The 129,347-nt window shown below is 37.6% G+C and overlaps 5 protein-coding genes, 3 long non-coding RNA genes and 1 other non-coding gene across 15 annotated transcripts; 6 read left to right on the top strand and 3 right to left on the bottom strand.

Moving 5' to 3' along the window:
* Positions 1-17,429: 17,429 nt before the first annotated feature.
* Positions 17,430-19,017, top strand: LOC147493371 (uncharacterized). Its single transcript, XR_015199156.1, has 2 exons — positions 17,430-17,546; positions 18,352-19,017. It is a non-coding gene; the product is annotated as an uncharacterized LOC147493371 (long non-coding RNA).
* Positions 19,018-28,226: 9,209 nt separating this feature from the next.
* On the bottom strand, positions 28,227-31,511 carry LOC147493370 (uncharacterized). 5 transcript variants are annotated; one of them, XM_086568879.1, is made up of 3 exons: positions 29,328-31,463; positions 28,584-28,682; positions 28,227-28,449 (listed from the first exon to the last, which is right to left on the bottom strand). In XM_086568879.1, the coding sequence occupies exon 1, from the start codon at positions 31,316-31,318 to the stop codon at positions 29,429-29,431; it is 1,890 nt and encodes a 629-aa protein (XP_086425005.1). In that variant the 5' UTR covers positions 31,319-31,463; the 3' UTR covers positions 28,227-28,449; positions 28,584-28,682; positions 29,328-29,428. The 5 variants fall into 5 exon arrangements, with proteins under 5 accessions (XP_086425005.1, XP_086425007.1, XP_086425006.1 ...); XM_086568881.1 differs by having other exon boundaries at positions 28,588-28,682; XM_086568880.1 differs by having other exon boundaries at positions 28,227-28,682; positions 29,328-31,511.
* Positions 31,512-31,712: 201 nt separating this feature from the next.
* LOC147493368 (uncharacterized) lies at positions 31,713-34,038 on the top strand. The gene is made up of 4 exons (XR_015199397.1): positions 31,713-31,833; positions 31,912-32,031; positions 32,659-32,786; positions 33,705-34,038. It is a non-coding gene; the product is annotated as an uncharacterized LOC147493368 (long non-coding RNA).
* TRNAT-UGU (transfer RNA threonine (anticodon UGU)) lies at positions 33,166-33,238 on the top strand. The gene has a single exon. It is a non-coding gene; the product is annotated as a tRNA-Thr (tRNA).
* On the bottom strand, positions 33,882-36,965 carry LOC147493367 (uncharacterized). 2 transcript variants are annotated; one of them, XR_015199396.1, is made up of 2 exons: positions 34,920-36,965; positions 33,882-34,294 (listed from the first exon to the last, which is right to left on the bottom strand). XR_015199396.1 is itself a non-coding variant. In XM_086567095.1 (2 exons), exons 1-2 carry the CDS (start codon positions 35,780-35,782, stop codon positions 34,228-34,230), a joined length of 930 nt encoding a protein of 309 aa, XP_086423221.1. In that variant the 3' UTR covers positions 33,882-34,227. The 2 variants fall into 2 exon arrangements, 1 of the variants encoding a protein (XP_086423221.1); XM_086567095.1 differs by having other exon boundaries at positions 34,920-35,782.
* A 6,954-nt stretch (positions 36,966-43,919) lies between these two features.
* LOC147493366 (S-adenosyl-L-methionine-dependent methyltransferases superfamily protein) lies at positions 43,920-54,281 on the top strand. 2 transcript variants are annotated; one of them, XR_015198212.1, is made up of 15 exons: positions 43,920-44,159; positions 44,242-44,356; positions 44,471-44,582; positions 44,662-44,706; positions 44,775-44,842; positions 44,938-44,992; positions 45,252-45,331; positions 45,484-45,567; positions 46,899-47,012; positions 47,316-47,434; positions 47,536-47,653; positions 48,931-49,061; positions 49,191-49,344; positions 49,505-49,573; positions 54,013-54,281. XR_015198212.1 is itself a non-coding variant. In XM_086565244.1 (15 exons), the coding sequence occupies exons 1-15, from the start codon at positions 44,020-44,022 to the stop codon at positions 54,098-54,100; spliced, it is 1,500 nt and encodes a 499-aa protein (XP_086421370.1). In that variant the 5' UTR covers positions 43,926-44,019; the 3' UTR covers positions 54,101-54,281. The 2 variants fall into 2 exon arrangements, 1 of the variants encoding a protein (XP_086421370.1); XM_086565244.1 differs by having other exon boundaries at positions 43,926-44,159; positions 49,497-49,573.
* Positions 54,082-58,450, bottom strand: LOC147493365 (chloride channel protein CLC-b-like). The gene is made up of 6 exons (XM_086565243.1): positions 58,023-58,450; positions 57,725-57,925; positions 57,415-57,592; positions 56,252-56,784; positions 55,008-56,160; positions 54,082-54,410 (listed from the first exon to the last, which is right to left on the bottom strand). The coding sequence occupies exons 1-6, from the start codon at positions 58,322-58,324 to the stop codon at positions 54,315-54,317; spliced, it is 2,463 nt and encodes an 820-aa protein (XP_086421369.1). The 5' UTR covers positions 58,325-58,450; the 3' UTR covers positions 54,082-54,314.
* A 5,970-nt stretch (positions 58,451-64,420) lies between these two features.
* LOC147493364 (uncharacterized) lies at positions 64,421-67,716 on the top strand. Its single transcript, XR_015199883.1, has 4 exons — positions 64,421-64,672; positions 65,305-65,445; positions 66,168-66,283; positions 67,110-67,716. It is a non-coding gene; the product is annotated as an uncharacterized LOC147493364 (long non-coding RNA).
* A 47,801-nt stretch (positions 67,717-115,517) lies between these two features.
* LOC147493363 (uncharacterized) lies at positions 115,518-116,012 on the top strand. The gene has a single exon (XM_086567841.1). It carries the CDS (start codon positions 115,518-115,520, stop codon positions 116,010-116,012), a length of 495 nt encoding a protein of 164 aa, XP_086423967.1.
* Positions 116,013-129,347: the final 13,335 nt, after the last annotated feature.

Below are 129,347 nucleotides of genomic sequence, written 5' to 3'. Positions count from 1 at the left end.
CTTCTTTAGTTTTTCCCTCATTGTTGAAGGTAGACTTGGCTAGTTATCTAAACATTTCCAGAGAAATTGCTTATGAGATATACCAATGTTGATCCCAACTAATTGATCGAGCTCTACTAGTCTAAGAAGAAAGCGCTATAAGTTGTATAAGTAAGTTCAATAATCACCAATTAAATAGCATAATCTTACAACTTCTTCTTGGTGCATCAACCATGCCCTTTAAGTCTTAGTCCACTTCTTCAATATTTTTTTTTGGATAGTGTTACGACCTAAAAAATCCCTATGTCCTTTTTTTCCTCCTCTATTCACTCATCTTCTTCTTTTTATACTGCTGACCTATGGGCCTCATCTTTCGGACCTATAGGCCTAAATAAGGCCATACCAATTGCCCCCTCTTGGTACCGCGGACCGTTGGTGCCAAAAAGCCAGAGTTCGTTCTACTATTTCCACTTCCACAAATTCTGTCACGGTACACTTATCTCCATTCCTAATACCAAACTCACCTGAACTGCAATTTACATTAACAATTAGTTAAGAACTCGTTCATAACTGTCCATGTCTCCTGCAACAATGGTATGGTCAGCATCAAGTTCAGAGTCAACAGCGATTTTATGGACCAATCTTCTCCACTATTCCTTGATTTTTCGTGTTGTAACGTTCTGTGGACCAATCTTCTCCACTATTTATTGATTTTTCATGTTGTAACCTAAATGGACAGTATTCTCAATGTTATCACATGTGCCTGTATGATAACTAATACATACACTTGAACATTTACCATGCATTTGTTTGACTGGTGTCTTTGTCATGTCTAGCTAATGTGCATATGTTAATTGTCCCTGGTTGCACAACGTAATTGAAAGTTTGACATTCCTTTTTGGTTCTTGTGACAGGCTGAGACGCTACTTAAGTATTTGAGAGAACCAAGACAAGAGGCTTCTTCTTCAAGTCCCTAAATGGTTTACATTGTATCGTACTGTGTTGTCTGTAGATAGTGTTTTATAATAGTACTTGATTTGTAGTTGTAGAGAAAAAGGTGTTTTTTCTCTTTCATGTGTAAGGCGCGCCCCGCCCTCATGCCTTAGTCGACCTCCAAGCGATTAGGCGCGACCCGCGCTCCACCGTATTTCAGCATGAAAAGACTGTTTTGGAAGTTTTTCCTGAAACAGTATAAATATAGGTTTTTTCTGTAGAAACCTAACCTAACCAAAACCAAGAAAGAGATAGATTATAAGTGAGCAATTTTTTGTGAGTTGAGTGTTCATTCTTTGTGAGTGAATTGAGAGACTTGTAATCTGTTACTCCGGACATCTAGTAAAGCTTGGAACTCGCAGTGTGGACGTAGGCAAATTGCCGAACCACGATATATCTCGCCTTGTGGTTTGTTCTTCTTTTACATTAATTGTTTTACTTTAGATACTTGTTTATTTTATATTGAGAAGTGTTGGGATTACTTTGGAGGGTGTTGAAGTCTTGTCTAGTAAGAAGGATCGATCTTTGTGTAGGATTGATCTATTTGTTGTGGGTAACATTGTTTTTGCATTATCCTATTCACAACAATTGGTATCAGAGCGTAGGTTTACGACCTAGGATTTTGAGTTTTGGTAAAGAACCATAGTGCTCGAAATTTGTGTAGACAAGGTGTTCGATAAAATTTCGAAGTGAAATTATTTTTTAGGTTATTGTGTGTAACTTGAAAAATGACTCCCAAGATGTCAAATGCTAAGTTTAAAGTAGATAAGTTTAATGGAAAAAATAACTTTGGGATTTGGAGAGTCCAAGTCAGGGACATCCTCATCCAACAAGATTTGCATAAGGCCTTAAAGGGGAAACAAGCAAAGGCGGCGAGTATGAGTGATGATGATTGGGAAGAGTTCGATCTACATGTTTGTTCATCAATCTGGTTGTGTCTTGTTAATGAGGTTATGTATAGTGTTATGGGAGAAGATACCGCTGTCGGTATTTGGCTTAAGCTAGAATCTATGTATATGACCAAGAGCATGACGAACAAGATGTACCTTAACAAGCGTCTTTATCGGTACATGATGGTGGATGGTTCAATGATGCAAGAGCACGTTAGTGAGTTCCGTTGACGCCTAGCGGATTATTTGAATGTTGGTTTGCAGATAGATGATGGGGATCAAGCGGCATGTTTAATATTCTCTTTGCCTGAAAGTTATGAGCATCTAATGACCACATTTATGAACAAAGAAGATGTTGATCTTGACGAAGTTCAAAGTGTGTTACTTTCTTATGACCTGATGCAAAAGACAAGAGTTGAGAATAGCATTGATGAAGGACAGGGGCTAATGGCAAAAGGAAGGTCGCATGAAAAGGCTTCTACAAGCAATGAGAAGTCTAGGTCCAAGTCAAAGAAGCCTTTGACACATGTGAAGTGCTATAATTGCGATGAAAAGGGACATTACACAAGTAATTGTCCTCACCCGAAGAAAGAGAACAAGAGAGATGGTAAGAAAAAAGGTAAGACTAAAATTGAGGCAAGTTATGCTTCAGGCTCTGAAGGGGACGAGTTAAGTCTCTGTGTGTCCACACAAGATTATATGGCCGAAAGGTGGATACTTGATTCCAGATGTTCCTATCATATGTACTCAAATAGAAAGTGGTTTACTTCTTATGAGAGCATTGATGGTGGTTCCATTTTAATGGGTAATGACGTTGCTTGTAAGATGGTAGGAATTGGAACTATATGGGTCAAGATGCATGATGATGTAGTGAGGACTTTAACCGATGTGAGACATGTTCCTGAGCTAAAGAAAAACCTTATTTCTCTTGGTACCTTGGATTCCAAAGGCCACAAGTTTGTGGGCGAATGTGGAGTCCTAAAGATTGTCAGTGGCTCTTTAGTTATAATGAAGGGTCAAAGACATGGAACCTTGTATACTTTGATAGGTAGTACGGTGATAGGCGATGTAGCAGTGGTTGCATGTAGTGATGATTCTGAATGCACTAAGATGTGGTATATGCGACTAAGGCATATGAGTGAAAAGGGTTTATCTGAGTTGTGCAAGTGAGGGTTCTTGAAAGACTTGAAGAAGCCAAGTATGGGGTTCTATGAGCATTGCGTCTATGGGAAGCAGTGCAGAGTCAAGTTCAAGTCAAGCAAGCACACGACAACAGGCATCCTTGACTATGTGCATATGGAAGTTTGGGGACCCTCCAGAGTGGCTTCTAAAGGAGGTAACCGTTATTATGTCTCATTCATTGATGATCATACCCGCTATGTGTGGGTGTATATGATGAAAACGGAAGATGAAGTGTTTGAGACATTTAAGAAGTGGAAGGCAAGGGTTGAGAATCGCACAGATAGGAAGGTAAAGACACTACGGTCTGACAATGTTACTGAGTATACCTATGGGCCTTTCCAAGAGTTTTATGCGCAATAGGAAATTGCCATACACTGGACAGTCAGGGGCACGCCATAGCAGAATGGAATGGCAGAGAGGATGAATACAACCTTGCTTGAAAGAGCGAGATGTTTGTTATCTAATGCCAGTCTAGGCAAAGAGTATTGGGCAGATGCAGTGTCCATGGCGCTGTTACCTGTATAATAGGTCACCAGTTCCATCTATAGATTGCAAGACACCTTATGAGGTGTGGTCAGGTAACCCAGCTGATTATAGTATTTTGCGAGTGTTTGGATCGACTACTTACTACCATGTTAGGGAAAGCAAGCTAGATCTTAAAGCTAAGAAAGCCATATTCATAGGTTTCGCAAATGGGGTAAAGGGATGCAGATTGTGGTGTCAAGAAGACCACAAGTTCCTGGTCAGCAGAAATGTTATCTTTGATGAGACTTCCGTTTTATCTTTCAGTAAACCGAAAGGAGCTGGGCAGAATGGTGAGTCTATAAAAGTTTAAGCTACTGAGCTTAAGTTGTCTGATGTAGCAGATCACTGGTTGGTTCATGATGAGGTACCAAATCATGGAACCACACAGCAACAGGAAGAAGAGCATGAACATCCGCAACTTGTAATGGCTAACCCTAGGCCAAAGAGACAAGTTAAAGAAGTGCACAAGTATGGGCATGAGAAGCCGATGAAACACTATGGTCAGGTGGATTTAGTGGCATATGCATTGAATATCGAAGATGATGAGCCAGATAGCTTCAAGGAAGCCGTTAGAGATGTTCATTATAGAGATTAGTTGGTTGTTATGCAAGAAAAGATGGAGTCTCTTGATAAAAATCACACATGGTACCTAGTTTTATTGCCAAAGGGCAAAAGGACTATCGGTAGTAAATGAGTGTTCAGAAAGAAAGGGATCCTTCCTGAGTCCGACAGTATTGGGTACAAGGCAAGAGTAATAGCAAGGGGTTTTTCACAGAAGGAATGAGTCGACTACAATGAGTCGACTACAATGAGGTATTTCCCCAGTAGTCAAACATACTTTCATTCGTGTGTTATTGAGTTTAGTTGCTCACTTTGACTTGGAGTTAGAGCAACTTGATGTTAAAACTGCTTTCTTGCATGGGGACTTGGAGAAAGAGATCTACATGAGACAACCTGAAGGGTGTTGTTGCTTAGAAAGAAGATCATGTATGTAAATTGAATCGGTCACTGTATGGGTTAAAACAATCGCCCAGGCAATGGTACAAGCACTTTGACACATTCATGATACAACATGAGTACACCCGAAGTAAGTATGACTGTTGTGTTTACTTTCTTCGACTTCGTGGTAATGACTTCATCTATCTCCTACTTTATGTGGATGACATGCTTATTACTTCAAAAGTATGGTGGAGATAGACAAGTTGAAATCTTAATTTAGCTCTAAGTTTGAGGTGAAAGACTTAGGTGGAGCCAAGAAGATACTGGGCATGGAGATTGACAGAGATAGGAAGAAGCGACGGATAGTTGTATCTCAGAAGAAATACCTTCAAAAAGTAATTTCTCGATTTGGTATGGAGAATGCAAAGTCGGTTTCTACACCTTTAGCTGGGCATTTTAGGCTTTCAGCTAAGTTCTCTCCTAGTTCAGTGGAAGAACAAAAGCATATGGCTAATGTTCCTTTTGCAAGTGTCGTGGGCAGTTTGATGTATGCTATGGTATGCACACGCCCAAACATTTCACAGGCAGTTAGTGTTGTAAGCAGGTATATGGCAAATCCCGGTAAGCAGCATTGGGAGGCAGTGAAATGGGTACTGAGGTACTTGAAGGGTACCTTGGATGTGGGATTCGTTTATGGTGGAGGCACTTGTTATGTCAGTGGGTATGTGGACTCAGATTATACAGGTGATCTAGATAGACGACGATCGACTACTGGTTATATGTTTATGATGAATGGTGCACCAGTTAGTTGGAGGTCTATGCTACAGGCTACAGTTGCTCTATCTACTACTGAGGCAGAGTATATGGTAGTGGCAGACGCAGTTAAAGAGACACTATGGCTTTGAGGTCTTCTAGATGATATGGGTATTGAGCATAACAGTATTGCTTTGTTTTGTGATAGTCAGAGTGATATTCATTTGGCGAAGAATCAGGTTCATCATGCTTGGACCAAGCATATTGATGTCCGTTATCACTTAATATAGGATGTCGTTGAGGATGGTGATGTAGCACTTGAGAAAGTGGACACCCATGACAATCCTGCTGATATGTTGACAAAGGTTGTCACCGGAGTTAAGTTTCAACATTGTTTGGACTTGCTCCAAATCCTACATGTTTGAAAGAGCCCTTTGTGGGCATGGCCCTTCGGGGTAGTTGACTGCGAGTCTTCCTTGTTGGATGTGTTCCTACTAGATGTGTTTTTGCTGGATGTGTTCGGCTCGGTTTTATGTGTTAAAACCTCAACGAGGTGGAGAATGTAGAGAAAAAAGTGCTTTTTCTCTTTCACGTGTAAGGCGCGCCCCGCCCTCACTTTTGCCTTGACAAGGGCGCGCCCTGCGCTCATGCCTTGGTCGAACTCCAAGCGATTAGGCGCGACCCGCGCTCGACTTTGACTTGTCGAGGGCGCGACCTGCGCTATACCGTATTTCAGCATGAAAAGACTATTTCAGAAGTTTTTTCTGAAACAGTATAAATATAGGTTTTTTCTGTAGAAACCTAACCTAACCAAAACCAAGAAAGAGAGAGATTATAAGTGAGCAATTCTTTGTGAGTTGAGTGTTCATTCTTTGTGAGTGAATTGAGAGACTTGTAATCTGTTATTCCGGCCATTTAGTAAAGCTTGGAACTCGTAGTGTGGAAGTAGGCAAATTGCCGAACCACGATATATCTCGTCTTGTGGTTTGTTCTTCTTTTACATTAATTGTTTTACTTTAAATACTTGTTTATTTGATATTGAGAAGTGTTGGGATTACTTTGGAGGGTGTTGAAGTCTTGTCTAGTAAGAAGGATCGATCTTTGTGTAGGATTGATCTATTTGTTATGGGTAACGTTGTTTCCGCATTGTCCTATTCATAACAGTAATTTTGTACAGTGTGGTTGAGAAAAATTGAGAGAAAACAAGAAAGTTTCTTTCAAGTATATGCTAGTTGACCTTGAACAGTATCTTGCAAGATTGAAAGAGTTTTGGATGTTTGAAGTGGTACTAGCTATACAGTGATGAGAGCATTTGGCTATGATTGTGTTTCTGGTTTGAGTGATCCAAATGTTATTGAACACTATCCTTGATTTAGTGATTTCCTGTTGTCTTCTTTTCAGATTGTCCTTGAACACCATCCTTGAAACGCGGAGTGTACTGTTGTCTTCTTTTCAGATTGCCTTGGTTTGTTTCATTTTGGATGTGAATGGGAACAAACATGAGTTCTTTAGCTTCTTGATTTCTTTGTGATAAAGGCTGTTTTCGATTTTTTGCATTCTCACTTGTGGTTCTAAACATATTCCATTAGACAACTTTGTTACAACGTTTAATATACGTCACGGAGTGTGCAGTCCAAGTATTTGAAAGAAAATAGTTATATTGAGATATGATTCTCCAAGCGCTTGAGCATTGTAAGCAAAGCAGCAAACCACTTGTAAAATCACTTCAAAGTGTAGGCCTTGTGATTGCATAAACCAATCCCCTGCGCATTTTGTTAGAATGTATGTAAACAGCAACTAGAGTAGAACAAAAGGAACAGTAGACAAGGATAATAGTAACAGGGAACCACCAAGGCGCGTATTAGACTGTCCTTCAGGAAAGATTTTGCCCCTTCCAGTGTTGCGAAAAGGAGTAGTGGCATCTTCCTCACAAGATTTAATGGTGTACAATAGTTTGACTTTGCACTAGAACAAACTACTCTCTATAACAGCAATATAACTCTCTCTGGCGGCTACAGGAAGAAGAGAAGAAGAATAGGACAAGTGCGAGTTTTGTTTCTTTGAGATGGGTTTCTATTGAAGTGCATCCCTCTATGGACTCACAGTCCTATTTATAGAGGTTAGGTCGGTCTCCTAAATAGATAAGGAAGAGAGACCAACTCCTAATAGAACACTGAAACTTCGCTGCTCAAGAAAAAAACAAAACAAGTTTAAGCAATTGGTCAAACTACTACCCACAACAGTAAGCCCAAGCCCAAGCCCGAACCTGACCCGATGTGGTGGATAACCAATGTGGGACTATCTACTATGCACTAAAGTGAAGAGAACACCCTTTGTTCATCTCCTCCACTTTGCACACACACACACACTAGTATTTAGAAATACACAAGAGATTCTAACAACCCCCCACTATTTCAAAATACTAATAGTCCCCCACTATTTTGGAATATGATATTACAAAAGAAATGGGTTAACTAAATGCCAGAGAGAATAAAAAAAACAATGCATAAGATACTGGTGTTTTACGTGCTTGAACCAGTCATAGGGTAACATGTCTTATAATAAGTGAAAGTGGTGGATTAAAAAATATTTGAACCAACATTCCCTTGTAGTAAAATAGATCACATGCACCCACACTGTTCTTTCATTATATGCATGTTCTGCGGTGTTGGGCTTTTTGTCCCTTGCGCTGCCTGTGTTCCATGAATGCTCTAGAGTACTTGCCCGTATACTCATAAGAACCGACCCAGTTCTACATTCACGTAGGTAGATATCCATCAAGTGTACATTGCAGTTAAAATACATTATCTCATTATAAAATGGACTATGGATTCCAATAAGAGTAACATAACTCATCCTTACTCATTGCAATTCTAGTTATACAAAGTATACTATAGTACCATCTCGCCATAAGGTGGGACGTCTCATAAATATATAAGATGATAGTACTGCAGGACGACGAAGTGACTTGTTTTTCCCTTTGAACCTACTTCATGGGATCTCCAATCACATAGGCAAGGCTGCCGTCAGTGTCGCCCTCTATATGGGCATAAGTCCCATCCCACTCGACGTAACTACTTGCCTCCAAAAAGTGGTGTGGTCAGACATGTGGCCAAACGAAGTCCAACCTAATATAATCTTTAGCAACTGCTTGATTAAGTTATATCTCAAACTTACATGTATTCTATAACACCCCGTGTTTTTATTCTTTTATTTTCCTAAGAATAATACTAATAATAAAGATAATAATAATAAATATAATAATAATGAAAATAGATAAAACAGATATAGGATATCCAGCAGTTACGGATAAAAGCCCGTAGGTAAATAGATAAGTGTTGTCCTTGTTTTTCGGTGAGTTTTCTCACGTAGAGTTTTTGGGGGAAAAAAAATAGTTTTACTGAAAAGGTTTTGAACGAGGAAGGTAGTCTTTTCGCACGATAGTCGACGTCGATCTTTCGAGGTATCGCTTTCGAGAAGCTGTTCGGTTTTAAAAACTGTGAGTAGTCTGAGGATGTTCTTTTAAAAATTTGTTTTATGTTCATCATATCCGAAAATAGTGATTTCCTTATTTGATATAGTGTAAACTCTGTTAATGATGCCGTAAACTCTGTTAATGGTGCCGACAGTTTAGATAAAATTTGGAAGTACTACAGTACCTAAAGTTCTGACGTATTTGAGAATTTAAGCTGTCGGAGCCTTGACACCTTGACACCGGTCGTTACTGGCGTCACCATTCAACACCAAATCGTCATATTATATGTTGTGTTGAAATTATGTGTTTTAATTGATTTTATTGGTGATGATTGATTGTCGGTGGTTTATTGGTGATGATTGATTGTTGGTGGTGTATTGGTGATGATTGGTTGTTGGTGTCACGAGATGGGGTTGTTGAAGCTCCAGAGGAGCTGTAATGGCGTCGCAAGAAAATCGTTTGAATTATTGATTTAACTCGTTTTGTTATGGTATAGTTGGTGGTAGCGAGTGATTTAGTGTTATCAAGTGAGGGGGGGCAGCTGTTAAAGCTTGAAGCTTTGAACAAGCTTTAATGGAGGGCGAATCCAGATCTAGTTTGGATGAGGATAATTGATCTAATGATTTGAAGATTTTGCTTTCATTAAATGTTGTTGGTTTTTGATGGGGAGTATTTTTGGTTAGGTTTGGAGGGTGGTGGTGGTCGGAAACCGAACTGGTGTGGTGGAGGAGATGACTGCGATTTGGATCCAGTGCTCCCCATCTCACCAGTGCAATTCTATTTCGGTTGGGCCTTGGGCCGAAATCTGTTTGAGTTGGGCCGGTTTTAAGTTATTTTGTGGGCTGGTTTTATAAATCCAAGTGGATCAGGTTATAAGTTATGAACAGTAAGTTTAGATTGGGCTTGGGCCGAATCAGGCAAGTGGGCTTGAGTGTTTTTTTGGATATTTTCATTTTTGGCTTTAAGTTTAGACTATGGGCTTTAGGCTTTGGGCTTTTGGGGTTAGATAAGTTTAGACTGGTTGACTGATGTTGACTCTTGGCAGGTCGACTTTGACTTTGACCAGAGTTGACTTTTGAATAGGGTTGATTTTGACAAGAGTTGACTTTTGACCAGGGTTGACTTTGACCAATTGACCTAATTTGACATTTTAACTCGGATTATGATTTGGGCTATTAGGATAGGTCTAGGGCTATTAGCATGCTTGGCTTTAGGCTAAAACCTTTATATATATACGTGTGTATGTGTATTAACTACTATGTGATATTTCAGTTTTTATGTTATACAACGCTATGACACTTAGACATCGATATATTAATAACGCGTAAACAATAATACATGAATCAAGATACTCCTTCGTTCTCTAAAATAATATATGGAATAAATTTCAATAATGCGTAAACAAATTTACCGCACTCTTTTAGAACTCTCCACGCCTCAAGTTTTGGATTTGAGTTTTATGACTGATGATGCCATATGTTAGGTGGGCATTTATTGAATGTGCCATAAATGGCCCGTTAGCGTTATCTATGGGTATTCATTGAATGTGCCATGAATGACCCGGGTATTCATTGAATGTGCCATGAATGACCAGATTCTTTGGACTGCCCTAGAGAGGAACTAAGGTATTCGCCTTGCGGGTTAGTTGTATTCCTTGAGTGTACGGGAATATAGAGTTAGGTATTCCTTGAATGTGGCGGGAATGACCTAAGGCACATAGGTTATGAAATATGTGTATAAGAAAAGTAATTGATTAATTGATAAGAGATATTGATTTGATTATACGAGTGTTTGGGTTACTTTTGAATACCTAATATAATATCTACATATGTTATATAGAAGTTCTAACTTTCTTTTCGCGGGAGGTAGGACTTAATAACATTTTGTCTTGAGGGGCCGTCCTACCCTTTATATACTGCCAGGGATATCTGTAAGTGTTAATTCAATATTTTAGATATTAAAACGAGTTATTAGAATGAGTTAATATAATGGAAGTTTTGCTTGGGAAGAAACTATACCGGTTGAAATGACGGAACTACCTGTCTTCCAAGTTGAGAATGATTAAGTTATGGGAAAATATAACGTGATTGTTTGGATAATTAAAGTATGATAATGTTTATATGTGGTTAGTCTACTCATACCAAAGAAATTCCATTTTGATGACCCATGTTTGCTTTGTTTTTTTGCAACGTGGGTGTGTTCTTAGGAACATAGGTGGAAGGCAAATGGAACATGGCAGATTTGGATTCTTGCCCGAGCGATCACGGGAGGTTATTTTATTAGGTCTGATCTTTTGGAAGTATGTAATAACGTAGTTTTCTTTTCATATAACATGAAAATACGATGTTGAAGACCTGTTATTCTTAGAGTGGTTTGATGTTTTATTGGGACGGAAGATAGACTTTTTATAAAGTAATAAAGAGAATTTTGGAGATTATTTTTGTTGTTATGATTCTTTATGATGTGGGTTTTAGGTTTTGACATGTGTTGTATCCACCCCGTCATAGCCTGGGTTTTAGACAATTGAATCGAGTGATGTTTGATATATTTATATTTCAAATATTCATTTTTTTTAATTGTTTAGAAATTCGGGCTGTGACATATTCTTTTCCCATTGCACATATTTCTTTATGTCTTAGCTATTGCAATGAGACAGTTGCAAAACATATACACATCAGGAGACTGTTTAGAGCCAATAGGAAGATTTGCCAAGAGGTTGTTAACCCACTCAACATCATCATATGCCTTTTCTAAGGCGATTAGCTTGGATAATATCCAAAACACTCAATTTCCACCAAGGGTAAACACATAAACACATAAAATTACCCTTTCAACAATGATGGAAATCTACTAAATATAAGTCCATAATCAATGGCTCCGCTATAGTACTTAGATAATTTAACAATATATATACATCCAATGTTCCTTATAAGAACAATGGGTTATCAACTCACTATGCCATTAGTATAGGCAATGTCATGTCTCACAAATATAATCCATCAAGTATAATAAGCTACCAATGATATTGACATATTTAGTATGAGAAAACACAAGTATATTTCTACTAAGTACTAAAACAACATAATGAGACCAACATGAGGTATAATTCCTATATTCACCAGTCATTCAATTCTGTAGTGCCCGAAATCCCCCCATACCATCCGGCCGGTCTGGTTTAAGGTATGCTGTGGGCTTCAACCATATTCAAATGTCAGCATCTTGACAACTGAATATAGCAATTACAGAAATGAGTTTAACAACATAATGAACTATCATTTTCAATAACGGTCTGTTATGTGTTTCAAATAGGAATTTCTCTGTCTTATACAAATTCTCAATGCTAGCACTCAGGATATGAAATCATCTAAACAAATAGAGATTAACACATATGTCTTGCTTTACTCTAAAGAAAGGACATATCTTTATCGACAACGATACTTTGACATCCATACGACACCAATATGTTGTTGAATTGCTCATGCTATTTATAGGCGCTTGAATTAATTTATACAAAGATTTAACTAAATTGTATACCTTAAGCTCATCACGTACTACTTGGTATTGTAGTTCTGCACAACTACTCAACTAGAGTCTTTAGAATTATGTAGAAGAAATTATAGTTACATGAGCAAGGTTTCAAAGTAGTATAAATCTTGTCTCTGATTGAAACCCCTTGGCTATTATTATTAGCCTTGTATTTTGCAATACAACTATCACATTTTAGTTTTCTCTTGAAGATCCAATTCAACCTATAGATCCCCCAATAAAACAAGAGTCCAGTTTAGAGGAGTTGTATCCTTCAAAAAGAACACTTCTCATAGACAGACAACTTCTTTATAGGTTCACGAATCTTCCTCAAGAAACATATAAACATCATCACCGTGAATGTGGATATATTCATTGATAGTCTTCCAAATTTCTTTTTCATAAATTATGGGATCTTCTTACGTAGTTCATTATGAACATCCAACCACTCTATGCCAATTTTATAGAAAGCACATCCTCAAAATAAAATTAGCATATAAGACATTCAATAATAGTGTGATATCTACAAGATTGTTATCAAGCATGACAACTAAAACAAACATCACTGTTATGAGTTTCACCAATGAACATCTACTAGATAGTTCTAGGTCTCAAAAATATTTCTTTTAGATTCATTCACAATAGCCTTGACAAGACACTGCACCCCCCACATTTTGAAACATTTTTGGATAGGCCCAAGACCTTTCCATACTTTGTAGTTCAGTGTCTTTCCAATTATCTTGTGAGATGAACTATAGTAAAACAGTGTCATGTATATGGGTCATCACACCCCCACAATTCAATGGTTACTCAACCTAATCAAACTTACATGCAAAACACATTATATCGCTACAAACACTAAAAGAAACACCAACAATAATACACACTCTTATGACAATAATATACTTTACTCAAGTATATGATTATGGATCATATTAAACATAGTTATATTATGTTCATGTTATCTATATGAAAGGAAATCTACAAGTGATTCAAATGAATTTTAAAGAATAGAAGAATTAGTTGAAAAGAGTTTTACCCAAAATAATATCATTATCATTTTTCTTTTCATCATTCAACCTTCCAACTTACATAGTGAGACAATCCACATACTTGTACATCACCTTGGCTATTTATTCATAGTCATAGGAGAATAATGTCTAATAAGACAATCTACAAGCGTTACATCTCCTTGTCTAAAATAGTCACTGGAGGATATTGTCTAAAAAGATAATTCATAACCTTACATCTCCTTGACTAAATTAGGTTTAAGAGGATATTGATTGTTTCTTATATTGTTTCCTCTCGTAGACAACGATGTTCATTACTTAATAATATATGACAAAGTTAAGCTTCATGTCAATGTTAAATAATGCATCCATGCCAAACATGGTTAATATCATATCATAGGTTCAGGAAAAGTAAAATTTAACTGTACCCCTCACAACAAAAAGTATACGATATTTAAGCAAATCTAGCCACTGAATATGCAAAACAACTGAGGACTCCACCTCCTCTTTTTACATGAGCTTAAGTAAGATAGAATACCCTATCAACAAGGCCTCAAGTACTACCACAACATCTAATGGCCCAACCCATTAATGTCTTCAACTAGAAAAATTTACCAATAAACTATCATCAAGTTCAAAGTAAATCCACGATGATTAATATCCAAAACTAGCATGCTACACAACTTTAACATATTCTATATTGGATATAAGCTACAAGTTACTTCATCTAACATATATTTTCACAACAATATAATTATAACCATCGTCTAACAACACATACACTAAATAAAGGTAAGCAATTATGCATTGAATACATTATAATTACTATCCAAGATTTGAGTGTGGTTGATATTAACTATCTTAAGGTCTCTCTTAGACCATCTACATACATCTACATATGTACAAAGAAAATTAATATCAAACTACTTCTAGTCTAACCAATTAATATCTTAGTGATAAACACGTATAATTTGTTGACTAGGTTATTAAAGAAGTTAAAGCTTAGGGATTTTCCTCCTAAGAAAAACTAGCATGCAACTCAAGGAAAGAATATCACCATATAATCAAACCAAAAGAATTGCAAAGAGTGAAAGAATGCGATACCTAACCGATTGAAAAACCGGATTACCATATTTTCCTCCTTCTAGAAAAACAGTTCAAAAGAACTATAATTCTGAACCAGCTTAGGATGAATTAGGTATCAAGCCTTATACCACTAGAAAGCTCTTTGAATCAGCTATCCAGCAAAAAAAGCGGATTGCAAAGCTGAGTTCTGAGCTGAAAGTTACAATAGTTTCCGTAATGAGCGATGTAGCTGTCAAGAAGACGAACTTTGACGTTTTTCTTGATAGAAATCTCATATTTGACTCCCACAAACGTATGAGAAAGGTCTACAACCATATAGGGTTTGATAAACCACAAAAGATCAATAAATATTCAATCTTTAATTGGTTTCCCTAACAAAAACGAACTTATCAGAAAATTTCTAAAGTCATAACCCCATAACACAAACAATAACTCAAAGTGAAAGACTTATCTTTTGATTGCCGTATTAAAGCACTCTCCTTTGTTCTACTACGAAATTCTTTCCTTAAGATTGTTAGAATAGTTGTATATAAATAGCAACTAGAGTAGAACAAAAAAGCGATGAACAAGGACAACGATGAATGGGGAACCACCAAAGTGTATTAATTTGTCATTAAGGAAAGATTTCGCCCCTTCCAGTGGTGCAGAAAGACAACAGTGGCGTCTTCCTCACAGGATTCAATAGTGTACAACAGTTTGATTTTGCACTTCAATAGAAACCATCTCAGAGAAACAGAAACTTGCACCTGCCCTATTCTTCTTCTCTTTTTCCTGTAGCCGCCAGAGAGAGTTATATTGATGTTCTAGAGAGTAGTTTGTTCTAGTGCAAAGTCAAACTACTGTACACCATTGAATCCTATGAGGAAGACGCCATTGCTGCCTTTCACTACCAATCGAAGGGGCTTAAATCTTTCCTTAATGACGATCTAATACTGCCGCTTTGGTGGTTCCCTCGTTATCGTCCTTGTTCATCGTTTCTTTTCTGTTCTACTCTAGTTGCTATTTACATATAACTATTCTAACACATTTCACACTCAAGTTTAGATAAAAAGTCAAATTGTTCCTATGAGATAATTCCCTCTCTGCCATTTGCTTGGTATTAATTAGCCAAAGAACGCTCTGTTAATTATTTTAAATCTTAACAGTCAGATGTACTCCTTGGACATTTTACTTGGAATGCACATTTTAGAGAAAAATTAACATAGTTGACTGCGTTATCCTTGAATACCCTCTAACTACCTGTTAATCTAGTCTAACTTCCACGTCTTTTTTCTTCTTCTACATTATTTCTGATTGAAATATATCTATGGGAAGAGTTGGTTTATTTGATCTAGAGAAGCATTTTCCCTTTTATTTATGGGGCTTATCATAGCAACCCCATGAACATATACATTCATATGCTGTGTGTTTGACCAACATGCTGGACGACTATTTACTATGCCCATTTGCAAATTGTGCCGATCTTTGCTTACAACTGAACTTAGGAAATAAACAATCCTCATGGATGCCACCTCCATGCAATTATGCAAACATAAAGAAAAGTGGTGTTCGATAACCTAACATGTGAATCTCATACCATTTTTTGTGTTTGTTCGTAGAAATATAGTAAGCGCAGTTTCCATTTAAAAACATACTTAAACAGAGGACTGATTGACTGAATGACTAGGGAACAAATTATTCACTTACGACTACAGTTGAGTATGTAGATGCAGGTTTGTCTGATAAGTTTTGCACAATTTATACTACTTAGGAGTTGACTAATGATAATCATAAGAGTGGTTCTATAGATGAGCTATTGAGCTGCTGCTCTCGAAAAATACTTAATTGGTCCACCTTGCTTGTTCAATTTTCAATTTTATTTGCTAAGAATCCCTGCCACTGTGAATAGAGCATTGCTATTGGGACCATACATTGATACATATACCTCAATCCTGCTTTTCAGACTTTAGAACATGTCTCTTACTTAGGCTGTGTTTGTTTACTGGTAAATGGGAGTGGCAAACCATATTTTCCCACTAGACGCACCATTTGACAGTGTTTGGCTGCATTTAAAGGCAATGGCAAACACTATTTACATTTTGCGGCAAATGAAATTTTCCCACTAGAAGTGGGAAAATACAATCCACCTCCCACCCTAAACTCTTTTGTCAGCGGAAATTTGCCACCGATCTATCTCTCGAGTTCTTCTCTCGTCTCTCTCATTTCAGAAGACGCCTCTCTCTCCGCACTCCCTCAATTTCATGTTTTTTTTTTTTCTCTCGCCTGATTTAAACAGGTTTTAAGATGGTGACCTAGGCTATGACGAGGCATTGGGTCTATTCAATCGTATGATTCAGAAAATTCAAGTCAATTGTACATCTATAGTTTAAAAGTAAAAAAAATTCAACTTTGTTCCTTCCAGATTGATTGGTTATGAAGGCTTAGATGTTATAAACCCGGCGGGGAACGAAGATCTGAAGAAAGAAGCTCACAAAGGAATATAGAAGCAAGAGGTTTTTTTTTTTTTTTTTTTCCCATCAAAAAGTTATTATTGCTTAGGCTATTGTTAAGAATCTTTCAAGAAAACATGAAATAATTAGAGTATTATGAAGTATGTTTCACCCAAAATTTATTTTTCCAGGATCGTGATAGTTATTGGAGGATGATGCAAGACTATGTTGGCGCAGATATCACCTCCATGGTCACACTTCCTGTTCTCATTTTTGAACCAATGTTGTTAATACTGGGGTTAAAATTTGCGTCCTAGTAGAAGATTAGTGAATTTGAATGTGTTGTTAATTACTGCCATAGTGTGATAGTAGCTCTTCTTCTCATGATTGCTTATTTTTACACTGGAACTCTCTTTGGCACCAATGCCCCACTCTTAATTCCACAGGATAATTCACTGTCTTCTTCTGGTAAGTTTTCTGCTTTTTGTATTAAAAATTTACACTTTTTACTCTCACTTACCAATACATTGTAGTGGAAACTTGATTGTTTGTTTGAAATTTCGTATTTTGAGCTTGGGGAAATTGCTCTTTCAACTTTTTATTCAAAAATTAGTTTCCTTTGATGTTGCATTGTTGTGTTTTATGATTTTTTTATTGGTGCATTGCAGGGAACTCAAGCTTTAGAAACAAACTAGTCATTACTTATAGAAGAAAACCGATATCGATACCTGAGAATGGGATGAACGTATGCTCAAAATAAGTACGTACACCTTCAAATCTTCAACAATTAAAGTAGAAGTTTCTTTCTGTATCAAGGATAAAACTCCAACATCTCTTATATGATCTCGGAAACATGTTATGTTTCTTTCTATGGATACCGAGTGAATGAATGCACAATGTAGTACAAAGACAAAATGTTTACCTCTTATAAAAAGGGAGCTCATAGTATCATTAGTGCTACTGTGGTAATGATTGAAAACAAGGGTTTTTTGTTTTCTGTTTGTATGGAGCCATGGAGGTGTAATTTTTCTCGTAGTTAGTTGGAGATCATTTGGTATTTGTTCAACTAGACTAGATAGTCTTAAAACTAAAGTTATGAAGGCATAAGAATGGAGACTGAAGGTTCTCTAAGATTGGAACAGCTAAAGTAAGGCACCAAATAAATACCACTTATTCTTCATTAGTAAGGTTATCCATAAGCATAGATGTGATCCTTTTAGGCTTTTCATGGGGATATTACTGGGGTTAAAACTTGGATTGGAGCCAGATGTTGTTACTTTCACCACTCTTCTTAAGGGACTCTCTTTGCAGGGCAAACTAGTCGTAGCTGTCGAGTTACTTGAGAAGATTGTGGACAATGGGAGACGGAAGTTCATTCTATAATTAGAATGTTGCTTGTTAAGTTGTTTTAATAAACACGTAGTGGATCTTTAGCTCAAATGGTAGAGCACTTGGGAGTTGGAGTGTATCTTCATGCATCTCAAGGTGATGGTGGTTTAAACCCACCAAGATCCTTAATTATACTTATCCTTTGAGATATTTAACTATTTGTCGATGTGTTTTAGAAAAAGGGGTACAAGCTGCCTGTGGACTCTGTGAATGATGATATGGTGTGTGTGTGTGTGTGTGTGTGTGGTGTGGTGTGGTGTGTGTTGGCTGGTGGTAGGTGTGTGCTGTGTGCTGGAAGGTGGTGGATGTGTGGTGTGTGCTGGCTGGTAGTGTGTGTGTGTGTGTATGTGAGTGTGTGCTGCCGGGTGGTGGTAGTGTGGTAAGTGTGTGTGAGCGGTGGTGGTGGTGCTGCAGCTGCTGTTGGTGTGGTGTGGTAGTGTGGACTGGTGTTGGTCGTGCTGCTGGTTCTAGTTGTTGTTGTTGTTGCTGGTTCTAGTTGTTGTTGTTGCTGCTTGCTTCTTTGGTCCACGTCTTTGCCATCGGTTCTAGGTGTTCTTTATTCTTGGCTGGTGCTGCTTCTTTGGCATGTGGTTATGTTTAGTAGAGGCTGAGGCAAAAGCTTGTAGCGAGAAGATTAGCACAAAGAGGCAACCAGAGGGTCCTAAGCCTGGTTTTATGGTGGAGGGTGCTTCTCTTGAGACTGTCACACATATCCCGTACGACGTTGTTACTGATCTTAAAGGCGGATATTAGATTGTCTGGGGTATTTTAGATTTTCTTCTAGTTTTGTTGGTGCTCTTTTTTGGTACATAAACACTATCTAAGAACTTCATTATTATGCACTTCTTTTTTTCATTTTCTTTTTAGATAATTTGAAGTATATAGGTTGTTGTGTGTATTGTCTTTATTTTATTTATTTTGTATATATATATATATATAAAATAAATAAAAATAAAGACAATACACACACAACCTATATACTTCATTGAGTTTGAAAACCAAAAATATATATTTTCAAAAAGTTAAAATATTATTTGCCACTGGAAAAAATCATGCAAACAAACACTGACAAACCTGGCAAATCTCATATTTTCCCACTATAAATTTTTACAAACAAACACTGGCAAACTGATATTTTCCCACTACAAATTAGCCTGGCAAAACTCTAGTGGGAAAATACTGGCAAATCTAATATTTTCCCACTATAAGTTTGCCACTAAACAAACACACCCTTATATCTTTATTTGGCATGCATCTTAATCAATAAAGCTTGACAGTAGTCACTTTCTTATTAACAGCATGTTAAGACGAAATAAATTTCTCAGAACTTGCGCTCCTTGCTTAATAATAGCGCCAGGCCGCCTAAACTCATAATGGTGATTCGTATACTTGAAAGCACAACTTTGGAAAGAATGATATCCTTCCTTCTACCAATGAGATCTCAAATTTGAAAATTTGAACACATCAACATACGACAGTTTGTTGCTTACCCTTCTGGACAAAGTGATCTCCAGATGCTACAAGGTAATACATGAGAGTAAAGGTTACTGACTCAGCTCTGCAGCTTGAATACACATCTTACTCGCAAAGAGTTGCAGTTTTCCTATACAACAACATCGAGGAAGTGATTTCATCAAGTTCATCACTGTCATATAGCTGCTTCTTTCTAAAAGAAAAGCTCCTCGGAAAAGTAATAAAGCATAAGAAAGTGTTTCTTAATTACCTTGTGTTTCCGAAAAGCAGCCCGACATACTATTAGAGATAGGTGATAGTAAACATTCCTCAGGGACTGGGAAAGAAGTCATACATTCAATTATGCCCAAGGGTAACTCATAAAGTGCAACTTGAGTTTCAAGAGTACATACTCTACTTTGGCCAGTGTTACGAGGATAGCACTTGCTCATGCAATACTAAAGAATCCAGCAATCCTGCTATTGGATGAGGCAACAAGTGCACTCAACAACGCATAAGAAAACCTGGTTCAGGATGCACTTGACAAGATGATGATTGGAAGAACATGCGTAATTGTAAGCTCACCGACTGTCTACAAACCGAGAACAGATTTTATCTTTATGAATGTCAGTCGCCATTTTTCTCATAATCCACTCTTTCCTTTTGACCAAGTACTTGAGTATCTGTATATGCCTATTTGTTATATTCGTGTGCCCCCAAGTTGATTCCAGCTGGTTTAGTAAAACATGTCCGGGATCAACCAACAAAATATAACTATTGGCCGGATTCGAATATTATTTTGCCCCCAAGTACTGCTAGTCCTCCAAAATCTATGAAATTCTGAAAATTCCAGAAACCAATATCACGTGCATGTGTTCAGAATCTTGGAAATACTTAGTCATGTCATTGTTTTGTTTTTGTTTTGGAGTTCTGTTAATCCTCATGAATGCTTAGCTCTTTCCTTGCTTAGGTTGCCCCTAAGTGTTAATTAGGACCCACATTCGTGCCCTTTACATTTTTCGGATTGGCCCAAACGCCGCATCGAGGACTTGCCCCTTTTTCATTTTTGGGACTAGCCCACACGCTACGTCCAGGACTTGCGCCCTACAGTCTTTGATTCGGACCGGCGTACCATGCAAAGTCCAGGGACAACTATTATCTGCCCCCTGAGTCTTTGATTCAGACTGGCGTACCATGCCATGTCCGGGGACCTCCGCCCCCTAGTCTTTGACTCAAACCGGCTTGCCATTCCGCCACATTTGTTGTGAACTTATACCTTGTTTCATCCTTTAAACAAACAATTTGTATCTTTTCATGTTTCATATTCCCATCAATGATATTTTGATATGCGCACAATAAAATTTCTTTAACCAAATTTATAATAAGCAAATGCACAATCACGATTTAAGGAACCACATTCCCCTTTTCCCAAATGCATTACTAAGACTACAATAACTAACTGTTTCAAACACAGCTTCAAAAATGACCATGCCCCAAGTTTTTCAATTACATAAAATAAGCTCAAATTAACCATTTAAAAGTAAACTTGAGCTGAAATAAGTCTATAGCTTGAACAAAAAACCAGTCTTTACAACATTCAAATAACCAAAACCAATCAAACTACTTACCGCACCATCAGTATCGCCATTAAGAGTATGAGAAACAATCAAACCATGAAAAGACCTTGGACCAGGACTTAAACCAAAGAAGAACCATATCATAAATAACATCGAAACACACCTCGTCACATCACTTCACGAGCTTTAAGCATTAACTCTTCCATAAAAGTGAATCTCAGTCATTTCTCTTGAGTTGAAGGTGAAGATGAAGAAGAGGAAGGTTCAGTTTCTTTGGGCTGTTTCTTTTTTCTTGTTTTTTTTCTTTTCTGGTGTTGAAGCTGCAGAAACAACAACATCATTGTTGTTGAACCTTGAGAGTGATGTTGTGAAGAAGAGAGCAGGGTGTGTAGGATAAGGATTTGAGTAGGTGAATTTTAAGGGAATTGGTGCGTAGGCTAAGACGTTTGACATTTGTTTTTTTTTATGAAGTGTCTGTATTTTTTGTGTGTGTGAAAAGGATAAATTTTTGGATAAGGAAGAAAGAAGGGGTTTCACCAAGTAGGTAATTCTTCCCTTGATGTAGAGAACAATAACTTTTTATTCTGCTCCCCACAGATGGGCCATTGTTACGACCTAAAAAATCCCCGCCCCTTTTTACCTCCTTCTCTATTCACTCATCTTCTTCTTTTTATACTGCTGACCTATGGGCCTCCTTTCTGACCTATGGGCCCCTCATAGGCCAATAAAGCCATAACAAACAGATAGGTAAGTAAGTGAGGTTGTTATAGAGGTCCCGTTTCATTAATAAAAGAAGCTTGGTTACAATCTCAAATGCATTTTGCCACTCATATCTTCAAAGACAATTTTTTCATATCATGGACTAGGAATAACTTCAATAAATCTAACAAAAGGTATAGTTGAAGCTAATAAATTTGCTAATCTGTTAGCCTCTTTATATATATGTATGATGAACTGAGAACACTTCCAAACGTGCTATCAACTTCCTGATCCTCCCCATCAAATGTTTTGCCTGCCATGGATGCTCTCCTTTATTAATAAAGGAAACCACATTAGTAGAATCTATATAGATCTTGACTCTTCTAATGTCATGATGTAATGCTAAGTTCAGTCCCTGTTCCATTCCTTGTAGTTCTATAAGTGCAATAGAAGTGAAATATGACTTTCCTCTTGCTGCACAAACTACCTCGCCTTGGTGATTACGAATAGTTGCTGGCTTGCTGCCCATCCTCCTAGATTGCCTTGTAGAGTACTTTGCAGAGTACCATCAATGTTTAGTGCATAGGTTCCTTGTTCTGGTCTCTCCCAAGAACAAAATTTTTGTGTCTGTTCTTGAATGGATATATGAATATTCCATCTGCTCGTAAGGTCATCTCTCTCGGGTCCAATCTACATTTTGCAATTCACTGAATGTAGCTTGAGTTTAGCATCGTGAAATATAAGTTTAGCTACCTGCAGTTCTGTGCATTGCTTGCTATTGAATATTCTTTCATTCCTCTATTTCCAAACCCCATAAGTGAAGCCATTAAATATGAGTCTCAACGTATCCTTTTTGGCTCCTTTGCTCGAACCATGGTCAATCACCCATTGAATTTCATCCTGCCATGTTTGAGAATTCTGTTTGTTGTATCCTGCCCATGTGAGTAGCAGGTTCCATATTGTCTTGTGTAGAGAAAAAAGAGTTTTTTATGTTTTTCACGTTCAGAGCGCTTCAAGGCCAGAGTGGAATGCCACCAGCTCATGGCTCCGATGTTTTAGCGACCAGCCGCCGAATCGAAGCGACCCGCCGAGTCCTTTTTTTTGGCTTCGCTACAATAACCTGATTTTGGTTTTGGTATAAAAACAAATCAGTTTTTGGAAAACCTAACTTTTTCCAAAACCAAGAAAGAGAGAGAGATTATAAGAGAGCAATTCTTTGTGAGTTGAGTGTTCATTCTTTGTGAGTGAATTGAGAGACTTGTAATCTGTTACTCGGGACATCCAAGAAAGCTTGGAACTCGCGAAAGTGGAAGTAGGCAAATTGCCGAACCACGATATATCTCGTCTTGTGGTTTGTTCTTCCTTTACAGTAATTGTTTTACTTTATATGCTTGTTATTTGATATTGAGAAGTGTTGGGATATTGCTTGGAGGGTGTTGAAGTCTTGTCTAGTGTGAAGGATCGATCTTTGTGTAGGATTGATCCGTTTGTTGTGGGTAACGTTGTTTCCGCACTTATATATTCACAACAATTGGTATCAAAGCATAGGTATACGACCTAGGATTTTGAGTGTAGTGCTCAAAATTTGTGTAGACAAGGTGTTCGATTAAATTCCAAGGTGAAACTATTTCTTTTGGGTTATTGTGTGTAACTTGAAAGATGACTCCCAAGATGTCAAACGCAAGGTTTGAAGTAGAGAAGTTTAATGGGAAGAATAACTTTAGGATTTGGCAAGTCCAAGTAAAGGACATCCTCATCCAACAAGGTTTGCACAAGGCTTTAAAGGGGATTAAATCTAAGCGGCGAGTATGAGTAATGATGATTGGGAAGAGTTCGATCTTCAAGCTTGTTCATCAATCCGGTTATGTCTTGCTAATGAGGTTATGTATAGTGTGATGGGAGAAAATACCGCTGCCGGTATTTGGCTCAAACTAGAGTCTATGTATATGACCAAGAGCATGATGAACAAGATGTACCTTAAGAAGCGTCTTTATCGGTACATGATGGTCGATGGTTCAACGATGCAAGAGCACGTTAGTGAGTTCCGTCGACGTCTAGCGGATTATTTGAATGTTGGTATGAAGATGGATGATGAGGATCAAGCGACATGTTTAATATTCTCCTTGCCAGAAAGCTATGAGCATCTAATGACTACATTCATGAACAAAGAAGTCGTCGATCTTGACGAAGTTCAAAGTGCACTTCTTTCTTATGAGTTGATGAAGAAGACACGTGTAGAGAATAGCATTGATGCAGGTTAGGGGCTAGTGGCAAAAGGAAATTCGTATGAACAGAATTATTCAAGTAATGAGAATTCTAGGTCCAAGTCAAAGAAGCCTTTAAAATATGTACAGTGCTACAATTGCAATGAAAAGGGACATTATGCAAGTAATTGTCCTCACCCGAAGAAAGAGAACAAGAGAGATGGTCAGAAGAAAGGTAAGGCAAAAATTGAGGCAAATTATGCTTCAGGCTCTGAAGAGGATGAGTTCAGTCTCTGTGTGTCCAAACAAGACTATATGACCGAAAAGTGGATTCTTGATTCCGGATGTTCCTATCATATGTGCTCGAATAGAAAGTGGTTTACTTCTTATGAGAGCATTGATGGTGGTTCCGTTTTAATGGGTAATGACGTTGCTTGTAAGATGGTAGGAATTGGAACTATACGGGTCAAGATGTATGATGGTGTAATGAGGACTTTAACCGATGTGAGACATGTTCCTGAGCTAAAAAAAAGTCTTATTTTTCTTGGTACCTTGGATTCCAAAGGCCACAAGTTTGTGGGCGAAGGTGGAGTCCTAAATATTGTTAATGGCTCTTTAGTTGTTATGAAAGGTCAAAAATATGGAACCTTGTATACTCTGATAGGTAGTACGGTGATAAAGCGATGTAGCGATGGGTGCATGTAGTAATGATTCCGAAAGTGCACTAAGATATGACATATCGTTTAGGGCATATGAGTGAAAAGGGTTTGTCCGAGTTGTGCAAGCGAGGGTTCTTGAAGAACTTGAAGAAGCCAAGTATGGGGTTCCGAGCATTGGCGTCTATGGGAAGCAAAAGCAGAGTCAAGTTCAAGTCAAGCAAGCACACGACAACATGCATCCTTGATTATGTGCATACGGATGTTTGGGGACCCTCCAGGGTGGCTTCCAAGGGAGGTAACCGCTATTATGTCTCATTCATTGATGATCATACTCGCTATGTGTGGGTGTATATGATGAAATCGAAAGATGAAGTGTTTGAGACATTTAAGAAGTGGAAGGCAAAGGTTGAGAATCGCACAGATAGGAAGGTAAAGACATTACGGTCTGACAATGGTACTGAGTATACCTATGGACCTTTCCAAGAGTTCTGTGCGCAACAGGGAATTGCCAGACACTGGACAGTCAGGGGCACGCCACAGCAGAATGGAATGGTAGAGAGGATGAATAGAACTTTGCTTTTGCTTGAAAGAGCAAGATGTTTATTGTCTAATGCCAATCTAGGCAAAGAGTATTGGGCAGATGCAGTGTCCATGGCGTGTTACCTATACAATAGGTCACCAGTACCAGCTATAGATTGCAGGACACCTTATGAGGTGTGGTCGTAACCCACCGATTATAGTATTTTACGAAAGTGTTTGGATCGACAAATTGACTTACTACCATGTGAGGGACAAAGAAGCTAGATCCTAGAGCTAAGAAGGCCATATTCTTAGGCTTTGCAAATGGGGTAAAGGGATATAGATTGTGGTGTCTAGAAGACCACAAGTTCCTAGTCAGCAGAGATGTTACCTTTGATGAGACTTCCGTGTTATCTTTCAGTAAGCCGGAAGTAGCTGGGCAGAATGGTGAGTCTATAAAAGTTCAAGCTAATGAGCTTGAGTTGTCTAATGCAGCAGATGATCGTTTAGATCATGATGAGGTACCAAATCATGGAACCACACAAAGAACAGAAGAAGAGCAAGAGCATCCGCATCCAACTTGTAGTGGGTGACCCTAGGCCACGAGAGACAAGTTAAATAAGTGCACAAGTATGGGCACGAAGCCGTGGAACACTATGGTCGTGGATTTAGTGGCATATGCACCGAATATCAAAGATGATGAGCCGGATAGCTTCAAGGAAGCCGTTAGAGATGCTCATTACGAGATTGGTTGGTAGCTATGCAAGGAGATGGAATCTCTTGATAAAAATCACACATGGGACCTAGTTTTATTGCCAAAGGGCAAAAGGACTATCGGCGAAAAATGGGTGTTCGAAAAGAAAAAGGTCCTTCCCGAGTCCGACAAGATCGGGTACAAGGCAAGAGTGGTAGCAAAGGGTTTTTCACAGAAGGAAGGAGTTGACTACAATGAGGTATTTTCCCGGTGGTCAAACATACGCCCATTCGTGTGTTATTAAGTTTAGTTGCTCACTTCAACTTGGAGTTAGAGCAACTTGATGTGAAAAACCGCTTTCTTGCATGGGGACTTGGAAGAAGAGATCTATATGAGACAACCCGAAGGGTTTGTCGTTCTTGAAAAGAAGATTATGTATGCAAATTGAATCGGTCAATTATGCGACGTTAAAGCAATCGCCTGCAATGGGTACAAAGCTTTGACACATTCATGATGCAACATGAGTACACCCGGGGCAGTATGATTTGTTGTGTCTACTTTAGAAGCTTCGTGGTAATGACTTCATCTATCTCCCCGCTTTATGTAGATGACATGCTTATTGCTTCCAAAAGCATGGTGGAGATAGACAAGTTGAAATCTCAACTTAGCTCTGAGTTTGAGATGAAAGACTTAGGTGGAGCCAAGAAGATACTAGACATGGAGATTGACAGAGATAGGAAGAAGCGACGGATAGTTGTATCTCAGAAGAAATACATTCAGAAAGTAATTTCTCGATTTGGTATGGAGAATGCAAAGTCGGTTTCTACACCTTTAGCTGGGCATTTTAGGCTTTCAGCTAAGTTCTCTCCTAGTTCGGTAGAGGAACAAAAGCATATGACAAATGTTCCTTATGCAAGTGTCGTGGGCAGTTTGATGTATGCTATGGTGTGCACGCCCGGACATTTTTGACGTTAGCGCTAGTGTTGTCGCCAGGTATATGACAAACTGCAAGAAAGAGAGAGATTACGGAAAGCGAAGATTGGGAGGCGATGAAATGGGTATTAAGGTACTTGAAGGGTACCTTGGATGTGGGATTAGCTTATGGTGGAGGCACTTGTTGTGTCAGTGGGTTTGTAGATTCTGATTATGCAGGTGATCTAGATAGGCGACGATCGACTAATCGGTTATGTGTTTATGATGCATGGTGCACCGGTTAGTTGGAGGTCTATGCTACAGCTCCACAGATTGCTCTATCTACTACCGGGTATGCGCTAGTATATGGCGCGTCTTGGCAGGGCCAAAAAAGAAGCCACTATGGCTTCGAGGTCTTCTAGATGATTTGGGTATCGAAAGCGTAAAACAAAATGTGTTGCTTTGTATTGTGATAGTCGAGTGCTATTCATTTGGCGAAGAACCAAGTTCATCATGGTCGGACCAAGCATATTGATGTCCGTTATCACTTTATACTGGGGATGTCGCTGAGGATGGTGATGTAGCACTTGAGAAAGTAGACACCCATGACAATCCTGGCCGATATCTCGACGAAAAGTTGTCACCGAGTTAAGTTCCAACACCGCTTGGACTTGCTCCAAATCCTACATGTTTGAAAAGAGCCCTGCGGGGCATAGCCCTTTATTTTTTCACCGATTTATATGAAGTCTTCCTTTGGAGGTGTTCCTACCGGATGTGATCTTCTTTGGATGTGTTCGGCTTAGTTTTATGTGTTAAAACCTCACCGAGGTGGAGAATGTAGAAAAAAAGAGTTTTTTTCTGTTTTTCACGCTCGAGAGCGCCATAGCGCCAGAGCGACCATGTCTCCATGGCTCCAGTATGTTTTTAAGCCACCCGCCTTCGTCCTTTTTGTGGGCTTCGCTACAATAACCGCGATTTTAATTTTTGGTATAAAATACAATCGTTTTTTTGAAAACCTAACTTTTCCAAAACCAAGAAAATAGATTATTATAAGAGAGCAATTCTTTGTGAGTTGAGTGTTCATTCTCCTCGAGTGAATTGAGAGACTTGTAATCTGCTACTCGGGACATCCAAGAAAAGCTTGGAACTCGCGATGTGGAAGTAGGCAAATTGCCGAACCACGATATATCTCGTCTTGTAGTTTGTTCTTCCTTTACATTAATTGTTTTACTTTATATGCTTGTTATTTGATATTGAGAAGTGTTGGGATATTGCTTGGAGGGTGTTGAAGTCTTGTCTAGTGTGAAGGATCGATCTTTGTGTAGGATTGATCTGTTTGTTGTGGGTAACGTTGTTTCCGCACTTATATATTTATTATATATTTACAACATCTTGGCATAAATACAACTAAAAAACAAATGTTAGTTCCTCAGTTTCATCATGTATCCCACACAGAATACAAGTATCATCAGCAACAACGTTCCATTGCCTCATCTTGTTTCTAGTCTTCAGACCTCCTTTGAGCACCATCCAAGCAATAAAAGCATGCCTCGGAATTCTGTTAGAGATTGAGATCTAATATTAGCCATTCTCTGTTTGGAGCTCAATGAGTGCTAACTCAAGGACACCTACAGAATGCTGAAATTTCATTGAAGCATGAAACCTAAATCACGAAATATTAAACCGCCCTACCTACTTGTTTGTAGAACTTCTTGTTTTCCAGTACTAGGTCATTGCCACTTTAATTTTCTCATTTTTTTCTTGACCTGACTGATTGAGCTAAATATGAACCTACAAGAAAGGTGAAAAGAATAAGATCACTCTTTTTTCTCGAGAATTACTATTATGGTAATTCAAGTTCCTTAATTTGGAGGCCTTCCAAAGAAAATAATTAGTAAAGAAAGACCAGAGCGAAAAATATTGGCCTGCATTGTGCAAAGAAAGGAATCAAAACTCGAAGGATCTAGCATCATATCCTAGCCACGCATGTCTATACATATATCATTTTATCCTTCAAATTGTGTGAAGGGTTGGACGCAATGTAAGTTTGAATCTCAGTTTACATTATCCACAGTGCATAGCCGCCTTGTTACCGCTGTGGGCAGAAACATTTTGAGCATAAAGGGTATGTCTCTCTATGCTAATTAAGTGAGTGACAAATGCCATATCTATCCTCTAGTCTTGATGCCAATAGAGATTCCCAGCTACGGGTAAACTGCGAACCTAAAAAAAAACCAATTCTTATGAAACATAGGCAGATTGTGATTCCTAGAACATTCTTGATGTTGGTTTTGGTAAAAGAAGAATGCAGGCAATTTGTCCTCGTTCAGGCATTCGCCTACTTTATATTTCATAAGTGGAGGAAGTAATACTTTTGGAATACAAACCAAAAATGAAAATTCTGTAAAATATGCATATGCGTTGTTTCGTACATACCTGTTTCTCCAAACTTCTAATCTTTCAATCGGTCCGCCTGCTTGAGTTTCACCAAAATCTTCAATCACAGGGTCAATGTCAGCAGTAATGATGCCTTCCACTCATGTTTTTGTGGCATAAATTTCAGAAGTAATCAGGCAAAAGATATTACTCTCTGTAGGGAAAGACAATCTCAAATGAGCTTCGAGTGACTCAAGTTTGCAAATGAGTGCCAAACCAAGTCTTACTCTGTTTTCATATTCTTCTATGGGGCTCTCAAGAATATGATTGAATATGGCTTCTGGGAGTCGAGTGAGGAGTACATGCAACATGTCAACAAATAACTGCACTACGTGATCATACAGCTCTTTACTTGATGCATATGATCGGCGGTGAATGAAATCAACCATAACACTCGCTTCATGACACAAAATGCTGGTTGTAAATGATTCTTGATATTCTCTAAGAATTCCAAGTACATGCTTCGATTCGAATTTAGATGGATCCATTCTATCCATTCCATTCATACATTCCTGAACTTTATTTTTATCAGCAACCTCGCTGATGAGCCCGAACTTCCAAAGAATCTTTGCATATGTAGATCTTAACTTATCTTTGGAGCTTCCCACCTTTATGTTGTTGTCAATGAAATGAATGATGTCGAACACTTCCCCCAAGATGTTGGTTAGAGATTTATTCATAGAAGTTGGCATCGCGACTTTGGCTATTTCTACTAGTAATAGCACGGAAAGAGAAGAAATAGTTGATACCAGTTCAATGAGAATTTTTGGACAATTCCTTTTATTCATCTCCATGCATCTCTCCATGCATTCCACACCTTTCCTTAGTATGCAGGGTTCCACTACCACCTGATGTGCTTTAACTAAACTTTGAAATCCGACCATAAGTCTCTCTTCAGCAAATCCATCCTTAAAAATTGTATTTATCACACCGCCAGCAAATCCTGAGAATATTAAGACAATAACCGACAGCAAACAGTCCATATATGCCAGGGGATAAAATATTGCATATCGCAGTGGCAATTCAAGTGAACTCGGCAAGCTTGTTAAGGAAAATAGGTATAGAAGTTGTCGGTAAGGTGAATCTGGAAGCTTATCTACAATCTCATTGTCCTCCAAAACATGGCAAGAAAATATAAGCCATCTAAACCCAATGGCCAAACTAGCAACAAAAACAGTGATAGTTTGGCTCACTACAATCAACCACATTGACCATCCATAATCAGAAGCTCCTCCATGAAACTTGAAATCCTTAAAGACAAGAGATCGGACCATGGCTACCATAAGAACCAGTGAAGAGATCATGCAAACAGAAGACGCATAGCAAGAATCTGAGTTCTTACATATCATAAACTGTGGTGAGGAATTATAACCATGTATATAGCAGACTTTCAATCGTTGTAACATACTTTGTTCACCCTTTCTGATGAGATGTTTGTTTTGGTCGAGTGTTTCACCCTTATAAGAATTGATGATAGTAATGAGGGATACCCATAACTTTGTGAGCAATAACAACATGCAGACCATGACGAGGGAATGTTCTACAGTGAAACAGTAAATCACACCCATGGCCATTTGTATACAAATATTGACGATTACAGTAATCGCAAATATGCTAAATGCTGTAACGTTTGCATATGACTCAAACACCACATTAATCCCAACTGAAGGTGTCATTAAACCAATCGCTAAACATATAAAGACAGTGCCACTGAGCTTAGACAGTTGGTCTACAGGACTTGGCATATTAGTAGTTAGATCAACTGGAATTTTTGTAGCAATTGATATAAGTGTTATTGTAATAGAGTTAAGCGGGAATAACCGACAAGGGAACCAAAATTTCTTATCGCAAAACCCGTCCAACACATCATAGAGGATTAGGAACAAACATACCAAATTTGCTGCTGCACAATATAAGCCGATCAGAAGGACTGGAGAACAATAATTGTCCACGTTCACCGTGGTTCCATTTACACTCAAATTGCTTGCCATTTTGTGTGTCTGAACCTCTCTGTGCTCTGGCTCTTCTACTGCTTCGAACTTGGAAGGCCTTCTGAATACTATTTATATGTTTCAGCAGCAGGTTGCCTTTCACCAGTTGGGAGTTGTTATCAATTTCTCTTGTTTATTAACTTAATTTTCTATTCATTATCACTACAAGTCTACAAGGTAAGAGAGTAAGACCAAGTATTCACACTGCATACGTGCAGAATCTATAAGCCAATTGGACCAATGCCGTTTGAAAAGCGAGTCCTCACCGGCAAGTTAACTGACCGTTTCTTCTTTAGTTGATATATTGACTTCTCTTTTGGTTAGAGCAAGTTTGAAGTCAAGTTTGAGGGCCCGATTTAAAATCATTATTAGGCTACGACAACGGTCGACAAGTGAACTACGCACCCAAACTCAACTACCCCTATAATCCAAACTTCAACTCCTGAGTCCTGAGTCCTGTCTCCAATAAACTGCGCTCTCCAGTGCCAACACTTTCAACCGTACGCACCCCTGAGGTCCTGACTTTCTCTCTCTCCTCGTTTTTTTTTACCATTATAAAATCTAGTAATATTTTATTTTCTTTTTCCACGCAGGTGTTCAGGCCTGCACACATGAATTTGATCTCCACCGCGTGTCCAATAATTCTCGATGAAGTTACTTAGTTTTTCAAGAATCTTGGTGTAAAAAACTTCACATTTCACTCTTGTAGATTGGTATGTCCTGAACTTCAACTTTTCAAAATACTGTCCTTATTAAAGCAAAAAAAAAAAAAAAATGTTTTTATATTTGATAGTAATGTTGTATGTCTTTATGTTGATTACAGTAGTCACTTGACTTTCATTTGAGATACTTTGAAATTCTTCTGGATAGTCATATGCATTCAATATAGTCTAGTACTCTAGTGTAGGAAATCTCGAAGCATGGGTAAGACAAAAAGCAACTTTCATAGAATGTAGTTAGTAATGTTTTGAGAAGTGGTGGAATTTGTTTGTATTGGAGATAAGGAAATATAAGGATTCTTTTTTATACGAATTCAAAAGCACTGCCAACTTTTGTAATTTTAGGAATTATAAGTTGGTATTTTACTATTTTTTTAGGAATCTGTTGGTAATTGGAGATTTTAGGGACTACAAGGATTCTTTTTCGTAACTTTAGGAATTATAAGGATTCTCAAACTTGGTAACTAGGAATTATAAAGATTATTTTTAGTACATAATGTACATTGGAGATATCATAGAAGTAAGATATGATATCTGTGCTGTGTGCTGGATATGTGAAGCGTCTATTGAGTCTTAAGGTAGTTTTCACAATGTATTTGTTTTTATTTTATTTTTTTGCAGTAGAAGTGCAAACAAAGAACAGTACTGATATAATTGTAATATTGGTAGCTACTCCTGGAAGTGGCAAGTTCACTTTCTTTGAAAATGTCATGAGAGCTTCTCACCGGCGTTGGATTCATACGTGTCAGGTCACGTTTCTTTCTTTCCAACTAAGTATGTTCTCTATGAATACCTACAATGCATTTGATAAAATGCCTAACTTGGATTGTTTTGGTTATTCTTCACATTGTTTATTTCTTAACAATTTAGAAGAAAGACTAAATATATCGTTTTCACTCAGTATTTTGCAAGAAGACTCTCTTTTGACCTATTATGTTTTGAACATTGTTAATGCCACTCATGAAATAATTGTTGGAAATTTGACAACTTGGTTTATTAACCATCTTTTGACTGGTGATTCAAGTCACTTTTTTCGCTTCTTTGGGCTAAGTTTGATGGTCTATTCGTCACATCATTAGAAAATCAGTTGATAACTTATATTGAAATAAACTATGCATTTCAACACATGCACCAGTAGCTCAGTGGTTAGAGCATCTGTTTTGTAGACAGAAAGTTGTAGGTTCGACCCCTACCTGGCGCTTAACCTAAGCTATCAGATACCTTAAAAACATTGTTTTTGGTGCATAATGTGGATTATATTCTGACGGTGTACATATTGGCATATTTCTTCTTCTTGGTATATAATGGTGACTTCCTCCTCGATGGTTTGTGCAGTGCAGGTTTTGTTCAAGATTTTGATGTTCAGCGAGTAAGATTCATAGTTTTAGTTGTTTGGTGAAATTCATTTAAGTGTTAGTTGTAGTTGGATGTTTCCATGAGTTTGTCTATGCATTACTGACATACTATAAGGTTCATTCTGTCGGTATTGCTAACCTTGAGTATGGAAGTGGTTTCATAATATACTGTTAGCATCTTTCTTTAGATTTTTGTTATGTGTCATTGTGTCATATTTACTGTAGTATCTTTATTTATCTATTTCTCTACTTTAGGTGAGGGAAAAAACAAAAGATATCCCTGACGTATCTCATGCTGGTTCATTGCATCAGGAAGCCAAACGGTGAGGGCATATTCTCGCAGCAAAGGTTTATCTTATGGACTCGAGATCTCTTTGGGTACAGAGATCATCTCTGTAACCGTGTTATCTCGCCGTTGATCCGAATTCGAGATGTGTGTGTGTGCCGAGATACGAGATGTGTGTATACTATTTTGCTATTTACTGAATATTTAAGCTTTAAGAAATACTTTCATTTCAAACATTTGGCTGTATGTTTTAGTCGATACATAATCACCATCATGACCCTGAATTATATATCAACACAGTACAGTTGTATGCAATTATCTATTACCACCATAACGGATTAATTAACTTCAACTTCTTCAGTTTTTCCCCATTATTGGAGTAGACTAACCATGCTCTGTTTAATGTAATGGGGCTCAATGAGTTGCTTTAACTCAAGGACACCTAAAGAATGCTGGAATTTCTTTTGAAGCATTAAAACATTAAACAGAGATTCTCTTCGCCCTTTTTTATTCTATCTACTCATTTGTAGAACTTGATCTTTTCCAGTACTAGCTCATTGCAACATTCGATATTCTCAGTTTTTTCTTGACTTGACTGATTGATCGAAAAATGAACCTACAAGAAAGCAAACCAAAGAATAAGATACCTCTTTTTTCTCGAGAAATACTATTATAATAATTCAAATTCCTTAAATGTTGGGGGCCATCCACAGAAAAAAAAAACAAAAATATTGGCCTGCATTGTGCAAAGAAACGGATCAAAACTCGAAGGATCTAGCATCATATTATTGCCACACATGTCCATACAAATATCTTTTAACACTTCAAATTATGTGAAGGATTGGATGCAATTTTGCAATGAAAGTTTGATAATCAGTCTACAACCAGTGCATAAACCAAACCGCCTTTGAGCAAAAATGGGCATGTCTCTCTATGCCAATCAAGTGTGTGATAAGTGCCATATCGATCCTCTAGTCTTGATGTCAATAGAAATCCCCAACTAGGGGCAAACTGTGAAGCTCAATAAAAACCAATTCTTTTCGAACAGGGGCAGATCGTACAACCTAGAACATTATTGATATTTGTTTTCGTAAAAGTAGAATGCAGGCAAGTTTACTCTTGTTCAGGCATTTGTGTACTCTAAATTTCAAAACTTAAGGAAGTAATACTTATGGAATACAAACCAAAAATGAAAAATTTAAAAATATGTAAAATATGAATATGCGTTGTTTCGGACATACCTGTTTCTCCATACTTCAAATCTTTCAAACGGTCCACCTGCTTGAGTTTCAGCAAAATCTTCAATCACAGGGTCAATAATGTCAGCAGTAATGATGCCTTCCACTTGCATTTTTGTGGCAGAAATTTGAGAAGTAATCAGGCTAAAAATATTACTCTCTGTAGGAAAAGACAATCTCAAATGAGATTCTAGCGGCTCAAGTTTGCAAATGAGTGCCAAACCGAGTCTTACTCTATTTTCATATTCTTCTATGGGGCTCTCAATAATATGATGGAATATGGCTTCTGGGAGTCGAGTGAGGAATACATGCAACATGTCAACAAATAACTGCTCTATGAGATCATATAGCTCTTTACTTGATGCATATGACCGGCGGTGAATGAAATTAACCATAGCACGTGTTTCATGACACAAAATATTGGTTGTAAATGATTCTTGATATTCTCTAAGAATTCCAAGTACGAGCTTCAATTCGAATTTAGATGGATCCATTCTATCCATTCCATTCATACATTCCTCGACTTTATTTTTATCAGCAACCTCGCTGATCAGCCCGAACTTCCAAAGAATCTTTGCATATGTGGATCTTAACTTATCTTTGGAGCTTCCCACCTTTATGTTGTTGTCAATGAAATGAATGATTTCAAACACTTCACCCAAGATGTTGGTCAGAGATGTATTCATAGAAGTTGGCATTGCGACTTTGGCTATTTCTACTAGTAATAACACCGAAAGAGTAGAAATTTCCCTCCCTGCATTCAGACCAATAGTAAGAGAATCTTGTGACGATGGGGAAATAGTTGATAGCAGTTCAATGAGATGTTTTGGACAATTCCTTTTATTCATCTCCATCCATCTCTCCATGTGTTCAACACCTTTCCTCAGTATGCAAGGTTCGATTATCACCTTGGTGTGCTTTAACTAAACCTTCAAATTCATCCATAAGTGTCTCTTCAGCAAATCTATCCTTCCAATACGTATTTATCACACCCCCAGCGATTCCTGAGACTATTAAGACAATAACCGATAGCAAACAGTCCAGATATGCCAGGGGATAAAATATTGCATATCGCAGTATCAGTTCAAGTGAACTCGGGAAGCTTGTTAAGGAGAATAGGTATAGAAGTTGCCGGTAAGGTGAATCTGGAAGTTTATCTACAATCTCATTGTCCTCCAAAACATGGCAAGCAATTATAATCCATCTAAACCCAATGGCCAAACTAGCAACAAAAACAGTGATAGTTTGGCTCACTACAATCAACCACATTGACCATCCATAATCAGAAGCTCCTCCATAAAAATTAAAATCCTTAAAGACAAGAGACCGGAGCATGGCTACCATAAGAACCAGTGAAGAGATCATGCAAACAGAAGACGCATAGCAAGAATCTGGGTTCTTACATATCATAAACTGTGGTGAGGAATTATAACCGTGTATATAGCAGACTTTCAGTCGTTGTAACATACTTTGTTCACCCTTTCTGATGAGATGTTTGTTTTGGTCGAGTGTTTCACCCTTATAAGAATTTATAGGAATGACAGATACCCATAACTTTATGAGCAATAACAACATGCAGAACAGGATGACCGAATGTTCTACAGTGAAACAGAAAATCACACCTATGGCCATTTGTATACAAATATTGACAATTACAGTAATCACAAATATGCTAAATGCTGTAACATTTGCGTAGGATTCAAACGCCCCTTTAACGCCAACTGAAGTCGTCATAAAACCAATCGTTAAGCATATAAAGACAGTGCCACTGAGCTTAGACAGTTGGTCTACAGCACTTGGCATTTTAGTTGTTAGATCAACTGGAATTTTCGTAGCAATTGATATAAGTGTGATTGTAATAGAGTTAAGCGGAAATAACCGACAAGGGAACCAAAATTTCTTATCGCGAAACCCAGCCCACACATCACTAAGGATTAGTACAAAACATACCAAATTTGCTGCTGCACAATATAAGCCGATCAGAAGGACTGGGGAAGAATAATTTTCCAGGTTCACCGTGGTTCCATTTACACACAAATTGCTTGCCATTTTTGCGTATCTGAACCTCTCTGTGCTCTGGCTCCTCTACAGCTTCGAACTTGGATACTATTTATTTGTTTCAGTAGTTTATACATTGCATTGTCAGCAAGTTGGGAGTTGTTATTACTTTCTCTTGTTTATTCAACTTAATTTTCTACGCATTATCACCACAAGCCCACAAGGTAAGACCAAGTATTAACACTGCATAAGTGCAGAATCATCTGCTAAATAAGCCTTATTGGAACATATAATATGTCGTTTGAAAGCGATTCCTCAGCAACAAGTTGACTGTATACAACTAGTTGTTATGTGTTTTATCTTATTAAAATGTATGAACCATTTTAAAGACAAAATAATAAATTTTAAAATTTATTTGCCAGTGGAAAATTTTGTGTTATGTCAGTTGATGCAAATTGTACAAACAAGCAACCACAAAACTAAATTTTCCCACTAGATATTTGTCGGGAAATTTTTTAAGTGGAAAATTATTTTTCCATTATTTATTTGCCAAGTGGGAAAATTTATCAACCACCCTAATAGAAACAGGTTACCCTCATTCAACTAATTATTCATTCTTTCTTCTTCTTTAGTTGATATTAGGGTATGCCTGTGCCTATGGCCCGCAATTAAAAAATAAGCCCATGCTCACATTTTCAAACCCATAAAAGTTCAGCCCATTGTTGATTTTTTTGTGTGGGGGTGGGTGAGGTGAGAAATACTTTTTAACTCACCCCTCATGATTTTTTAGTGGCTATAGTTAAAGGGTGTGACAACCACATCTCACCTTGTGACATATAATTTGTTCCCCTCACTCTCTTCCTTTTTATTATACTAGATTTTGGACCCGGGCATACGCCCGGGATCTATTAAATATTTTGTGTGCTGAAAAAGCTTTACAAAATGTCTCACACAAATTTTCGAATCAGAATATATTTTTATTAAAAATAAATCAAAATAATGTTAATGGCGATTAATTATGGTGCATAAGTACTTGGAAACTAAAGAGATCAAATTGAGATAGCATATCCACTTTGTGGTTTAGGATATTAATCCATAATTTTTAAATAGAATTATATTAAACTCGGTCTAGCTTGTATAATAGTTTTCTTAGATTTATAGTGATTTAGCGGCAAATTTTCGAATCGAATATATTTTTATTGAAAATAAACCAAATATGTTAATGAAAGCAAATGATTATGGTGTATAAGTACTTGGAAACTAAGGGATTAAATTGAGATAACCTTTTCACTTTATGGTTTAGAATATTAATCCATAATTTTCAAATAGAATTATCTTAAACTTAATCTAGCTTGTATAATAGTTTTATTAGATTTATGGTGATTTAGTCAGTAAATCATCACTATTCAAATTATGTACTAATGTGTACAAATCACTAAAACAGATTGATTATTTTCATATCATCAAAAAATACACTACTCTCATTTGAAAAGATTTATCACATGAACGTGTCCTATGAACGGGTGTCATTATATTAAATTATTCTAAAAAATATTAGCAACTATGCATAACCATGAAAAAATAAAAATTATATTAATTACTCATTTAAATTTCTTGCACCATTCTCTATAAAAAAGAAGCATCAAACCTTGATAAAACTCATCGACTTCTTTTTATTGTTAGGTTTAATAATATAAGTTTGATTAAAGTTTTGTGAGAATGTTCAATGTGGCCAAAATAATATTGAAGCTGCTTGAATAGCAAGACATTCCCAATTACAATAAAAAAAATTATAATAAATACTATTTAAAATGCAAAACTATATTTGTCGAGATATTTATTCTCTCTACATATAATACAAATATGTTTTAGGGTTATTAGTTCAATGCATTTGCATCAAGTTTTTGATTTTCCATTAATTATATATTCTTTGAGATTAGTTTAATGTAGTACGTTGCATCCAGTTTCTAATTTTTCATTAATTATTCTTTAAGGCTAGTTCAATGCAGTTGCATCAAGTTTCCAATTTTCTCATTAATTATTATTTGAGGTTTAGTTCGGTCTGAATTGTATTCACTTTATGATTTCCAGTTAGTTATTCATTAAGGTTAATTCAGTACAGTTGCATCCAATTTTCGATATTTTGTTAATTAGTCTTTGAGATTAGTTCATTGTATTTGCATCCATGTTCCAATCTCCCGTTAATTACTCTTTGAGGTTAGTTTAATACATCCAGATCCGCCGATTTCCTATTAATTATTTTTCTAGGTTAGTTCGATAGTTTACAATTTCTATACAGTTTACATATATGTAAGGGTCTGTTTTTATAAATTCACTTTCGTTTTGGGTTCCTAATTACTCGTAATTATTCATGTGAGAAGGCTAAAAAAGTGGACATTTATGCTTTGAGGTCAGTGCGATGCAGTTACATCCGACTTCCGATTTCTAGTTAACTATTTTTTGAGGTTATTTCAATGCATTTGCATCCAATTTTTTATTTTCCATTAGTTAATCTCTTATTTTAGTTTAATGCAATTGCATCCAATTTTTGGTTTTCCGTTAATTATTCTTTGAGGTTAGTTCAATGCAGTTGCATCCGATTTCCGATTTTATGTTAATTGTTTTTTGAGATTAGTTCAATGCATTTGCATCAAGTTTCCAATTTCCCATTAATTATTTTTTGAGGTTAGTTCAATGCAGTTACATCAAATTTATAATTTCCCGTTAATTATTCATTAAGGTTAGTTCAAGTCGGGTTTCATCCATTTTTCAATGTTTAAGTTAATTAGTCTTTGAGATTACTTCATTGCATTTGGATCAAGTTTTCAATTTCCCGTTAATAACTCTTTAAGGTTAGTTCAATGCATCTGCATCTAGTTTATGATTATTTATGCTTTGAGGTTAGTTCGATATAATTATATCCGGTTTCTGATTTCCCGTTAACTATTCTTTGAGGTTATTCAATGCATTTGCATTTAGTTTCCAATTTCCCACCAATTATTCTATGAGGTTAGTTCAATGCAGTTGCATTCAGTTTTTTATTTTTTGTTTATTATTTTTTGAGTTAAGTTCAATGCATTTGCATCAAGTTTTTGGTTTCCCATTAATTATTATTTGAGGTTTGTTTGATGTATTTGCATACTATTTCCGATTTTTTCAAAGTATTTTTCAAATATTTTGCATCCAATTTCTAATTTCCCATTAATTATTCTCATCATCGTTAGTTTAATGCAATTTGTATAAAGTTTCTAATTTCCCGTTAATTACTCTTTGAGCTCAGTTATGTATTTGAATCCAGTTTTCGATTTCTTTATAATTATCTAATGTGGTGTGTAATACCAAGTTCTACTGATCCATCTGTAGTGTCATTGCAAACATGACATAAAAAGTAAATTATGCTTAATTTACTATGTGGGATCATCGAAGATTATTCAGTTTTCGATTTCCAGTTAATTATTCTTTAAATTATGCATGACTCACTATATGGAATCGATCTTCAAAGATTATCTACGAACGGGTGTTGTTATATTAATTATTCTGAAAAATATTTGCAAATATGCAGAACTATTATATATTAATATTATATTTATCACTAAACCAAATTTCTTATAACTTGAAAACCTCACTCTCCATTAAAAAAAAAACTTGCATTTGATAAAATCCTTCAACTTCATTTTGTTGTTTAATAATAGAAGTTTGATTAATGTTTTGTGAGATTGCCTAATAAAGCGAAGTTCATATATATTGAAACTACTTGAATACGAAAAGAGATAAGATAAACACAATTTTAAATACAAAACTATATTTATCGAGACATTCCCACAACATATAACCCAACTATGTTTTGAGGTTAGTTCAATGCATTTGCATCCAGTTTCTGATTTTCCGTTATTTATATTTTGAGGTTAGTTTAATGTAGTTGCATCCAATTTCCAATTCTCGTTATTTATTTTTTGAGATCAATTCAATGCCGTTGCATCCAGTTTCTGATTTATCGTTAATTATTTTTTTTGGTTAGTTGAATACATTTGCATCCAATTTTCAATTTCCTGTTAATTGTTCTTCAAGGTCAGTTCGATGCATTTGCATCCAATTTTTGATTTCCCGTTAATTATTCTGTGAGATTAATTTAATGTATTTGCATCCAGTTTCTGATTTCTCGTTTATTATTTGATAAAGTTGTATTTGCATATAGTTTCTGATTTCCCGTTAATTATTTTTTAAGATTAGTTTCACGCATTTGCATTATGTTTCTAATTTATAATTAATTTTTCTTTGAGGTTAGTTCAATGCAGTTGTATTCAATTTCCGATTTCCTGTTAATTTAATCTTTGAGGGTTAGCTCAATGTATTTACATCCAGTTTCCGATTTTATGACAATTATTTTTTAATGTTAGTTTGATGTATTTGCATCCAAGTTTTGATTTTATGTTAATTATTCTTTGAGGTTAGTTTAATGTAGTTGTATCCATATTCCGATTTTCTATTAATTAATTTTTAAGATTAGTTTAATGCTTGTATTTGTATCCAGTTTCCGATTTTCCGTTAAATATTATTTGAGGTTAGTTCGATACATTTGCATCCAGTTTTTGGTTCCCCATTAATTGTGTTTTTTTTTTTTTTTTACGTTAGTTTCATTCAATATTATACATATTTTAAAATATTTGTCATTATTGCTTTGTCGTTATTATTTTTTTTTATTTATTTTCTATTATATATTTTGTGATGTTATTTTTAGTATAATTGTTACGCGTTAAAGATATATTCGAAATAAGTCGGTGTTTTATCATAGTCTCATAGACACTAGAATTGTATGATTTGTAATATGGAATTAGTTTCTACAAATCACTTATATTTTTAGCAATTTTTTATTTGATCAAATATATAAAAATTATAACAATAAAAGTGTTTGATTAAGTAATATGAAATTACATTATACAAATCACCTATTTTTTAGCAAATTTTTTTATTTTTTATTTTATCAAATATATAAGAATTGACAATACACTCAAACTCTCCAAATATAAGAATTAGAAATACACTCAAACTCTCCAAAGAGCTCCAAATATAAGAATTAGAAATACACTCAAACTCTCCAAAGAGGTTCAATGTAGGGATTGTGTAGGCTATTAGAAAATACTATCTTTCATATTATAGTGCCACATAGGATAGAGAAAAATCTAACTCTCATATTAGAGTGACACATAGGAGAGAGAAAATCCTCCTTTAAAGGTCTCTGTTTTAGTATATTTTTAGTATATATATAGTAGATATACTAGTCTCTTTGTACGTGTCTTTGCCACGTTAACAATCTCCGATTTTATTTTATTTTTCATTAATTTCTGGACGTGAAACTACCATTTTACCCCTGCAAAAGACAATAAAAGAATAAAATAAACAAATGGTATGAGCTATAATATTCGTGTTTGGAAAGGGACAAAATTGGAAAAAAAATTAATGGCGTGATGAATTCACTGTTGAAACCCTCATTTTCTTTAAAAAAGTTAGATGACTAGGGTATGCCATTGCTTACGGCCGCGAGATCTCGATGCGCCTGCGTCGCTATCCCGACAACTTGTTGAGGCGTAAGCGCACTTTTGGCACAAACAACACGTCGTGCCTTTGGCGCAAGGCTAGCCGCGCTTTTGGCTCGAAACAACTCGTCGCGCCTTCGGCACAAGGCCAGCCTAATTACCCATTATCCATAAGCCCAATAGTATCAATTGGGCAAGCCAATTGTGCAGTACCATGTCAAATTTGGAGGCCCAACAGTTTATAAGCCTAGCCGCAATTGTTGACTTTTGGCTGAATTTTGAATAAATCCCATGATATTAATTGTACTTAACAAAATTGCACAAACTCTCCATACGCCAAGTCATATTTTGGTGAGAATGATTATCTACCATTGGATAGGAATTTTTGGGCCCCACACTTTCCTATTTTGTTAGATACTAGGGTATGCCCGTGCATACTGATCGACCTGAGACCTCGACGCTGCTGCATTACCCCCCGACAACTCATCGCGCCAGCCGTCGCGAAAGGTCTACATGCATCTTAGCGTAAAATATATTTGCACAAGACCCGGTAAACAACTCAATTTATAAATACACCGCAAGGCCATCCCAATTACCCATTATCTATAAGCCCAAATCAATTGGAGCGCTAATAAGCTTTATGGGCTTTCCTAACAATTTATAAGTCCAAATTTGCAATTGTTGACTTTTGGTTGATTTTTAGATAGATCCCATAGCATTGATTACACTTAACAAAATTACACAAACTTTCCAAACACTTGGATCTGCCATGTCACAACTTAGAAAAGACAATGACAACCATTGGATGGAGTATCTGTGGGCTTCACACCATTGCTTTTTATTAGATAGATATATTGACTTCTCTTTTTATGCATGTGTTAGAATTCGTTGAAGTCAACTCTGAAAATCTCTTTTTATTATGGGGTGCGGTATTGACACTTTAGGGGACTAGCACCATTTTTGAATGATATATGTCATATATCATATATCATCCATTTTTCTCTTGAAAAAATAAATGATATGTCATATATCATTCAAAAGAGCCCGTAAAGTGGGGTGTCAATACCGCCTCCCGTTTTTATTATGCATCTCTACACTATATGATAGCCGGATTTTTAGGAGGAAAATTTCTCAACCGAATTGTGTATTTGTAATCTCTCTATTTTATGATTTTAGAACCACCTCTTTTAATTATTCTAATCAATTCCCTCATTTTTAAATAATTTATCAAAAACTCTTTCACTTTATTGAAATTAGAATTAGTTTCATATTATTTAAAATAATTTAGAAAATCTCATTTACCTCATTCAAATTATATTCAACCTCTCCTAATGTTTTTATATTATTTTTTAGATTATAACTAGAATTCAAAAAATCATAATACTCGTATGTTATAGTTAAGACTCGCCCTCTCGATGCGGAGCCCGATGTGTCTATCTCAATGCAAATTGAGGTGGCACTACTGATGCACACGTGGACGGTGGGCCCCTCTCTCTCTCTTTAATCTCTAACAGACTTATCCCACTATTCCACTAGTCTATTCCCGCCTTCCTCAAATCACTCCCAAACAAATGGCCCTCTCCTTCCTCACTTCACTTCCTCCTCAGCTCAAATCATTTCGCCTAACCCCCACGTGCACCCAATCAGCTCCCCCTATAGTCGAAACCGCAACTCCACTAAATTGCGCTCTCCAGTGCCAACACTTCCAATCGTGACTTTCTCTCTCCTCATTGTTTTTACTATATATACTTATCCACTAATAAACTTTGACCTTATTTGTTTTATTACTGCAGGTGTTCAGGTTGCACACATGAGTTTGATCTCCACCGTCCAATAATTCTCGATGAAGCCACTGAGTTTTTCAAGAATCTCGGTCTTACAGGCTTCACTTTTGATTCTTGTAGATTGGTATGTCCTAAACTTTAATTTTTCAAAATTATTGTCCTTATAAAAAAAAAATGTATGTTTGTATTTGATACTAAGATATGTGTTTTTGTTTGTGTACATTTAAAAAAAAAAAAGTATGGTTGGCGGTGTCGTGCAAAATTGGCGGTACGAGGTTCATCGGTAAACCCTTGGATTGGTTTATATAGAGAGGGTTCTCATAATGTTGTTGATATCCCTTTTTGTAGAGGTCAGCCAGGCAATACATTGTTACTTAGATTTTTGAAGTTTGTCTTTATTATTAAATTTTTACTTAAATTTTCGTGCAGCTCATCATCCAAACATTAATGCGGCCATGGAACTCCTAAAACAAGGTAGTTTATATGTTTGTTATATTGAATTTTGTTTTAAATGTAGTGTTTTATTCTTCTATTTTTGTTAGGCATTGTCGAATGTGGTGTTGAGCCATATGATGAAGATGAGGGCACTGGTGAATTGAGATATGTCCAGGTTTGTAATAGTATTTGTCTTGAAATGATTTGTATTATAATTACCCTTGTAAAATTATTACTTAAGAGTCTAATGGGGATATGAGGTGTTTGCAGATGGCGGTGACGACATATAGTACATCACTTCCAGCTGCAGAAAGGTACCGACAAGGTTAGTAGACAAACTGCAGAAAAAATTCCGTTACTTCAGTTTGTTTGGCTCCAAGCTAGATTAAGTTAAGAATCAAAGGAAGAATATAAAACGCATGGCTTTACTGAAAATATTTCTCGACATTGATTATAATATAGAGAAGAGATTCATGTTTTTGTGGTATTGGATATCGTTATTTTTTTGGATTGTTAATGGTAACAAATCAATACTTGGATATACTGATTATAGGAGAGTACATAAGCTTATTTTTCCGCTCCAGGTAAAGTACAGGCTTCCTTGGTTTGGAATTCAAGAAATGGGAATTCACCCAGTTCAGAGAAGTTGAATGCCTTAGCCAATGTAAGTCTAGTTTCCCTGAGTTCTGATTTTAGTTTTTCTTGCGAACAGTTGGATGTTTTATGGATCTTCTGCATGAAGCCTCAGGTTTCGCATCCGATCGGTCAATCGGAGTTTCTCATAACTAAGTGAACCTTTTATACGATGCTTTGCAGTTCTTATGGAGAAATGGTGGACCAAGAAGCAGTTTCCATATAGTTCATTCTGTGTGGGTTAACTTTCAAACCTCAAGTAACAATGTAAGCCATAAACACTGATTTGTTTTTCGTCTCAAATTTAATGTTTAACCTTAAACCATATTAATATTCATTCACCTATAATTCATTAATTTGTGCTTCGATAACATATGTTACTGGGAGAAAAATAGTTTCTTGGGTTTCCATTTTACCCATACATGCTTGCGTTGTTGCGTTTTTGGTTTACCCATTAACATCAGTGATCTGTGTCCTGCTAATTTCAGGTCTTCTGTATCTTTTAATATTTTTTATGTATTTGAAATCCTAATTAAACTCTCATGGAATGTTTGAAGAATGGATAAGGAAGTATATACAAAACAAGACAAAACTGTCGATGACTATCTCCTACAATATATTATATGCTATTTGTCTTCCCAGTGATCCTCTTTTGACATGGAAAATAGTTAAATGGGCCTATTGTACTCCCGATAGACAGGGTATAACCGTATAAGTAACTCTTTCCAGTTGGCTCTGTAACTAGGATAGACAATGTTCCAGCACAGCCATGGTATAGCCTTCTTTCTCACGATGATATGGATTGCCCCAAGTGATTCTAACACTATCTCAACCCTTGGATATCTTACCTTTAAACATATTTGTATCCCGCTCTGAATAGCTACCATCTCCACCTTTACTATTGAGCTGCCTTCCCCTTGAGGTACATGTACTTAGATTAGAGCAGTACTTTGATGGAACCCTTCATCCACATATTCGTGCTGCTTTGGCATACATGTGACACACTTCAAGCTTCAAGATACTGGCTGGGGGAGGGGGGTCCGCATTGTAGGGTTCTATCAAGTTTTTACAAGGGAGGGTTTCTTCAAAATGTTTATGCTAATATCAAATCCTAATGGCTTACATTGCCCGAAGGCTCATCAATCCCAAAGGGAATCTAGCCCGAAGGCTCTCACCGATGCACCATTTTGAGTAGACCCAACCGCCTCCACCTTGTCCATGAAGACTTGCTTTCGCTCATTGGTCCACCCATCGTAGCAACACCTTGTCTCTAGCCCAAAGGCCCATCACATAATTACACAAGAAAGAAATCCCAACCAACACTTGGTGGGATTCGAACTTGCAACCTCTCCCATGAGGAGAGGGGTACACAACCAATTGAGCTAGAGGCCCTTGTGTAGTATGTCATTTAGCTTAGTTTAACCTTTAGTTGAGCATTCCTTGCTGCATTTTTATATATTTCCCATATATCTAACAAAGAAAATATATCATCTTTCTTAACTTTTGGCATTGGTAGATTTTGTGCAAATTTGCACGTTTCTGAAATTTGTTGGTCATGTGAAGGTACTATAACGTTAAAGTTTCTATCAATCATGCAGATAATTTTTGGAAATAGGTGGAGGCATTTATTAGGAGAAAGAGACTTTTGGGAACATGTTGGTGGGATTGACATTTCTTTGGCTCCATCTAGCTTTGGTCAAGCAAATACACGGGTATGCCAAATTTCTGTTCTTAGTTGCATTGATTGATTTGTCATCAATGGCTTTGATACTTATAATGTTCTGGAACAATCAAATTACGGATATGATCCATACTTTTAATATGTCTAGTAGAAAAACTTTTTCCAGTGTGACCTCGTCTAAAAATTGACAAAGGTACCTGATTGTCTGTAACCCTTCCCCTTTCAGGTCTACTGGGCACTTTGCAGAGTCTATCTTTCCCAATGAAATTATTCGATGTGCTAAAAACAACTGATCTTATTGTTCTTGAATATTTAATTAACTCGATCTTTGCAGGCTTTTGATTCCTTGCTCCGGAAGTTACAAACGTATGTTCCATATGGTGCAACTGTTACTGATTTGTATGCAGGAGCTGGTGTCATTGGGTTATCATTAGCTGTTGCTAGAAAATGCAGGCAATTGCTCAAATAACTTTAATCTGATGTTTTTGCAATTTCAAGTTTCAATTTTTACTAAAATATGTCACGTAAGTCGATAAATCTTTCATAATTTGTAGGTCTGTTAAGTGTGTTGAGATCAACAAAGAGTCGAAGTTATCTTTTGAAAAGACAGTCAGCCGCTTACCTAAATCTGTAGACAGCAGCATCAGCTGGCACCAAGCAGACACCTCAATTGTTAGTGCTCCTAACTTCCTATTGCTTGTTTAACTCGTATTTTGGAGATCTTGCATCTAGCATTGAAAAAGGTGTACATAATAATAGAAGGGAGGTTATTATAACCTATCCAAGATGAAGAAACAAAATATACAAATCTAAACATAGGATTTGTAGACTTGACATTACGTTCAGTTTATTCTATGTTACATGGACATGCCATATTTCAAATATAATCCATGAAGGATTCGTATCCACGTGTCTGTGTCGGACACACACGGACAGATATTGTATGTTCATATACCTCAAATTTTTATGTTTCGCCCTGTTAGAGACTTCGTATATGTGTTGGATACCCGTGTCAATGTAACTTGGAGTTTATTTGATTGGTACTATTTCAAATAAATAGAGCCGGTATGGTTGTTTTGTATCATATTATGGAGTGTACTAGGATGCATCTTCAGTTAGGGACTCAGGGAACCCGGCATTTTATTACTGACTAATCCCACATTTTGTGTATTACAAAGGGTATGCACAAAGCTAATCAATGTCTTGAATAATAGAAAGAACAAATAAAATGTGAATTGTCGGACACGAGTCTTTTCATGATGGACTCGAACATGCATCCAGCACTTGTGTTGCCCATCTCTCGCCAACGCATTAAAAGACACTCGATAAATGATCTTCAGAAGAAAGACCATTCAACTCCCCAAACACCTTGACATAAGAACAGAAGGGGTTTGTTTAAATTGACTACGGTCCATCACCTCCACATTGAAATGGCTCCTTTTCACAAATAGAGGTCTTTTAATACCTTCCCATCGACTAGAATAAGATAGAAGTCTTCATGGTAACTTGAACATGTGTCTATTATCACTCATTGCTCTAGAGATCGATATATATGGAGTAACTGCAAACTTGACAATTCTTTTATTTTCCTGTGTGTGTAAGTAAAATTATATTATTGTTAATGGAGAAGAAATCTGGAAAGAAGAGAGATGAAAAAGAGGATACGGCCTTAGTTTCAGCCTTGTATCACTTGAATATGTATAAGAAAATAATAGGATCTACAATAAAGAACCCCTAATGGATCACCCGCACATAATGAAATAAGCCTGGTGGAGCTTGCGCCCTACAATCCCTCGGGAGATGTCCCTTAGAACTCTAACAGCGTATAGTTTTGGTAATTTCTAAAAACGCCTGGAAAGTAATGGTGGATTTCCTGGCCAAACAAAGATTACATTTTAAATAGCTTTAGGCATAATATGAAATGATGAATTTTTTTTTGATGATCTCAGGAACCACTTTCTTGGCTTGCGGGATCAGATGTGGTTGTGGTAGATCCTCCTAGAAAAGGGTTGGACCCATCCCTAATTGATGCATTACAGACATTACCATCATCTAAACTCAAAGCTAAAACATTTGAAAGGTAACCCTTTCTTCACTGTTCATTCCCAATTTGACTGTGGCAGACGACAAATATGTGTATTTTTACTCTAGAATATATGTATGTGATTGAAGATGAGGGCAATGATGTACTTTTTTTGTCCTACTTCAGTTCATTCTTAAAGGATAAAGATGAAAAAAGACCATGGATATTACGTGAAAGAGAAGCTTCTGTCCATGTAGAAAGCAAAACAGCTTGGGAGAGGACTGGATCGTTGCCTAAAACACTTATCTATATAAGTTGTGGATGGGATAGTTTTAAGGAGGTAGTTCTGTCGTTTCACTCTTTTGTAACTACAAATTTGCCATGATTTCACATTGAAACTTAATAATTATGAGGAGCTTCTTTGAGCACGATTATTTCATTTCTATTTTCATATTAACCTTCTAAGATTGTATTGAAATAACTACTGAACAGGATTGCAGGTTGTTGTTATCTAGTACATGGCGTTTGGAGAAAGCCCATGGTTTCAATTTTTTCCCGGGTACCCAAAGGTACTGTTAGGAAATAATTAATCCTAGATCTTTAACATGTTATTTATTTTTTATCAAAAAGGAATTAAAAGAAAAATACCTTCAAATTCGAAATTGGAGATTGACAATAAAGAAAAGATTTCCAAAACTGAATCCAAAAAGTGAGTCTTCAGCTTTCTAGTAGTATTCACCATACAACACATCACAAAACACTTTTGCTTTTTTCTACTTTTAGTTGTACTTTTCCTGGAAAGACTAATGATCCTTTTCACCAAAAAGTCATTATCTCATATAGAGAAATTTTGAGAATACGTAGTATGTGTGTTGTGTTGCATGGGTACACCTATTATTCTGGCGTGTCCCGTGTCGTGTTGACACCGACACCGACGACCGACGCGACACAGATTTTCCATTCGAATCTATTCTCAAGTTTCAAAAAAAAAAAAAAGATTAAGAAAGAAGGAAAGAAAGCGAGAAATGGAGTAGACTAATCCGAGAATTCGTCGAGTGGTGGATTGTGTTGTCGGCTGTACACCATCTTATTCTATGACGGCTGCAACCAATATCTAGGGTTTCTTTAAGACAATTAAGAAGTGGGCTTTTAATAAGTGATGTGGGCTTGGGCTCTTTTGTTTCTTTCTTCCATAGATAGGATTAAATGGGGCTTTTAGTAAACAATGTGGATTTGGGCTTTTTTGGAATGGGTTATATTCAAGATCTAAACTTAGCAAAAACGGTTTAAAATGGCTAATGGGCTTTATCAAAATCTATATATATATATATATATATATATATATATATATATTTTTTTTTTTTTTTTTTCTATTTCAAATAATTTATGTTTTAAAAAAATATAATATTAAATTAGAATATTAGCTGTGTCCCTGTGTCTTGATTTTCAGACCTCGCCGTGTCCGAAATTCCGAATCGCCGTACCCGTGTCCAAACCCGACACTCGTACCCATACCCATGGCCAAACCCAACACTCGTACCCGTACCCATACAACATAGTATGTGTGTAGTGGGATCCACTTAGGATTCCAAGTCTTATCTTAAAGAGGTTAAGTCTTTGTCATACAAGTACAAGTGATATACTAAAATATTTTTAATATATCTTTATTTAATGTGGAAAGTGCCCATTAACAAATCCATATTCACAATAAGGCCCATAGAATTATCAAGAAAGACCTTTTCTACCATTATTTAAATCTAAGTCCCTCCACCTCACTTGTATTCACAATTAGACCATTGAAAATTTGTTCTTCACTGGCACACCCATGTCTAATTGACTTTCAATATCAATTGAGCACTAAGAAACTATTTCTTATACCGGCAGGGTTTGAGCTCAATTAGGTATGTCACAATTTCCTAATACATAACTCCATAGAGTGGTGGATCCGTTATTGGAATTCGTGATTCAAGACATCCTGTATTCATTACCCAAAACGTCAAGTATAGTCTATGTATAGATATTACTTTTTAACATCTCAAAACAATAAATTTGAGACATAATGAATTTTTACAATTCCTCAAGTCTAGAGAATAATTGGTAGAGTGAGATATGTATACTAACCTTAACAGTGAGTTTTTAGTGTGTTCTCACTTCGATCCCCTCAGTTAGGGCTGTCAACGGGCCGGACTTGAACATGACTCACCTATGTCCAAATCCTGTCCAAATTATATTTACATTTAGAAGGTCCAAGTCCCGGTCTAGGTCCCGTTGGACATGATCGGATTCGGGCCTGGCCTAGGTCCAATCAGGACTCACCTATGTCCAAGTCCCGTCCAAATTATAATTACATTTAGAAGGTCCAAGTCCTGGTCTAGGTCCCGTTGGACATGATCGGATTCGGGCCTGGCCTAGGTCCAATAAGGTTACATGTAAATAGTGTATTTTTTTATTATTTCTATAAAAAAAACTGAAATAGAGTGTAGTAAGACTCGAACCCAAGCCTTATATGTGGCACTACAACACTAATCCATCAAGCCTCTTAACATTTTATGTATACTAGTAGTTACAAATTTAATAGTACTTATTTGAAAAACTAAAAAAATAACCTTAGTTTTCGGGCCGGGCCGTTATCCGGGGGGGGTATCTCCATAACTGGCCCAATAGTCTTATCAGACAACATTTAAGTTCTAAGTCCCTATCTTATCGGTTCGGATTCAATCGGGCTTCGGGCCTGGCTCGGTCCATTGACAGTCCTACCATCAGTATCAGTCATGTGACTACACCAATATACAAACTTAGAGTCATACTCAAATAATTAAGATATCATCATTCTATCATATAACAGTTATGTATATTACAGTCGTATAAGTGAAGCGTCCGACTTCACCCTTAACTGTGAGCATTCTAGGTAAATATATACAATCAAATCTCCGGCATATAACTCTTCATATGCTTGATTGGTCTAATTCTATTACCTATGGAACTTACGGTTTCATCATATGATATAAAGTCACTCGTATGCATAATAATAAAATTTGTGTATTTAATTAAACATCGTCATGTATAAGCAATAAATGTTCATTGGCGTTGTAAAGGCCAAATATCCCAACAAGTACAACCATACAACTATTCTTTGTTTTGATTTGCATAATTATTTAAGTATTTTATCTTTTGCGTTATTATAATTTGAACTTAACTATTATTGTATTTGTAGCTAAGTTTAGATTCCTTCGGACCTTGAAAAACATGAAAATGTGACACTCATCTAATCTTTTTTGGTTACTTTTCACAGTGATTTACTTTGTATGATTAGTAAAAGGTTGGATAAGAGATCCTGTTGTATGTAGTACCTACACTAGACACATTGTACTAATTATCTAAATCTATCCGCCTATGTTAAGACGCCTATTAGTGTCTACTCCATGTCTTTGTTACCAGTACATTAATGATCAAAACTGACTATATTATAGGCCAAGTAGAATAATCACTATGTACATCAATTTTTTTTACCGTCGTAAAGAAATTGGAGAAAATACAGTTAAGTTACAAATTCTACATTTGCTTACCTTCATAAAGAACTTCTACTGTCTAGACCTTTGCAGAAGATTTGGGGGAAAATACAATTGGATACAAATTCTTTGGATGTGTTTTGGTCGAACAACTTTGTTGAGGGATACTCTGTACTTAAATATTAGAAATGGGTTGGAGATGTCAAAATTATAGCATACTCTACTTATTTGCACAATTTACAATTCCCCCGCCCTTGTTTCAATGGTCCTTCAAATACCATACTATTTTTTTTCTTGTTATTGCTTCAAGTTTTAGCAACTTGTCCACCTCAATTGAAGAGCCATCGGAAAATGTGCTTCCCCGCTTCACTTTGCCACTTTTAATTTTTTTCCTGATACTCAGAGCCATGTAGTTTAAAGCATGATGGAAAATCATCTATTTACGTACAGATTATTCTCGTTCACCATTGGCATGTGGGTTACAGGATCTAGTTTGATGCAATGCCATTCGTTGTCCCGAAATTTAGGAAGTTGTGGGTCTTTGAAGATGAACTAATTTGAATAATAGAAATAGTGGTCTATTGTTATATCATGTTTCGAAGGTCTTCTACCATGTTCGGGAGATATTTTCTTACTCTTTCAACAAACATTGGGCCAACCACTCATTGAGAATTGTCTTACAAGTCACACCCCCTCTCAGCATATGCTAGGCGGCTGTTGAAACACATACCAAAGGGCGATAGTATAATCAATGAGGATGGAAAGAATAGGAGGGTCTTTGAAATCAGGAAAGAAATGTGCAGACTATTCACAGAGTCAAATAAGTTCTCTTTAACTGGGCAGCGGGGGATTCTGCTTATAGAAGGATATGATAATTGAGGACATTGTTATCCATGGGATCCTTCGTGTTCTAGCATTACGACGTAGCATTGTGATACCAGTTGGGGTCTCTATCTCTTGCTATTTGGGTTTACTTTGCTTACGTTAGTGCTTTGATCAGGAGGATGGCACAGGATAAATGAACCAAGGCCCTAGGGGTATCAACCTAGTTGGATGTCTTAGTATCCATGTGGATCATTGGTCACCCCATCACACACATGGTTGCAACAGCGAAATCTGTTGCCTACTAAAAAAAAGTCTTTTAGATGGTTAGATGCCTATAAGCATTAAGACCCTTTAATAGCTCGTCCATCCCGCAAATTTCAGCTTTGTGCCACTCAGCCAAAGAAAAGACAGATTGCAGAAAAATGATCAGGGGGAGCTATTAAAATCCCTCAGGGAAAGTTTTGGAATGTCAAAATGTCATCATTCTTCATAGATCAGCAAAACAAAACTGTTCAACTTCATATTCTCTCTCGTTTAGTTTTTATATGCCCTCAGTACAGATTATTTCCTAATTTGAATTAATAGAAATATATTTTTACAATTTATTACATGCACGAAGTACATTTTCTGTGGTAATATTTGTATGTGATATTTGAAACTGAACTGTGATGCAGCATTGAAGTTTTGGCTGTGTTCAAACGGGGACCAGGAGTCAGCCTTAAGAAAAAGAAAACAGGAAAGAAGAAGAAGAAACAGCAGTAGAATTATACTCAACTTGTAAAGGATTCTCGGCTTAATAGTTTCAAAAAATTGTTATAACTTGCAAAGAATAGTGCTCTACATGTGGTATCAATTTTTTTTCTGTTCCAAAGGTTGTAACACTGATACAAAAACCTTTAGAAGCCAATATGTTGCTGTATGAGATATTGATACGAGTTGCTTCTGTCTGATGGTTGTGATTGGTTTACCTCCCCATTCATCTAGTTTTAGTTTTTGCTAGATGGGGAAATGCATTCAAGATGTTGTGGGCCCTCAAATCTTGCCTGGTCAAGATCCCTACAACAGGACAGACCTACAAAGTACAACATGCAGGTACGTGAGCAAAGCTTGTAATTAATGACCCATGTTGTTAACTAAGTATTGTGTTAATGATCTGAAGAGCTGAGAATAGTTTTTATGAAAACTGAAATAGCTTTCGCATTCTCAGTAGGCGTAGCTATTTTTTTTATGGTACCATGTTTCTTACCACAAAATCCAGTCCTACTCTGCCTTTGGATGAGTAAATAAGAAAGAAGAAAGAACAGAAGGAAGCTACAATGAAATATGGCTTATTAACTATTATGCTGCTTGATCTTTTTTATCGCTGTATATTTGATATTTTGTATGATACTAAGAGGAATGCTAGAAGGCACCCGCCTTGTGAGTTGCATATATGCCACTCACTAAACGGCAATGTTTCTGGGGATTCCAACTTCTTTAGAATCTCAAAACTATCTTTGGAATATGAAGACAAAGTGTCTTTTAGTGAGTGGCATATATGCAACCCACAAGGTGCTTTGCCTGCTAGCAGTCTTCTACTACTAATGGTATCTGTCAGTTGTCAAAAATGCAATGTCAAGAAGCTATCTTATACATGGTGAAGAATATGGAGACTTCCTGAAGAACTCACCTCGGCTGCTTGATATTTGGGTACAATTAGTAAATGTCGGAGCCCAACCTCCCGGAAGAGGACCAAAGCCTTAGCTACTGACATGCTTTCCACCACAGTGTATGGTGTGGTATTGGTGAGTGGATGCAAATCTACAAACATCTCCATCTCATCCTTCGTCACTTCCACCTCCTCAATCTTTCCTACTCTCTCTGCCAGGTCGACTGAGGTAAATTTCTGCCTCACTTCCCATTCCTCTGTTCGTCTCATCTCTGTTATAAACCATTTCTGACTCAATGCTGTAACTAGGTGTGTTCGTAATATCAGTCCGTGAAGTTCTGTTGCCCCATCAGGCAGCCTCACTCGTGGCACTATTCCTTTGTCAACAACTGGGAAACCGTTGTGCTTAGTGTTTCGCAGGACTTCAACAATGCGAGCCACCTTCTCTACACCACAAAGCGTGACTACAGCTGATTTGGCGTCAGCAAGCTCACCAACAGTAAGGTTCCTCATCCATGGTTCTGGGTGTGCATCCAAGAAAGGTAGGCCTTTAAGGTGCAGAATGATCTCGTATATGCTTGGATTGAAGCTGTCCCCTACGGTTTTAGCAATGAGAAGGACAAACATGGTTATGGGGAGTAGGAGGAGGTTGTTCGTGAGCTCTAGGAAAATGACACACAGCGAGACAGTCATCCTCATTGAACCGGCCATGAGGGATGCAGCACCAAGAACAGCGTAGAGCCCTTGGTCAATTTTCGTGTAGGTACCCATGAAAAGACCAAGCAAACGACCATAAGCTGATCCCATGAGAATGATCGGTAAAAAGAGCCCAGATGGTACAGCAATGCCAAAAGTGAAGAGGCCTAAGATGCAATAGAGTACAAAATAAATGATGAGGGAAATTGGCTGGAATTCAGTTGGAGTGGAGATCGAGAAGATGTTGCGGACAGCGTCGTCATTGGCAGAGTGGAGAAGACTGGCAAGGTCATTATAGTAGCCAGATGGGCAATTGAATTGCTTGAAGTTGCCAGTTCGTCCAGTGGTGGGGCAGGTGGAGTCAGGGAGGGAAGGATTGCAAGGGGAACAGCTGACAAGGAAAGGGAGGCAGTAAAGGCACACAGACGTAAACAGAGAGACAATGAGACTGAGGAGGATCTTATACACTCTTCCCTTCCTGAGGAAAATAAAATATGATGTGATTATCAAGCACACCTGTTTGAAAAGAGGTTCAGTAGAGGTTTGTAACCTGAGAGTAGATTCCTTACTCATTTATGAGATTATAGAGCCTGAGGACCTTGTGGAGAAGATAGTTGTATAAGCTTCCTAAAACTCCACCAATTACTCCAATCACAGCGATAGGTACAAGATCAGTTGCATGGTGTGTCACAGTAACACCACTCACATCAAACATGATAAGGCCTCCTTTCCCAAACAGGCCACAGCTCCCGGTGTTGCAGTACTCCATGAATGCTCTAAGCACAACCACCACCACTGCAGTGCTGAAGAAAGTTCTCCATAGCAGGGCGCTCCTCCACCATGTTGCTACCTCTTCTAGGGCAAACAGAACACCCCCTACAGGTGAGCGGAAAGCAGCGCATACACCTGAAGCTGCTCCACATGTAATCAGATCCCTACGGTCCCTGTCGTTATTGAAGTAACGTAACCAACGCCATTTCAAGCGGTGTTTGTCTGGTCCACCTTGGCCTAGCAAGGAAGCAATGCAGGAACCGATGTGCACCAGTGGCCCTTCTTTTCCCAGATCTAGACCAGCAGAGACAGCACAAATGCTTCCAATTATCTGCAAAGATGAGTAAGAAAAGGTTTTTTGAGATCATCTATAACTAATTATCCATTTTTTGAATTTAATGTCAATATCCTTTGCTGTGTATTTCTTCTTAAGCCGTATATAAAAATGTACTTGTTTATCAGGTTTGAGATTGTTTCGGACTCCTGAAACTTGCTTTTACAAAACACAAATCTGAAGTTATCATAGTGGTGAACTTTTGCCCACTAAAATTATTTTGATTTAGTCATTTCACTATCCGGAAATTGCTTTCTGATCAGTCCATAGTCCAAACCATTATTTGATAAGTTACTTTCTTCCCTAATTTGTCCCTCCAACCATGCTTGAAGTCCTTGATAAATGATCTTTTACAATCTACCTCAGTAATGGTTATCGAGAAACCTTTGCCACAATTCGAGTAGTTTTATTTTTTAGATTACATATTGATAATAAACCCATTTGTGGATTTAACAATTTATGCAACTTAACTAACAGTTACTTTTTATTCTCCACAATCCCTGACAACCAAAGTTGATATAGCCCTTAATTGAGGACATCCATGAGTTCTTACGAACGAAAACTCTCGTAAGTTAAACGTGAATTGCTGACAGAAACTGGAATCAAGCTAGGAAGTGCTGAACTCACCTTCACAACTAATTGAGGAGCACCGAACATGTTGGGTGTGTCAACTCCGTTGAGATAAGCTTTAATCTCCGGTATGCCTGGCCCTGCAGCAGTAGGCGCAAACATCACACAAAGAACAGCCGCTACTAATGAGAGAACCAGATTAGCCACGGTGAAATATATGAAACCCATGAGATACCTGCAGCAGCCATCAGAATGTACATTTCAAACTTCTATACGGAGAAAAAAGACCAAGAAAATGAAGTTGTTGACACCCTACTGAAAAGCTTTAATAATAGTATAATACTGATCCTACAGAAAGCATGCACACCTTTTCTCCTCAACAAAACGAGCCACTGCGAGAAGCTTGAATCCAGCAATGTTCTCTATTGCAAGGTTGATAAGGGTGGCAATAACCCCAGTTAGCAGGCCAATAAGAAAAGCCAATGTCCATTTTAGGAAAATATACTGCAGAACTTCAATTCTTGATCGACTCCTCCAATCATGCTTGAAGAGATCATTCTCATTGATCCTGCATGAAGAAGGACATTAGAAAAAAGAATCATTTGAGCATGATAGTATTACAAGAAGGAATATTAGCATTGATTTATGGAATAAGATGACCATACTCGTAGTCCAAGCTCTCCATATGAGAGACCTTAGACCCAACCATGGCTAGTGGGTTGGAGGAGAGTGTTCTGTTTCTCTTAAGAAGTGGCTGCTGCAGAGAATTGCTTTCTGGGTCATTTTCTTCTGCTTCTTCTCCTTCCATGTAATGAGCTTTTGTTGAGTCTTTACACAGGTTTGAATCATTATCCATGGCAGAAAGAGAAGTTACACATAAGCAGATGCTGGTCTTTAATAAGAAACAAAGGTATTGTATCTGTTTTTCTGATATAAAAATGCAAAGAATCAAAGCCGTGTAGAACATATGAATGTAACATTTTCTTCAATGATTGACAGTATGCCTTTGAACTTTTTAGTTACTATATTTTATTTATTTTGTGGGGATATCTGCTTTGCATCAAAAATAGCTTTTGTTCTCTTTAAGAGTTAGTGAATTTCATTAGAATAGAGTGCTAAAAGTGGTGTCCTGAATCCTAGCTTAAAAACATCTTCATCTCCCATTTTAAATTCCATAAAGGTCTTACTCTTACACCTATAAAAGTGAGCCGCAAAGAATCAAAGCCGTGTAGAACATATGCATGTAACATTTTCTTCAATGATTGACAGTATGCCTGTGAACTTTTTATATTATTACTATCTTTTATTATAGTTGTTGGGATATCTGCTTTGCATCAAAAATACCTTTTGTCCTCTTAAGAGTCAGTGAATTTCCTTGTGCTAAAAGTGGTGTCCTGAATCCTTAAAAACATCTTCATCTCCCATTTTAAATTCCATAAAGGTCTTACCTATAAAGGTGAGGCATGTTTTACTCTCTTGGAAGCTAAAAATAGTTCGTTTTACCGATTGAGTTTTCTGAATATGATCCTTTGTGACAGTTAATGAACAGTTGAGAAATTACACCAAATGTCACAAGTAATTTAATTTATTACATAAACGGTTTTTAGATCATAAAACATCTGTTATTGAAATTAATTTATTGGCTACAAGCCTGCAAGAATAACAAGATCCATGAAAATGGTAGTTTAACTTGCTGAACTACCAATTAGAAGTGATGCTGTAAGTGGATTCTTTAGGTCTACTTCCTTGACTGCTAGAATTTTTCATTTTTATTTTTTCGCAAATCCTTGACTGTTAGAAATTAGATCAAATCGAAAGTCAATTTTTTTTATTAGATGTGGCCGATAGACGAAATGTACTGTGTTAAGAGACCAGGAAGGCACATTGGACACGTGGATGGCTGAGGAGAAAACGACTCCTAGAGTTTCTAAAGGCCACCTTGGAATATTTTCATAAACTTGCATAGGAGCAGAGGGTATTATAACATGTGGAACTTCTTGAATCCCCACCAAATTCAACATTTGTTTTTTAATTTAAAACAAAAAAGCCCCATGTTGAGAATGGTTGATTGGTAGACAGGAATGGATATGCCTAAGGACGTGGCATATATTATGCACATCGGTCTGATATTGATCTACTAGAGAATCACCGTCCTCACAAATTCTTTCATATTAAGAATGAAGTTATACTTAAAATATAGTGAATTATATAACAGTTGTAGAGTAAGACACGTTGGAGGTGCCTTGTTTGGCTTCATATAGAGGTATAATAATGTTATCTGATGAAGAGAGGTTGGAAGAGTCTTGTCCTTTATATATCTACTTATCTGTAAGAGACTAAGAGGTATGGAAGAACAGATGTGTTTCATTGTCACCAGGATGGGTTTTTAATGGGAGATTTAATGACAGGGAGTGACTCTCAAGAACAAAAATGTTGAAAAAGTAATTCTCAATACTATTTTTTTATAATCACTCACAAGGATGAGGTAGATGAAAAGTCAAGTATATTCTTGACGCGAAATAAAAAACGGCTTAGGTAGATGAAAAATCAAGTATACTCCTAGAGCGAAATAACAAACGGCCCGACCCAATCAAAATGACCCGGTATATGAACAATCATTGTTCATATCTCAACATAATGTATGATTAGTAAGAACACTTATTGAAGTATGAACAATTATTATTCATACCTATTTGAGATATGAACAATCACTGTTCATATATCAAATATGAGTTATGAACAATTAATTTGTTCATACCTATTTGAGGTCACCTCAATATGAGCTATGAACAATGTTCATACTTCAATCAACATAAACTATGAACAATCACTGTTCATGCCTGAACATGAGCTATGAACAATCATTGTTAATCTCTCAACATAAGGTATGATCAGTAAGAATACCTATTTGAGGTATAAACAATCATTGTTCAAATATGAGTTATAAACAATCAATATTCATACATCAACATTGTTCATACCTCAAACATGAGCTATGAACAATCAATGTTCGTATGAATATTGTTCATACCTATTTAGGCTATGAACAATACCTCAACATGAGCTATAAAACAATCACTGTTCGTATGAACAATCACAATCACTTTCATACCTCAACATGAGCTATGCATAATCAATGTTCATACCTCAACATGATGTATGATTAGTAAAAACATCTATTGGAGTATGAACAATCAATCAATGTTCATACATATTTGGGGTACAACAATATAGTATATGAGGCATGTTCACCTATTTGGGTATGAACAATCACCAAATTTCTCTATTTTATAAACATAACACAGAGGGGTGAAACTGATATTTAAAAAAAAGAAAGAAAGAAAGAAATCGTCAGGAACGCCACGCTGATACTTAAATCTGCTCTCTGGGATATTACGATTGATCCTGGTTCAGTTATGTCTTGGGTTCGTCTCCTTCTGCTGCCACGATGTACTCTACAAGTTTTTCAATCATAGAATCGTCAGGAATGCCGTTTTGGTACTCGAAAAAGTCTTCAGCAGAAACAGATTCTCCATGCTTTGACGACATGGAATGAGTTTGGTGGGATGTTTCGCCTCTTAGAGTCTGTAATAGAGCCTCCTTCAATCTAGTCAACCAGGAAATCCGTCCCCACTCAGAATGTGCGTCGATGCTTACAGAAAGTTACCGATGGACATTTTGCTGCAGCGGTACAAGTGTTATCATCATCAGGCTCCAATACTGCAGAGACTGTACATGCATTAAAGGAGAAACACCCAATGCGACAACCACCTGTGAGACCAACTGTTCCTTTTGCTGAGTCCCCTTTATTAGTAGAGAGACACACCTTATTGTCATGTATTAAGTCATTTCCGAAAGGTACTTCTTGTGGTCGTGATGGTCTCTATGCTCAGCACTTGTTAGATGCCATAAATGGTGTTGCAGCAGCTATATCATTTGACTTGTTAGATGCCTTGGCTTCGGTGGTGAATCTGTTGTTATAGGGACAATGTCTGCAGCCGTTAGCAGAATTCATAGCGAGTGCTCCGCTCACTCCACTTTTTAAGCCGGAAAATATCATTCGTCCGATAACTGTGGGTATGGTTTGGCTACTTCTTATTTCCAAAATTGCAATGAAAGTGGTTTCCAAAGAGGTGGTAGGGTATTTGTAGGATTTTCAGTATGGGGTCGGTGTCCCTGGTGGATAGAGGCAATTTTGCATGTTGTTAATCGCATGGTATATGCTAACGGTGACAGTACATCTCTTTCTATGTTGCTAGTAGATTTTCAGAATGCTTTTAATATGGTTGATCAGACTATTATGTTGAGAGAGGTTCACATTCGCTGCCCCACTATTTCCTCTTAGGTCGAGTATTTGTATTGTCAGCCTACAAGATTATACTTGGGGGATGATTACATATGGTCTGCTTCTGGGGTTCAGCAAGGTGATCTTTTAGGTCCCCTTCTCTTTGCACTGGTGTTGCACCCTCTGATTCTACAGATCTAGTCAAGTTATCAGTTATTGCTCCAGGCTTGGTACTTAGATGATGGGACTCTAGTTGGGGATATAGAACAAGTGGCGGCAGCTCTGCGTATCATTCAGGAAGAAGGGCCTTCTTATGGGTTGGTTTTTATGTGGCCAAGACTGAGATACTTTAGCCATCACTGGATCCGCGTCGTTCCATCTTGGTCTCTTTCCTTCAGATTTATCTTGTCCTCAGCAGGGGGTCAGGTTACTTGGAGGGGAAGTTAGCACTTATTCTTCTTTTGTCATGAGTCTTGCTCGTAAGCGTGTTGAAAAGGCTATGACTTTGATGGACTGTTTAGTTGCATTGAAGGATCCACAGTATGAGTTAGCACTTTTACGAGCTTGTGCTAGTTTGTACTTGTCCACCACTTTTTTTTAGGGAGGCAGCTAAGACTTTTGATCAGCATATTCGTATGGTTTTGCAGAGCATTATAGTTTCAGATGGTCTTGTCTTTGGTGATTTGCAGTGGCGTTTAGCGACACTTCCATTGCGCCTTGGTGGGTTAGGTATCTATTGTGCCTCTGATGTTTCTGATTTTGCTTTTGTGGTCTCCTATTTTCAGACTTTAGAGCTTCAGAACCACATTCTTAGGATTTGTGGTCCAGTGCCTATGGGTGAGATCCTTGGTGATGCTACCAGTGCATTGCGTCTCTGTCTTCCCGATTTTGACATTGATTCTTTGGCTGTGAATGCTACCGTCCCCTCAAACCACAAAATGTTTTGGCGGAAGCTTTCTACGGTAAGATTGTTGCTAGTATTGAGAGGGAGTTTGATTTTTCTACTCGTTAGAAAGCAGTCATTGGATGCTTGCAGTCGGAACATGCAAAAGATTTTTTACTTGCTATTTTGATGGAGGGACTTGGACAGCGTATGTCACAGGTTGAGTATCGTGCCATTCTCAGGTACCGTCTTATGATTCCTTTGTACTCTGACAGGGGTCTTTGCCCTGTATGCAAAAAAAGTAGATTAGATGCTTTTGGGGATCATGCAACACATTGCAGACATTTTCCTGGTTTTAAATACCGACATGATCATGTGAGAGACATTTTGTGTGATGCATTTTGGAGGGCTGAGGTACAAGTGAAGAAAGAGGCTCTTGTTAACTTTATCACTGATCCGAATGAGGGCAGATCGACACTTCGGCTTGTGGATGTCTTGATTTACAGTTGGTCCGAGGAAAAACATACATGTGTTGATGTAACTGGAGTCTCTCCGTCGGTAGAGTTGGGGAATGGTGACTTTGAGGTGGGAGAAACTGGTAAGAGGGCAGCAACAGAAAAGATGGAGAAACATGGGGAAGCTTGTAGGGTTAACCAACATTGTTTTATTCCGTTCAGTTTCGACACTTTTGGGTTCTTTGAACAACAGTCTGTTGAGCTACTTAAGAGACTTCAGAAAGTTATGGACAGTAACGTTATGACAGCTGGTTATAACGAGTTTGTTTTTAAAAAGATATGATTTGCTATTCAGAAAGGACTTGCGGTGCAGCTTGTTACACGCTTGTCATAATTATTTGTAAAATTCATTATCAATTTAAAAAAAAAAAAAAAACTATGTTTTATATCTATAATAACATAAAGGGGTAAAACTGGTATATTAAAAAAAGTAAAAAAAAAGGCCGGGCCAACTTATTTTGTCCTTGAGAGTTACGAAAATTAAAATCGTGGGTTAACTACTTTATGCTGAAATTTGTCCTTGTAAGTTACTAAAAAAACGTGTCCTCTAGAGTTTCTTTCTCCTGAAATTGGTCTTCTGGACTCTTTTCTTGATTTAATAAAAATTTATTACAGGTTTAAAATGGAAAGCTTGGCAAAAATACAGAAAAAAAAAAAAATACCTTACCAACAAATCTAAACTAATTTCCGCACGAATTCTTCCAAGCTTCAGGCAGCCTACCCAACTTTAATAGCTCTTAATTCGTTGTATAATATGGATATGTTATGGTTGTTTCTTGGGTAGGCAAGCAGGAAAGGTAGTCCATGCCAAACCCGAACTGTTGTACGTTGGCTGAGTGGCATGTATTTCCGTGGGTGCCTAGTTTTCCAATTATAAAGCATGGCTAAGTGACCCTACTCACATTGGGCCCAGTGCCCATGTGGTTTTGGCCAATAGTGGGCTAAAGAAATGTTGAATGGTGTAGTCAAGGACTGATCAGCGTTAACTGTAACTGCCTTCTACTTTGTGCTACCTGCATTTAATAATATCTTGCTATATTCATAGTTTGGGATTTCGGAATTTTTGGAATTCCGAAAAATCAAAAAACCGAAATTCATTAAATTTCGATCTCTATTACATTTGGAATTTCAAATGATTTCGGAATTTTGAATATTTCAACTTTATATTTGAAATTATGGTTTTTTGAAAAACTGAAATATTGGGCGGAATTCCGAAATTTCATTCGGAATCACGAACACTGGCTATATTAGAAAAATATGGGAGTTGACCGGTTGAGGAACAGTGATTTGGTGTCACCTTTTGTGTCTGTCACAAGGGCATTTTCGTCTTTTCACTATCTAATTGAGGGTTATTTTGTTCTTTTCATTGTAAAAAAAACTATCTCGACAGTTTTGGATTATTTCTCCCTCTCTCTCTCTCTCTTTTGTGTGTGCTAAGTCTCTTTCATCGTCCTCACAAAAAAAAAAGATATAAGCCCGAGTTTTATTCTCTTAAAAACCTTATGGATGGATTCAATGTCGTTACTATAACTTTTATCAATTAAGCACACAAACCCTTGATTCTTTGCAACTCAGCTTCGGTTTCCTGATTTTAGCAAACTCATTTTCATCATCATCAGGTTGCTCCAAAGGGTAAGTTTATCTCATCTCATCAATTTTAATATATTTGGATTCGACCAATTACTGAATAACTCAAATTTGTTATTGGGCCTTTTATATTTTTATTTTTTTCAAGCCCTAGATTATAGATTTGGGTTTTGATTGATAATTCAGTTTAATTTTTTGATTAAAACTTTTTTTACTGTTTAATAAAGAGAATGGATGCCCGAAGTTTTTCTGTGATGTGTGGTAAGCCTATACTGGGTTTGCATTTAAGTCAAATGGTAGAGCATCATCAACGCAGTTGCCATTTTCATTGTTGACACATCAGCAAAAAAAATGTCGATTTTTTTTACTAAAAATAAGTTGTGTTTCAACGCCAATTGCTTGGGACGGCTAAAGTTTAGTCATTGAAATTGGAAATAGCAACGCGTTGATGATGCTCTCATAGTGTTTATGAGTTTGTGGATTATCTATGCTGGTGGAAGGCTTAGCGAAACTCTTAGGTAATACCATATTCAAAAAAGCCTGAGACGAGATATTCTCTTCGATAGATATATTTGAATGTTTTTTTTTCTTATTCAAACAACAAATCATTCTAATATTGTACTGTTCGGTCTACAAAGTTACGTTGTTTTAATCCTTTATCAGTCTTTGTTTTGTAGGCAGTTAATAGATCAAGCATACAAAAAGAAGAGATTGAGTTCTCTTGACCAGAGATGCCAGGTTAATGAAGCATGAGTATTTGATAGCAAATCAAATTTATCGAGTCGAAAGTCTTTTCAAGGATTGACCAGCTGCTAGAGGTATGCTAAGATATCTTACTATAACTTTTACCGCTATTTCATTATATATCGATTCAAGAGTTGTTGATTGATTACTTTTTTCTTTAATCGCCAATTTCGGTTTGAGTCGAAAAAAGGGAAAGAAGGTCAGAGGAAATTAAAATTAGAAAAGTTTTATTATTGGTTTGAATAAGTTGTTCTCATATTAAGAGTTGTATTATGTGAATCAATTTTTTTTTTTATGGATTGTGCTATTTTGGATTTATCATATTATTGAATTTTTTGGGGTTTACTATGATATTTGATGTTAGACGTTAATAATTTGGTGAGGGCTTGAAGTTTGAATAGAGTTTTGATCGTTGTGGTATGTGTGTTCAGATTTTTATACACAGTTATGCGATGTTCCAGCACCTGATTTAGGAACCAAACCCATGTTAGTCCTACTTATTTCTTTGAATTTGCCATGTTTTTGAGGTCTTCGGGCAATGATATACGTTCAAAATGAATAGCAAATTTTAGTGTCTAATTAATTAATTATGTTTTTAGGGATGATATTTCAGACAATGGCATGGATATTAGTTGAGTACTCAAAATTTCATAGCAATTCACCTGCTGTAGTGACTGGAAAACCTATTTTAAGTATTTATCAAAACTTACAAAAAATTCAAAATCTAAACAAAAGCTCACTTTCAGAAGTAGGACATCATATATTCTAATGCTAATGACATCAAATGCTACAATAGGACCTTGGTGGATCTTGGGAAGAGATGCAGCTACTGGAAGAAGGGTACCTTTTGCAACGATGGCACTTCTTCAAGAGCATGGAATGAGTATCCCTGGCCAACAATTTGTTATACAGGTTACATACTTTCTTATCCATTTACTTCAGATAATCGAAGATATCAGTTGGTATGGTTGTGTTATTGAGAATCTATTTTTAGTGTTGAATTTCTCATATAAATATGTACTGTTATCATGTGCATCGCACGTGCATGATGCTAGTTAATAATAGCACATAATATAGCCTTAAGCACTTCATATTGTGTGGGTAGTATTCTCTCGAGTTGCGGATTCCTGTTTAGACTTCAGAGTTTGAAATCACGTTACCATGGCCTAACTTAGGGGCCATTTGTTTTTGCCTTTTATAAGATGTGGATAGGTGATTTTGGACATTTGTTTTTTGCATTTTACTAGAAATGTCTTATAAGAGATTCCAATTCTATAAGTACTAAAATTGGATCTACTTCAATTCTATAAGTCTTATAACTTGGAAAATGACTCAAATACCCCCATCCATATATCCCTAGCCCCATTTCTCAATTCTTCTCTTTTCACTATCTTCTTCTCTAAATAACTCCATTGCCCTAATCACCATCACCACCACCGTCGCCGCCACTACCACTACTGCAGCTGCCACCACTGTACTATTAAGACCATAGCCACTACCATCACCATCACCACCACCACCACCACCTCCACTACCACTACCACTACCACTACCACTACCACCGTGTTATTAAGACTAATACCATCACCTCCACTACCACCATCACTACCACCATCATGCTATTAAGGCCACTACAGATAAGCACCCAAAACTATAATATAAAACCCGTAGAGACAACAATTTGGTTAATTATGTGTTTAATAATCATAAAATAATTGTATTTTTGTGTTTTTTGTAGGATTGAGCAATCAATGTAAAAATGAGGACAAAACCAGTATTTAAGCACGGAATAATGTGTCTATATGAAGTTTTTCCGATTTAACCCATGCAAAGCTAAATGAAGCTCGTCTAAAGCCCAGGAACTCCAAGAGGACGATTCCAGGTCAGAACAGGATCAATGTGCTAGAATACATTGAACTTCTGAAGCTCATATCTTCTGAATCTGGACTTCAAATTCGGTAAGCGAATCATTAGAACGATCAGTGTGACAAGCTCTATCTTAGGCCAGATTTTGCAGAAATCGACTGACCCGCCACTAGACACAGCACGTGGACCCACTCTGTGGGACCACAAGAAGAGATGAGTCATCAATCATGGAGCAAGTCAAGACAAAAGTGCCAAATTATTGGCACAAATTGACACTTTGCATGTGATTAAATACATTGTTTTGACTTTTGGTGCTAACTAGTGTTTAATTTTTGCATGATTTGAATTGAAGATAAGATTGTCATAAATGTGAGTAAATGATGGGAGGTGATTTTACGTGGGAAAGGAGAGAATACTCTTATATGTATTACTTTTGGAATTGGGAGCATTGATTCTATTCATGCATGTTTTCATTTTTAGTTTTTTGCTAAGTTTTAAGTTATCTTATAATAGTGTTAATGGTGGAAAACTTTGGTTCTTTGAAATAAAATCAGTTTTCTTCAAGTAAATCAGTTCTTTCCATTCTTCTTCTTCTTTCATTCTTAACTTAGCATAACACAACTTGTATATCATTTTTATTCCCATGATCATGAGATAAAACCCTCCCAAGGGGAGGGTTAATGATGCTTATGTGAGGATCAGGCTACATTTTTAGATTTCCAAATCACTACTAAAGCACTTAGGAATCATTTTACATCCTGTCACAAAATGACAGTGATCGACAAAGTTTGGAGCCTGGAGCTCGAGATGAACTTGCGTGCGACACTGGGGCTAGTCGTGCACGTGAGCCCCTGGTGAATTCAGACTCCTATATTTGACAGGCTGGTGTAGGATGAAACCAGGAGTTGAAAGGATATTTCAGAGATGAAATATTAGTTCAACTCCTTATACTAGCAAGGTGGACTTAGAGATGAGTACATCTTGTTAGGGATCAATACTCAAAACGGATTAGAGATGGTAGTGATCTATTTTCTAAAAGATATGTAGCTAGACTTTGCATGAGTAGGATTAATCCTCTACCTTTTTCTCTCTCTCTAGTTTTCTCATTTAATCAAATAAGTTTCATCATTTACCTTGTTTAACATATAAAGTTATCGTTAGGAAGTCACTAACAAAAAGATCAACATCCTTCTCACATGGTTCTCTAAAGTGCTATATTTTTAGTTGTGACATCATCCTAGTCTTAAGGTTGAGGTCCTTCATGTAAGGCAGTATAGAAGTCCGAAAGGGGCTTCTTAACTGGTGGAGTTTTGTCGGCCATAGCGATTGGAGTTAATGGCAACAAAGATTGACAATTAGCATTGAAGGTTGTGAAATCATAAAAAGCAATCTAGCAAGTGTTAACATCAAATGGCACCGCTGCTGATGTTAGCACTTTGATGGTTTTAAATGTATGTAACAATAACAACCATTTACGTACAAATTTTCAAGATTTCCTTACTCAGATTTTTTCGTTTGTATTGTTAGAGTAAGAGTTTCGTTCCAACCGAAATACTAGGCTGCTGTTACAACTAGAATATTTTCAAGGGAACTAGTGAGAAGGATTTTTGTTTTGAACTTTTATTTTTTACTTTTTACGATAACTTAACATGCAAGACAAGGTAAAAAAAAATGGACTTTAGCTGTTTAAACAAGAAAACTAGAAAGAGAGAAAGAAAAAAGATTAATCTTACTCATGCAAAGTCTAGTTACAAGTCTTTTAGAAACATATCACTACCATCTCAAATCCCTAGCAAGATGTACTCATCTCTAAGTCTATCTTACTAGCATAAGAAGTTGAACTAATATTTCATCTCTGAAATATCCTTTCAACTCCTGGTTTCATTATACATCAACTAGTCAAATTTAAGGGTCTGAACTTGGTCGGACTCTACCATTTTGGGGTAGGATGTCAAATGATTCCTAAGTTCCTAGGTAGTTATTCTGGACTCTAAAAATACGTAGCCTAATCCTCACATGAGCATCATTAACCCTCCCCTTGGGAGGGTTTTAGCTCATGTTCATGGGATTGAAATGATTGTGCAAATTGAAACTATGCTAAGTTAAGAAAACAATAGAAGAAGAGAAATTAAAGACTTGATTTTACTTGAAGAACAAAAGATTTTATTGAGAGGAAAAAGAGCTACTCCATTAACACTATTACAAGAAAACTTAAAGCTTTTTTTTTTTTTTTTTCTAAAATGAAAACATATGCATGAATAAGAATCAATGCTCCATCTCCCAATTCAATGCATAAGAGAACATTCTCTAATTCATCCCATGTGAAACCACTTCCCACATTTACTCCTATCTTATCTTCTAATCCAAACAAATTGACACCTTGCACAATTTGACACTATTAGCACCTAAATCTAGTCAACTTAATTAATGTCATGCAAGGTGTCAATTTGTGCCAATAATTTGCACATTTTGTCTTGACTTGCTTGATGACTCATCCAATCATGTGAGCCCACAGAGTGGGTCCACGTGATGCGTATAGTGGCGGGCTGGGCTTCTAACATTTTTACAACTTCCCGCCTTTGCGTAAAGTTTGTTGCACTGATAGTCTGAGCAGCTCACTCGCTGAAATCGGAGTCCCGGTTCAAGAGATATGAGCTTTTAAAGTTTGATGCTTTTGTGCATGTAATCCCTTTTTGACTTGGAATCATCTTGTGGGAGTTCCTGGGCTTTAGGCGGATTTTGTTGAGCTTTGCATGAGCTAAATAGGAAACCTTTACGTAGGCACATTATTCCATGCTTAAATATTGGTTTTATCCTCATTTTTACGTTGGTTGCGCAAACCTGCAAAAACACGAAAATACGATTATTTCATGATTATAATACAGTTTTGGGTGCTTCTCAGCTGCCATCCTAAAGACTCAAGGAACATACATTACAAGCCGGAATAGCTCCAAGGGGACCCCCCCTCCTACCCTTCCATTTGTTTCATTTTTCTTCTTTTATTTGGTTTTCGTTTTTTTTTTCTTGTTCACGTTTCACTCCTGATCCGTCTGCTATCATTTTTTTGTGAATACAGGTACCTCAAACTCAGACCTGGAACAGAATCTACACTAATATCTAAGACAACTGTGAAAATTTCATAAGACTATCACTTAATTGGATCACGTGCGCTAGCTAAAACGTCACCCTCGCGAGTCATAAAACTCGCGCGCGCCTCTACTTTTGTCGCGTGCACTGTCTGTGGTTTCCAATCATTTTTCAAACATAGAACCTCCTGTTCTGTAACATTCCAATATTGTTATGAGTTTTTTTGCAGCTGTATTGGATTCTTCCAGTACTTTCAGGAGTTCGACACGTTCACGTGGGTGAAACGATGGTTTCGGTTCTAAGGCGGAGTTGCGGGACGCTCACAGGTTCTAATTTTTAATATAATTTGGCATGATTCACCTGTGTTTATCTCGTATGTAGTACATAATATCTAATGGATTATTATTTGCATGTTAGGATAGATATATGTATAAATGGTGTATGTCCGCATGTTAATAATGTATATACAGGTTTAAGTGATTGTGATTTGCATGTTTATATTTATCCATACGTATGAGGTGAATGTTTATATTAAAAGTGGATTTTGTCAAGAAAGAGGAGAACATTCCAACGAGGGTTAAAATCTGAGTTGGGTAAGTTGTTTCTAAACCCTTTGGGGTGAAGCTGTTCTCTATATGACATTCGCAATCTCAATGAGTATTGATAAAATCCAATTTTTATACGCTACATGTGTAGTCTAGTATAGTATAATATTAGGTATATCATACGTTGCATCTTTAGTGGATAGATTATACCATATGATTAGTTTAAGTAGTGATGCATGATAGGAATTTGTTAATCGCATGATTAGTGTGTAGTATCTATAGCATATTTGGTTGCTCTTATTTTTATCATTGGATGGTATATTGCATGCTCTGTCTTTTCGTGCCTATATATTTTGTGCTTAAATAAAAAAAAATAAAAAAAATCATAAATCATAAATCATAAACAGTTTCCAACGGTGTCTAGGAAACTTGAAAGATTGAGGTTCTTTAATTAGGACCGTGTTTGCACGGAAAACCTCCCTCATATATTTCATATGACCTGGCTGTTAGTTTATGTATACGTATTCATAGCTTCACTGCTACATTAGTAGTAGCTCAGGCCTACGTTGTTCACTTCTCATGCTTACGTCATAAATAAAATTCATGTAAAAATAAGTTCCTTTTGTGCCTCAGATTTCAACCTTGTGCTTGCATGAGATTAAGGTCTGGCCATAGTATGGAATTTGAACATACTTATCGTAGGAGAAAATACGATAGGCAATTGCGTAAGTTCTCACCTCAACAAAGTTTTTCATCTATTAATAAAAATCATCAAAATCCTTTGTCGCCATTAACTCTATTTGTTATGGCCGACGAAACTCCACCAGTTGAGAAGCCCCTTTCAAACTTCTATACTGCCTTACAGGAATGACCTTCTTCCTGCATCAAACTCGAGGATATTATGGGTGATTTTCGAATCCCGCCCAACGTTTTTGGATTGTTACATGTTTATCATGGTTTAGGCCATGAGAAACCGTACAATCACCTTCGTAGGATTCAACAAGTAGTCACCACATTTCAACATCCATCCGTCTCTAACAAACAAGTCTTGCTAAGGTTGTTTCCTTTCACCTTAGCTGATAAAACTTTAGTTTGGCTAGCAGGTCAACAAGCACAATCAATCGACACATGAAACAAACTTGTGCAATCTTTAATGATCAAAATTTTACACTCAAAAGAAAACTACTGAAATAATGCTTGAGAAGATCTAATTATTTCGCCAAAATCCTCATGAATCTATTACGGAAGCATGGAGTCGATTTACCGATCTTCTTTTAGAATGTCCCCATCATCAGCTCGACATCGCTGTCCTCGTCCGTTCATTCTTTAACGGACTATCCGATCATAAAAAAGAAACGCTTGATATAATGAATGGCGGTTGCTTCATGGACAAATGAGCTAATGAGGCATACACCTTTCTTGAAAAACAAGCAACGAGAGGTACCTGGCCCATTGGGGTAACACTGATTCTTCTAGATCATCTAAAGACACTATTACAAAAGTTACATCTATTTTTGAGGTCAAACCCGATCCCGAATTAAAAACCTTGATAGAATCCCTGACTAAAAAAGTAGATGCCCTCATAGTTCAAGTGAACGATCAAAAACTAAAACTGGTCATGAACGTTAACACCTCACCATGTATTCTTTGTCTAAGTCCTAACAATCCTGATGCTTATTGTCCATTGTTATATGAGTCCTCGTCCCAACCATCGGAAGAGGCTTGTGCATTCAACATCCCTAATGCACCTTGGAGACAGAATCCAAATTTTGCTTGACGACCAAATACACAACAGATGGCTCCTCCAGGTTTCACCAATCCACCTGTTTGACCACCCACCAACTATATTCCATACCGTCAAGGGAATAATCATCAGTACCAATAAGGTCAAAATCAGTTTACAAGTAATTCCAATCTTAACTACCAAAACAATCGCAGCCTTGTTCCAGCCAATCCAAGTTACGGCTATCATCCTCAGCCCATCAACAGTAACTGTGAACTAGTTCCTATTGTACCACCTGTGCAACTTGCTACTGATAAGACGAGTGAGACTTTCTTGGCTTACATGAACCAACAATCTCAAATCCTAATATCTATCCAATAATCACTTCAACTTTTAGCACAGGAAAAGAGTCAGAAAGAAGTGTTTCCTGGACAAACAGTGCCAAACCCTAAGCAAGCAAACACTACCTTTGAACTCAACAATATACCAAGTACAAGTAATCCAAACCAGGGGGAGGTGAATGCGATCACTACTCTTTGATCTAGCAAAACTGTAGACAATCAAATACGTATGCCAGATGATCACCCGAACGTAGCTGATACTCCCAAAGTCCCTACTTCTGATGTTGAACCTATGTTTGAAGTGCCAATTCTAACCAAGACACCACCTCCAACATTGAGAAACGAGCAAGTTGATCCGTATGCCAAATTCCGACCAAAGGCATAGTTTCCTGCACATTTGGCAAAGAGCAAAACTAATGAAAATTTTGATGAGATTCAAGAACCATTTAAGAATTTAACCATCAACTTACCATTTCTCGATGCCCTTAAACAATTGCCAAAACATGCAAAGTTTCTGAAAGACATGTGCACCACAAAAAGGAGAATTAATGTTCCTCAACAAGCGTTCCTCACCGAATAGTTCCCTTCCATCACCGAATCTAATGGCATTGTCAAATACAAGGACCCTGGTAGACTAACCATTCCATGCACATTAGGAGACAAATATACTACTACTGTATTACTAGACCTAGGAGCAAGTGTAAACTTACTTCCATATTACCTGTTCAAACAACTAGGTTTACATGAGCTCAAACCTACCAACATGACTCTGCAGTTAGCCGATCGCTCTATTAAGTATCCCAAAGACATTGTGGAAAACGTCCTTGTAAAGGTCCAAGACTTTTTCTATCCAGTCGATTTTGTCATTCTGGATACAGAGGATGCCTGTGACTCCATTCCTATTATCGTAGGGCAACCTTTCCTTACGACTGCAAATGCCCTCATAAAATGTTGGGATGGTTCCATGACCATGTCCTTCGAAAATCTTTCTGTCGAGGTCAATATTTTCAAGCTAATGAAACAAATTTCAGATGCTAACATTGATGGTGAGATTAGCATGGTTGACACTCTCGTGCAAGAGTATTTAACAAACTCTTTTCCTGACGATGAAGTGCACCAATTTCTTTCTTTTGGTATTTCCGAATTTGATGTTGATTCATACAATAAGGACGTCACCACTTTATTAGAGTTAGTACCGCTATTTGATCCTACTATAACGTTGTCTGGTGATTTTGAAAATCATAAGTCCGTCTTCTCAGTTGAAGACGACTTTACTCATGAATCCTTGATTCCCACTCCTCCCATTCTGGATTTAATTCCCCTTCCTTTGAATTTAAAATATGTACATCTTGATCCAGATGGTAGTCACCCAATTATAATTTCATCCAAATTGACTGCCGATCAAGAATCCCATTTAATTCATGTCATTCAATAACATCGTTCTGCATTTGGATGGTCTTTAGATGACATCAAGGGTATTGATTCTAGTGTATCCACCCATCGCATACATCTAGAAGAAGGAGCAAAGATGTCGCGTGGACTGCAACACCGTCTAAACCCCGCCATGAAAGATGTGGTGTGGAAGGAAGTTTTAAGATTACTCGATGCAGGTATTATATACCCTATCTTTGATAGTGTTTGGGTAAGTCTAGTCCTTGTTGTCCCCAAGAAGTATGACATTACAGTTGTGCGAAATGATAAAGATGAATGCATTTCCACTCGCATCCCAGTGAAATGGAGAATTTGCATTGACTATCGCAAGCTTAATGCGGTGACACATAAATATTGCTTCCCTCTTCCCTTCGATGACCAGATGCTTAAAGTTTTAGCGGGTCATGCATATTACTTTTTTTTTATGGATATTCAGGCTATTTTTAAATTGTCATCGATCCTACTGATCAAGAAAAAACAACGTTCACTTATCCCTTTGGCACCTTTGCATATAAACGAATGCCTTTCAGCCTTTATAATGCCCCTGGTACATTCCAACGCTATGTGCTTCACATTTTCAATGATATGGTTGAACGTTTTATGGAACTTTTTATGGATGATTTCTCCATCTATGATAACTCATTCGATAGATGCCTATCAAATCTTTCCCAGGTTTTTGCGCTTTGTGAAGAGAAAAATCTAGTCCTTAACTGGGAAAAATGCCATTTTATGGTTACCAAAGGAATCATTCTAGGACATATTATTTCCAAGGATGGAATAGAGGTTGATAAAGCAAAGATTAGAAAGATTGCATCTTTTCCTATACCATGAACGGTTCGGGACATATGTGCCTTTTTAGGCCAAGCCAGGTTCTAAAGGAGATTCATTCAACATTTCTCCAAGGTTGCTCGACTTTTAACAAATCTCCTGATTAAAGATTCCATCTTCAACTTCAATTTCAATTGCAAACAAGCTTTTGAGACTTTGAAAACCGCTCTGACTACAACTCTTATAATTCAACCACCTAATTGGTCTAAACCATTTGAACTTATGTGTAACGCTAGTGACTATGCTATTGGAGCTGTCCTAGGTTAACGCTGAGATGACAAACCCATTGTCATTTACTACACAAGTAAAACTCTTAATAAAGCTCAACATAACTATACCACCACTGAGAAGGAGTTCCTTGCTGTTATATATGCCTTTGATAAGTTTCGTCCATACCTAGTTGGTTCTTCAACAATATATAATCTACATTGACCATGCAGCACTTCGGTACCTACTAGCGAAAAAAGATGCAAAACAGAGGTAGATCCGATGGATCCTTCTCTTGCAAGAGTTTACTCTCAAAATCAGAGATAAAAAAGGTTGTGAGAATGTTGTTGCCGACCATTTATCATGGCTCGTAAGTGATCCTGATAGTGAATCTGACCCTATTTGTGATTCCTTCCCCGATGAACACTTGTACTCAGTCTTTTCTTCACCATGGTACGCTGATATAGTGAATTACATTGTCACTGAGGAAGTCCCTTCCTCTTGGTCTTGTTCTGACCAAAAAAGGTTCTTCTCCATTGTGAAATATTATTTATGGGATGAGCCCTACATCTTCAAGTATTGTTCATACCAACTCATTCGCCGTTGCATTCCCGACTGGGAACATAATGACGTGTTATCCTTTTGCCATGAACAATCTTGTGGTGGTCATTTCAGTGCAAGAAAACTACAGCCAAGGTTCTGCAATGTGGTTTTTATTAGCCAACACTGTTTAGAGATGCATATGAGCACTGCAAAGCATTTATCCACTGTCAGCAGCTGGGTCGCATTACTTAACATAATATGATGCCCTTATATCTAATTCTAATTGTGGAAATTTTTTATGTGTGGGGCATCGACTTCATGGGTCCCTTCCCAAATTCTCATGGCTTTCTCTACATTCTGGTAGCTATTGACTACGTGTCAAAATGGATTGAGGCAATAGCATGTCGGGCTAATGACCATAAGACCGTTGTCATTTTTGTAAAAGAAAATATTTTCTCTCATTTTGGTGTTCCTAGGGCTATCATTAGTGATGGGGAAAATATTTTTTTAATAAATTTTTTGAGTCGTTATTAAAGAAATATGGAGTAACCCACAAGGTGGCAACTTCGTATCATCCTTAGACCAGTGGTTAAGTGGAAGTCTCTAATAGAGATATTAAGTCCATTTTAAAGAAACAATTAATCCATCTAGGAAAGACTGGTCTCTTTGATTATCTGATACCTTGTGGGCATATAGAACGGTCTTTAAGACACCTATAGGGATGTCTCCTTACCGCCTCGTTTTTGGAAAACTTTGTCATCTGCCGGTTGAACTTGAGCATTGTGCTCTATGGGCTATTAGAAGCCTCAATTATAATATCAATGTGGCAGGTGAGAAGTGAAAATTACAAATAAATGGGCTTGAGGAAATTCGGAGTGATGCATATGATCTCTCAAAATTCTATAAAGCCAACATGAAAAGAATGCACGACAAACACATTTTGAGGAAATATTTCAAAATTGGTCAAAAAGTTTTGCTTTATAACTCAAGATTACACATTTTTCTAGGGAAATTGAAAACACGATGGTCTGGTCCTTTCATTGTTTCTGCTGTCACCCCTTATGGGGCAATCTCTTTGAAAAATCTAAACGATAACAATGAATTTTAAGTAAATGGGTAGCACCTCAAACATTACCACGAGGGTTATGCTCTCCAGATGTCGAAAAGACACTTCTACATGATCCAGTCTACAGAGACTAATAGATTCGTTGGTGTACTTCCTTCCATGTGAATAAAAACGGTGGGAGTACAATACACTATTTTGGTAGCCGGGCCCTCTTTTCTTTTCTTCTCTCATATTACTTGGAGTGTATGGTTGCAAGTGTCGGAACTGTAGTCCACAACAACTCTATTTTAGAATTGAGTATAAATGTCTTCTGATAACCGAGCAAATGTTCATTCTGGTACACGATGGGTACCTAAAATTTCTCTTCCTTCCTTATCTTCCCTTTTCTACTCTCTTCCTCAAGAAATTCAGTTAATCATTTGGTGTAAATCTCACTCATCACGAATAGGTAATGATCGTAGTACGTTTGTTCGATGTGCATGAAGGATGGGGTGATATATACATTGTCAAACACCTTTTTGTCCAGGTCTTCAATCACTGGACGATACTTGCCGGTATAAGGTATACACATGCTTGTCACCAGCTAAGCAGGACAAACTTCGCCGCCGTGTCGTTGCTCCCACAAGATGGGAATCATCTTGAGGATCTGATGTTAAAAGACTCAACATGTATATACTCGTATCTTTTATATTTTCCCTTTGCATTAGCACTGTGCACAAAGAGATTCGTGTTCAACCTCAGATATTGCCTACTCGAGACACGGGCAATGGATTCCACCAGGCCAACCCCTAGCTGTTTGCTATTTGATTTCGTTTATGGACGGTTTGAGGCTATACCATATGTAATAAGGGTAATATTATTAGAATGTTGCGCCCCTCGCACGGTCCAAGATGGTACCGTCCTGCACCCTAGGCCCCCAAAACATAAAGGTTAAGCCACAGTCTAACTAGATTGGGTTAGCTCTAGAGTCGACATGATAGTTGTCTGGGATTTTATGTGGAGAGTCTTCTGGCCGTCCAGTGTTACTAACACGTTAATCTTCCCTTCTACATTTGTATATATATGAATAAAAAAAAAATTAAAATTGAGCATACCATATGCCATTGGATGGCATTTTTCATGCTAATCATTTTGGTAGTTCATTTGTCAAATTTGGAGTTGGAACGAATCGGGAATCCGCGTTTGAAAATTTTGGAAGAATCCAGGACATAATAGGCATTTTTCACGTTGGAGTTGATATCGGATATTGATAAGTGTTCAAAAAGTGCATTTTAACCCTCGATTATACCTCTTGTTTAGCCATCTTAGTGGACTAATAGTGCTTGTAAGTTATGTTTTATGATTCTATAGGTGAAAAAGAGAGTTTTGTAGAATATTAGAGAAAAAGGGGTAAAACGGAGCAATTTGGAGCATTAAGGATCACATGGGAAGCCCGTGGACAATCATGGAGAAGGCCAAGGAATTGAAGCTATGAAAGATGCGACTTGGACCTATTTTAAAGCCTATTTGGAAGCCCAAGGCAAAAAGATTCGTTGCTTGGACCAAAGCCCGCAAAAGAAGAAAGAAGGATGGAGCAAAAGAGGAAAAATAGGCTCTCGTGTCTGAGACGCAAGGATCGTGCGTTCAGACGCATGAACCGACATTGTAGCCACTTCCTTCACAGTTTTGGAAACGAAGTTGGACTCTGAAAGAAGTTGATTTGTATTAGAAAACAAACCACGGTTTGGAATGCTTCTAGAACTCATTGTAACCCCTATAAATAGAGGACCTAAGTGCCTCATGAAACTGGCCAATTCACTTACATTATTGTCTCCAGAATTTGAGGCAGAGAGAGATTAATAATAAAAGATTCGGTTTTAACTAGTCGAGTCTTGATAAGTAGTCTTTCTAGTCTTATGTTCTTCGACTCTTCTTCTTCTCGTTCTTCGTGTTATTCTTTCTTTATGGAAGGCTAATCTTCTCCTTCAAGGGAGGAGATGAAGCCAGTGCTTAGGGTTTGATGATTCTTCTGGTTCATGGTGTTCTCCAATTAGGTTAGTTCTTTATGTTTTTAGTTATTAATTCCATTGCCCACACCAGGGGATGGAAGTATAGAATAGGTTTTATGTTTTGCAATATTAATATCATGCTAGTGTTTTGTACTTTTCTTCTAGTAGTGTAGTTCTTTAGAGTTAGGGAAGTATTCTTTGTGTTGCCCTAGAAGGGGTAGCTCAGGGAGTGGCTACCTAGGGGAAGTATTATTTGTGTTTGCCTTAAGTGGTGATTCATTGAATGACCGCCCTATTAAGAAGTACTCCTTGATGTTGCTCTCGGTAATACATTGAATGGCTGTCCGAGCTTACATAAAAGGAAAGAAGATATTAATAGTATAAACATAGGAACAACCTTAAGTAGAGTTATTCGTCAATGATATTTCGTCTAAGAGGGTATCAGCACTTGCTCGATTGCCTAATTGTAGTCTACTTGTGAGAACAACCATGAAACAGAAGATCACAGATCAAAGGTAACAGTGGATTCTAATCTTTTGAATTCCCTCTCCTATAAATTCTCAATAGTTTAATTAGTTTAGTTTAGTCTAGTATTAGAATCTAAAATCTCTATAAACATAGTTTTTAATCCCTCAAACCCCCTTTCCAGTCCTGTCCTTCACATAACATACACTTAAAAGTGGAACGATATCTTACTCATCCTTTACTTATTGAGGGATAATTAGGTTTTGATACGCTTCTATTTTGTTTAACGACCATCATCTATCTACATCATCCATATACCATTTCACACACACAAAAGGAGCACGTGTCAGATATCACTGGCATCCCGATAAACTACTATACGTCGACTTTACAGCTATCAAAGTACCCGAGCACTTTAGATTTGATGATCAACATGCTAATCGAGGGGGAATACAATGATGCCTCGAGATACGTGTATCAATACTCTTTGTGTCGCAACTAGTTGGCGGTATACAATGGGTGGCCTACAATGTGATCGGCACTTCAAAAACATTTGATGTTAACAAGATATTTCTTCACCTGTTGTGGATACTACAGGAGAGGAAGGATAATTTATGTATGGTGCACTTCCTTGGTGATATCACGACTTATGCCACAAGTAGGTCAGCCCCTCTTGTTGTTCTTGTTACACAAATTATGCTACATTTGGGTTTCCAGTCTGCTATTCCATTGATTCCCACGAGGCCTTTTGAAAACTTTGGGATTTTTGAGACTTGTGTAATGAATCACTGGGACTCTACAGAGAAAGTGGTAGTAGAGCATGATCACATGCCTGCTCCTCCTCCATCCCCTCCATATTTCTTTGATGAGGCTGCCATGAGAGATATACGTTACCCAATGGACGCCCTCCGCTCGATTAACACTGGTATGCGCAACATGTTCACTCGCCAAGTGAATCTGGAGCACTCAATGGGAGAATTTCAAAACCAGATGCGAGCTAGGCAGAATGAGTTCCGACGCATGCTCATGGCCAACCAGCACCAGTTTCAGGGTCATGTACTGCAGTCTCTAGAGGATCTTCAGGATCAGCTAGCCAGTTTGGGAGCTCATCGTCCACGTCGTCGTCATAACCCGGGCTTATCTTCTGCTAACCCTGAAGATTCGCAGTAGCACCTTTACCACTTCTAGTTTAATAATGACTTCTATCATTTGTTTTTCTTAAGTAGTTGCATTTCCTTTTTCTATTATTGTATGTGGTATGTTTATTAATTTCTCAAAGATTTGTATCTTAAGATGAATTAAATGAGAAATTATGTACGTTATAAAATCATGGTCTCAAACTTTTTCATTTTGCATTGGGCCTAATGATTAAGCCCAACGAACTGATCTAACACTATGACCAACGAACTGATCCACTCTAAGCACAATGGACAGGCCCAACGACTTTATCCAGCATGCTTTCCCCCAAACGGTCATGATTTTTCCCTATAAATATCAACCTACCTCACACTACTTCACTCATCCTATTTTCTACCTCTCCACAAATTACTTCTTCCACACTCTACTCTTTTCTTTCATAATGGATTTGATCGAAAAATTTGAAAAGCAACAACATGATGATGCATTCAAGGTTTTCTTACTGATAGTGTTTATCGTTGTTATACTGTTGGTTATGCACCTAGTCCTCCAGAATATCTAGATCTATGTAACGTACATCTTTCCTTTTCTTTAATGTTTTTGTACATTAGCGTGGTGTGTTAAATAATTCTCACACATTTGTACGGTTTACGTATTAAATGGAGAAATTCACTATGTTATATTTGTGTGTATTAATTGTATTTTTTTTCCAATCATAAACAAAATAAAAGAAAATAAAAAATAGATAACCTATCAAAAATAAAAAAAATAAAAAACTCACAAAAATAAATCAAGCTCGAATCATTGTGTTCAAACCAAGTTGTGCATGTTACTTTGGTAACCCTAACGAATGTCGTGCATGCAACTCTGTAAGCTCTAACCAGCTTCCATTATTGAGGTTTGCTACATCAATTCAGAATTTACGTGTTGTGAATAAGACAATGCGTAAACAACGTTACCCACAACAAATTGATCAATCCTACACAAAGATCGATCCTTCTTACTAGACAAGACTTCAACACCCTCCAAAGTAATCCCAACACTTCTCAATATCAAATAAACAAGTATCTAAAGTAAAACAATTAATGTAAAAGAAGAACAAACCACAAGACGAGAGATATCGTGGTTCGGCAATTTGCCTATGTCCACACTGCGAGTTCCAAGCTTTACTAGATATCCAGAGTAACAGATTACAAGTCTCTCAATTCACTCACAAAGAATTAACACTCAACTCACACAGAATTGCTCACTTATAATCTCTCTCTTTCTTGGTTTTGGTTAGATTAGGTTTTTACAGAAAAAACCTATATTTATACTGTTTCAGAAAAAACTTCCGAAACAGTCGTTTTTGCTAAAAATACGGTGGAGCGTGGGTCGAGCTTAAATCACTGGAGGTCGCCAAAGGCATGAGCATGCCACGCGCCTTGTCCAGGCATAAATAAAGCACGGGTTGCGCCATTAACACTAGAACGAGAAAAACAACTTTTTTCTCTACATTCTCCACCTCGGTGAGGTTTTAACACATAAAACTGAGCTGAACACATTCATCAAGAACACATCCATCCAGAACTTGCAGTCAACCACCCCGAAGGGCCATGCCCACAAAGGGCTCTTTCAAGCATGTAGGATTTGGAACAAGTCCAAACAGTGTTGGAACTTAACTCCGGTGACAACCTTTGTCAACATATCAGCAGGATTGTCATGGGTGTCCACTTTCTTAAGTGCTACATCACCATCATCAATGACATCCCGTATAAAGTGATAACGGACATCAATATGCTTGGTCTGAGGATGATGAACCTAGTTTTTGCCAAATGAATAGCACTCTGACTATCACAATACAAAGCAACACTGTTCTGCTTAATACCCATATCATCCAGAAGACCTTAAAGCCATAGTGCCCCTTTCACTGCCTCTGCCACTGCCATATACTCTGCCTCAGTAGTTGATAGAGAAATTGTAGCACGTAGCATAAACTTCTAATTAACCGGTGCACCATGCATCATAAACACATAACCAGTAGTCGATCGTCGTCTATCTAGATCACCTGTATAATTTGAATCCACATACCTACTGACATAACAAGTGCCTCCACCATAAACTAATCCCACATCCAAGGTACCCTTCAAGTACCTCAATACCCATTTCACTGCCTCCCAATGCTGCTTACCAGGATTTGCCATATACCTACTTACAACACTAACTGCCTATGAAATGTATGGGCATGTGCACACCATAGCATACATCAAACTGCCCACTGCACTAGCATAAGGAACATTAGCCATATGTTTTTGTTCCTCCACCAAACTAGGAGAGAACTTAGCTGAAAGCTTAAAATGCCCAGCTAAAGGTGTCGAAACCGACTTTGCATTCTCCATACCAAAACGAGAAATTACTTTCTGAAGGTATTTCTTCTGAGATACAACTATCCGTTGCTCCTTCCTATCTCTGTCAATCTCCATGCCCAATATCTTCTTTGCTCCACCTAAGTCTTTCATCTCAAACTCAGAGCTAAGTTGAGATTTCAACTTGTCTATCTCCACTATGCTTTTGGAAACAATAAGCATGTCATCCACATAAAGCAGGAGATAGATGAAGTCATTACCACGAAGCTTACGAAAGTAAACACAATCATATACTTACTTACTGTGTACTCATGTTGCATCATGAATGTGTCAAAGTGCTTGTACCATTGCCTGGGCGATTGCTTTAACCCATACAGTGACTGATTCAATTTGCATACATGATCTTCTTTCTCAGCAACAACAAACTTTTCAGGTTGTCTCATATAGATCTCTTCCTCCAAGTCCCCATGCAAGAAAGCAGTTTTCATATCAAGTTGCTCTAACTCCAAGTTGAAGTGAGCAACTAAGCTCAATAACACACAAATGGAAGTATGTTTGACCACCGAGGAAAATACCTCATTGTAGTCGACTCCTTCCTTCTGTGAGAAACCCCTTGCTACCACTCTTACCTTGTACCCAGTACTGTCGGACTTAGGAAGGACCTCTTTCTTTCTGAACACCCATTTACTGCCGATAGTCCTTTTGCCCTTTGGCAATAAAACTAGGTCCCCTGTGTGATTTTAACAAGAGACGCCATCTCTTCTTGCATGTCAACCAACCAATCTCTGTAATGAGCATCTCTAACAGTTTCCTTGAAACTATATGGCTCATCATCTTTGATATTCAGTGCATATGCCACTAAATCCACCTGACCATAGTGTTTCACCGGCTTCTCATGCCCATACTTGTGCATTTATTTAACTTGTCTCTTTGGCCTAGGGTCAGCCACTACAAGTTGCAGATGCTCTTGCTCTTCTTCCTATTACTGTGTGGTTCCATGATTTGGTACCTCATCATGAACCAACCAGTTATCTGCTGCATCAGACAACTCAAGCTCAGTGGCTAGAACTTCTATAGACTCACCATTCTGCCCAGCTCCTTTCGGCTTACTGAAAGATAACACGGAAGTCTCATCAAAGGTAAAATCTCTACTGACCAGGAACTTGTGGTCTTCTAAACACCACAATCTGTATCCCTTTACACCATTTGCGAAGCCTAAGAATATAACTTTCTTAGCTCTAGGATCTAGCTTGCTCTCCCTCACATGGTGGTAAGATGTCGATCTAAACACTTGCAAAATACTATAATCAGTTGGGTTACCAGACCATACCTCATAAGGTGTCTTGCAATCTATAGCTGGAACTGGTGACCTATTATACAGGTAACACACCATGGACACTGCATCTGCCCAATACTCTTTGCCTAAACTGACATTAGACAACAAACATCTCACTCTTTCAAGCAAGGTTCTATTCATCCTCTCTGCTATTCCATTTTGCTGAGGCATGCCCCTGACTGTCCAGTGTCTGGCAATTCCCTATTGTGCACAAACCTCTTGGAAAGGCACATAGGTATACTCAGTACCATTGTCAGACCATAGTGTCTTTACCTTCCTATCTGTGTGATTCTCAACCCTTGCCTTCCACTTCTTAAATGTCTCATACACTTCATATTTCATTTCCATCATATACACCCACACATAGCGGGTATGATCATCAATGAATGAGACTTAATAGCGGTTACCTCCTTTAGAAGCCACTCTGGAGGGTCCCCAAACATCCGTATGCACATAGTCAAGGATGCCTGTTGTCGTGTGCTTGCTTGACTTGACTCTGCACTACTTCCCATAGACGCAATGCTCACAGAACCCTATACTTGGCTTTTTCAAGTCCTTCAAGAACCTTCGCTTGCACAACTCAGACAAACCCTTTTCACTCATATGCCCTAGTCACATATGCTACATCTTAGTGCACTCAGAATCATCACTACATGCAACTACTGCTACATCGCCTATCACCGTACTACCTGTCAAAGTATATAAGGTTCCATGTCTTTGACTCTTCATTACAACTAAAGAGCCACTAAAAATCTTTAGGACTCCACCTTCGCTCACAAACTTGTGGCCTTTAGAATCCAAGGTACCAAGAGAAATAAGGTTTTTCTTTAGTTCAGGAACATGTCTCACATCGGTTAAAGTCCTCACTACACCATCATGTATCTTGACCCGTATAGTTCCAATTTCTACCGTCTTACAAGCAACGCCATTACCCATCAAAACGGAACCACCATCAATGCTCTCATAAGAAGTAAACCACTTTCTATTCGGGCATATATGGTAGGAACATCCGGAATCAAGAATCCACCTTTCGGCCATATAGTCTTGTGTGGACACACAGAGACTCAACTCGTCCCCTTCAGAGCCCGAAGCATAACTTGCCTCAATCTTTGCCTTACCTTTCTTCTTACCATCTCTCTTGTTCTCTTTCTTCGGGTGAGGATAATTACTTGCGTTATGTCCTTTTTCATCACAATTATAGCACTTCACATGTGTCAAAGGCTTCTTTGACTTGGACCTAGACTTCTCTTTGATTGTAGAAGCCTGATAAGAGCCCAAAACTGTAGTTTTAACCCCTTAATAATCATACTGTTAGACCAATTATGTGAATAATAAGTAAGAGTTAATACTGATTACGTGTTTTATGCATTTCAGGCTTCAAAGTCCAATATGTGTGTGTAGAAATGTGCCACTTTAGCGAGATAAAGGAGCAACGGTCAATGAGAACTTCCGAATGCCATATCTTTGGACTCGGACCTCGAATTGGGCCTACCTTATGTCAAAACGACCGGCTCGGAAAGAGCTTTCCAATGGTCCAAGCCTTGACCCAATCAGGAGGAGTAAAAGTGGACAAAAGTCTGTGGAAGCCAACTGCAGCTGAAGAGGCCTTTTGAATTTGAAGAATTGGGTTTTGGCCTGATTCTCTGCCCAAAACATGGCTCCAAGCCCATGCACGATTTTTGGATCTGGATGTATAAAAACAAAAGCTTCACTCTTTGTTAATGGTAGCTAGTTAGACCTAAATTAATATATAGAATTCTAGATCTGTTTTAATTAATTAATTAAGTTTTAGTTCCATTTCAATTCCTGTTTTAGATTAAATCTTTGAATGATTGTTCTTGATTGATTAGATAAATAAAATAGTTAGTTGTCAATTTCGAATTTTGTCATTTTCATTCTAGATCTCATTTAAATTCTTGTTCTTATTCCATTCCAGTCATTAAATTAGATTCATTATTGTTTAATTAAGTAAATCTCAATTTCTTACATTATGTTTAGTTTAGATTCAATGGGAAATGTTAGTTTGATGACTCAAGGCTAAACCTCCATTAGAGGTGTTGATGAAGCCTTGATGAAAACTTAGTGGTTAGTATAGAATTGGTAGTAGAATCTATTCCACTCTAGAAGGTCGTGTTTCGCCATGAGAATGGGTGGACGACCTCACATGCTAGTTAGTATCCGGTAGGAATGCCATGAACACTAGGGATTAGACTCGAAATTCTTGCCGTGAAAACGTAAGAATCGAGATACGACAATCTATACTAGGTTATTAAGTTGGATTCGAGGTGGATTTAATTCCCCTCTATTTCTTTAACTAGAGTCAAACAATCGTATTACCGTAGCTTCGTAGATTAACTTTAGTTTATATTTTATCTTGTTATTTATTATATCTTAGGATATTTAAATTAACGCGTCTTGTTAGCATAACATTTCGTAAAGCTCTCATTGATTTAAGACTGATTTCTTAGACTTAGAAGACAATCCATGCTAGGGAACTAGGAGTGGAACGAACTTCCTACTCCACTTAGTGCAATTCGCATCGAGAGTAGAAGCTTTGATAATTGAGTGTAAAAGGATAGTTTTAGTTTACTTACGGATTGAATGCATCGTTCATTTCGTAGGTAAACTATACATTTTACGGTTATCAAATGGCGCCGCTGCCATCTTAGTTACACTTTAGCATTGTTTTCATAGTAGAAGTAGTCATTTTAAAGTCCCATTAAACCCACCCACCCTTGTTTGTTTCATACTGTGGTTGCCCATTTCAGCTTTGACAAATTCCACGAGAAAATACATCGAGCGCCAGCACTTCAGCTTCAAGGAGAACCGACCAGCTAAAGTTACCGAATTTTATCTACCACCGAAGCGCCCGCTTCATACCAAGCGACCAGGCCAAACACCGAACTCGACTTCATTCGAAATGAGCGACCGCCCATTTGGAGCGACCGACCTAAAAAACACCAGAATCTGAAAATTACTTTCGAGCCGATCGCGCTTCTGCGAAGCCTTGGCCTGTTAAAATTTCCGGTTTCCACAGTTTTGATTCAAACTTTGATCTTTCATATTTTTCAGTGTTCTAATCTCTTATATATACACCCGAACACGCATACACAAGAGACGCTATTCATAAGCGAAGCAAGGACGCTTATCGGTATTCCTTTCTTCCATACCTCGATTTCCGCTTAGAGGTTTTCTACTAGTATATCGAATTGTTTGGAGTGTTGCATGTTTAGTTAAGCTCAACTTAGTCTTGCATGAGATTAAGGTCCGGTCGAACAAAACAACGAACGTAATTACACGCAACAAACAAGTCTATCTAGTACACCACCCACGACACCTCTAACTACTATCACACACACCATACCCCACATAATGGTCGAAGAAAGAGAGAGACCTCTCTCCAACTTTTACAAAGCCTTGAGCGATAGCCCTAAATCGCATCGCTCTAGCAGACCCCTTAGGGGGATTTTCAATCCCCAAACATATTTAATTTGTTACCCGCTTTTCATGGGTTAGACCATGAAAAACCTTATCGGCATTACATCGCGTAGGATTGAACAAGTCCTTACAACATTCCATCATCCTACGGTAGGTGCGGAACAAATTAAACCGGGGGTATTCCCTTTCACATTAGCCGATAAGGCGCCTTTGGTTAACTGCCCCCGCTTAATTCTCAGACTCGTGGGCTAAACTTGTTCACCGTTTATGGAACATTTTACCCACCCCTAAAGACGGATGAAATGCTTTCCAAGATTCATTTTTTCCGCCGTAATCCTCATGAATCATTTTCGAGGCATGGAATCGCTTTCACCGATCTCCTTATAGAGTGTCCACATCATAACTTAGCTAAAGACACGTTAGTTCGTGCCTTTTTTCAAAGGTCTTCTACACCACCATAAAGAAGTCCTTGACATAATGAATGGGGTAGTTTCCTAAGTAAAGGAGCCCTGAGGCTTACAAATTTTAGAAGACCAAACTAAACGGAATAATAATTGGGGGTAGTGATGATATCCCCGCCAGCCTAGTTCTTCTTCAACAAAAAAGGCGGCAGTATGTTTGAGAAGAAAACCGATCCGTAACTTAAAAATCTAATCAATCTCTAACTAAAAAGTAGAGGCTATTTCTGCTCAACAAAAGCCTATCCTCGTCATGAATGTAAACTCCAACCCATGTAATTTCTTGTTTGAGTCCGTGAGCACCCCGACGATTATTGTCCTCTAGCTTATGAACAACAACCACCAGAACAAGATAATGTTTACTCTATTAATAACTATCCTATTCCTAACGCCCCTTGGAGACAACATCCCAACTTCAGTTGGAGAAATAATCAACAAGTAACACCTCCAGGGTACAATAATCAAAACGTTAGGCAAGCAAACAATTATAACCAAGCTCCACCTAGGCAAGGACAAGGTCAAGGGAATTATAATAATTATAACAACCAAGCGCAACCACGACAAGGTCAAGCACAAGGTCAGAATAATTATAATAATTATAATACCAATAGAGGTATCGTTCCGGTTAATAATAATAACTATCACAACCCACCCATAAATAATCAACGAGAGATAGTTCCAAATACACCACCCGTGACTACTACACCTACACAACCGATCGTGATCGACGCTTTTATACAAGTTACCCAACAACTTTTCCGCATACAATGACTCAATCAAACCAACAGATTTTACAATCCATAAATCGGGGCATACAACAGTTAGCCCAAGCGAAAGCTCCAACCAAAAGGCGTGTTTCCGTGACAAGCAATACCAAACCCTAAAACAAAAGAACACAAACCTATGAGGTAAACGGTAATTCTAGTACGAAACTACAATCGTAGGGTGACCTAAATGCCATCACCACTCTCCGCTTACGGAAGAGTGGTTGATAACAAAGTAACTACGCTTATAGTTACCCCATCAAGACTCTACACACGGACATCGAACTAGATACCGAATAGAAACCGAGGAGCCTACCACGGTAGAGGTACCAGCTTAAATCACAACCAAAGAAACCGAAGCCAAGGTTACACGTTAAGTAGAGCCATATCACGAAATATATAGAGCTTAAACCACCGCCTCAAAAATTAGCCATGCTAACCGGGATACAAACTTTGAGGAAATTAGAACGCTTTCAAGAATCTAATGATAAACCTTCCTTTTCTCGAAGCTATTAAAAAGCTACCTAACCACGCTTAAGTTTCTTAAAGAGTTGTGCACTACTAGGCGTAAAGACCAATATACCTAAAGACGCCTTTTTAACCAAATCAGTTCCCAACTTTATCCTAAAAATAATGGAATTGTTAAGTACAAGGACCGGTCGCCCCATCAGAAAATGCACCTTAGAGAGATTCCCACACACGACGACCGCCTTTATTAGACTGGGGCGAAGTGTTAACTTACTCCCGTGATATTTTATATAAACAAATAGGTCTCACAGGAAATGCAACCTACAAAAATAACGCGTTGCAATTAGCGGACATGTCAATTAAGTATCCTAAAGGTGTAGTGGAAAACGTGCTTGTTAAGGTTCGTGATTTCTACTATCCCGCTGATTTTGTTATCCTCGATACGTAAGTCGCTAATGACTCAGTACCGATCATTTTAGGATTCCTCTTGGCAACCGCCAATGCGCTTTATAAATTGTCGCGATGGAAAGATGTCCTTATATTTTGGCCATCTTTTCGTAGAGGTAAATGTTTTAAAATGATGAAACAGATTACGATTCGATCCGTAGATGGGGAGGTTAGCATGATCGAGAGTTTAGCTCAAGATTATTTTAACAACACGCTTCCTGAAAACAATATGTACAAATTCCTTTCTTTTGGAACTTCAGATTTTATAAATGACTCCTACTTAGAGGAAGTCAACACCATCCCGAGTCCACACCAATTGTAATTGACCGGTCGGTTGCTCCATATATCGATTCACGAAGACTTGCTACCTAAGCAAGTCTTCATTACGCAAGATAAGGACACTTATGAAACATCAATGGACATTCCGTTCCACACCGGTTATTAAACCTCTTCCCCGAGTTAAAATATATTCAACTTGATCCGGATGGTAGTCACCCGATAATTATATCTTCTCTGTTAACTAAGGATGAAGAAACATGTTTAATAAGGGTGATTAGGGAACATCGGTCTGCGATTGGTGGTCCCCAGCCGACATTAAGGGAATTGACCCTAATGTTTGCACTCATCGATCCATTTGGAGGATAACGCAAGACTTCTCGAAACCCTCGCCGCTTGAACCCCGCCATGAAAGAGGTGGTTAGGGAAGAAGTCTTTGGCGTTTACTCGACGCGGTATTATATACCCAATCTCGATAGCGAATGGGTAAGTCCCATTCATGTAGTTCCTAAGAAATCGGAGTTACCATGGTAATGTAACGGGAAGGGTGACTATGTTGTCACTCAAGGTCCTATGAAATGGAGAATCAGTATTGATTACTGACGTTTAAATGCTATGACACGAAAAAGATCACTTTCCCTTACCATTTATAGATCGATGCTAGAACGCCTAGCCGGTCATGCCTTTTATTGTTTTCCTCGATGGCTACTCGCTATTTTCAGATTATTATTGATATTGATGACCAAGAAAAGACAACCTTCACATGTCCCTTCGAACATATGCCTATAAACGAATGCCTTTTGGCCTTTGTAATTCCCCGGTACCTTCCAAACATGTATGCTTCATATATTTAGTGACATGGTAGAGCTTTTTATGGAAGTGTTCATGGATGATTTTTCTATCTATGGAGACTCCTTTACAGAATGCTTGTCTAACCTCGTCTAAGGTCTTGACACGGTGTGAAGAAAAGAGCCTCGCTTTTAAATTGGGAAAAGTGTCATTTCATGGTAAAAAGGGCATAGTACTAGGTCATATTGTATCTAGTGATGGCATCAAGTAGATAAAGCCAAACTAGATAAGATAGCGAATTCTACCTAAACCACGACTGTCCGGTGAGATTAGAGCTTTCTAGGCCATGCAGGGGGTTTATAGGCGCTTCATTAAAGATTTTTCAAAAATAGCTAGGCCTTTAACTAACCTACTTTTGAAGGATGCAATCTTTGATTTTAATTTTAATCAAAAAGGCTTTTGAAACCTTAAAAGCCGCCCTAACCATCGCACCTATTATACAGCCTCCTCGATTGGTCTAAACCTTTTCGAACTCATGTGTGATGCTAGTGACTATGCAGCTTGGTGTCTTTTTTTAGGACAGAAACTAGATAATAAGTCCATCGTTATTTATTATGCTAGTAAAACATTAAACGACGCCAACGGAATTATACAACTACTTGAAAAGAATTCTTAGCTGTCATTTATGCTTTAGATAAGTTTCGGCCCTTATTTGGTTGGTTCTAAAACTTTAGTTTATACGGACCATGCAAAGATTTAGGTACCTTCTTGCAAAGAAGGATGCTAAGCAGATTAATCCGATGGATTCTTCCCCGCAAGAGTTCACATTAGAAATAAAGGACAAAAAGAGGGGTCGAAAACGTAGTTGCCGACCACTTATCTAGACTTACAAATGACGATAGTAGTGATTCCGAGTCCATACCGGATTCTTTTCCCGATGAGCATCAGTATGCTATTTTTCATCACCATGGTATCGGGACATCGAAATTATTTAGCGGCTGATGTTATGCCTTATAATTGGACAAGAAATGAACGTAAAGAAGTTCTTGGCCGAGTCAAGTTATACTCACCGATGAGCCCTACCTTTTTAAGTATTGTCGGATCAGATTATTCGTCGCCGTTGCATTCCCCAAAGGAATATAATGAAGTTCTATCGTTCGCCATGACAAAAGTGTGGTGGCCACTTTAGCGGAATGAAAACAGCCGCTAAAGTTCTTCAATAATGGGATTTTATTGGCCTAGTCTTTTTAAGGATGCCCAAGTGCATTGCAAAGACGTGTATTCGCTTGCCAACAACTTGAATAATCACGGCGTAATATGATGCCATTAAATCCAATCTTGATAGTAGAAATTTTTGATGTTTGGGGTATTGATTTCATGGGCCCTTTCCCTGCTTTCCCACGGTTATATTTATATTCTAGTTGCTTGTGGACTACGTGTCTAAATGGATAGAGGCCCTAGCTTGCGTAGCAATGACCATAAGACCGTGGTATTTTTATTAAAGAATATATTTTCTGTCGGTTTGGCATTCCTAAAGCCATCATTAGTGATGGTGGAACACATTTTGCAACAGAGTTGTTGCATCCCTAGTGAAAAAGTATGGAGTTACACACAAAGTAGCAACTCCTTATCATCCACAAACTAGCGGCCAAGTAGAAGTTTCTAATAGGGAAATCAAAAAGATTTTAGAAACAACAAGAAAACCCGATAGGAAAGACCGGTCGGGTTGGTCTATCGGATGCCTTATGGGCGATAGAACTGCTTTCAAAACTCCTATAGGTATGTCTCCCTTTTAGACTTGTATTTGGGAAACCATGTCATTTGCCCGCCAATTAGAGCACCGTGCTCGTGGGCTATAAAAGCCTTAACTTCAATATTGATGAGGCGGTGTCAAACGCAAGTTACAATTAAATGAGCTTGAAGAAATCCGTGGCGATTCTTACGATCTCGCTAGGATTATAAAGCCAACATGAAACGTGTTCATGATAAGCATATCTTGCGCGAAAGGGTTTGTGGTCGGACAAAAGGTTTTGCTTTACAACTCCCGCCTACATATTTTCCCGGGAAACTAAAACCCGTTGGTCCGGTCCTTTTCTCGTTATCGCGAGTCACCCCTTACGGGGCAATTACCTTGGTAAATCCCAAGGACAACGATCCTTTCAAGTTAATGGTCAACGGTTAAAACATTTTCACTTAACTTCGTCCCGATGTGGAGGAAGTCCTTTTACAGGACCACTGCCTATGAGGACTGACCCTTGTCATTTGGTGTACTTACTTGCATTTCCATATCTTGATAAGTACACCATTCAGTAACCGGCCCTCCCTAGGAGTGTGTGGCTGTAAGTACCGGATCCTAAGTCCACAGTTCACATAATTCACGTTTTCCACTTCCATGTTTTCGTTTTTGAGTCATGTTCCTCTATGGAGTGAATTATGTATTTATTGTTTTTCGTGTTTCTTATAATAAACAAATAAAAATAAAATTAAAATTCTTAAAAATCATAAACATAACAATCCAACAAGTCTTGGGAATCTGACTTTAAACGACCCACGTTGTAAACAAATTTTGTGTTTAAAAATTTGTTTGGGGGTGGGAAATCAGTCTTTCCATCCGGATTGCTCGAACTTTCTATTTGTGTTGCTTAGGTCCATTAGTATAGTTCATTGGGGTTGACGTCATCTAATTTAGTGTTCATTTGTTCGCAGCATAACTTTACATCATGCACGACTTCGAGGCGTTTTCCACTATCTTATATGTCACCCACGGTCGGAATAGAGTAGTTTATGGATCAATGGATTGGAAATTCTCTCCTGATCATTTCCATATCTCATTCGAGAAAATCGGACCGATAACGAAGCGGGAAATTTAGTTTGAAGTTGCGCTAAAAATCGACGAAAGTCGAAAAATCGAATTGGGCTTGGGCCCAACTCGCGCTCACCTACAGCGCGCCCGCGCCTCCCTTTCCAAAAACCCAATCGCGAGTTCATCTTCTCCAACCGCTTGTCACAAATTTAAATTCAAACCCTAGCAACCAAAATAAAAAATAAAATAAAAATAAAAATAGAATACATCAAAATAGAAAGACCACCCACGCCCTTTGTGAAACACCAACACAATCTCCAACCGTTTCCACCAAGAAAACACCCACCAATTCAAGTTTTCAAACCTGCCACCGTAACCACCACCGCCACCACCATTGTTTCTCGTTGTTTTTTATCAAACTCGCCTCCCCACATTTACAAAAACCATTAGTTATCTAAGAAACTTCAATGGCGCTACGACGACGAAGAATGTTGCCGAGCACGCTTTGTTTGAGGTGACCATTTCGCACCATTTTACGGCCAATATGATTAAGAGGATTGGAACAGATGTGGTATTCGACGGATGAGTTCTATCACTATGATTTGGTAGAACAGTTTTATAAGAAACGAATTGGAGGGAAATAGGATTTTCATTAGGATAGCGAGGAACGAGGAGGAAGGAAATAACGAAGACAGCTTGTTGGTCGAGCTATTAGGAATCACGCAGAACCAACCTAGATACGACCATTCAGGAATCCCGGATATCTGCAGTTCTGCTTTGATGAAAGATACGGTCATAGAGGGTGAATACAATACGATATCTCATTCGTTAACGACGGACGACCACGAGAACCAATCAACCGGGTCAGAGGCTCGGTGGATTGGTAGGAACGCCCTCGGCAAAGACAAAGTCAGCGACATCGGACTTCAATTAATCGCGACGTTCTCTGGATTTTGCAAACGAATGAGTGTAATTTCTGCATCCTCGATGTAATTTTGAATGTGATTAGAGGAGTGGGAAAGAGCATGGCTTCTTCCCGTATTGATCACTAAGATTATGCTCTCATTTAGAGCTGCCGCTAAATCTGCTCCTATTAAGATCAAATTGCATTCTAATGCAAGTATTTATAAGGAATGCATCCAAGAGACTTGGCCGTTGTCTCGCAGAGAATAAAGTTGAGTCGAATAATGAAGCGAAGATATGACATGGTTGGTTGAGGATAATTTCGATAGTCATACTTCTAATTTAGAACGAATGATAATGCTTGCAAACCGGGTTCGCGATGCGGTTATCGTATCTGTGAAGATATCCGACATAGACAAATTGTAATTCGAAATAAGCAAACTTAACTTTCAGGCGAGAGTTGAAATGCTTTCGAAAAAGGTCGAGGAAGATATCTTGTCTAACTTGGAGATTATCCACCGAGAATCACCAAGCCCAATTATCGCGATACTCAAGATGAGATGGAAGCACGCTTGTTCAGGATAGAGATGCTTCTAACGAATGCCACTGTGGATGAGTCCGTCTCGGTGAAATCGAGAGGCATGAGCGTCGTCGCCGCCCAGCCGGATGGCTCAAGCCATTCTTCACCACAGAACCGTCTCCATCTCGGGGACCATCTTCTTCACACGCCTAGGTGTTCACCATCGGTTGTCCTCTGTTATTTCATTGTTTTTATTGTTTTGTTAGTGGAATTTTATTTCAGTAGTTAGATTTAAATATTAAGTTGTTTGTTTTAGATTGCTTGGATTTCATATTATTTTAATATAATTTATTTTGATCATCTTTTCGTAAGCATGTCTTGGAGTCAAAGTTGAAAATTAGGCGATATCGGCATATCTATGATTTTTGTAGTGGTAGCATGATATGTAGGAGAGTTTAGAAGTTACTATTCTAAACCAAGTTTAAAAGATACCGGGGTTGTTAGGAAATCAAAACTATGGTTAGTTTCGCTTTTTAGGGTTTGGCGATTTTCTATTTCGAAATTGCCTTAAAAACAATTTGGCAACTTGCCGATTCGTTTTGGAAACCCGAACCTATTTAAACTTCCATCATTCTACACTCACAACCCACACTACACCCCACAATCATCTCTCACCTTTCACTCCAAGCTTTTTCAGCTTGTTTTTCTTGTAAACACCAAGTTTTTTACTTACGAAGCGCTGCTGCGCATACACTTCCATAAAATTTTTTTTTTTTTGTCGAATGGCGCTTCAAGCAGAGCGCGACTCGCCCTAAAACACTGTAAATCGAAAAATCTCAGAGTGCGCCATGCCGCAAGGCAGAGCGACCAGCGCCAAACACTTGTAATTCCAAAAACCTAAGAGCTACTTTCGCCTTCCATATCTGGCCAGCGCCCTCGCCTTCCTTCCAAAGCACGGAAATTCCGATTTTCTGAGGGTTTCTTCCAGGTTTTCGCGGTTGTTCTACAGAGTAGTTTTGAGATGACACCTCCTATAGTGATTCCCGAACAGTCATTTGAAGACTTGATGGGAACCGATACCTATGGAGCATCGTTCATGGCCGGATCGTCTGCGATTAGGATGGCGGCATCTTCCGGTGAGTGATGACGATTCTTTTTCACCTAAGCTAACTGAATTCTTCTATAATAATATTACTTTTATTGTACCCAAGAAGGAGAACAAAAATTTTCCCTTGCTATTGATGGCACGACTATGAAATTCAAGAAGCAATTGATAGCTTTAGTTTCGGGTTGCCATTACGACCCTATGCACACGTGGGGATATATGATGATAACTCATACCTATATAAAATGCCTATTTCCATGAGTATTATGGGGGAGGGGTGTTTCAGTATCATGGACCAAGACCAATATAACATCGCCTACGAGTAGCCTATCGCTGAATGTAAGCCTGACCATGTTGTTCATCATGATGAACATTCTAGGGAACGGCAGGTTTATTCGCCAATAATATCGCTGGTGACGTTTTCCTTGCTTTAGCTGAGGGGACGTCGTCGGTATGACATTCCCCGAAGTTTTAGTTGCTACTTTGAAGCGAGGCCATACCTTGAGGCATAAGTACACTTCTTATGCCTGTCTTGGTTTGTCGCGTTATATTGCGCTTGCCTACCCATATTCTGTACCGCGATTACCGCAGATTGGGAAAGGGTCGAAATCATGAGACCCACCAATCGATAATGGTAAGATCATTCCGAGCCATGACTTGGCGGGATGGCGGTCTGTTCCACATTTGGTTGCCCCTTACACCCCATCGGACCAAATAACACTAGAGAGGTTAGCACTAGTTGATGATACACCACGGAAGGCATGGCAAGTTGTTATGGCATGGCAGATGCGAAAAGAACCTCATATAGAAGAGGAGGATGACGAGTAAATGCTGGGGTGCGGTAAGTTTTAGTTAAGTTAGTGTCCGCTTATGTCCCAAGCAATTTAATTTCGCTAACCCCATAATGGGTGGAACTCTTATAGAGTTCGTCGGTTTTTATTACTATATTTATATGTTTTAACTTTGTTTTGCGATGTTCCCGAATTTCACGCTTCAATGGTATTTTTCCTACCCTCTTTATTTAAATGCTTTGAGAACAAAGCATGCTTCTTGTTTGGGGCGATAGAAACACGTGTAATTAAGACATCTGTTAGGATATAGATATGTATAATATGCACTTGTTTTCTAGTTAAAATTTCAAAAATTCAAAAATATAAATAAAAAAGTATGCTATACACTTAGGAATATTGGTATTGTTTTCTTTCTCTATGCTCTTAACAATTTAGAAGTCTCACATAGCTTTTGCATCAGAATAATTGTTAGAAACTTAGGTTAATATGTAGGTAATAATCTTTGCATCTATCTATAAATTTATTACATGAGTATCTATGATTGTTAGCAGTAAGTTTCTGAAATCTAGGCTAGAGTACTTATTCTACAAATCCTGTGAGAATATAGCCTAAAGCCTTATATGAGCTAAACATTTGAGAAATGACACAAGGGAGAAGTAAAATCCGGATAGAGAAATCACACGTCCACTTGCTTGATCACTATGCCATATCCTAAGCGAGAATTTAGGCCCTCTTTGGATCGATATAGCCAAAAATTCAAACCTATGAATTATTTTCCGCTAGTCGCCCCTCTGAGCCTTTCTTTAGCCTTCCATAAACCACAATTCCTTTACCCTGTTACAAAACAAAAACAAAATAAAAAAAAAAAAGAATAAATCAACCTACCCATTTTAGAATAAGTCTGAGAATAGAATGAGGAAGAAAGAAAAAGAGAAAAACCTGTGTAAATAAAAATTAGTTAGTTGCTTCAGGAAATAAAGAAAAGAAGTTTCCATCCAAAGAAAAAGAAATAAATAGAAATAAATCAAAACTCCAAAAATAGAATAAAGGGAGTCAAAAGCCAAAGAAAAGAAAAAGAAAAATATGGCTAAGGATGGAAACAAAGTGTAGAAGCAAAAGTAAATAACAAGGTTTCTCAAGTTACATAATATGAAGACTCTATTATCTCAGACTTGTCCTTTTGAATATCCATTTCCTTCCTTCTTAACCCATCTCCTAATCCCCGCAATACCTAATAAAGACCTCTAGCTCAATTAGGAATAGGTTAGTGTGATAGTAAGTGGCAGATGTGTTTGATCGACTCCGGCTTCCTTGTTGTCATTGAGATTGTAAGGTAAAGTGTGCCCACTGCACACTGGAGCAGCGAAACTTGAGTGGAAAAATCAGAGTGGTTTTTGTCTTGACATTTATGTGAGGACCTACTTAAGGACGCTATTCCGAGTTTTCAGAAACGGACCTGCTATTACATTTCATAGTATTACTCATTGTTATATGTTTATTTTAGATGATTGATTATTATGCATATATTAGCTTAGGGTTCTGACTGGGTTATTCTTATGTATTTGCTAGTGAGATGTATAGATAGTTGAGACATGAAGGAGAAAACAATAGTTTTATTTCTTAGTCGTTGTAGTATAGATGAAGTTTGTGAGTACCTTCAAAAAAACTCTCACGAGGCTATAACTTCGTCCACTAGGGAATTCCTAGTGGTTTAAGGCCTTGTTGCATATGGTCAATGCAATCGCACTCAAATAAACGAGAGTAGTTAGAACTCCATTTTTGGTCACTTATTCTAATTTCTCATCTTTGCTTGAGGACAAGCAAAATCTTTTTTGGGGTGGTTTGATAAGAGCCCAAAACTGTAGTTTTAACCCCTTTAATAATCATACTGTTAGACCAATTATGTGAATAATAAGTAAGAGTTAATACTGATTACGTGTTTTATGCATTTCAGGTTTCAAAGTCCATTATGTGCGAGAAATGTGCCACTTTAAGCGAGATAAAGGAGCAACATCGTGAGAACTTCCGAATGCCATATCTTTGGACTCAGACCTCAGAATTGGGCCTACCTTATGTCAAAACGACCGGCTCGAAAGAGCTTTCCAATGGTCCAAGCCTTGACCCAATCAGAGGAGTAAAAGTGGACGAAAAGTCTGTGGAAGCCAACTGCAGCTGAAGAGGCCTTTTGGAATTTGAAAAGAATTGGGTTTTGGCACGATTCTCGGCCCAAAACATGGCTCCAAGCCCATGCACGATTTTGGATCTGGATGTATAAAAACAAAAGCTTCACTCTTTGTTAATGGTAGCTAGTTAGACCTAAATTAATATATAGAATTCTAGATCTGTTTTAATTAATTAATTAAGTTTTAGTTCCATTTCAATTCCTGTTTTAGATTAAATCTTTGAATGATTGTTCTTGATTGATTAGATAAATAAAATAGTTAGTTGTCAATTTCGAATTTTGTCATTTCCATTCTAGATCTCATTTAAATTCTTGTTCTTATTCCAATCCAGTCATTAAATTAGATTCATTATTGTTTAATTAAGTAAATCTCAATTTCTTACATTATGTTTAGTTTAGATTCAATGGGAAATGTTAGTTTGATGACTCAAGGCTAAACCTCCATTAGAGGGGTTGATGAAGCCTTGATGAAAACTTAGTGGTTAGTATAGAATTGGTAGTAGAATCTATTCCACTCTAGAAGGTCGTGTTTCGCCATGAGAATGGGTGGACGACCTCACATGCTAGTTAGTATCCGGTAGGAATGCCATGAACACTAGGGATTAGACTCGAAATTCTTGCCGTGGAAAACGTAAGAATCGAGATAACGACAATCTATACTAGGTTATTAAGTTGGATTCGAGGTGGATTTAATTCCCCTCTATTTCTTTAACTAGAGTCAAACAATCGTATTACCGTAGCTTCGTAGATTAACTTTAGTTTATATTTTATCTTGTTATTTATTATATCTTAGGATATTTAAATTAACGCGTCTTGTTAGCATAACATTTCGTAAAGCTCTCATTGATTTAAGACTGATTTCTTAGACTTAGAAGACAATCCATGCTAGGGAACTAGGAGTGGAACGAACTTCCTACTCCACTTAGTGCAATTCGCATCGAGAGTAGAAGCTTTGATAATTGAGTGTAAAAGGATAGTTTTAGTTTACTTACGGATTGAATGCATCGTTCATTTTGTAGGTAAACTATACATTTTACGGTTATCAAAGCCTTTTCATGCAACCTTCCTTTTGCCACTAGCCCTTGATCTGCATCAATGCTATTCTCTACACGTGTCTTCTTCATCAACTCATAAGAAAGAAGTGGACTCTGAACTTTGTCAAGATCAACGTCTTCTTTGTTCATAAATGTAGTCATTAGATGCTCATAGCTTTCTGGCAAGGAGAATATTAAACATGTGAAAAAGCACGCAACACGTAATTATTTATATGTCGTTGTTTGTGTTACGTATCTTTTGCAAATCTTACTTAGCCTATTAAATATTGATTAGTATAGTGGCTAGCAAGGTATCAATCCTACTCTAAATAATTAAGTGATGATGATAGAAATTTCTAATCTAATTTACTCTAATGGATGCAAGTAAAAGATGTGGCTAAGTAATAATTAATATATAGTTGATTTGATTTGCATAAAATAAACTAAATTAAATATATAAATATGAATCAAGAGAGAGAATATCTTGGGAGAGATGAATCCACCAAAATCATAGAATTAGTCTAATAGATCTACCTATCATGCTTAATATAAATCACCAATAGAAACTCACCATACCTACAAACCTGCTCATAACCATGATGATAATATGTGGCTTTCAACGTGCTTTCTATCTTTCCATCAAATACTTCTTCAATCTCCAATGATATCTTCTATCTAACCAAATTGTGCTTTAAGTGGCATTCAATATACAACTCTAGGTGCCATGAAAAATCCACATGTGGCATTAACCATACAACTAATTGAGGTGCCATAAAGAATCCAATCATCACACTAGAACACTAAAAACTAGAAGAAAAGAATCTAGGGTTTGTGGTATTTGGCTCTCTACACAATCTTGAATTACCCTAAGACCTCCTAACCTCCACAGGAGTCAAGTTAGATCAATGGACGAATAAGAAGAAACTCAATGAGGGATTTAAACTAAAACATGATAGAAGAAGAACTAAACTAAAACATACGAAAAAGGCTTCATCTCCCCTCCCAAGAGAAGGGAGATTAGCCCCTCATACTATGCTATGAACACAATATGAAAAGGAATAATCTTTATAGCTATTAATGGTGAAAAGGTCTGAACTTTCTTCTCTCTTAATTCTATATCTAAGATGCAAACACTAAATTTCCTAGATGATGTAAACTGAGATTTTTGTGCCTTATATATTGGCTTACATGCTCGTCTGGATAGAGATCCGAATCCTATGTTTATTTTGTGTCAAACTCTCTGTAATCTATCTAGAAGCAATCCTGGAAAAGTTAGATTAGGTTGGACCGAAGTTGGACGTGGCCCACTTTGCCCTGCGGGCTATTTCCCAAGCTGCAACTTCTGACAGCTTTCAGTTTCCTAATTCTTGTGAAAGTCTGACTTCTTTTCCATGTTGATCTCATCTTCCTATGAAGTCGAAATTAAGGCTTTGAGATCAGATTGAAGACTCTTCTAACTCAATTATTATCCTCTTTTAGAGTCCCATTAGGCTTGGCACTTATGGAGACAAATATGACATTTTTGCCCTAGGCTTTTAGCTGTAATTCCCAATGACTCCTTTTTGACTTGTTTGACTTCTTTTCCCTCCATATTTCACATTTAGGTTCTTTGACCTGCAAAAACTCAAATTGCATCATATTAGAATATTTAAATATAAAATGGAGACTAACATACACATAATTGGGGTTATAAATCATTACTTTTGAGCACTTATCAACATGCCGCTTGATCTTCATCATCCATCTTCATGCCAACATTCAAATAATCCGCTAGATGTCGACGGAACTCACTAATGTGCTCTTGCATTGTTGAACCATCGACCATCATATACCGATAAAGACGCTTCTTAAGGTACATCTTGTTCATCATGCTCTTGGTCATATACCTACTCTAGCTTGAGCGAAATATCGGCAGTGGTATTTTCTCACATTACACTATACATGACCTCATTAGCAAGACACAACCGGATTGATAAACAAGCATGAAGATCGAATTCTTCCCAATCATCATTACTCATACTTGCAACCTTTGAGTTAATCCCTTTTAAAGCCTTATGCAAACCTTATTGGATGAGGATGTCCTTAACTTGGATCCTCCAAATCCCAAAATTATTCTTCCCATTAAACTTCTCTACTTCAAACTTAGCATTTGACATCTTGGGAGCCATCTTTCAAGTTACACACAATAACTCAAAAAACAATTTCACTTTGGAATTTAATTGAACACCTTGTCTACACAAATTTCGAGCACTATGGTTCTTCACCAAAACTCAAAATCCTAGGTCGTAAACCTGCGCTTCGATACCAATTGTTGTGAATAGGATAATGCGTAAACAACGTTACCCACAACAAATAGATCAATCTTACACAAAGATTGATCCTTCTCACTAGACAAGACTTCAACACCCTCCAAAGTAATCCCAACACTTCTCAATATCAAATAAACAAGTATCTAAAGTAAAACAATTAACCTAAAAGAAGAACAAACCACAAGGCGAGATATATCATGGTTCGACAATTTGCCTACGTCCACACTGCGAGTTCCAAGCTTTACTAGATGTCCGTAGTAATAGATTACAAGTCTCTCAATTCACTCACAAAGAATGAACACTCAACTCACATAGAATTGCTCACTTATAATCTCTCTTTCTTGGTTTTGGTTAGATTAGGTTTCTACAGAAAAAACCTATATTTATACTGTTTCAGAAAAAACTTTCGAAACAGTCGTTTCTGCTGAAAATACGGTGGAGTACGGGTCGCACTTAAATCACTGGAGGTCGCCAAAGGCATGAACGCACCACGCGCCTTGTCCAGGCATAAATAGAAGCGGTCGCTTTAATTAACACCGAGAAGAGAAAAATGTCTTTTTTCTCTACATTATGTGTAGGTCTAACTACCATATGGCACCTTCCTCCATACGTTCTATCTCTTTGCATGCCTCAATAACAGTCTTAGAAACGTGACTTTAAATGCCCTATTTGACAACTCAAAATAAAAATACGTGTTGGTCTAACTGCCATGTGAAACATTTCTCAGTATTATCTAATATTTGTGAACACCTCTTAATCGTCTCGGGAATCAGACGTTAAAAGACCGACCTTGGATACCATACTCGCTATATCCTGCCACATAAATGTGATGTGACAAGAGCATCTGTTCTATATGTGTTTTTTCCCACATATTAATTCTGGATCTAACTGCACTTGCCATCGTGATTCGTAAATGTTGATATATTGGCTATAAATTTCTTTCTTTCAGCCATCTTCATTTCATTCATTCTTCACTATTCTTCCCTCACTTATAATTTCAAATGGCTCAACAAAGACAAATAGTGCTCGAGAAAAATTTTATGATTTTTTTCATGAAGGCCTGTTTTCCCCTTATTTTGACACTGAAATTGTACGTCGAGGATGGATGCCTATTATATATCATTCGGTAACTTCCTATTCCAGAGAATTGGTTATGATGTTATACCAATTTAGAGAATTTGACCATGATAAATTCTATTTCCATGCCCATGGACAATATTTTGAATTGACTCCAGCAATCATCTCTAAAATCCTTCAAATTCCAATGACGAACCTTAAGGTGCATATTCAGGAGTCACAATTTTATACCATCAAGCAAATAATGCAGGTCACTGTATCTTGTGGCGAACTTGGAAACAGAAACCACGTTGTTCTTCAGCGCTCTTTGCAACATAATCAACGAACCGTTCTCCACTAGTTAGGACACGATGTGGCTGGAACATCAAAAACATCTGAAGTGACCAAACCTCTTCTCCACATACTCTGGGTGATGCAGACTCAAAGGGATGACTTTTGCATAATCAAATTTCTATGGAACTCGATCACCATAACCAAAAATAGTTAGCCCCTTTGCCTACCCTAGTCACACAAATTATGTTTATCAAGCTGTTTATCTAGAAATACCTCTTTGAATAGCTTGCCTTACTGTAATTAATGCGGAGTGCATCGCTAGTTTTTGGACTCCAAATACTTCAATGAACATGACAGAGGAACAAAAAGACCACAACCCATCCTCTGAACATTTCTTTGATGAAAATGCCATGCATAACATCTTTAATCCTATGGAAGGCATTCAATTTCTTCACCAAGGCCTGCGAGCACTGCACGCCCATCAGGAGATCTTTTTTACACGTCTGTTGGAATTACTGGAAGGTTAGGCAATGCACGAAGTGGCACAGGAAGAATTCTTGCAAAACCACTCACAATTTTTGGAAAATCACGCTATCATAGTGAAGAACCAATGCGATTTTCCACACACACCAGGGTGAACTTCAGCAGCAGCTCATCCAGCAGATTGATCAATTCAACAGTCTTGTATATGATCTGCTTACACTTAGCCATCCTCACCGTCAATAAAACCCTATATTTTGTTCCGCCTTTTAAATTAGGTTTTATTTATATTTATCTCTTAGTCAACTTCTTTTGCCTTTTTATGTTTTCTCTTGTTAAGCAGTGGTTAAGGTTAGTGTGCCCATTAGATTGTAATAATTCTTGTTGTTATCAATAAACCATCATTTTAAGACAAATTTTAAACTATTATTTTAAATTTGTTTGCAGGAGGGCCTTATCTTCTTCCATACTCTTCCATCCATCGCGACGTACTTTCTTCCAATTTATCATCACGTGTGGAGAACATATTTGATTCCCTTGTGGTGGAACCTTCTCGTTGCTTCACCCAATGTCCCTATTTATTTTTGGACTTCTCACCACGCTGATTGATAGTCTGTCAGGATTCCCTGCTATAAGTCACGACTCTCTCTACTCCATCAAGTATCATCTTCATCAAGCATGGCTACTCCAAAAATCATTCCTGAGCAATCATTTCAGGCGATGACGGACTCCCCTGCTTATGGCCTTCACTTCCGTGACTACATCACCGACATTGGATAGTCTTCCCTAGTTTTTCAACCTGACTAAACTTATTCTCCAAGTTTGGCACTTATGCCAATATGGAAGACACACAAACATTCAACCATGCATAAGGCTTTTTCCTAGACGGGTTCACAATCACAGTTGGGGACACATAACATATTTTCTCTAAGCCAACGATTGCCCTAACTTTGGATCTTCCTTATTGATAAGCACCCAAAATTGTATTATAAAACCTCGTAGAAACGTAACATTTCAGTTAATTTTGTGCTTAATAATCATGAAATAATCGTATTCTCGTGTTTTTGCAGGTTGGAGCAACTAACGTAAAAATGATGATAAAGCCAACATTTAAGCACGGAATAGGGAGTATACATAAGCTTTCCAATCAAGCCCATGTGAAGCCCAACAAATCCGGACTAAAGCCCAAAGACTCAAATAATACATAATCCAGTTAGAAACGGGATTACGTGCACAGAAGCATCAAACTGCCGAAGCTCATATATCTTGAACCAGAACTCCGAATACGACAAGTGAGCTGCTCAGACGATCAGTGTGACAAACTCTACGCATAGGCGGGAAGTTGTAAAAATACTAAAAGACCGGACCGCCACTGGACACTACACATGGACCCACTATGCGGGCCCGCAAGAGTTGATGAGTCATCATGCAAGTCAAGACAAGAGTACAAATAATTGGTGCAAAAGTGACACCTTGCATATAATTAATGAGGTTAGATAAGATTAGGTGCTAATAGTGAAAACAAAGCGAGGTGTCACTTTGTTTTGATTTTGTGGATAAGATGGAAATAATGTGTGTGTGTGTGTTTCACGTGGGATGGAGAGAGAATGCTCTAATATGAGAGGAAAAAAACAAAACAAAGGATTGACTCCATTTTACTTCCTTGATTAATTTTCCTTTTTCCATTCCTTGTTTAGTAGTTAGTTTTTAGTTTTTAGTAGAAAGCTTGTAACATTTTAATGGTGAAAACCAACTTCTAGTTCTTGAATAAACTTCTTTCTTCCTTTGGTAAAACAAGTTGTTACATCTTGTTTTCTTCTTTCTCTCTCTCATTTACATATCTTTCTTGTAGCTTTAAAACAATCCTAGGATCATGAGCTAAAATCCTCTAAGGTGGAGGATTAATGAAGTTCATATGAGGATTCGTGTAAATTTCTTAGAAGTAGGATTCACTACCTAGACTTAAGGACACATGTAATACACTACCCCAAAATGGTAGTGTCCGGCCAAACTTGAGACCTGGAAGTGAAGAAGGACTCGCGTGTGCCTCCCTTTTTATGCCTGGGATAGCCGCGCGCCCGGGTCTTATTTAACTCCTTGTTTCCATACTTGACAAGAATATGTTGTGTGAGTCTAGGAGTTGAGATGGAGTTTCAGAGATGAAATTCCAGTTCAACTTCTTATGCTAGGGAAATGGACTTAGAGATGAGTTCATTTCACTAGGGATCGATGCTCAAGCCGGTTCGGGTTTGATAATGAACCTAAAATAGCTTAGAGATGGTAGTAATCTGATTTTAAGAGAAGTTAATAAGACCTTGCATGAGTAGAATGATCCTCCACCCCTTCTTTCTCTTTGAATATCTTATGAAAATCTTAGTTTTTTTTCGTTTTTGTTGTGTTTGGCATTTTAAGCGTCCGTTAGGATTTAAACAACAAAACTAAACTTAGCTAGTAATCCAATATGAAACTTACTCACTAGTTTCCCTACTTAGAGCATAAGAAAGTTGTATGCTGTCCTAGAATTTAGGTTGGTTCGAATCCCTATTCAAGCTAAACGCACAAAGACGTGAGTAAGGACTTGAGTCTATACTGAATGGAGTAGAGAATCCAAATCTTTATACCGCAAATTGTGGATATCACTTATCACGAGCCAGCGACAACATGGTCATACATCACCCAAAATTCATATCGTTCATTTTCGTGGCCTCATTTTCACTAGGCATATGGTGATGGTTTAGCACAAACAGACGTAGGAGCTGCACCTGGCAGATGGCCAGAGACCACCATTCCCTTAGCAAGCATGACCATGAACGTGGGAAATGCGATGTTGTTTGTACTTCTAAACATCATGGGAAATTGGCATTTTTCTACTGCCAATGACACTACATGTGTAATCTTCAATTCCCTTGCTCAACGTCATACACTCTTTGATATCACACACTGCGTTATCTCACATTGAAGAGAGCTCGTAATTTTTGGCATAATTATTTACTTTTATCTGTAACTGCATGCTGAATTAGAAGGACACATTTCCCACAATTTTCGGCCACATTTAACGACTGGGTTAAAGTCGATTCTATGTTCCCTACGAACAAAATCATTTGTTCATTGAGGTTTAGGGCATGGCGTCGACGGTCTTCACGGTACCTGTAGAACGTCTGTTGCTTCCCTGACGATGAGGATATGTTGGCACATTTGAACAAATCAGGAGCACCACAATGGAGCACCATTTGGCAAACCATTATCTATTGGCGTGATGCTAAGGAAATACATTTTACTCGAGATGACGAGAGGATGCCAGTTTCTAGTGGTTGGTAAATTTGAGTAGGTCACTGTGTGTGTGTAAAAAAAAACAATAGCACACCAAACACAACTATATACAGTTATATATATATATATATATATATATATATATATATATATATATATATATATATATATATAGTATATAGTTGTGTTTGGTGTGCTATTGTTTTTATTTATTTATTTATTTATTTTTTTGGTATAATATATTATGTTAGAATAACTTTCTATTGCAGCTATCCAGCCTTAATTTTGCTCACGGTTCTCAGGTAATTTCTTTCTTTATCTCTTGATACTTCGAGGACTAAGTATCATTCTGTTTGGGGGTGCTTTAAACCTGTGGCAAAAATTAGGCAACTTGTAGGTTGTATATAATATCTATTTTCTTTTTAGTGAATGTACTTTGTAACAAAATCTTATTTTCTTTTCTATGATGAAAATTGTCTAAAAATCTCACATTAGCATTTGAATTAGGATTTGTTCTTAAGAAACTTAATACGTACGCAATAGTTTTTACATATTTTCATGAGCATTCATGCACTGAGTATCATCGATTGAATATAGCAGTATGTTTATGGAACCCACGGTTAGTATACTTCAATTATCAATCATGTGAGAATCTAACCAAAAAGCCTCAATATGTGTGATTTATGAGTAATAACACAGAGGGGTAGTTTTTCCAAATAGGAAAATCATGCGTCTACTTACTTGATTACCATCCGAACCCTAGACGAGAATTTAGGCATTCTTTGGATCGACATAGCCAAAAATTTATGAGTGTTTCTACAGCAACTCACACTTTTGAACCGAATTTGGGAACACACTGACGTGGCAAGCAAAGAGACCTTGATTTTCAGTACTTCTTTGACCAGTACACATACACCCCCTGCCTGATGAGTGCCACGTCAGTGTGTTCACAAATTCGGTTCAAAAGATTCGGTTGCTATAAAATTTTGAAAAATTTATACATGTTACAAATTTTACCGCTAGTCGTCCCACAGAACCTTTCATCAAACCTTTCACTTTCACCAACAATGCCTTACCTATCTATTTACCCCAAATAAAAATAAACCCACCTAAATGATGAGTATGAGAAATAGGATGAAATGTGGAAAAATAAACAGAAAGACTTGTCCCAAATAAAAATCAATTATTTACTTCATAATGAAAAAGAAAAAGAAAAGAAATATAGAATTATGTTTCCCAAAAATCAAAGTTAGAACTCCCCAAAATCAAATCAAAAGGAGTCCAAAAGCTTAAAAGAGCAAAGTATGGAAACTCATGCAGAAGCAGGAAAAGAAAACAAGGATTTCTCTAGTGTAAATATTTTAAAGACCGTATTCTCTCATACTTGTCATTTTTTATTTTCCATTCCCATTTTCTTTTACACCACCACCTAAGCCCCATAATACCTAATAAAGATCTCTAGCTCAATTAGGAGTAGGATGGTGTGATAATAAGTAGTAGACTTGATTGATCGACCTCGGCGCCTCTGATTGTCATTGAGATGTGAGGAAATGTGTGCCATTGCACACTGGAGTTAGTGAAACCTGAGTGGAAAAATTATGAGCGAATTTGTGTTTCGACACATACTTGTGAGAACCTATTTAGGAACGCTCTCCAAAGGATCCAGAAACGGACCTGCTTATACACATCAATGTAAAGTTCACTAGATGCATGTTCATATGTAGATGTTTTAATTATTGTATGCATATTAACTTGAGCTTCAAAGAAATTAATTATTGTTCCCCGCTAGGGAGATATATAGATATCTGAGATTAATTTAGGAAACAAGCTTTAGTTACTGAGTCGTTGTAGTATAGATGAAGTTTGTGAGTATCTTTTCTAGAAAACTCTCACGAGGCTATAACTCGTCCACTAGGGAATTCCTAGTGGTTTAAGGCTTTGTTACATACGGTCAATGCAACCGCACTTTGCGAAATCAGAATTAGCTTAGGATTATACATTTTTGGCCACTTCTCTGTTAAATGTCTCTTCTTTGCTTGATGACAAGCAAAGTGCTATTTGGGGGTGGTGTGATAAGCACCCAAAACTGTAATATAAAACCCTATAAGGACATAACAATTTGGTTAATTATATGTTTAATAATCACGAAATAATTGTATTTTCATGTTTTTTGCAGGATTGAGAAATCAATGTAAAAATGAGGACAAAGCTAGTATTTAAGCACGGAATAGTGTGTCTATGTGAAGCTTTCCGATTTGGCCCATGCAAAGCTAAAAGAAGCCCGTCTAAAGCCCAGGAACTCCAACCAGACGATTCTAGGACAGAACAGGATTAACGTGCTAGAAAACATTGAACTTCTGAAGCTCATATCTTCTGAATCTAGACTTCAAATCCGACAAGCGAACCATCAGAACGATCAGTGCGACAAGCTCTATCTTAGGTCAAATTTTACCAAAATTGGCTGGCAGACCCGCCACTAGACACAGAACGTGGACCCACTCTGTGGGACTAAAAGAAGAGAAGAGTCATCAATTATAGAGCAAGTCAAGATAAAAGTGCAAAATTATTGGCACAAATTGACACCTTGCATGTGATTAAATACATTGTTTTGACTTTTGGTGCTTAATAGTGTTTAATTTTGGCATGATTTGAATTGGAGATAAGATTGTAATAAATATGAGCAAATGATGAGAGGTAATTTCACGTGGGAAAGGAAAGAATGCTCTCATATGTATTGCTTTAGGAATTCCATTCATGCATGTTTTCATTTTTAGTTTTTTGCTATGCTTTAAGTTATCTTGTAATATTGTTAATGGTGGCAAATTTTGGTTCTTTGAAATAAAATTAGTTTTCTTCAAGTAAATCAGTTCTTTCCATTCTCTTCTTCTTTCATTCTTAACTTAGCATAACACAACTTGCATATCATTTTCATTCCCATGATCATGAGCTAAAACCTTCCCAAGGGGAGGGTTAATGATGCTCATGTGAGGATCAGGTCACGTTTTTAGATTTCCAAATTACTACTAAAGCACTTAGGAATCATTTTACATCCTGTCACAAGATGACAGTGATCGACCAAGTTTGGAGCCTGGAGCTCGAGATAACCTTGCGTGCCTGACCCAAGTGACACTGGGGCTAGCTAGTCGCGCATGTGAGCCCTTGGTGAATTTAGACTCCTATATTTGACAGGCTGGTGTAGGATGAAACCAAGAGTTGAAAGGATATTTCAGAGATGAAATATCAGTTCAACTCTTTATGCTAGCAAGGTGGACTTAGAGATGAGTACATCTTGCTAGGAATCGATACTCAAGTCTGTTTTCGGGTTTGTCTATGAACCCAAAACGGATTAGAGATGATAGTGATATGTTTTCTAAAAGCTAGACTTTGCATGAGTAGGATTAATCCTCTAGCTCTCTCTCTCTCTCTCTCTCTCTCTCTCTCTCTCTCTCTCTCTAATTTTCTCATTTAATCAAATAAATTTCGACATTTACCTTGTCTTACATATAAAGTTATCGTTAGGAAGTCACCAATAAAAAGATCAACATCCTTCTCACATGGTTCTCTAAAGTGCTATATTTTTAGTTGTGACATCATCCTAGTCTTAATGTTGGAACGAACACCCTTACTCTAACTTACGAACGCGACACGTGAGTAAGGAAAAGATTGACAATTAGCATTCTTTGAAGGTTGTGAAATCATAAAATGCAATCTAGCAAAAGTGTTAACATCAACTACCACCACCACCACCACCACTGCCACCACCTTACTATTAAGGTAATTTTTTAAAATTGATATTCTAATTATCAAAATTGATTTGAAACTGAAAATCAAATTATACGCTTGTTTCAAATTAATCTATTCAAGTTAAATGTGATGTAAAGCATAGTTATTTTTTCTATTTTTACAAGTGCTTATAAGAGGAACTTAAAATGAAAAAGAGTTTATGACTATTTAGTACCACGTACTTTCATTTTTTTTTTCTAAATGGTACCCGTACTTTTTTTCTCGCCTATTAGTACCACGAACTCTCAATTTGTGTCAATTTAGTACCTCCGTCTATTTTTCGTCTCAATCTGTCCAATTTCGCTAACGGGGACCTATCATGTTTAAGCACGTGAGCTGGGTTTCTCTAATTAGCGCTAAATAACCCAATTAGTTACGTAGGCCATGGGACAGACATAAAAAAAAGAGTACTAAAAAAAATAAAAAATAAAAATAGAGTAAAGTGTTGAACCAAAAAGAGTACCCAAGAAAGTGTGAACCCTTAAAAATAAAATTGAATATCAAAGCAAAGACAAAGAATAAATTGAAGCTCTTTTGAGGAAGCTTGAGTGTTGCGTTGTCTCAGTAAGTTTTTTTATTAGAATCAAAATTATTCCCTTTTGAGTCATCCCTTTTGTTTAGTTTATTTAGCTTAAAAAATTTGGGGATTTGTGGATTGAAATTCTATATTGATTCTTATATACTTTTATTATAATGTAATAATTTATTGATATATATATTTTTTTGTTTATTTGTATATAGTGGGCACATTCAATTTAGTATTACACCATGGTGGTTTGTTCTATTGGGAGCCAATATTGCATTATGAAGCTGGGTATAAGCAAGTGTATTATGGTCTTAATCCTGATGCTATGAACTTGTATGATCTTCATGCTAAGGTTGCTCAATTGGGTTATATACTAAACTACAATTATTGGAAGCTATGTTATCATTATCCTGGGTTATCTCTAGCAGAAGATCCTAAATTAATTGGCAATGAAAGATCTATCTCTAAAATGTTAAACCAAGCTGCTGTGTATGGAAGCATTGATGTGTATGTTATCCATAAAGAAGATAAAGAAAAAGATTATGAGTTTGAGGATGAGGATGAGGGTAAGTTTGAAGAGGAAAGGGGTGTTGATGACATCAATGAAGCTGGAAGTTTAGACTTTGCCACTGATGATGAAGAATTGATAGAGGTTAGGGTATCAAATGCACAGAGGAAGGCTGAGAAGTTGGCTTAAAAAAAAAGTAAACAAACAACTACTGAACCACCCACTGAACCAACAAGAAATGATAAACCACCTACTGAACCAATGACTGAACCACCTACTGAACTAATGACTAACCCACATAATGAAGTTGTGGATGTACTTATTTATCATGTTAATAATGGTTATGATATTGAGTATGCTGATAGTCAGGGCCGGCTCTGAGGGCAGGCCAACTAGGCGGGCCACCTAGGGCCCCCAGCATATTGGTTAAATTTTGGGCCCCCAAGTATAATTTTATACCCACTAGACCACATGTAAAAAGGACTCTTGTTCAGTCTAGTCAAATTAGGCTTATGTGCCAGTCCAAATCGGTGCCTAACCGACTCGTATAAAAGCATTGTTCTAAAAGTCGTTATAAAATTGGTGGAACCGACTTCGCTAGGCCCTAGTCGTTTAAAAATTGGTGGACCGACTAGATTAGGCGGGACCGATTAGACGGCTAGGTGAGTCTAGGCGGTCCAGTCAAGTTTTTTTTTTTGAATGATTAAATGTCGAAAAATAAAGGCCCGTGTAGGCTTAAGATTTGAATGAGTTTAAAAGACTTAAATCTAATGTAAATTATATGCCACTATAACAAAGAGTATGTTTTTATATGAAGTCAATATTTCTCAACTATTATGCATTTTTGTAATAAGTATTTTTGTATGTGTTTATTTTTTGAGTTATGGTAAATGATTTTTTTCATTTCTTGTAGTATATGTGTGTATTACTATATATATTAGTAAAAAAAACGCCTAGCGCCTAATCCATCTAGGCACTGCCTAGAAAGTTTAGGCCTTAGGCGCTCTTCCACCGCCCGACTACCGCCTAGCGTTTTTTAGAACACTGTATAAAAGACTTGTTTTTTTTCTCAATAATATAGGCCCATTTTAAGAAACTCGCCTTGGGTCCCTCAAAGTTCAGGGTCGGCCCTGCTGATAGTGATGATTATGACACTCCTAAGTCAGAATCAGATTATGAGTGTGACACTCATGTTGTAAATAGGGAGAACCCAAGAACTAATTACCATGTTTACAATTTGATCAGCTCCCAAATGTGCGGTTTATTACCCTTATATTAATTCATTATAGCCCGTCTTACGTTTAATGAAAATACAACTCACAGCTTTTATTGTCTTTTTCAGGTTACGGAGAATTTCAGGCCACTTATCATAAAAGCTGCGTCTTAGCACCTAAATGAGCCTTAATCACGCTTATTATGAAGACCAAAAGCTGCTATGAAAAAGTGTTGAAAAAGTCAAAGTCAATGGTCAAAGTCAAAGGTCAAAGCCCTCAACTTAGAAGACCAGAGATGAAGGTCCTTATTTCAAAATATGGCATTCTCTAAAACCTACCTTGGTTAAGAAGAAATAAAAAAGCAAAGGCAAAAGTGAAGTGTGAGGTGTCTCAAAAGTAATGGAGGAAGGCAAATCAGTAAAAGGCAAAAGTAGGGGTATATAATCTAAAAGTTAGGAAAAGAGAAAACATCCATTGTTTTAGGATCCAAACCATTTGGTTTGTAGGATTTAGTTCTTGTTTTTCAATTCAAGTCTTTTACTTTATTGTTCTTTATTTCTTTCTTTTTAATCTTATTATTTTTGTTTATTTCAATCAATCAATCAGTCTTATCTTGTTGTTCTTTATTTCAATCTTCATTTCAATGTTTTCATGTCATTTCCATCTTAAACAACTTATGTTTTCATGTTCTTCATTAGCTTAAAACTACACAAGTTCTACACTAAGAGTATACCTTCCTTCTTCTTCAACTCCCACATTCAAACTTCAAACAATTTAGGATGAACCTCACTTCTAATGTTTTGAAGACTACACCACAATCCACAGCTTCACAATCCTCAACAGGACATGTTTACATTTGTGCTTGAAGTTGGGCTGAAGTTTACCTCTCCTCAACAGTTGAAGGAGTGTTTGAGTAACTACTCAGTTGCAAATGGTTTTTCCATTTTGTATAAGAAGAATATGACAACACAACTTCTATCTCTTTGTGCTCCAAAGTGTCCATGGAAGCTGCATGCAAGCTATACGGAAGATTCATCAACTTTTCAGATCAAGATATTGAGAAAGGTACACAAGTGTGGTAGAAACTACAATGTTAAAATGGGGAATTCTATGTGGCTTACAAAGAGGTATTACAATAAGATACTTGCTAATCCAACTTGGAAGCTTGCAGACTTTAAGACTGAAATCTTGAATAAATTTGCATTAGAAGTAACTACAACACAATGTCTGAGAGCCAAGAGGAAAGTTTTAGGTGGTGTTGACAAGGGTTTAGAGCTTTATTATGCCAAGGTGTACGTCTAAGTATGCACATGAAAATAGAGGTTGATAGACCTAACCCAGTACAGATGGAAGTGGATCCACCATTATCAGTAGGTCATTTTCAGAGGATGTATGTTTGTTTTCATAGTTTGAAGAAGGGTTGATTGGAAGGATGTAGATCTATATTAGGTCTAGATGGTTGTTTTTTAAAGGGATTTGTCAAGGGTGAGCTTCTGACTGTAGTAGGAAGGGATGGGAACAACCAAATGTTCCCTATTGCATGGGCACAAGTGGAGAGTGAGAACAAAGACTCTTGGTGTTGGTTCCTTGACAGATTGCTTAATAATTTGAATATTTTAGATGGATAAGGGTGGACAGTTATCACAGATCAATAGAAAGGACTTGTTGAGGCTCTACATTTGTGCCTACCATTGGCTGAGCATAGGGCATATGCTAGGCATATATATGAAAATTTTAAGAAAAAATATTATGGGCTGCAACTCAAACTTGCTTTTTGGAAGGCATGTAAAGATAGTACACCTCAAGAATTTGATATTGCTATGGAGGAGTTAAAGAAAGTGAACCAGGCAGCACATACATACTTGATGGATAAGAATCCAATTGCATGGTCAAGGGCCTTTTTTGCAAGTCACTATACTTGTGAAGCTGTTGAGAACAACATGTGTGAAATGTTTAATGGGACAATTGTTGAAGCTAGGAGTGAACCAATAATCTCTATGTTTGAGGAGATTAGAATGAAGTTGATGGAAATAATGGTCAAGAGAGTAGATATGATGCGAGGATGGGAGGATACTATATGCCTTAGAGCTAGAGAAAAGTTAGAGGCAAACAAGCTAGAATATAAGCACTGGAGGGTATTTTATTTTGGGAACCAACATTTTGAAATAAAAAGGGATACGATAGCTTATATAGTGGACATGAAACAGAAGACATGTACTTGTAGACTATGGGAACTCAGTGGAATTCCTTACTGTCATTTCATCGTTGCAATGTTTAACAGTGGAGATGAACCTGAGAAATATGTTGCACACTAGTATTCTGTTGATAGCAATAAGAAGGCATACTCCCACTTTCTCAGACCCATGAATGGTGAGAATCTTTGGATAAAGACCAAGGTTGCAAAGTTTTTGCCACCCAAGAATAAGAGAATGCCAGGCATGCAAAAGAAGCTGCGGAGGAAGGGCTTCCATGAATCACCAAGTAAGAAAGCAGATGTTGTTAGTAGAAAAGGTAGAAAAATGACTTGTCAAAGATGTAAGAAGGTTGGCCACAACAAGAAAGGATGTAAAGAGATACTAAATGCACCTGTAAGTTACTTAATTGGATTAAATTTAAGTTACTTAATTACTTTGAGTACTCACTAACTTTCATTACAGGAAAACCAAGTGAATGATGACACTCTTATGAATGAAGAAATGATTGGTAATTACATGAATGTGGAAATGAATGATGTCATACATGAGAATGTAAGTATTCCCCAAAAGAAAGCCAAAGCCAAAGCCAAAGATAATGTTGTTAAAGAAATACCCCCACAACTTGTAAGTATTCCTTTTTAAAATTTATTTTATGCTGTTTAAAGGCCAATTAGGAATACCAAAATATGTAAGCTATTTAATTTTTTCATTTTAACAGGTAAGAAAGTACAAGAATTCAATTGTACCAAGAGGTGTTTTAAACTTAGTTGGTCCAAATGGTGCCATATTCACAAAGGTAATTGTTTGTGTATGTTCTTTTGTGTCCATTTATATTCATAGCTAAGTTAACTTCTTCTTTATTTATGTTCATAGCTTCCTAGTCAGAAAAGAGGTAGATGGAGTGCTCTACTTGATCCAGCAGCTTCAACAGATGTTGAACAATCAGCTCCTAGTAACATTGCATCTATGCCAATACCAGTTGAACAAACATGTCCTAGTAACACTGCATCCATGCCAACAACAGTTGATCCAATGCCTGAAGTGGATACCCGAACTAATGCATCATCAACAAGTTCTATTAGAGTAACATCATCAAGAAGTTCTGTCAGAGGAGCATCATTAGCTTAACCTGCAACTCAGACAAGGTCAATGGCTAGACAGACCAGAAATAACACAACTGCAAAGAAAATAACTCCAAAGAAGATGGCTGGTGGACCTGCAACTCAGACAAGGTCAATGGTTGGTGAACCTGCAACTTAGACAAGGTCAATAGTTGGTGGACCTGCAACTTAGACAAGAGGAAAGGCACCTAGTAGTAAAGGGAATGTCAAAAGATGGCGTATGTAGTTAAGTACTCGACTGTGTTTTGAGTACTTCAGTAGATCGAGTCATTGCAATTTTGTTTGTTTGTTTGTTTGTTTGTTTTTTTTTTTTTTTTTTTGTTCTCTAGTAGTAGATCGAGTAATTGAAGCAAGCAACTCGAATGTTTTTTGTGTATGGATTATGTTGGAGCTTTTGAAATTCAATTTGAATTTTAGCTACTAAATGTCACTCAATGTCAAGTTTTACTATGTTTATGAAATTCAGTTCTCTTCTTCATTTCATTTCTTTTTTTTGTCTTTAATAGTTGTAGAGATGGAGATGAATTAAACTACTGTTTATGTCTGTAAATGTATATGATCCTTGTATTCATATTTAGGTGAGTTCAGTTTTTGAGGGAATGTGTATTTGTGTGGTGAAACAAGGGCTTTTGTTTCTATGTGCATTTTTTTTTATTAGTTTTATGTTATATGAGTATCAGATCTAGGGAAAACAATTTAGAATTCATCCTCAGTGTTAGGGTTTCACAAATATGTTTGGGCTAGTTTTTCCACAATACTCACAGTTTTATAATCCTGATATGTCCATTACAAAGCTAAAACTCTAACATACAGATGTGTTTGGGCTAACAGAAGCTAAAACTCTAATAGTGTCGGGTTTTCACAGATGTGTTTAGGCTGGTTTTTAATCCTTGTATGTCCTTGTATCCTTGTATGTCCATTTCACAGTCTGTAGAAATATGTATCTTTGCAAGCTAACTAGTGTTACACACATTTCTGACAAAAATTGTAACCAAAGAATCCTTTATGATAACCATAAACTTTTGTCAGATTAACATTTAACTAAGAAACTAGTCTTACATGCCTTACAAACCACAAAGCTCTGTCAGATTACATGCCTAACAAAGAACAAAACTCTAACAGATTACATGTCCATTACAAAGCTAAAACTCTGATAGAAGTTAAAGATTAATTTGACAGAGTTTTGCATTCCAAATTACATGTTCATCCATTGATATTTAGTTTTGAAAATTCTGACAGGGTAATTTTTAGGGTAACAATGGGTTCCGCAGCCAAAGTGGTTGTCTTATTTCTTGCCTCCATCTTCAGTGCATCATGAAGCCATTCAAATCCCCCACTTCTCTTGCATTTCAAGTACTTTTTCCCAACATTTAATCCATACTTGGTAATCTTAATAGTCCTCCTTTCCCTACAGTCATTTCTCTTGCATTCACAGTTTACCCAAGGGCAATCGAGCATCCAATGGCCTGCCTGACCACACTTAAAGCATTCGTTTGTTAACGTGCTTGATCCAATCCCAGAAAGTTTTTCATAAACAGCTTCATCCAACCATTGCAAATAACTTCGACATGCAACATGCTGACACTTCAAGTATTTCCTTCCTGGATTGCGAGCTGTTTGCGATATGCCCAATAATCAGATACCATCACATGTAGCTTCTTTACATGGAGAGTATAGAAATTGGCACTCAGTGGTGGAGTGTCCAACTTCATCATAAATCTGATATTCAACCTATGAACAAAACATGTACTAACATCAAAATTTGAAACTCATGAAGATATGGCCTATTACATATGCAGAAACAATTTAGCCATAGTCCAATAGCATACGTATGCCTATAAATTAAGAATTGTCAGAAAAGGGTAAAAAAAATCCCAAAAGAAAACTAAACGAGCTGTAATTCTGTGGATTCCAAAAAGCTCTTTCTACATGGTTTAAATAATAAATACTGAAAAGCACGAACTAAATGATTGAATGCTTTGCTTTTTTAGGATGAGTAACCTTCAATCTTCTCATTTATTGAATTGAATATGGACTCTTTCCCAGTTCATTAAAAAAGATATTCAACAATTACCTTCATATATTCAACAAAAACTTAATTATAAAACTCAAACTTAATCAAAGTTATAAACTTAATCTAAATTACTTTCATTTTTGGAAAAAAGAACTTGTGATTAGCTTTGTCCATCCTTCTTTTGCAATGGAGATCTTTTGTAGTCCACGTGGTCGAGCTGTAGCTGTGGAATTTGAGAAATGGTGGTAAGTTGAGAAATTGAGATGGTGGTCGAGCTCAATTCTAATCAATATTTGTTTGTGGTAAGTTGAGAAATTGAGAAGAGATAAAATGGTGTCTGCTGCGCTACTAAAGAGAAAATGGTCTCAATTTTTTTTTACCGTTAGATTGGGAAGAAGCGTTGATGTCATCTTGCCACACACTAATTGAGTTATTTAGCAGTAATTAGAGAAACCCAGCTCATGTGCTTAAACATGTGAGGTCCCCGTTAGAGAAATTGGACGGATTGAGACAGAGAACAGACAGAGGTACTAAATTGAAATAAATTGAGAGTTCATGGTACTAATAGGCGAGAAAAAAAGTACAAGTACTATTTAGAAAAAAATATTGAAAATACGTGGTACTAAATAGTCATAAACTCAAATGAAAAACAAACCACTTTATAAGACTGTGTGATGATTTTTCCTAATCAAGAAACACAAATATTTTGTTGATGATCAAAGAACAACTAGAAGTATTGAATCAATAAGAAGAAGAGATTTAGAAGATGATGAGTTGAACCACGTTCTTTAATGGCTGCCTACGTATCCTGTGTATAGGAATCAAACTCAAAGCGTAGTTTAACTATTCTATTTATAAGAATAGATGAGATTTCCCAATTAGTGTTTAACTAGGAAACCGTCTCTTGTTAAGTATCACCTTGATGAATAGATAAGGTTTCCCAATTAGTGTTTAACTAGGAGACCGTCTCTTGTTAAGTCTCATCTTGACTCTTCTAGAAGCCCCATGTTTCCCAAGTCAAATAGGTCTCCTTTATTGACTTAAACAATAGAAAAACATGTTTAGGTTCGGAGTCGTAGTTAGAGCTCCGAGCCTAGTAGTTGAGCTCCAGATTTGGAGTTCATAGTTAGGAGTTGGTTATCTGAACCTACAACTCCAACTAGTTCCAAAGCCCACTTAACCTCCTGCTCGAACCTAGTAGTTGAGTTCGGTTTAGAGTTCATAGTTAGGAGTTGGTTATACGAACCTACAACTCTAACTAGTTCCAAAGTCCACGAACCTCTTCTTCTTGTCTCACTTCCGAACCTAGGAAGTAAGAGGATTTGGACTTGAAGTGTGTTCTGGTACTTTCTACCCACACCAAGACCATATCCGAGCCTTACGAAGATGCTACCACGTGTTACATATCTATTTGCTAAAATATGCACACACAGATGCCCCCCTTTTTTATTCATGGGTTGTGAATCAAACCCTTAAGGAAAAAGGCCGGGTAAAAATGTACGCGACATCTTATGCCTTGATTTTCTTTGTGGAATGTATCGGCCAAATTTCGCATTACTTTGGTGCAAGGAACTGTAAATTCGGACTTGCCATGACCATGCCCCGAACCTTGTATATTAGGCCGAACCTGGTGAAAACCGGTCCTACCATGCCTTGTGATGATCCCGACTTGAACATTAGGAACTTGGTGAAATCCGGACATACAATGCCTTGTGATGACCCGGACTTGAACTCCTGCAAGTGCAACCTGGAACCGAGCCTTGCGAAACTTGAATTGTTGAACATGAAACTCTTTTTGGTTCGGGCACGTTCATATTATATAACCCGTAAGTGTAACTTTTTTTTTTTTTTTTTTAGGTCCGGACATGGACCCCTGAACTTGGGCTCACATCCCATAAGCCCATAACGGGCGAACCGTAACTTGTTTATGTTCTTTCTTCACTTGGTCGAGGTGGAAATCAAATCGCAGCTTACAAATCCGAATTGACAACAAAAAGTCAAAGTGTCAAAACAAAACCACACTCATTGCCTTTGTATTATCTTCAAAAGAGCAAAAGATTATGGTGGTGGGGTATTCTCACTTGCAGCAACTGTCATGAGCGAACTCATTCATAAAGATCCTACTCGATTTCCTGTCTTAGATGCTGCTGATTTGCCATCCGCTTTCCTGGAGGCTGTAATTGATGGTATTATTTCCTTGTAAGCAATGCCAAAATCCTTCAACACATCAGCATCTGTGGACCCCAATTCAGAAACCATACTGCTAGAACCTTTCAACACAAAGTTGGACAAAGACAGGAAAGAATTCTGACGACCTCCATTTTCTTTCCAGAGTCAAGGTCAGCTAGATGAATCCCACTCACCGAAATTATAGTTTCATTTGTTGCCTTCAGACATTCCCTCAAAAATGTGCATAGTGTTCGAACTAGAGTAGCAGAATGTTGAGGTGAAAAGTTCCTGAAAGCAACAGATATACTCTGCCCAACTAAAAGTGTAAGCGGCATTAGTGGTAAGGTGAACAACTGCAGAACAGCTTCAATCCCTTTCTTATCAATAAATATACGGCAACGCTCAAGTACATGCATCCGTCGTTAGTTCATGAAACTCTGAAGATCTTGTTGCAAACTACTCATCCGTGTTTAACAATATCACAGAATATGCAAGAACATAGGCGAGTTAAAGAACAAGCTAGTAGCAACTCCAGCAGGAACACCTTGAGCAGTTTTCAGGAGTCCGTTGACCATCCTCTCAAATATGTTAGATGAATTGACATCACAATCATAATTTATGAAAATATCCACCAAGATCTATGAATCAACACAAAGCTTTTCCAAAAACTTGAGTACTATCATCTTCTGCTGAAAATTTGGTAGAGCAACATTTTCTAAGACTCTGAGAACTATCATAGGAAAGAATACATCAATTTCTGCCTTCAATCCAGCTCTAAATCTTGATACCAAGCTAATAAATATGGAACACGAAAGCTGAAAAACGATCATAAGGGTAGAAGCACTTTGTTCTTCAACAAGGATAGACATAAGTCTTTTAACAAAGACCCAAAACCTGTCACTAGTCCTAAAGATAGCTCCAAAGATTCTCTAATAAAATCTTCAAAAGCTCCAACAATCTTCCCACGCATCAACGTAGGATCGATCAACGCCTCTTTTCGAGGCGCCTTCATAGACAACTTACAAAGAGCTCTAAACACCAAGAACGCATCCCTCCTCGGTTTATTCCCAATCTGAATTTTCAAATCATCATCTCTATCCGTCTCTCCATCCGCCAACTCCCCTTTCCTCCCTTCTAAAGCGGTCTTATACATACTAATCTCCCAATACTTAGCATCCAACATATCCTTATCTGCGAATCCAACAAATCCGCCCGGATTCGTAGTCTCAACCGTAGTAGTCTCAAACGCCCCATCATCGATTACTCTAATAGCTTGTTGCAAACTACTCATCCAGAATTGAGTCATCAGTATTCTAATAGCTTGTTGCAAACTACTCATCCGGAATTGAGTCATCAGGAGATGTGAAGCCCACTACTTATCCGGAATTAAGTCATCAGGAGATGTGAAACCCACTACTTATCTGGAATTGAGTCATCTGGAAGAGAGAATAAAGGAGAATCTTTATACTTGTTGAAGCCTTCCTTGAATTCGTTTCCCTGCTGAACTCCTTTTCTCTTTCTATTTGTATAACTCCTTTTAGTTATGAACACTATATAAACCTCCTGTGAGCCTCCATTACCACCTCAAATTTATAGTTAGACTTTTCTGTGATAATTTCTCCATTAGCAGACTGCCAGACACAAGGTGTTGAACTTGTACTTTCTTTGATTGATTGAAAGATTGAGTCCAAAGTGTGCTAAGGTTTGTGTAGAAGAACTTGAAGTTTTGGGTGTCAACGTGTCAACAGCCACGTTTTTCTGCTAAAGTTTTACTTTCAATGTCTCACCCATCAGCTTCGGGTCCTTTAAATAGCAAAGGCGGTTTGGATTGATCTTGGGCAATGCCGTTTTGGGTTCAATTGCTATAGCAGTTCAGTTATAAAGCAATTACCGATGTTTCTCTTTTCGACCGCCCGAAAACTAAAATCCCCACTTTTGACCGGAATATTATCCCATTCGGTGATATTTGGATTTGAAAAAGATCCGTAACACATTTGCAATTCCAAAAGAAATCAAAATTGAATATCCATGGATTTTGCCGACCTTGGAACCGATGAAAATCCCTTGATATTCCTTGGATTTCTTTGAAAAAGCTGGACTCGACTCCCCTTGCCTTCGTTTATGGCGGATGCCCTTGAGTACTTCCAAGTCTCAATCAACGAGTAATGCCTTGGTTTGTTCAATGTAATGTCACATACATGCACATATTGGGGCCGAAAGCACAATATATTGGTGACTTGCGGAGTGATATCATACTTCTATAAACTGATGATCCTAAATAATGGAGACTGCACTCTTTCTGCTAAACCAGGAGTTGAACGCGTCATATTATATGAAGGTAAAAACAACGATGACTACTGGCGTAAATATGCTATCCGTGTAACGGTGGTGAATGGGGTGATGTCACCTTTGATAATAATCGAAAGAGGATCCGTCCGGCTTTTCTTTGTCAAAGGAGAGAGTGGGCGTGGGACTCCGTCTCTAACTAACTGTGGAGCGAGATCTTTGTGATAGCCCTTATTGCACTCCCAAACTCCGATAAACGCCCTCGTCCATAGTTCCGACCCATTATTAATCTTAGAGTATCGACTATGTCACCAATGGAGTTGCAAGCTTTGGAGCCGGAGTTGGGTATATGGGTGGAACCCCGAAACTGCTACAACCAATTACCCGAGGGAGGCCTTTATGGCAAAGAAGGTCCTTGGTCTTATTTCAAGTCAAATTCTATCATAAAAAAGGGAGCTCCGAGCAAATCAAATAAACCTCCTCCCGAGGTTGTCAGGTTTGCGAAGGTGAGTAAGCCGAAGGTGAGTAAGGCTATAAAAAAAATACCGAACGAGGAATTGGGCAAGCTTCCAACGCTATCATTCTCGATGAAGATGAAAATCCCATTAGAACTGAAAGTCTAGAGTGCGTTCAATCCTTAGGAATCAAGAGTATAGTGGAAACACCGAACCTTCAACTTTCTGTTTATGATACAAATAAGTCAAATGTTAAAGTGGGTGGTGACACTATGGGGGCAGATAGTAATGTCGAGTTCCCTTTGACTAATATTGAAAATGTGGACTTCATGCAATCCGATCCGGAATTGATAACGAACCTCGAAAATGTGGAACAAACCTACTCTACCAGTATTGTATCTGACAATAACCGTGTTCCATCCATTGAGTCGAATAAAAGGAAATCTCCTTCTCCAATTTCCCAAGATGAGGACATTCGCTTAAGGAAAAAGAGTAAATTGACATCTTTGAACTATAAACTTACTCCAAACCCATTTGTTCCAGTTCCGAGAGTGCTTGGATTACCAGAGAATCCCTTGATTACTGACCAAGATACGCTTAAGGACCCTGGAGTTGCTTTGGGATTGGTTGAATCTATGAGGCTTCCCAAAGAGAAAGCAAAACATAAAAGAGTACTTCGCGCAACGGCAGGCCTGGAACGAATGTGTCAACATATGTTGAAGGTAACCATTTTGTACTTCAATTCCTTACATCGTTTCCGGTTGTCTTTTTGTTTATATACACTAGCTCCTGATACATAAATTGTAATTCTTAAACGCTTCTGCAGGCTAGCATGGATCGTCCCACGACTTATGCTCATTGCGTAAGAATCGGGATGAAGTGGATAAATTCACAAGAGAGAAAGGTGACTTGACGAAGCAACTCCTCATATCCAACCAAAAGATTAAAAGATTAGAAGGTGATTATGATATAAGCAAGAGGAAGAATGAATGAAAGCCTAGCCGATGATGAGATTGAGCGGTCGAGCCGTTCGAGAGATCTTAGAAAGACCGAGAGAGAAGAACAAGAATCTTGAAAGAGACCTTGAATTCACCAAACTTGAGCATCAAGAAGTTCTTAAAGTAAAAACAACTTAGCGACGAGGCTTCCCACTTTGGCTGTCGTCGTGAGGCATGGCAAAAGCTGATCGAAACCGTTTCAATGGCGAGTTTGCAACGCGTTGAAGAATCGAGAAGATGTATTATGAGGATAAAGCCACGACTTTACAAAAAGAACTGGACCCTTTAAAATCCGAGCTATCCGAAGTTAACAAAAGTGCAGCGTTAATGAGAACTAGAGTTGATAGGTTCTCGGTTGATAAATAGGGAGTTGGGAGAATCAATAAGCAAAGCTAACGCAGAGCTTGAGCTCTTGAGAGATCAACTTGCATCTCCTTCCAATTCCTTGCTTGCCCCAGTTCGATTCTCCGAAGTTCACGAAAGGAGCGTAAAGGAGGTGAACGAATTCTACACCGAGCTAGTTAATGTGGTCGGTTCAAAGCCTACAAGAATGGTATCTCCACCGCTTGTCGCGTGCTTGGCATTCTTGAACCAGAGTACGACAAAGCGATATGGTGAGAAACTTCGATCAAGCTTGGGCATCCGGAACCCTCCCTCATGATGATGGCGTCCCGTATCCCGATCTTGAGATTGATGTTGACAAACTTCAAGAGAAGTTAGAGGATGATTTGGCCTCACAAAAGTATCAACAAGGTTCCGGGGGAAGGTTTGGAAGTAGGTTCCGAAGAAGACCATGATGTAGATGTGCATGAGGCGCAGGAATTGACTAATAACTTCGCTGTAGCTCCCCGAAGAAAAACCTGATTACGTCCCCGATAAGTAAATCCTTAAAATGCTATTAAGTTGCAATTTACTTATCTATTAGCAATTGACTTTTGATTAACTATACTTGAGTATTTATTTTGAGTGAAACTTTGCTAAATTTGATTCAAAATAATCAAGTATGCGTGCTATCAAACGTGGAGTTCCTGACTAGCTAGGAAATGAAATTCCGAACTTGGACAAGTTCGAGCGTGGAGTTCGGACTAGTTAGGAAGTAGAGTTTCGAACGTGGAGTTCCTAACTAGCTAGGAAGTGGAGTTTGGAACTTGGACAAGTTCCAAACGTGAAGTTCCAGGCTAGCTAGGAAGTGGTGTTCTTTTCTCCTTATTTGCATAAATATGTATACACAGATGCCCTACTTTTCTGTCATACGATGGTTGCACATTCGACCATTGAGGGAAAATGACAAAAGTGTTGAATTATATTTTATACAAATTCATATTCCGAATCTTAGAAAAACAAGGTTTTGTAGGAAAATAGGGTTTGCCCCTGTGTCAATTCCTGTAAATACCTTTAGTTTTATTAAGAAATAAGACTTTGTAGGAACGTAGGGTGTGCCCATGTATTATTTCCTGTAGAGTCCTTAAATGATCTGATATCTAATGCATAAAACGACACTTATAAGCATAAGGCATTAGAATTGCGCTTAGCTAGATAAAATCCAAGCTAAGTGTAAACTTTCTTAAGCACACACATGGAACAACATATGAGATCTTTCACTCATTATCCAAAGAAAGCTTTCTTAAGGTTCTGATACAAGTGTGGCCAACATATGGGATCTCGCACCCAACATCCAAAAAGTATCCCAACATAAAAATAATAAATTAAAAGAAACAACACTCTGAAAAGAGAAAGATAACTTTTATTAAAAATACTTGCGGAAATTCGCAGTGTTCCATGGGTAACACTCTAACAAAGAGAAAGATAACTACTATTGAAAATACTTGCGCAAGTTTGCAGTATTCCAAGGTTTAACAAAAACTTCACCATCCATGGATTTAAGATAGTAACTACCATTGCCAACTATCCTATCAACGACATACGGACCTTCCCAATTAGCTCCTAACTTCTTAGGCGCGGGGTCCATACGGAGGACCAAATCCCCTTCCTTGAAAGATCGAGGTCGTACTCTTTTATCAAAAGACCTTTTCAGCTGGTGCTGATAAGATGCTAGTCGTAAGGCTGCAGATTCTCTTTTTTCATCCAACAAGTCCAATTCCCGACAAAGAATTTCCTCATTGTCGAGGGTGAGTACTAAATCTGACTTCTGGGTAGTGACCTTCATCTCAGTAGGAAGGACAACTTCGGTACCATAAGTGAGAGTGAAAGGTGATTCTCCAGTCGAACGTCGAGGAGTTGTTCGGTAGGCCCAAAGTACTTTAGGCAACTCCTTAACCCACAATCCGCTTCTCTCCATGAGTTTCCGTTTTAAATTATCCAAAATAACGCGGTTAGAGGCTTCCGCCTGACCCTTACCTTGAGGATATCCAGGAGAAGAGAAAAGTTGCACAATGCCCCAATCTCGGCAAAAAGCGTGTGTTTTGGTGCCCCGAAATTGTGTCCCATTATCAGAAAGAATGACTTTGTAATCCGAACCTGCAAATGATATTGTTCCAGATGAACTTCGTGACATCAACCTCCCTGATATTCGCTAAAGGAACTGCCTCTATCCACTTAGTAAAATAATCTGTTACAACTAAAAGGAACTTCATGTTACCAGGAGCTATAGGTAGAGGACCAACAATGTCCATTCCCCATTGAGCGAATGGCCATGGAGATGCCAGAGGATGGAGTTCTTCGGCTGGAACATGGATGTAGTTAGCATGTCTTTGGCAAGCATCACACTTCCGGACATAGGCGTCCGCATCTTTAAGCATATAAGGCCAAAAGTACCCCTGCCGGAGTATCTTGAGTACCAAAGATCTGCCCCCAGCATGATTTCCACATTAGCCGAGTGTATCTCTTCAAGTAAAGTATGAGCCTCGGCATGAGTAACACATCGCAGGTGAGGTCCTAAGTAAGACTTCTTATACAAGTTCTCACCAACAAGTAAATAATGTCCCACTTTGGCTAACAACTTCTGTGCTTCTGTCTTCTCTGCCGGAAGAGTGCCATCTAAAAGATAAGAACGATCTGGATCCATCCAGTCCCCAATGGAGCTTGCAAAATTGGAGCCACAAGACAAACTAATTCTTTTTCAATACTAGGCTGATATTACCGATATTCGACGGAATGGAACGAGCTTCAATATCCCCAAGCAAAGAAGCTAAGTAGGCAAGTGAATCGGCATGCACATTGTCGATTAGGCAAATTAATGAAATTTAGATCTTCAAAATGAGAAGTAAGAGATCTAACCAACTCCAAGTATTGAGCCATGCGAGGGTCTCGAAGCCAGAACCACCCTCAATCTGTTGCCAACTAATTAAGAGTCATTTGAATCTTGTGAGATGTCGTACTCCTAAGTTTAATGTCATAGACAAGCCCGCTAGCATAGCTTCATACTCAGTTTCAAACGTTGTTAGATGCCTTGAACCCCAAATGCACTGATTTTTCTAACTTAGTGTTATCTGGAGTCAAGAGTACCGCACCAATACCTGCTCCTTGGTCATTGGAAGATCCATCTACGAACAACTTCCAACCTGGGATATGACTCCAAGGTTGAACCTGACTATGAGGAAGTGAGTTAGGTTCGTCTAACTCCATAAAAGCAGGAGGTGACTTTTCCGAATCTGCTACCGTTGCCGAGGCTGAGGTATCTAGAGGAAAATCGATCAAGAACTCAGCCAAAGCTTGCCCCTTCTCAGAAATTCTCGGCACATAAACAATGTCAAATTCCCCTAATTGAATGGACCATTTCAAGAGACGTCCGGCCCTATCTGGTCTTGCCAAGACCGACTTCAAAGGATACTCAGTGATAACTCTGATGGTGTGTGCTTGGAAGTATGGTCGTAGCTTCTCAGCAGCAAAGATTAGAACTAGAGCTATTCTCTCAATCTTCGGATATCGTGTTTCGGCATCCAGGAGGGCTCTACTAACAAAGTAGACAGGCTTTTCGATATTCCTCTCATCAATTTGTACTAATACAGCGCTGATGCCATGCTCGGAAGAGGCTAAGTATAACCCTAAAACGTCTCTTTGCTTCGGGGTAGTGAGCACGGGAGGGGAGGACAAATAATTTTTTAAGTCCTTAAAAGCCATCTCACATTCGTCGGTCCAATCAAAGCGTATATTCTTCCTTAGTAACTTGTACAGAACCTGACACTTATCCGAACTTCTACTAATGAACCTGTTAAGTGCGGCAAGACGCCCAGCCAACCGCTGTACCTCTTTCGGAGACCTTGGAGAAGGCATATCAAGAATAGCTTTGATCTAGTCCGGGTTAGCTTCAATTCCACGTTAGTAACCAGATGTCCTAAGAATTTCCCGGAGGTAACACCGAAGGTACATTTAGCTGGGTTAAGTTTCATCCGATACTTCCTCAGGATCTGGAAAGACGCACAAAGGTGTACAAGATGATCAGACTTCTGTTT

The sequence above is a fragment of the Coptis chinensis genome, chromosome 6 (genome assembly GCF_015680905.1).
Source record: "Coptis chinensis isolate HL-2020 chromosome 6, ASM1568090v1, whole genome shotgun sequence".
Taxonomy (NCBI): Eukaryota; Viridiplantae; Streptophyta; class Magnoliopsida; order Ranunculales; family Ranunculaceae; genus Coptis; species Coptis chinensis.
This window is presented reverse-complemented; position numbering and strand designations above follow the sequence as displayed.

Excerpts from the sequence above, each read along its gene's own strand:
- LOC147493365 (XM_086565243.1), bottom strand. The coding sequence starts at position 58,324 with ATGTTCTACACGGCTTTGATTCTTTGCATTTTTATATCAGAAAAACAG. Across the intron at positions 57,926-58,022 it reads ATGGAGAGCTTGGACTACGA|GATCAATGAGAATGATCTCT; the intron begins GTATGGTCATCT and ends TTCTTCATGCAG. Across the intron at positions 54,411-55,007 it reads CCAAATATCAAGCAGCCGAG|GTCTGTCCTGTTGTAGGGAT; the intron begins GTGAGTTCTTCA and ends TGTACTTTGTAG.
- LOC147493367 (XM_086567095.1), bottom strand. The coding sequence starts at position 35,782 with ATGGAGAGATGGATGGAGATGAATAAAAGGAATTGTCCAAAACATCTC. Across the intron at positions 34,295-34,919 it reads TTTGAAGTATGGAGAAACAG|GTTCATTTTTCGATCAATCA; the intron begins GTATGTCCGAAA and ends GCTTTCTTGTAG.
- LOC147493366 (XM_086565244.1), top strand. The coding sequence starts at position 44,020 with ATGGCCCTCTCCTTCCTCACTTCACTTCCTCCTCAGCTCAAATCATTT. Across the intron at positions 44,993-45,251 it reads TGCAGAAAGGTACCGACAAG|GTAAAGTACAGGCTTCCTTG; the intron begins GTTAGTAGACAA and ends TTTCCGCTCCAG. Across the intron at positions 47,435-47,535 it reads GCTGTTGCTAGAAAATGCAG|GTCTGTTAAGTGTGTTGAGA; the intron begins GCAATTGCTCAA and ends CATAATTTGTAG.
- LOC147493370 (XM_086568880.1), bottom strand. The coding sequence starts at position 31,318 with ATGGCAAGCAATTTGAGTGTAAATGGAACCACGGTGAACGTGGACAAT.
- LOC147493363 (XM_086567841.1), top strand. The coding sequence starts at position 115,518 with ATGGAGGAGTTAAAGAAAGTGAACCAGGCAGCACATACATACTTGATG.